At 36.2% G+C, this 144,179-nt stretch overlaps 7 protein-coding genes and 1 non-coding gene across 15 annotated transcripts; all 8 read right to left on the reverse strand.

Annotated features, from left to right (window-relative positions):
• Positions 1–12,316: 12,316 nt before the first annotated feature.
• Positions 12,317–21,343, reverse strand: LOC109151389 (ras-related protein Rab7-like). Its single transcript, XM_019299398.1, has 7 exons — positions 21,164–21,343; positions 21,047–21,073; positions 20,721–20,820; positions 20,491–20,637; positions 17,620–17,700; positions 17,405–17,550; positions 12,317–12,765 (listed from the first exon to the last, which is right to left on the reverse strand). Exons 1-7 carry the CDS (start codon positions 21,214–21,216, stop codon positions 12,702–12,704), a joined length of 618 nt encoding a protein of 205 aa, XP_019154943.1. The 5' UTR covers positions 21,217–21,343; the 3' UTR covers positions 12,317–12,701.
• Positions 21,344–42,739: 21,396 nt separating this feature from the next.
• Positions 42,740–44,381, reverse strand: LOC109151106 (probable WRKY transcription factor 51). The gene is made up of 3 exons (XM_019299021.1): positions 43,940–44,381; positions 43,226–43,375; positions 42,740–42,986 (listed from the first exon to the last, which is right to left on the reverse strand). The coding sequence occupies exons 1-3, from the start codon at positions 44,290–44,292 to the stop codon at positions 42,848–42,850; spliced, it is 642 nt and encodes a 213-aa protein (XP_019154566.1). The 5' UTR covers positions 44,293–44,381; the 3' UTR covers positions 42,740–42,847.
• Positions 44,382–52,749: 8,368 nt separating this feature from the next.
• LOC109151105 (probable WRKY transcription factor 51) lies at positions 52,750–67,375 on the reverse strand. 2 transcript variants are annotated; one of them, XM_019299020.1, is made up of 4 exons: positions 67,365–67,375; positions 54,188–54,637; positions 53,502–53,651; positions 52,750–53,243 (listed from the first exon to the last, which is right to left on the reverse strand). In XM_019299020.1, exons 2-4 carry the CDS (start codon positions 54,538–54,540, stop codon positions 53,105–53,107), a joined length of 642 nt encoding a protein of 213 aa, XP_019154565.1. In that variant the 5' UTR covers positions 54,541–54,637; positions 67,365–67,375; the 3' UTR covers positions 52,750–53,104. The 2 variants fall into 2 exon arrangements, with proteins under 2 accessions (XP_019154565.1, XP_019154563.1); XM_019299018.1 differs by having other exon boundaries at positions 53,502–53,654.
• Positions 67,376–81,403: 14,028 nt separating this feature from the next.
• On the reverse strand, positions 81,404–84,667 carry LOC109151308. The gene is made up of 2 exons (XM_019299251.1): positions 84,229–84,667; positions 81,404–81,835 (listed from the first exon to the last, which is right to left on the reverse strand). The coding sequence occupies exons 1-2, from the start codon at positions 84,568–84,570 to the stop codon at positions 81,626–81,628; spliced, it is 552 nt and encodes a 183-aa protein (XP_019154796.1). The 5' UTR covers positions 84,571–84,667; the 3' UTR covers positions 81,404–81,625.
• Positions 84,668–89,171: 4,504 nt separating this feature from the next.
• Positions 89,172–94,475, reverse strand: LOC109151306 (glutamate receptor 2.8-like). 2 transcript variants are annotated; one of them, XM_019299243.1, is made up of 10 exons: positions 94,302–94,475; positions 93,765–93,966; positions 93,632–93,669; positions 93,425–93,528; positions 92,439–92,928; positions 90,779–92,124; positions 90,372–90,684; positions 89,892–90,295; positions 89,244–89,803; positions 89,172–89,212 (listed from the first exon to the last, which is right to left on the reverse strand). In XM_019299243.1, exons 5-9 carry the CDS (start codon positions 92,683–92,685, stop codon positions 89,297–89,299), a joined length of 2,817 nt encoding a protein of 938 aa, XP_019154788.1. In that variant the 5' UTR covers positions 92,686–92,928; positions 93,425–93,528; positions 93,632–93,669; positions 93,765–93,966; positions 94,302–94,475; the 3' UTR covers positions 89,172–89,212; positions 89,244–89,296. The 2 variants fall into 2 exon arrangements, with proteins under 2 accessions (XP_019154788.1, XP_019154789.1); XM_019299244.1 differs by lacking the exons at positions 92,439–92,928; positions 93,425–93,528; positions 93,632–93,669; positions 93,765–93,966 and having other exon boundaries at positions 94,302–94,474.
• A 4,140-nt stretch (positions 94,476–98,615) lies between these two features.
• On the reverse strand, positions 98,616–98,688 carry TRNAV-AAC. Its single transcript has one exon. It is a non-coding gene; the product is annotated as a tRNA-Val (tRNA).
• Positions 98,689–99,207: 519 nt separating this feature from the next.
• LOC109151307 (tRNA pseudouridine(38/39) synthase) lies at positions 99,208–109,770 on the reverse strand. 5 transcript variants are annotated; one of them, XM_019299249.1, is made up of 15 exons: positions 109,518–109,770; positions 109,357–109,416; positions 109,118–109,229; positions 108,796–108,868; positions 107,721–107,766; positions 106,066–106,176; positions 105,151–105,220; positions 104,640–104,733; positions 103,723–103,783; positions 103,514–103,644; positions 103,037–103,154; positions 102,036–102,159; positions 100,975–101,082; positions 100,805–100,879; positions 99,208–99,364 (listed from the first exon to the last, which is right to left on the reverse strand). In XM_019299249.1, the coding sequence occupies exons 1-15, from the start codon at positions 109,620–109,622 to the stop codon at positions 99,309–99,311; spliced, it is 1,344 nt and encodes a 447-aa protein (XP_019154794.1). In that variant the 5' UTR covers positions 109,623–109,770; the 3' UTR covers positions 99,208–99,308. The 5 variants fall into 5 exon arrangements, with proteins under 5 accessions (XP_019154794.1, XP_019154793.1, XP_019154791.1 ...); XM_019299248.1 differs by having other exon boundaries at positions 104,640–104,736; XM_019299246.1 differs by having other exon boundaries at positions 105,139–105,220.
• Positions 109,771–137,352: 27,582 nt separating this feature from the next.
• LOC109151101 (keratin, type II cytoskeletal 1-like) lies at positions 137,353–141,326 on the reverse strand. Of its 2 annotated transcripts, none has more exons than XM_019299014.1 (8): positions 141,159–141,326; positions 140,910–141,040; positions 139,688–139,768; positions 139,477–139,565; positions 139,308–139,382; positions 138,746–138,807; positions 138,273–138,482; positions 137,353–137,724 (listed from the first exon to the last, which is right to left on the reverse strand). In XM_019299014.1, the coding sequence occupies exons 2-8, from the start codon at positions 141,030–141,032 to the stop codon at positions 137,630–137,632; spliced, it is 735 nt and encodes a 244-aa protein (XP_019154559.1). In that variant the 5' UTR covers positions 141,033–141,040; positions 141,159–141,326; the 3' UTR covers positions 137,353–137,629. The 2 variants fall into 2 exon arrangements, with proteins under 2 accessions (XP_019154559.1, XP_019154560.1); XM_019299015.1 differs by having other exon boundaries at positions 138,279–138,482; positions 141,159–141,325.
• Positions 141,327–144,179: the final 2,853 nt, after the last annotated feature.

The following is a 144,179-nucleotide window of genomic DNA, read 5'->3' on the forward strand; positions in this document are numbered from 1 at the left end:
CCATTTATCAATAGCTGCCACCAACAACATTATTCACCTTACTACTACATCCAACTCGATCAACAATGGGCACTTCAACTTCTTCAACAACAACTTTCCCGTTTTCATTCTTCATGGCAGCAGCCTGTTGATTAACCTCTTGATGAGCCTATTCAACAACTTGTTGATCATCATCGTGAGGATTGTAATGAGCAGCAATATTTGTGATGTCATCCCAAGAACCATATCTAGCCTCTGGTGGAGTGGGAGTCAATCCAAGGCTGAAACTTAGCATATTAGAGAACTTCTTGCTATACTCTATCCTCCTTTGTATAGCAAGGTCAATGGCAGCAAGATTCTCAAGATTTGCTCAAAATGCGTCTTGGCTGCTAATTGCTTCGACCTCTTTTTGTGAAAGAGATGGTTACAGCACCTCTTGGCCAATACCAAACATCTTTTGAGCCAAAGACTGCAAGGCCTTCTGTTAGGAATAAATTGTAATAGATTTTGATATGCCAAATTGTAAATCGTAGAACCCCAATTTTATTTTGGTTAGACTAGTCGAGTCATAGACCAAGAAAGTGAAAAATAAATTCATTAGTTGAGGAAAATGGATGAAGAAGATATAAAGCCTAAAATTAAGAATTTGCCTAGTGAAAAGAGCAAATTACACTTTTGGTCCTGTGACTATAGGGGGTGTGTTAATTTGGGTACGTGACTTTTAAAACTAACAATTTAGTCCTTTAATTATCATTTTTTTAACAGATTTGGTCCTCCCGGCCAAATTGCCGGTGAAATTTGGTCTGAAAGACGTTCGACTTTTTAAATCAAATATTGGTGGGGGTAATTCGGTTCAACAATTAAAAAGACCGAATTACCCCCACCAATATTTGATTTAAAAAGTCGAATGTCTTTCCGGCCAAATTCCACTGGCAATTTGGTCGGGAGGACCAAATCTGCTAAAAAAATGATAGTTAAAGGACTAAATTGTTAGTTTTAAAAGTCACGTACCCAAATTAACACACCCTCTATAGTCACAGGACCAAAAGTGTAATTTGCTCTAGTGAAAATGACAAACAGAAGAGGAAGATGTATGCGTATGAAGATGTGTACACAAGATATGAAGACTTTCATCCTAAGAATAAATCTCTCAAGAAATCAATGAAGAAATCCCTCAAGAAATCCCGAAGAAGAAAGAACGTGACTTGAAGTTTGCATGAAGCTATCTTGAAGATCAAGCATCTATAGCAAGAAAGGAGTACACCAAGTGAAACGAGATGATAACTAAAAAGTTGTACGGACGAGTTGGTAGAAGCTTGAAATATTATACGCAAGGTCACAGGTTATGGGATGAGATTTCCAAATTGAAGACAATCTCAAATTGGGATGCAATTCAAATTAAAGGGGTGAAGTTCACGTATCTCACCCTTGGGCAGAAGTTTCAATTTGATGGGATGAGATTTGCAAAGGGCTTCAATTTAATTTGAGATATAAATAGCAAGGGATGAAGTTGCAAGTCCAAATCAAGTAAGAGATGAGATTTCAATTGGCAAATCTAGAAGGGAAGAGATTTCACTTCCAAATATAGTAAGGGATGAAGTTCACATGGGAAGAGATTTCCCAAGTCAATTATGAGAAGTTGCAGAAGCAAAAATACTAGTCCAAACTAGTAAGGAATTAAATTGGAGATTATATTTTTGAAGATAGAAATCCCAAGAGGCGTGATCTACATCAGATGAAGTTTTTGGGATGCCATTTTTTAGAGAACCTCAAGCTCAACTTGCAGAGAATCTCTGACATATCTGCAACGTTATCTTATCCTCTGAAAAGGCTATACAGCTAGAAGAAATTCAAAAATGAGAACGTTTCTTTCCAACGGACAGATTCTCATTACTAGCTATAAAAAGATGAAGATTGAAGCAATGGAAAGTAGGGGTGGACAAAAGAGAAGCAAGAACACACAAGAGCAAAGAACAAAGCTAAAAAGAGCATACGAAAATCAAAATAGCTTTCAATCTCAAGAGCTTAAATTGATATATTCTTAGTGAGATAAACACTCAGAGTGATACAGAGCTTACAAAAGAAATATCCAAGAGTGTTAGAATCTTCATCAACTACAAGAGACTAAGAGCATCATTGAAGATCATCTATAGAAGTCTAAAGTTGGAAGCAAGACAAACTTGTTTTGGAGCAAAACAAGAGAAAGGAGGAAAGTAGCACGGAGTTGTGAAATCCTGGATTGTCACACGGAGTTGTGAGATCCGAAGCAGAAGTGTCGGAGACATTGGACGTGATTAGTGCGGGCTTTGTGATCAAAGCACTAGATCACGGAAGGAGCGTTTCTACCGGAGCGTAGAAGACGGGGGGAAAGTAACGCGGAGTCGTGAAATCTTGGGAAAGTAACGCGGCGACGTGAAACCCGAAGCAGCAGTGTTGGTGGCACTGGGCGTGATTAGTGTGGACTTGGTGATCAAAGCACTAGATCACCGAATTCATTGTATCTTGGAACTAAGAAGTGGTGGATATAGTGAATTGCTTTTGGAGATAAGAGCAAGTGGAGTAGGATGATTACACCACCTCCGAACCACTATAAATTTCCTTGTGTTCTTTACCGCTTTCTTTACTTACTGCTCTTGCTTGCTTTTCACGAGAATAATTTTGACACAATATACACACGCACCGTATCGTTTATTATTTCCGCTGTGCACCGGACTCTAACAATCTAGTTAAGAGTTTTGGTTTCTCTGTTGCCTTAGCAATTGTTGTGCTGTGCAAAAAAAGCTTGAAAGTCTATTCTCCCCCCCCCCCCCCCCCCCCCCCGTCTCTAGACTTTCACCTTACCTCTTTTGGAACCAACACCTTCACATTCTCGTTGCCTGCAATCATTGTTGGTGCTTTTTAGGCCAATTCTATGATCCCTATCATGCTTCCACCAAATTAAACAATTGCAACTTCTCTGTGAATAGAGAAATGTATGCATGTTTTTCAATAAAATTAAAACTATATTTGACTGTGGGAAAAGAAAAAAAGTTGGGAATCACTAATGGTAAGGCTTAGGTGCGTGAGTTTAAAGCTTAAGGTGCATTAAAATCAATCTAAACTAACTTACATGAAAAAGTTGAGAATTACCACTATCAAGCCTTAGGTATGTGAATTTAAGGCTTAAGGTGCGTTGTTTTAAAGCTTAAGGTGCGTTGTTATAAACCTTAATGTGCATTAAAAAAAACCTAAATTGCCTTGCAGATGCAAGTTGAAAATTATTACTGCCATGCCTTAAGGTGCATTAGTTTAAAGCCTAAGGTGCATTTTTAAAAATCTTAATGTGAATTAAAATAAATCTAAACAACCTTACTAGAAAAAATTGAGAATTACCACTGTAAACTTAAGGCGCGTTGTTTTAAAGCTTAAGGTGCGTTGTTATAACCCTTAAGGTGCGTTAAAATAAATCTAAATTGCCATGTAGACAAAAGTTTAGAAATACCAATGCCAAACCTTAGGTGAGTGGTTTTAGAGTTTAAGGTGCGTGTTTTCCAAAAAAAACCTAAGGTGCATTAAATGAAACTTCAAAGAGTGAAATGCACACCTGTAACTCATCAACTGACCCAAGTTGGACTTGAGAAGCTACTGGACACTGAGGTCGAACCTGAGGAGATGCTGGACACTATGGTTGAACCTCAGGATCTGTTGGGGATGGTGCTTGAACATCGCCAGCTGCTAGGGCCAACTTAGATGCAGTGGGTTCTTAACGAGCATCAATTCGGCCCTGACCAAAACCACCAACCTCATGCTCTCTCTTTTCTCGACCCTTAAGATGATTACCTGTCCACCCTATAAATGATGGAAAAGTCCTAGGAACAATTTGGCTGAATAGGGCAACACGGTCAACATAAAAGATCTGAATACAAATGAAAAATGTTAGTAATATAATCTGCTAACTATTAATTTTTTCATAAATTTAGTATGTATTAAAATTTATCGTAAAAAACAAAAGAGGACCAGGAAAATATTCAGTTTGTGACTGCAACCACTCCACTGATGTATCCATTATTGTGCGGAGAACAAAAGAGATCCCATTCAAACGACGAATCTAGGACACATCGTTCAAATAATATAGCAACTGTGCCCAACATATCCATTTTGTGGGTTGTCTATGAACATTGAAGAGACCAACACCACAAAATGGCGTTTGAACTAGTTCCCATCGCCCGTGCACTGGTTCATTGCGTTGATTAAATCACCATAAGTGATTTTTAGCCCACCCCTTTGAAATAACTCTATCCATTTTGTATAGAGATCAAAAGTCCCAACCCTCTTCTTCCTTTCAATCTCAATTGTTCCTGGATGAAAGCCTAAAACAACTGCTACATCATCTTCAGTTACCACCAACGTACTCCCATCACTTAGTGTCAACGTACCATTCATATGGTTGTAGTTGCTAAGCAGCCAATACGGTAATCGCGTGGGAAGCAATGCAATCTGCAAATCCCACAGGCTCCCAAACCTCACGTCAACGAGATGCTGTTGTTGAGATGTGTTAAAAAAGTAGTTATGAACAGATATTAAATGACTATCTTAACAAAGAAAACAACTCATTTGCCGTTCACACCAATATACCATGCCAAACTCTTTCAAGATTTAAGAAATCAATGTTTTTTTTTTACCAATGAACCATGCCAAACTTCTTCAAGATTTATACTTATATAAAGATTTACGAAATCAATGTTTTTTTTTTTGTTTTTTTTTTTTTTAAAAAATTTCTACTTAACTTATAGATAAAATTACCCCCAAAAAAAAGAGTAAAAGATTAAAATTAGTATTATTATTAGAAAGAAGTTTATAAAGATTATTATAGAAAAAAAGAAGTTTGATTACTATTCTTTTAATCTTTTTTTTTTTCTATTGCATTGTAAAGAAAAAAAAGGTATGTTAAGATTGTGGTTTACTTTTATATTGTTTTTATAAGTATATTTATTTTTTACTCATTAATTATTGTATATACACATAAGAAGTAAAAAATTGAGCTAGGTCTATTCTTCTATACATATTTCTATCCCAGGAGGTTAAACATAAATATATACTCTTAACATTTATATGAACTTTTTATGAAATACTTAGAGAATGTTGATTGGCCTGTTTGTGATGCGCATATACATTTTCCACAATGCCAAAAGGAACAAAATGACAAGTATCACGAGAGGCATATGTTTTGTTATAAATCAAACCTATAACAAAATTTACAAATAAAATAAAGTAATTAACAAAAACAATTAATTTTTTTTTCCATTACCAAACTCTACAACTTTTTTTTTTCCCGGCAATATGCTTAATACAATCAATTGAACTAATAGCACATTCAGTTGTAAGAGACCAACATAAGATTTAAGAAGAGGATCCTCAAATCAATCCCAATACTATTCATGAAGTGCTCATTAAAAGAAAAAAATGTTTTTTTTTTACCAATGCACCATGCCAAATTTTTTCAAGATTTAAGAAATCAATGCTTTTTTACTAATGCACCATGTCAAACTTTTTCAAGATTTAAGAAATCAATCATTTTTTTTTCTTATTTCTACTTAATTTATAGATAAAATTACCCCAAAAAAAAGGTAAAAGATTCAAATTAGTATTATTATTAGCAAGTAATTTATAAAGATTATTATAGAAAAGAGAAGTTTTTATATCTAAATGGAAGGGGGACACCCAAAGAATCACAAGTTGGCGAAACACAATTGCCGCCATGCAGGCAAATCGTCCATGTCGTCGACCAAGATACAGACTAAATCATCTGGAGACTTCTCTAAGACGTGGACACCTCGTGGAACTGAATGATAAGGAGGCAAGGCCATCGGCGAGCTTATTCTGTTCCCGAGCTATCCAAAGGACATGTCACTGCTTGACTTGAGCCAATTCACGCACACAGGCTGATATGATATTATCCACTTGTCTGCAACCCATGCTACTGGAACCAAAAAAATCAGCTACTTCCTTTGAGTCAGTTTCTAATATCAACCTTCTGTACCCAAGGGACACATCAAGTTGGATCCCCCTCAGTAATGCCCAAGCCTCAGCTTCAACCGGTGTACAAATGCCAATGTTGGATATAAAGCCTTTGATCCACTGCCCATTACAGTTCCTAATGGCGCCTCCACAGCCAGAGATGCCAGACAGTTGATTTACAGCTCCATCGTTTTTGACCTTCACAAAGCCCTCCTGAGGTTTGCACCAGCACAGTTTAATCCATTGATAGACTCCAGGGTCGCCCTTGTTGCTCATAGCCTTTTCAAAGGCTTTATTTACGTCGCCGACCTGGCTTTGGATCCATTTCACCTTTACGCTTAGAGGTTTGACAGCATTATTGAAGACAACCTCGTTCCTCCACTCCCAGATGTGCCACAAGGTTACTGCAAACAAGGTGGTATTGCTAGCAGGGGCGGACCTACAGTGGGGGCAGTGGGGTCAGCTGCCCCCACTCACCCCACCCCCACCCCTTATATAACCCTTGTATGTATATGTGTATATATAGTAGACGTTTAAGTATAAGTATTAAAAAATAGAGAAATGTTAACAGAATGTGGCTTAGCCCAGTTGGCTGGGCGCGTGGGTGGCTTGAACGCAGGCTAGGGTTTGAATCTCCTTCATCTATTTTCAACATTTCCTTTTCTTATTCTTTCACTATTAACACTATCTTTTCTCATTATTTCACATTTTCACTATTATTAAAAGTGCATATTGCTTCAACACAATAATATAATCTTCATTTATATATTAATAATGAGATGAGATGTGTAATTTATAATGGATCTTTTACTCAAATTATTTTATCAAATTGATTATGTTCATATTTTGTTATGAATAAAAATATAATGTTTTTATGTATTTTATAATTTTCTTACATCCAGTATTATTTATGGCTATATTTTTTAAGTGTTTCATTTTTTTTTTTTCTAACTATCTATTTTACTTTAATATTTTGCCCCCGCTGAAAAAAATTCCTGGGTCCGCCACTGATTGCTAGAGGGATTATTCCTTCTGCCTTCATCTTTTAGCCCAGCATCGAGCCAATCAAGGAAAGTCATGTCTATTGTTCTATCAAGGTGACTGGGATACACCGCTCTCCAGACCTCTTCTGCTTTTGGGCATTTTCTTACCACATGCTCTATGCTCTCCTCCTCGGTACTGCAAGTCCAACACCTATTGCTGCTAGAAGTGCAATGTTTGAATTTGAGAGCGTTAGTCATAATCCTCCTATGCCTGACCAACCAAACAAAAGTACGGATACAGTTTGGAATTTTCAACTTCCAAATATTATTCCATTTAGCAGCTTCCACCGAGTTGGGTGAGCCAACTGCTAGCTCATATTATGTTGTGCTAACTGAGAACCTCCCTGAGTTCTCATATTTCTAACCAATGACATCATTATCCTCAGTTCCTCAAATAACTGAGGCAACTAACCTGTCCAAAAGTGGTTTGGGGAAAAGGTGATTCAGCATACTCCATTTTCAGCCTCCAGGTTCCTCCAAATAGCTTGCGATCGAACTATAGAACTCAGGAAAGGACAAAGGGCCCGTAGCCATGTCCTTTAGAGGAGAATCACCGAGCCAAGTGTCCAACCAGAAATGGGTATCTCTCCCATCCTTGACCATCTTCTTCACACCTTTCTTATACGTTGAATTAATAATTCCTTTCCCAGAATTAGACATATTCCTCTTAGGGAGCCACGTATCCATGTTATCAGTCACTAAGTACTTCGCTTTAACCAATTGCACCCACAAGCTGCTATCATTCTGGAGAATACGCCATCCTAACTTAGCGAGAAACGCATGGTTCATCTCCTCCATCCTTCGAATGCCCAAGCCACCACTAGCTTTATTGAGGGTCATTGTATCCCACCTAACTAGATGGGTCTTCCTTGCACCTTCAGCACCACCCCATAAGAAACCACGAATTACTCGTTCGATCGTATCCAAAACTCCCATAGGCAAGAGCGTTGACTGCATTGTGTAGTATATAAAAGAGAAGTTTGATTACTCTTTTTTTTTTTTCATTGCATTGTAAAGAAAAAAAAAGTGTGTAAGATTGTGGCTTTATTTTTATATTGTTTTATTTTTAAATTATATGTATTTTATACTCATTAATTATTGTATATACACATATGAAAATAAAATATTGAGTTAGGTCTATTCTTATATACATAATTTCTATCTCTAATGGTTAAACACAAATATATACTTTTAAAATTTTTATGATTTTTTTTTTATTAAATACTTGAGAGAATGTGGATTGACCTATTTGTGATTCGCATATAAAGTTTCCACAAGCCAAAAAGAACAAAATGGCAAATATCACCGGAGTCATATATTCTCTTATAAACTAAACTTATAACAAAATTTACAAATAAAATAAAGTAACTAACTTAAAAAATTAATTATTTTCAACTACCAAACTCTTTTTAATTTTATTTTTTATTTTTAGGCTATATGATTAATAATTTCGATTGAATTAATAGCACATTAAGTTGTAGGAGACGAACAGAAGATTGAAAAAGAAGATCCTCAAATAAATCTCAATATTATTCATGACGTGGTAATGAAAAAAAAAAGTTAATATTATAATTTTATACATTGCTCTGATACCATGAATTATTGCTCTGATATCACACAATGCACGCACCATGAATGAACGACGCACGCACGATACATGCACACCACAAAGTGTTTAAGATGACAATTATCACGGGAGTCAAACCTATAACCATTTTAAGAATGACAAAAAGAAGATGATGATGAGTCTACTATAACACCCGAGAAATTAGAAGGAAGGAGCAAGAAGCAAAGCCAGAGGAGGGATTGCTAGTTCACTGCATACCCTTATATTGTCCACTTTTGGGTTTCTGTATTAACCAGAGGAGGGATTGAAGTATGAAACTATGCTATACTTAGGGTTATTGGATTAGGGCAGATATCTCAAATAAAAGTATGCAGATATTCAGCGGATTATGGGTGGTAGACGCCGTGGGCAGATTGTGGGAGTCACAAGTAAGAATTCTTCAAAGAACAACATCTACCTTTTCATGTTGCTCTTTACTGAAGCAATAGGTTGCAAGTCACCTGGTTATATACTGGATCTATTGGAGCAATGGGATATGGCAATTTTCAGTCTCTGAGCTTATCAATGAGCCCTGGTTCACAGTCAAGCTGTATCACCGCCGCAAACCACCAAATCACACCCACTGTTACTCAGTGCTTGGCCCCGGAATCCAAGAAAAGAGGGTCTGATAAGGTTGTGGATCAGAAACAGATTGCTCACAGAAAATCCTTTGACACATTTGGGCAAAGAACATCTCAGTACAGAGGTGTTACTAGGTTAGAATTCTTCAAAGAACAACATTCACCTTTTCATGTTGCTCTTTACTGAAGCAATAGGTTGCAAGTCACCCGGTTATATACAGCAGTTGGCAAATCTTATGAAGCTGATGGAGTCACCTTTCCAAAATCTAGACAAGTAATGTATACAACACAGGAATGCCTCAGGAGATATTTTACTACTTCTTCCTTCTCTGCACTTCTTTCTTCCCTGCACTTCTTTCTTCCCTACCCCTCCTCTGTTTGCACTTTTCTTGTTCTTACTGTGAATTCCCAGGATTATTAATAATTTCGATTGAATTAATAGCACATTTAAGTTGTAGGAGATGAACAGAAGATTGAAAAAGAAGATCCTCAAATAAATCTCAATATTATTAATGACGTGGTAATGAAAAAAAAAGTTAATATTATAATTTTATACATTGCTTTGATACCATTAATTATTGCTCTGATATCACACCATGCACGCACCACGAACGAATGACGCACGCACGATGCATGCACACCCCAAAATGTTTGAGATGACAATTATCACGGGAGTCATATGTTCTCTTATAAATCAAACCTATAACCATTTTAAGAATGACAAAAATAAGATGATGATGATGAGTCTACTTCTACTTAATATAATTGATTATGAACCACTAGCAGGCCGGCATTGGCAATAAATCCTCGCAATACTTTCATAATTTTTTCTGCACTAAAAAAACGAGTAAAACTCAAAAATGACGGATGTGACAAACCATTTATGTATCTTGCCTATCAGGTGATGCCTTAACGCTTGAGGAACTCGAGAGATCCCCAATTTTCTAAAAGAAAAATATTTCAAATAGTCAAAATTAGAGAAAATGGTCAAATAAGCACAAAACATTAAGTCAATTACACCCCTAAACTTTAAAAAAGTACAATTACACCTTTTAACATGTCATATTTGAGGCAATTAGGTCCAAGAACAGGTAAATGACCTGCAATTGCAGGTCATTTTTTATTTCGGCAAAAAATCTGGCTACCGGCGATGGTCGGTCGCTATGTCCGCCATTGTGGTATTCAATTAGGTGGTCGTGCGAGCCAATCTCTTTGACCTGGCAGTTCTGGACCACCGCAATTAGGTCGGCGTTCCAAATGGTGGAGAGGCAGTGGGTGATTATGATGGTGGTGCGACCAATGACGGCCTCGTTTAGCGCTTCTTGGACTAGTCGCTCCGATTCAGAGTCCAGCGCACTGGTTGCTTCATCAAGAATTCTTAGCGCCTTTTATGATCGCTCTTGCGATTGCAATTCTCTGTTTCTGCCCGCCAGACATTTGCACACCTCTTTCTCCTACTTGGGTGTCATAGCCCTGAGGCAATTGAGAAATGAAGTTATGGGGTTAGAAGTTTTGGTGGAGCCAATGAGTTGTTCCATGGTCGCGCCTCCTTTTTGAACAAAATGTTTTCTTTGATGGTGGTGGCAAATAATGCGGGCTCCTAGCTCACCAATCTCATTTGTGACCTCAGCCATTTGAACTGTATTTTATCAATGGCGACACCATGGAGAAGAATCTCTCCGCCCAGTGTGTCATAAAATCTTTGCAACTGTGCCACAACCATGGACTTCCCGGAGCTACTCACCCCACTAGCGCCACAGTTCTTCCAGCTGGTATTCTCAGGCTAAAATCTTATAAGATTATGCTTTCTGGCCGTGATGGGTACCCAAATTCTACGTTTTTGAATTCCACTTCTCCGGCAACGTTGTCCAATATTTGTTCCTCCGTGTTATCGGAGTTGTTCTTGGCACACTTTTTATGACCTCCATTATTCTTTCCCCGGTCGTGCTCGCCTTCGAGAAATACTTCAAATTCGAACTAAGATCCCAACGCCCTGAAATTCCGATTTCCAGTGTAAAAATATTATTTTGTGACTCTTTTACTTAGCCAGTAAAGTAAAAAATTACAAAGAGATAAAAAAAAATGTAAATAAATTAAGATACTTATAGTCCGCCAATGGCGATAGCGACACCGACGGCGAAAATGGTGCCGCCCTGTGCGGCTGAGTACATGACCAACCTACTGCCGTAATAGGACATGAAGGACCAAATGGCGAAAACAATGATGTTGCTTCCGATGGCCAGGCCTTGTTTTAGTCCTAGTTTCACGGTGCCTTAGAGGGTAATGGATACCATGAATTATTGCTCTGATATCACACAATGCACGCATCACGAACGGACGACACACGCATGATGCATGCACACCACAAGACCCCTTTTTATAACTCTCCATATGAACACCTTCCACCTAGGGGTAGGCGTCGGTTCGATTCGGGTGACACCCGAATTTTATTTCGGATATCCGAAAATTTCAGGTGATATTTTTGACAAAATTAAATATATAATTTATATTATTATATTTATAATAAAATTTTGGTCAATTCGAGTTTCGATTCAGGTATGAATAAATTTTTAGCACTCAATATCCGAATTAAATTTATATTCGGATATACCAAATTCTAAAATATCCGAACTGATAACTATTCAGATTCACCCATAAATTTAAAATTCAATTCAGATTTCTGGTAGTAATTCAGATAATCTAAATTACGCCTACCCCTACTTCCACCTATGAGGGACCCTGAGCCCCAAATCAAATTCCACTTAGTAAAAGAAGTTGGTTGAGGAGGTGCCGCTTCTAATGCCAGGAGACGTCTATACCCGTGTTTAACAGAATAATCTCCTAGGATCCCCATACCAATACCACTCATCCTCAAAATCCGGGCAAATAAAAATTGTTCTTATCTAGTCTACATCCCTAACACAAACAAATCCCTCAATAAACATCTGTGGCCATAAGATTAGCAACCACTGTTTCACTAAGTAGGACCATTTTCAAAATCTTTAAAATTCAATAAAAGTCATGATTGAATAAACTCTTAGTCAAATTAAAAGTCGAATAAATGTGCCAATGCTACAATAATCACTAGAATTAAAATTTGTCGGAGACAATTTTCACAATACTTAACATCAATCATATCATACAACATTCAACACAACCTGAACAACTGTTCGGTTTTTACCATTAACAAAGTTCTACAAGAAAAAGCTCTCCCCAATTTAAGAAGCAATGTCAACCCCAAAAAGATCTATGCAAATGATCAAATACACAATCATTTTCCAGATGATATGATGGCTGTGACAAATCTAAGCAAGTTCCTAACACGACAGCAACAACACAATACAATACAAGGCATCCAGCAAAAGCACCAAACCTCGAGAGCTTAGGGGACAAGGACAAAAAGAGCATTGAATAAGGATACTAATCATACTATTGCAGGAAATATTAGGCAACAAGACAAGAAAGAACAATTTCAAATTAATTGTCATTTTCTGATTAGCATGCGCAACCCCCTCTAGTCTCAGATTCTGGTATGGCATCAGGAATTCCCTGCAAGTATCTGAAAACAAGGGAGAAGAATCGTAAGCATGAAAAGTCTCCTAGCTTGAAAATTTTCACAACAATAAAAAGAAAAATTGCTATTTATAGGAATGCGAATTAAAACAAGGAACTTAAACCTGGAATGAGAGATGAAAATTTTTGCTTATATCCAATAGAATATTTCATACACTCTGATCTAATACACATTGTTTATTTTACTTGGTAACAACTAACAAGACCAGTTAAGTATTTATTGATATATAGAACATGTGAATCATATTACTTGGGGAATTTGATTAGTTAAGTATTTATTGGTCTAGAACACATTACTCTGATACAGTCTTGGGTCAAATCACAGCCTCAAATGCTGCCCACTCTGCTTAAATTGATTTGGTATCAATTTAGTTATCTTATTTCTAATTTTATTAGTAGTTTCTCTTTTTATTTAAGTAAGCATATTTTAGAATATCGTTTCCTTATGTCTTAAGCTGTTACTCCTATATATATGGAGAAGTATTACATTGTCTTAGTAAGTTGGAATTTTGAATAAAATTAAAAGAGAAGTTTCTTCCTCCAACTTCTTCTTTCTCTCTCATCCTGCCTTCCCTTCACCATAGGGAACACAACTTCTTCTATTAGCCATCGTCCTGTAACACGAAGCCAAACATCCGACACATATCAGACTCACATTCAAGATCAACCACTGATGCTACCAAACAATCTATGATTACTAGACAACGTCAAAACTAAACTTCTGAGTTCTTACATTGTTGAGGCTCTTACATCTCATCCTCCTATATTGCCCAAGGAAGGTTCAACTAATGTATATGGCTTTTGAACTGAGACCAATTAAGAAAGCAATGCGGGGAAAAAGAAAAAAAAGAAGAACAAATTGAACCATTATTGCTATAATGATAAACTGCCAAATATTCCGTACTTAGACCTGCATGAAGTATTTTGCGCCTCTTCTTCATTCCTTCATACTCTTGATAGTTGACGGAATTAAATCACCGATAACATTTATACTGTCAATTGCTCTAAAATGCACCCTTTCATGTGTATTTACCCTATCACTACCCACACCATCTTCTAATGATACTAGTATTACTCTAAGAGGTGTTTCTCTCTAAAACAAAAAAATTTAAGATTCCCCAGATTTCTGCAACCACTTCCACTCACCTTTGAATTAAACTCTACTTCCTAACCTCCCTTGGTTCGTTTCCCTGACCTTATAAATCTATAAAGATTATTTATACAGAGTAATAAACTCAACATTTGGTTCCAGTGGTCTACAAAGCCATCCAATATGTAGCTATGAAACTACTACAAGTAATGCACTAACAGAACTCAACAAATCATTCCCTCAAGGTTTACTATTGACTCCTATACTTCCTAACCCATGTAAATTGACTAGTGCTGGATTTGTGGCTCCATCAAAGTAAGATCACTGTCAACACCAATCAGTTTGTCAGTTCAATGCTTACATCTCAAAATCTCACTAGTCATTACAATAAGTGACAATCTTTGATATTGTTCGCCACTGATGAGAACAAAGTCAATAAAGGTTGGATACAGAGAGCAAGGCGGCCACATCACGTTGCATTTGGGTAAGGAAAATCAATGGAATCTTACCTCTATTTTAGAGAAGTTTAGAAGGTTTAAAGCATGACCTAAAAATCTAAAATATATTGCAATTATCTGTAGATCCAAAAGCTAGGTAGGGTCATAAAATGAGACACTAATCAGTGCTAAGTATCCTACAGAGGATTAGCCCTCTGTAGCTAGTTATCTTTATTCACATATCCATGATTTTAGAGGACCTTCCATTCTTGGTTTCTATTCTATCCTTATTCCTTTCATCACTAATAAAACTTAAATAACAGACTGATCAGAAAGGATAGAATACTAAATAGAAGTATTCTTCTAAATAAACATAAGATTCTGGACTTAACTTGCGACTTTATGCAAGGCTATTTATTTCATTCTCAAGGCCCTTGTCACCTATATTAGACTTCTTAAAAATTCAAGATCGAAGTTGTGTAAGCCATAATACTATACCTTTAGTGGTTCTTCAACTTAATGTCATGTCCCACATTATATAATTGATAGAAATATTGCCAAAGTATATGCAATCTACAGCATACCATGGATTTTATTTCCTACTCCAAAATGCAATGAGGTTAGCAGGACAGAGTGATCAGCACACTGAAAAATAAATTTAGGGTGGAGTGGCACTTTAGAGGATGAAGTGGGACAGAGGAGAAGGGATTACATGGCAAATCAAACTTAAGAAGAGAGGGCGCATAAAAGACTTGGGAATATACATATATAAACTAAGAGGATAGTTGGTTACAATTTTCTTTGCCTTTTCTACTTTTTGGGCACACCATACAGGGATGGAGGAGATGGGATTCGAACCTAGGAATTTTGCCTAGAAAGGGACACCCATTAGCATTTTATATACAAAAAAGGTGCCCCCATCCCCTACCACCCTGAGAGAAAGGTATTTAAGGAGACTCACTAAATCACATGGGCAATCTTCGAATTACTTATTATAGTCCAAAACCAGAAAACAGTTATTTCTTCAGCTCCCAAAACATATGAACAAATCCAATCAGTCCTTTTATGTAGTTGGCTATCTTTCCCTTCCACAAACATCACCTGGCTTTCAAAACTTCATAAATTCTTAGCAATTGCCACTACATATTTCAAATTTGAGTTCTGGGGTGTGTTGATTCAATCATAAGAACCAGGATATAGTGTTGGAATCTGTTAAAATATATAATGAAACTAGAGATCCTTTATTCATGGTAATAATTACTTTCTCAGTTTTTTAGAACATAAAGCTGGTGAATTGATGGCAAGAAGTTAAAAATTCATTTACAACTGCCAAGTTTTAGTAGATTCAAGTATTCAAGAGCAATATATGTTGTGGGCCAACATTTTCCTTCTACCTGTTTGGCCAAATTTGATCTTTGACTTTTGGTCAAAAAATCAGTACTCATTTATAACTATTTCAACCCAAACCCTTCAAACTAATTTTATCCAAGTACTACTGTTTGAATATCAAATTAATTATCAACATATAATTCTTGGACTTTAGAAAACTTCACTTATTTTGATTTTAAATTCTTTTTTTTATTTTTATTTTTAGGATTTTACTTCTATGATTTTTGCCATTTCATTTTTTTCCTCCACTACTAGTTTATGTAGTTGTACAAGAATTTTATTTTTATTTTGTATGGATTATTGGATGTTTGCATCTCTTCTAAAAATAGGATCTAGATTTTCAAAGCATTTTACATCAAACCACCAAATGGGGCATTTTGGACTTTTAAGATAGTTTTTCATTTCATTCCAGGGTTCAATCCACTGAATCCAGTGTGCATTCCAGAAAATGTCAATGGAAGGATTACAAGTAAATTTTTATTGTATTCGTTATCTATTCTCTCATCCATTCTCCTATTCCATTCATTATGGTTTAATCCACCATACCAAGCACTACCCATTAACATTGTCTCTCAGTGCTGTCTAATAAACATTATTTCTGCTTAAGTCTAATCTTTAGGGGTGTTGACACTGAAATTTTGTTAAGGATGAATATTAAAGTAATTGAATATATTTTGGATAATATTGATATTATCTAATTTGAATAATTAGATAATATCAAAAGAATTTGAACTTATCAAAACTCTTCTTATCCTAACTATAAATAGCCAAATAGGACCTCTTATTCATCGTAGAGATCATCATAGAAACATCCTAAGCTTTGAAGCCTATTCAGAGATCACAATATGATCTTGAAAATAAACGCAGATCAAGCCCTTTGAACCCGGAGGCCATTCAATAAAGAACAAACATATAAACTCTTCTTTGAAGATCAAGCCGCTTGAATTCCAAAGGCCCTTCAATGGAGTGTTCAAGGAATCCAACTGATTCTTAGAGGACCATCCAGAGATCTTGTACCCATACCACATTGATACTACTTGTACCCATATCGCGCATGGATGGTCCTCTGGTTACAAGTAGTATCAATGCGGTATAGGTACAAGATCTCTGAATGGTCCTCTGATTCTTCAATTGGATGCCTTGAACACTCCATTAAAGGGCCTCTGGAATTCAAGTGGCTTGATCTTCAAAGAAGAGCTTAAATGTTTGTTCTTCATTGAAGAGCCTTCGGGTTCAAATGATTTGATCTTCAATATAGGTTTGGATCAGCATGATTGGCATAATCTTCATAGAGGGGCTTTTATTTTCAAGATCATATTGTGATCTCTGGATAGGCTTCAAAGCTTAGGATGTTTCTATGATGATCTTTAGGATGAATGAGAGGTCCTATTTATAGTTAGGATAAGAAGAGTTTTGATAAGTTCAAACTCTTTTGATATTATCGAATTAAACAAATTAGATAATATCAATATTATCCAAAATATATTCAAATATTTTAATATTCAAAAATATTCATCCTTAACAAAATTTCAGTGTCAACAAAGGGGCTGAGAAAAATGTAATGAAGGAAAATAAAAAGTTCTGGTGGGACGCCTCGAAGACTGGTGCAGATGCACCTTTATAATTTGACCAACCTAAGTCTCAATATCAAAGAGAAAATAAAATATCTAGTAACTAGTACACAACAAAATATCAATGTAAATACTTACATATCCTGCTCATGTGTGTTGGCTAATGCGGTTTTTGCAATACACAAGAATGCAGCATCAACATTTATGTCCTCTTTAGCTGATGTCTCAAAATAAGGTATAGTCCCTTTGGAAGAGCACCATTCCTTGGCTTTCTTTTCAGAAACCTGAATAAAGATTAAATCATCATCTAAACATTCAAAAAGAGTGCTCACTGTTAACCATAAAAATCTTACCACTCGGCTATTCCCACCGTCTACATCAATCTTGTTTCCCAACAGTATGAAAGGAAATCCTGTTGGATCAGCTGGGTTAGCCTGCATGCCAACAAACACTCGCAAGTCACAAGAAAGACATCTATTCTCTATTCTGCATTTAACACTTGCAACCATCAAGTCTACACCACAAAATGAGGTGTCAATGTTTAAGGAAGAGAGAAAGAGCATTATTATAAAGACAACTCAAAGCTTTATCTTGTAGGAGTAGAGAGAGAAGCCTAATATATTTATACTCCTTAACTCAACAAAGCAACCTCGTAAATACAACAAGCATTTCCTCAACACAAGGAAACTGGAAAGTCAAACAGTACTGTGGGTCAAACTTAGATTATGAGTTATGCTTGGAAATTCCAAATGTACCCAACTGTTTCTTATAATTATTCAAAGCACTCCTCGGATCATTTGTGATACTACAAAAAATAGATACCCGCATTATATCAGCTAAGTGCTTTAGTGATGAAAGGGAAAATGATCACTGTTCCCCTCGAGGTTACATTAAAAAGACTGGTGAGAAAAGCCTGAACTACAGACACCAGTTGTAACCAACAAAGAAAATTCATAGTAAAACAATCAAGAGTAAAGGGAGCAATTTCATAAAGTATAAGGTATATGTTGTGTGTAAAACAATTTAATACAATACGGAGTTGATTTAGTTTCCATAATCTTTTTTTTTTTTTTTTTTTTGGTGAGAGATTTAGTTTCCATAATCTGTAATGGATGGAGTTAGAAACTATTAAATGCTTACCCAGAACTTGCAAGAAAAAAAGAATACAATGAACATGTAAAAAATGAACCACAAAATAGACACCAAAAATACATGAATATTCCACTCATCTTATGATGAGTTTTAGACATAAGATAAATTACAAAATGCTGCCAAGGACCTTGTGTTTTGATGGCATCGCTGTGGCCCTTCCAAACGGAAGGTCACAGGTTCGAATCTCATTCCAATCAAGGATGTTGGCATAGTATGTTGTTGAACATATACTACGGATAGGTTAGATTGTAGTCACAAAAAAAAAAAAAAAAAAAAAAAAAAAAAAAAAAAAATTACAAAATGCTAACCAACAGCCAGAGGTGGGGGCAATGTCGCAGTGGCAACCACTGAGCAAATTTTTTTTAATACTAGTACTGTGATTCTGCACTACTAAATTGTAAGTAATTGTTTTTAAATTTTTATATATTAATCTGACAACAAAGTCTCTTTGTATTTGAGGAAACCCAAATTTGTTCTATGATATTTAAGTTAGATGTTCAAATAAATCTTATCAAGAGTAAATTTAACAGTAAAACATATAGTCTATGTAATTAATGTTTAGTTTATAATATTTGATATAGAGAACTTATTATTATATCATTATAATCATAGTAAAAAAACAAAACAAAAAATATTACTCCGTAACATTTAAGGATTTTAAATTCTTATGTTAAAGAAAATAAATACGTTTCATAATAAAATTTAAGTAATTAGAATTCTAGTGTCAAAGTTCTTACAAACTACATGGATATCGTGAGGTTGCAAAGAAAGGGAATTTCCACGTTCCCCTTTGTGTTGAATGTCCAGTGTAATTGTGGGATTTATAATGATTGTGTAGTGCCTTAGGTTGAAAAAAGACATTTTTTATTGTGCTTCAAACGAGACAAATTTATAGCAATTTCAGAATATGGAAAGAACGTAAAGGAGTACTATCTCGTAGTTTGTCATAGGCATTGTACTTTGATTTATAATATATTTTGTATTCGAACATTTTATCTAATTAATGGTGTTTCATATTTTGTCACAAACATTTTTGAATTGCTTTAATTTCACCCCCTCTCAAGTCAAATACTGGCTCCATCCTTGACAACAGATTCCAATGAAAAATAACAATTATATGATTGCCATGTTGCTTCACCTTCTGGAAGTTAGGCTGTCCGAGGTTTAATAAGAACGTGAAATTTCCTGAAAAAAGAGTTTACTGATTGATATAAAAAGTTGGGCTATTAATGGAGATAATCGATACCCGTGATTTCTTATGCAATGTGCCTATTTATTTCAGCATAAAATATGAAGGGTATTCATGATTGCTGTGAGCTACAAAAAGTATAATGCAGGTTAGCTTTATAAAAGTTAAGACCTAATGTGACTCCAAAAAGAAAAGAAATTTAAAAAAATTTAAATAAATAAAACAGCAAAAAAATTGAGGCTGGAATGTGGTTAAGGACAGAAGTGCCAGGTGCAGCCGTGCAGGGAAAAGCATACTCTAGAGGCTTCATGGAGGATGGAAATTATTGACTGGGCTTAGCAAGGACCACCAGAATGGTGACAATAAAAGCAAACACATCTTTATATAGGTAGAAGGCAAAGATTTTATGATACTGGAGGGAGAGAAGAGGCAGAGGTATTGTTCTAAGTTCTAACCACTAAGATGTTGGGAATATAGATAATAGATAGTGAACAATTGAGAGTCAACGAAATATATAGAAGATACAATTAGGAGACAAAGAAGTCTTAAAACCAAGACAACAGTTAAATTTTAACTTCAAACAAGAAACCACAAGATACCATACCCTCTCAACTTAACACTGATGAACCTACTACATATTTACAGAGAACTTATAGTTTTTGACAATCTGAAATTCATCTAGGTCAAGCACTAGTAGACGCAACTTTAAACAAACTAATAGAGTTGCTTTAGATTACTGTCTCCTTTCTTCTTTCAAGAGTTTCATGCTCCTTCTAAACTGAATACCTTTGAAGAAAAGAAATCCAGTGACCTAAATCATTATAATCTTTATAGATGTGACAGAACAAAGGACTTTTGATTTCTAGAAAGGAAAAGAACCAACCTGTTTGAGAAATTCATCATGCCAGTTGTCAAGGTTATCAAAGGACCGCATTACATTGACATCATACACCATAACACAACAATCAGCCCCCCTGTAAAATGCAACTCCAAGGCTCTGAAATCTCTCCTGCCCAGCCGTGTCCCATATCTAGGAAACAAAGGCAGCACACCTACTGAGCAAGTAAATTGAGTTATCTAAGCACAAAATGTTTCCATAAAACTAAAACCCACTTGTAGAGTAACATGCTGGTCATCGATTTGAAGCTCCTTTGTTACAAAATCAGCTCCAATAGTGGCTTTGTACTGCTGACTGAACTTCTTATGCACATATCTAATCAGCAGTCAAGGACCAACACATACACATAACATATTACAGCGAAACTCACAACACCATAACTTCAGATACCGCACATCAAAATGGAAAAGGAAAAACTTCAAATCACTAAGAAAAATTAGCAGGAAATGAATTGAAAACAGCAAAAGAGTCACAGATATTGTAGACAACAACAACAACAACAGTATCTGCATCCGAAATGATCAAATAGTCGAAAGGATATTGATTCATCAATGACGTTTTACCAACCCTGAAAAAAAATAATAATAATAAAGATCAATCGAAGCTGATAACCCTAAGATCATAAGCAGAAAACTAGCGGAGCAATAAAAATTAGTACCCACTGTCGCCGAGGACGATGACCTTGAGCAAAGTTCGCCTACGCAAAGACATGACGACAGTTGAGTGAAATCTCTACTACGAAATTTTTTCAACGAATTGTGGACTGAGCAGAGAAAAGGAGAGACTACAGAAATTGGGGCGCCAATTTAGATCCTTGCTCAAGTAAACAACTGAATGCATGTTTTAAAAAAATATATAAAATAAAATAGAATATTCTCCTCATCTTTCAAGACAGTTCGGCGGATGGTACCGAAATTTAATTATGGAGAATAGTAGGGTATAAGTCAAATTTTAAGAAACTTCTGCAATTGTATTGATGTAGGGCTAAGCAGAACCCGTTCAACCCGCAATTATACATAACCCACGGCGAAGGTAGGGGTGAGCAGAATCCGAAAAAAGTACGGATATCTGGCCCACTTGAACCTGAGAATAAAGTCGGGTAGGTAACCGTATCCGATTACAATACCCAAACCGGCAAAAGTAATGAAAGCTGGGTATTTGATTTCGATTTGGGTGGGTTAAGATCTCCCCCCTCTCCTCCCCCCACACCTCCGACCCGTCCGAACATCCGGTTTAGGCTTAGGGTTTGTGTATGCACATACTATACGACGTTGTATAGTCTATGTATATATATGGCCTTATGCAATCTGAGACCCTAAGCTAATTCACGCAGTCGCATTCTCTCGTTCTTCTCTGTGTTCTCTCGTTCTCCGCCATCTTCGGTTCCCAGTTCTCTAACTTCTCTGAGTTCTCTCATTCTCTGATTTCTCTCTACTTCTCAGTTCTCAATTCTCGTCTTCTCTAATATCTATTCTCTAGTCTCTCATCTCAAAGACCAATAATCTCTAGCCCTCGGCTATCATCATATTTGTTAGTTGTTTTGAAGTTCTAGGTGATCTCTCATCTCTCAGTTCTCCGTTTTACACTTTTAGTTCGTCTTTCATATACTTCTGGTGGCCTGGTGAGGCAGTGACCTGTAGTGGTCTAGTGGAAGCCCTAGGCCGTAGCTAGTGGCCCGGTGACGAGTGGTGGAAACCCTAAATCGTAGTCGTTGTTTCGGTGACCTGTGTTGAAATTCGAAGCTCTTGTTCTTCGGGGATTTATTAGAGAAACGAAGTAATTCTAAAAATCATAGTTTCAAGTTTTATGTTTTGTGTACTCCATATTATTTATGTAATATGTGAAATGTGAATATAAAATTATTTCTCTTAATTAATTTATTGATAATGAATAATTTTTTTTAATAAAGACATTGTAGGGACAATGTAGTGAATATAATCCATTGATGAATTTGAATGTAAAGAATTTTTATATTGAAAAAAATTAAAGATAATATAACTAATGAAATTATTTCTCTTATTTAATTTATTGATAATAAATAATTTTTTTTTGAATAAAGACATTGTAGACACATATTTCTAAAATAAAGAAATGCATATGTATTATTTTTTGTTGTACCTATTAAATTATTATTTATCTACAATCTACAATTTTAATAAGAGCGAATAATGTTAGGCCCTTAACTGGAATAAAAAAAAATGTCGGTACTAATTGTTTCTTAAAATGAATGGTTCATATTATTTTGATTTTAGTATTTTTAATGATTTTCCTTATTTACCCTTTATTATATTATTTTCTTTCCTTAAATAACCTTAAATTCCGTTAGTATAAACTTCATTAACAAAATATTCCGTTAACTATTTATTATTCTTAATTTACTTATTAATTTCTATAAGAAAGGTCTTAAGTTCGAACCTCATTCTAATTAGAGTTAGCATAATTGTTAAACATATACTATGAATATGTTAAAATTATTAAAAATATATAATATAAAATTTAACATAAATTTTGGTCAAATAATTAGCCCGACTAAATACATAGCATTCAATGATTATAAATCAGGAATTTTGAAAATCATTTGATTTTTTTTCATTAAAAAATAATAAATTTAAGTTTAGTTTTTTTTTTTTTTTTTTTTTCGTTTCATTAATCTTCTTTTGATTATTGAGAACAAAACTTAATATTTCAATTATGCTTTTATCAATGCATGAAAACTTCTAAAGAAATTTGTAAGTTAATTTTTACTATATTATTATAATAATATTTATTGTAACCTTATATTTTGAATTATTTATTATCATCATGTATTGACAGCAATTGTGATTGACAAACTCTCAAAACAATTTGTCTCAACAACGAATGAAAATAAAAAAAAAAAAATCAATGATTTCATTATTGTCGATGAAAAGTATGTACGCCACTTTATTCAATCGTTATCCTATGGAACTGTGTCCACCTTGTAATGTGGACACGGTTCTATGTTCATAATTACTGAATTATATATATGTTTATAAGTATAAAGTTATATATTTATAATTTTTGAACTTCATATTCATAATTATTGAACTTTATATTCACAATTATTGAACTTTATATTCATAATTATAGAACTCTATGTTCATAATTACTGAATTATATGTTCATAATTATAAAGGTATATATTCATAATTTTTTAACTTCATATTACAATTATTGAATCTCTATATTCATAATTACAAAACTATATGTTTATAATTATGTTCACAACTCTATGTTCATAATTATAGAACTATATATTCATAATTTTTGAACTATATATTCATAATTATGAACAGTTTCAGAACCATGTCCACCTTGCAAGGTGGACACACACTAGTACAAAATTACATATAGACAACCATTGTAAAAGACAATAGGCAACCATAAGGCATCGACTTTACGCGACCATTGTGAAATGGTTGCGCATTGTTAGTAATACGCGACCGTTCTTAACAAAGAACGGTCGCGTATTGTATTTTTTTTTTAATTCGAATAAGTCATCCGCGACCATTTTTGGCTAGGAATGGTCGCGGATGACTTTTAATTTTTAATTATTTATTTAATTAAATTAAAATCCCTAATTTTTTTATAATTCCTGTACTAGGTACAGCTTATTATTCAAATCCTATCAACATTACTCCACAATACAATTTATCTATCAACACACTTTAAAACAATACCTTAACACATACACAATGCAAATGCTATATATCATCAAATTAAACACAATGCAAATATACTATCGTCAAAATACAATATATAGAACTTAAAATCCTCATACTTTAATACAATTAGATCAAAACATGCCCAACTCAATACTATCATCAAAAACAAAATACTTTTTATAAATAAAATAAAACTTATAAGCACTCGGAAAAGAAGAACTTTGACCAATGCTCTCGAAGCTCATTTATGTTGTCGATAGAATACGGACTATCGCTTTCAAATGCCTACAAAAAATTAAATTAATAAAATTATTAAATTTGTTAATTAATAAAATATAACTTAACTATACATAGTTCTATTTAAATCCACTTACCTCATCCAAATTATCAACAGATGAATATTTTGTCATGAGATATAAAAACTATACTCACATAAAAACTACCACAAGGAGAACGCTTACCTTGAGTTCGCTTGCCATTTGCTCATTGTCTGTGTTTGGGACTCCCCATTTCAAAGCAATTTTTGCTATATGACATTTCTCCCACAATTTAAGCACTGCTTCAGTCAATCCTTAGAGTTCTCTATTTATCCCTGAGGTTACATGGAAATAAAATAGTCAGACTCGAACATGAGACGCCACAAATTACAAAAGCAAGAACAAAATACCGAGCACAAAATGAGTTGGCAAAGGACGAGCAAGCTTCCTCAAGTACGTTAGCACATATAAACGAGGTTTTATTGGGTGCCAAAGGTCCCAAGAGCATACACTTATAATTCATTAAATGGCCTTAAAATATACTTGCTTGATTGGCCTCAACTTCAGTAATACATCACTTATTTCCATCTCAACCTCTGAATCCTCAACACTAGAAGCAGTAGTATTTTCTGAGCTTGCATAACCAAGTGAACTGGGTAAACATGCAGTAGCTGGAAAGTAGCATTAGATTTTCAATCTTCCAATGAGCATATAACTTGGCTTTTCAAGAACTGCCTGTTAAACAACCAAGTCACGTGAGGTAGTCATCATAATCTCCTCATAATCTATTCAGATGATAAAAATGTTATTCTTAATCAGAAAAAGCAATGAAACCATCAAGAAACTTAATAATTTTACACAAGACTTCTCTACAGATAATGACTTGCATATTAATGGCATCAATAAAGAATGGAACAGAGTGGCTAACTTCATATTGAGGGACCATAAACAGCCAAGCTTGGCGTTATAGGGGTCATAATGTCAAAGAAGATAAAAGATAGGGACCAAAAGAGGAATATATATCCTTATGTCTTGTTCATTGTTATTATGAAACCATCAGTATTTTCAAGTCTCTTTAACACTGCATTGTCTTAATCTGGCAATATTTCTAGGCAGAAATAAAGAATAGGAGTTGAGGAAAAAAAGAAGGAAAATGTTGTTAGCTCATATGTCTTGTATTGAAGTATTAACGGCACTAAATATGAATAATGTTGGAAACACCTGAACGGAGACGGTCGAATCTTCGACGGTTCTCCTTGCCAAAGCTCACCCATGTCTCGTGCTCGAAGCCAAAGCTTGCTGCAATCTTCTAGTTATATGATCCTAAAGAGCTAAAAACACATATGGTTGCGAATTAAATGACTGAAACCAACACGCAGAGCAGAAAGTTGAGCATTCTAGAGAGTTAAAAAACAATTGAAATGAAATTTTCAGCACTTAATTAAGCAACCTACAGAAAAGAAATGCAAGGATAATAAGTTACAGCAGTTCTTTTGATCCAACAAGTACTTGACAAAAGGAAGGTTTATGAACTAAATCATGGTATACAGCCATAGTAACAGACATATTTTCAAAACCCGATAGTAAAAAGGACATTACATTACAACACTTACACTTAAGAGGCATACGAGAGAGCGTACCAGATGAGAGAAACATTTGGCGAGGCACAATGGTTTTTCATGCCTTCTGCATATATTACATAGGACTGCTAGTATCTTGTTCGTTGAAAATTAGAGGGAATTCGTCGTATGGTTCAGAGATACCTTGCTGTGCAGCCATTTTGTTCAATGCTTCGTATGCAATTTGGTGCATCATTTTGTTCATGAACTGATTTGTGGCATCAATTTGGTGTGATGGACTTAACTTAATTATGATACCCTTGTAAGAAAATTCAGAAGTAAACATTTAACAGTGAAAGGATATTGCTTCACTCTCGGGAAGATTTGGTGCATCAGACACCTTGCATACGCGCTGTTCTCCTTTTCCCTTCCTGAACATTAGCCTTATTGTTGCAGCATGAGCAAGTACATGCCCTCCTGCTGGCTTCTTTGGATCTGATATGAAGACACCTCCTCCTGGACCAGCAATAACTGCACTAACTGAAAATAATACAGAAGTTTAAACTCGTTTCCAGTCTATCAATAGTGAAATAGTGCACTAACAGATTATTCGGTGTACAGAATGAATGAAATCATGTACTTCTCTAATTTCAGTAGTCAAAGTGCATTACAGAAGTGAACTGAGTTTTTAAAATTTTTGCAAGTATCTACAAGGAACAAAAAACACATGAATGATGGTCAGACCAAGTTACAGTCCATAAATCAAACAGCTTCTATTCATTCACACATTTTACCATCCTGTTTCCATTCTTAATATGCACTCCATTTGTGAGAAAATCTCATCATAAACACAAAAATGGAAGCAAACATTGGGTTAAGTAGATGCTAAAGTTGAACAGTCATACAACACAAATCTAACTGAAAACTAGAAATTGAACAGTCATACAACCAGTCAAAAGTCTGAAATTGCTAGAGATGTGGAATGAAATCAACAAATCATCCGAAAATTCACGAATCAGAACTGAACATTGCGGAAAAAAAGAAAAAATTCATCAACAATATTTAGCCTATAGAGAGAGAAGTGGATCTATCCTCTATCCACAAACTCAAACACCTATATACACAAATCCAACTAAAAATCAAATGCAATCAAGCACTGAAGCACAAAAAGAGCAGAGGGAGAAGATAAACGAACGAGGTTAACAGGTGCTCTGATGTGGGTCGCCGGGCGAGAGCAGATCAATGATGGGGAGATGATGATTATGCGACGGTGGGGGCGTGCGACGGTGAACGTTGTGTTGTGCGTGTGGCGGTGCGTCGCGGTGGCGGTGCGTCGCCGGGCGAGAGCAGATCGGCGAGGTGGCGGTGGGTCGCCGGGCGAGAGCAGATCGATGATGGGGAGATGATCGTACGTTCGGTAGCTTCAATCGTATGTTCTGATTGATGATGGGGAGATGATCGTTGGGTACGAGCAGATCGGCGAGCTTCAATCGTATGTTTGGTAGCTTCAATCTACGGCGGGTTATGAGTATGATAGCTTCAATCGTACGTTCTGATCTGATTCAATTCGTTCGATGATGGGTATGTAGATCTAGGGTTAATTTTAGACAATCATTTCTATTAGGAATAGTTGCCTATTACCAAACAAGTCTTATTTTAAGGCAACCATTTCTATTAGAAATGGTTGCCTATTATAAATCAATTAAGGCAAATTTGTTTTTTAAATAAATACAAAATACAATGGGCAACCATTACAGCTAACAATGGTGGTGGATTATTGATCACTTATTTACAAAAGTGCCACCGCGAATTTTTGGGCTAAGATTAGGCAACCTTTCTTTCAACAATGGTGGCCTATGGTCAATCTTCTATGTTCAATTTTGTACTAGTGACAGTTCCATAGCATAATTTGCCCACTTTATTGCTCTTATTACTTATATTTAAAAATAAATTAGTAGCTACAACAAAAAAATAAAACATATGCATTTAATTAATTTAGAATTAGATGTCTCACAACACATGAAACATGTAGGGAAAAACTATCACTACCAAATATCAACATGTGCTTGTAAGATAAAGAGTTCATAGTACAACTAAGATCTCAGTCATATACACAACAAGACAAATCTATACACCATAATCTCATTGAATGATGAATCCCTCATTGATGCCACCAATAACCCAATTACACATGATACACTACCAATAACAAAAAAAAAAAAAAAAGGACATGTACTGAAGATGAAAACAATAACAATGCTACCCAAAAGAGAATTAGAAATTTAAACCAAAAAGAGTATAGTTAGACTATCGCTTTTAGACTTAGTACTTAGATTAACGTTATTACAAAGTTGCAAACATTTATTTTTGTGACAGTTATATATAATCAATCTCTCATGTATTATCTTGCATTTATATACTTTAAATTACCGATTTAAATAAACAAATTCAACATTTATTTACTTATGCATGAACATCTTCTATATAATATTGCATTGATATACTTTGAAATACTTATTTAAAAATAAGTATTGGGCATTATCCTATTCGCGCAAAGCGCGTAAAAAAACTAGTAATTTAATAAGAGTGAAATAGAGTACTAATTATGCCAACTTTAATTGGAATGGAGTTCGAAACTAAGACCTTTCTTATTGAAATTAATCGATAAGTTAACAGTGAACTAACAGAAATTAGGAAGGTTGTGTGTTCAAGCCTCAGTGGAGGCGTTATTAGCTCTTTGTGTTTCAGTAGGTTGAGAAAGTATATGAACAGATACTACAATGTAATAGGGATAGTAGCATCCAAAAAAAAAAAAAAACAGAAATTAACAGAAAAGATAATATTTTACGGAAAAGTTAACGGATAATCATATTCATTACGGATAAATTAGAAAATTTTAAGAAAAAATTAAAATCTGATTAATTTGAGCCATATATTTGATAAAAAAAAAATTTGACCGCTATTTTTTCTACCCATTATAGGCCTAACTCTCTTAGGCTCTTATTAGTATGGTAGATAGTAGATATATAAAGATATAAAGATAAAGATATCGATTTATGATGCAAGGTGAACCATCACATAATATAATTCACCCATATACGTCATCCCATTTTTTATGGCAAATTATTTATGTGAACGATAAAAAAAGTACATTTTTAATATACTAATTATAAGTACATTATTTGTGTATTGAATGTACATTACATAAAATAATGTACATTTAATACTCAAATAATGTATTTTCTTTGATCACAATGTACATTTTTAATATACAAACATATATTATTTGTATATTGAATATACATTATTTGATAATATATAAAATGATGTATTTTTAGTACTCAAATAATGTACTTTATATATACAAATAATATACTTTTTATTTATGATCTACACAATAATAATTGCATTTTTATTTCGTAAACTAGATGCTGGAAAAAATAAATAAAAATAATAAAAAAATAGCCCATCACTAGACCTGGATCAATTGTTTGATGGGTCTAATTAGGCTTGAAGCCCAATTCTTGGGGTCTTCCAAGTTAAAGAGAAACAAGTTTGCAGCCGCGCGGCAAGATGGACAGTTCCAAAACTGTTTATAATTATAAATATATAGTTCAAAAATTATGAACATATAGTTTTATAATTATGAATATATAGTTGTGAACATAATTATGAATATATAATTCTGTAATTATGAATATAGAGATTCAATAATTGTGAATATGAAGTTCAAAAATTATGAATATATAGCTTTATAATTATGAACATATAGTTCAGTAATTATTAACATAGAGTTCTATAATTGTGAATATAAAGTTCAATAATTATGAATATGAAGTTCAAAAATTATGAATATATAGCTTTATAATTATGAACATATAGTTCAGTAATTATGAACATAGAACCGTGTCCACCTTGCAATGTGGACACGGTTCCACAACATAACGATTGCAGCGGCGCAATTATACTGTGGACTGCGGTCCACAATGGATTGTCGTCCAGGCATCAAAACGGCATCCGTTATGCGCTGTTCCGCAAAAAGTAACTCTATTTGTATAACATATCAATTTCATTTTATATACACTAGTTCCATTCCAACACAATTACAGTTTTATTTCGATATAATTAGAGTTTCATTCAACATTATACACTCAAATATGTGAAACTGTTATTCAGTTTCATTTTATATACACTATAATTTTATTACAACATAATTACAGTATCATTTCGATATAACTGCAGTTTCACTGGACAATATACACTCAAATATATGAAATTGTTATTTATTTTCATTTTGTATACACTGTAGTTTCATTTCAACGCAATTTCAATTTCATCTCAATTCAATTACAGTTTCATTTGATAATATAAAAACAATATGTGAGACAGTTTCAGTTTAGATACACTGTAGTTTCATTTTGTAATTAACAGACAAAAAATACACACTCTGTTAAGTTGTAATGGATGTCGTTTCTTTACTTTAAGAAACGACGTTGTTTTTGTACTTTGGTCTACAAGTTTTTTGGACCATGGTCCATGATATAATTGCTGGGCGCAGGCAGAGCAAAGTCACCAGAGATAATTATGGGCGCTGCTCCTTTGAAGTTGCGGTCATACATCCTCCTTATTCGCTGGAGTAGATTACGACGCAAACTCTTGAAGTTGGGGTTCAGGATGTTGGAACCCGTATGCGGAAATCAACAGTGTCAAAAACTGAAGCAAGGTTTCGCTTAAAGCTGGACGGAAATGGACTGGGAAATATAGTAGAAAGGATTGTATCTGTGACGTGTGTATTAACACTCCCTTAAAAGCATTTGCGACCAGGGTATCGCATGCTCCCGACGGGAAAACACAGATTACACAAGAACACTAATGTTCGGATTTTCTCAGGCAGAATGAAGGTGGTTCAGCGTGTTCATTATTCAATGATGGAGTGTGTTTATATACTGGAAGTATGAACACCTCCTTCATTACCATCCAAGGAAAACGCTAAAAAGAGGGAGAGCAAGGGAAGGAGCACCACACACGTTCCACACACGTTCACAGTTTGTGATTAGTGTGCAGACAAGGTGGTCAAAACTCCTTAAAAATAGGGGTTACAATTAATGTGCGGAACAAAATGTTGACCAAACCACACCGCGTCACGCGTGCGAACCGAACCGAGCGGGCGGCGGCGGCACGCGCGGGATCTCCCCTTGTTTCCTCTTCATAACACTTCAAGTCTTCTAAAATAGGTGGTAGTTTAAATAGTGAGAGATATTGAGGTAGCTAAGCAATGTGGGACAAAGCCTAACTATTAAATGTTCCCAACAATCCCCCGCACATTTAAAGTGGCAATGCTATACCGTACCAACCTGAGTGTACACCAGAGTTAATTTCCATATCAGTGTATAAAACTTGAACTGACATGTAGTGGAACCAAGTAACCCTTTCCCGGGAGTGAATTTGATCTTGAACTCATCGGTTAGTCGAGTTTTGAACTTAGTTGCACTCATTAACTTTGTAATAATCCCTGTTTCGTCTATCTCTACATATAGACATTTCAATCTGTCAAGTCTATCTCTGCATAGACTACCTGTAATAGGTTACAGATTTGTCACTGTTCTTTACAGTTTTGTAAGTCTTTCCGTGATCTCATATGCCCAACACATGTGGTGCATCACGAATTTCTTACCTCATTGGGTTTCAAACCCATCTCCCTTGAAGTATCAAGGACGGTCTTACGATTTAGACCTTTCGTGAAGGGGTCTGCTATATTCTTTTCAGATCTCACAAACTCCATTGTGATTACCCCATTCAACATTAACTGCCTCACAGACTCATGTCTGACTCTTATGTGTCTTCTTTTGCCATTATAGACACCGTTTTGCGCTACACAGATGGCAGTTTGTGAGTCACAGTGTATCGGGACGGCAGGTGCTGGACACCCCCACAACGGCACGTCTGCCAGTAGGTTTCTCAGCCACTCTGCTTCCTGGCTTGCTAGATCTAAAGCTATAAATTCAGCTTCCATCGTTGATCTGGCAATGCAAGATTGTTTTGATGACTTCCATGAGACAGCGGCTCCACAGATAGTGAATACATATCCACTTGTTGAGCTTGCATCATCGCCACCGTTTACCCAGTTCGCATCACAATACCCTTCTAGTACAGCTGGAGACCCTTTGTGTCTAGGCCCCAGTCTACAGTACCTCTCAGGTATCTTAGTACCCTTTTTAGTGCATCCCAATGTGAGACATTCGGGTTGTGGATATAGCGACTGAGTTTGTTTACTGCGTATGCAATGTCGGGTCTAGTATAGTTCATGAGAAACATCATATTACCGATTATTTTTGCATACTCTTCTTGTGACACACTATTCTCTATGCTCTTTGATAATTTTACATTGGGATCGTAAGGGGTATTGGCTGGAGTTACATCATAACTCCCAAACTTCTTTAGAAGTTTCTCCGTATAATGACCTTGAGATAAGAGGTAACCCTCCTTGGTTTTTGTGACTTTTATCCCAAGTATCACATCGGCCTCCCCTAGATCTTTCATGTCAAATTTGTCACATAGATTTCTTTTCGTGTCTTTTATAGCCTTAATATTAGGGCTAAAAATCAACATGTTGTCTACATAGAGACAGATGATCACAATGCTAGACTTTATCTCTTTAGTATATAAGTAGGCATCTGACCGGTTAGTAGTGTAACCCAGGTCTAATAAAGTTTTATGAAAGTTTTCATACCACTACTTGGGGGTTTGTTTCAAGCCATACAGAGATCTCTTGAGTCTGAATACTTTCCCTTCTTGACCAGGATCTACGCATCCGGGAGGTTGTTCCATGTAAATTTCTTCTTCTAGTTCACCATTGAGAAACGCAGTCTTCACATCCATCTGGTGAACTAACAACCTGTATAAAGATGCCAAAGCATATAGAACACGAATGGTTGCTATTTTTGTTACCGGTGAGTAAGTAAAGAAATAGTCCTCACCGAATTTCTGAGTGTAGCCTTTTGCCACTAGTCTGGCTTTGAACCTTTCTATTGAGCCATCTGGTCTTAACTTCCTTTTAAAGATCCATTTGCAACCGATAGGTTTGCAACCTCTTGGTAGATTAACCAACTCTCAAGTGTGATTTGACTGTATAGAGTCTAATTCATTTTTAACAGCCTCTTTCCACAATGTGGAATCTATCAAGCGCATAGCTTCTTGAAAGGTTTTTGGTTCTTCTTCCAGGACTAGTTGGCATATGAATTGATCACAAATCTCATTTATGCCTTTCAATTCTGTCAAGTACGTTATGAAATCAGAACCAAAATTTTTCTCTATTCTAACTCTTTTACTCCTTCTTGGTTCCTCAGAAGTGTTTGAGAAACTCGGAAAAGAGTCAGGAGAATTTTGTTGAAAGCTAACATCAAATGAGGGATAAGGTGTTTTCATAGGAAAGATTGTTTCAAAGAAAATGGCATCTCTAGCTTCACACATTGTACGATTTTCTAAGTACATGAATCTATATGCAGCACTGTTCTCAGCATACCCAACAAAGATGACATCTATAGTTTTAGGTCTCAAGTTGGGCCTTTTGAAGGACGGCAGTCCTACTTTTGCTAAGCAGCCCCACACTATCAGGTAATTAAGGTTTGGGGCATGCCCCTTCCACAGTTCATAGGGTATTTTATTAAACCCTTTGTGTGGTACTCTATTTAGAATGTGGTTTGCTGTTATAGCAGTTTCCCCCCACAAAGAGTCCAGAGCACCTGAGCTGATTAACATTGCATTAATCATCTCTTTGAGAGTTCGATTTTTTCTCTTAGCAATGCCATTTTGTTGGGGAGTGTACGGTGCTGTAAATTCATGAATAATGCCAGAATTTTCACACAGAGTTTTAAGAGAATTAGATTCATATTCTCCCCATTTATCGGATCGAAGCCTTTTTATCTTTTTGTCTAATTGGTTTTCAACTTCATTTTTAAAAACCACAAACTTCTGTTCAGCTTCATCTTTTGATCTCAATAGATAAAGTTTTGTGAAACGCGAAAAATCATCAATAAACGTAATGTAGTAACGTTTTCCACCTCTACTTTCAGTGGTTTTGAAATCAGCTAAGTCCGTGTGAATTAATTCTAAAACAGATGTTTTTCGGTTACATACTGTTGAAAACGAACTTCTAGCAAATTTAGATTCAACGCAGATTTCACATTGTGTGCATGCTTCATTTGACAATTTTGGCAACTAGTCGGTTTAAGCATTTAGTGCCAACGTGTCCTAATCTATCATGCCAAAGATTTAAAGAAACAACTATATAAGCAGAAGAGGAAGCTTTATTATTAGAAACATTGTTTGAAATGAAATCACAATTAGTTGAGCCTACTAGAGCAACCTGATTTCTAGCTACAGAAGCATCTAACACAAAAAGGCCAGCACGAAAATATCCCTTTCCTAGGTATTTTCCACAGTGAGTCAAAACCAAGCGGTCGGACTGAAAAACCATTTTTATTCCATCCTTATTCAATAGGCCTCTGGAAATTAGGTTTCTACGCAGGGAATGAACATAAAGCACATTTTGCAATAACAGAAGCTTTCCGGAATAAAGCATTAACTCAATTTTTCCTCTACCACTTACCTTAGAGATGCTGGAGTTCCCCATAAAGACTTGTTCATCTCCGGTGTTGAGCTCGAGCACCTTGAACAGGTCCTTGTTGTTGCATAAATGACGAGATGCTCCCGTGTCCACAACCCACTCATCTGGATCTCCTACCATGTTTGCTTCAGTTATCACCGCTGCTACCATTTCGGTATCTTCTGAATTTTCTACCATGTTTGCTTGATTCTTTTGCCCTTCACCACTTGGTTTTTGACCTGTCTGGTTCGTTGAGCCCTTCCGGTGATAACATTGTGCAGCTTTGTGGCTACGTTTTCCACAAACATAACATTCTTTGTTGTTTTTCCGTTTTTTCTGAACTTTCCCGTTTTTTCACACGGTTATTATTGTTTGGTTTTGAACTTTTCTTTTGGTTTCTGGAACCTTCCCCAGACTTTGACCTGTCAAAACCCCCGCCCGTTTAAACTAACTTAGCTTTAATACTATTAGAAAAATTACCAGATTTTTGAACCAATCGGTTCTCTTCTTCTATATTGATAGTGTTGATTAGCTGTTGTAGGGTGTGATTCTTCAGTTCGTGCTTCGTCTTGTTCTTGAAGTCTAGCCACGAATCAGGCAGCTTATCAACCAATGCTTCAGTCAGAAAGGCATCATTTACCACAGCTCCTTCTGATTTCATATCAACTACCAGGTTCTCAAAGTCGTGTACCTGTTCCGTAATTGATTTTCCGTCCGTCATCACGAAGTGCAGCCACCGATTCACTGCATATTTCGCCTTCCAACGTCATCAATGCCAAACTTGGCTTTCATTAGCTCCCATATCACTTTGGCAGACCGGTGCGGCGAATATATGTCGAACAGAGGATTACTCAAACGTTGGAGAATTTCTGCGCGTGCAGTTTTATTATCTTTCTCAAATTTCGTCCGAGTTGTCTGTAGAGTTATAGAAGCCTGCACTTGAGTCGTCTTCGGAGCTGTTGAATCCGCAGAGGAGGCCTGTTTGTCTGTTTGAGCAGTTTCGTCAGTTTGAGCAGGAGCCTGCACAACTGCCTCAGTATACTTCTCAGAATCCTCAAAGATGACATAGTCTACATCTTTGGATTCCAGAATCATCATCACTTTGCCAGCCCATCTCCTGTAGTTCAAACCCCCCGTGAGAGTTTCAACTGGAGTAATATCTGAATGTGTATTCGACATTGTTGAAACACAAATGCTTTTAACTGTTGGAACTCGTATGCGGAAATCAACAATGTCGAAAACTGAAGTAAGGTTTCGCTTAAAGCTGGACGAAAATGGACTGGGAAATATAGTAGAAAGGATTGTATCTGTGGCGTGTGTATTAACACTCCCTTAAAAGCATTTGCGACCAGGGTATCGCATGCTCCCGACAGGAAAACACAGATTACACAAGAACACTAATGTTCGGATTTTCTCAGGCAGAATGAAGATGGTTCAGCGTGTTCATTATTCAATGATGGAGTGTGTTTATATACTGGAAGTATGAACACCTCCTTCATTACCATCCAAGGAAAACGCTACAAAGAGGGAGAGCAAGGGAAGGAGCACCACACACGTTCCACACACGTTCACAGTTTGTGATTAGTGTGCGGACAAGGTGGTCAAAACTCCTTAAAAATAGGGGTTAAAATTAATGTGCGGAACAAAATATTGACCACACCGCGTCGCGCGTGCGAACCGACCGGGCGGGCGGCGGCGCGCGCGGGATCTCCCCTTGTTTCATCTTCATAACACTTCAAGCTTTCTAAAATAGGTGGTAGTTTAAATAGTGAGAGATAGTGAGGTAGCTAAAAAATGTGGGACAAAGCCTAACTATTAAATGTTCCCAACACCGGATGTGAGCAATATAAACAGTCGGAAAAGACGACATGAAGAAAAAAACATAGTGGAATTAGAAAGCAATATTCCTTAATTACTGTGGAACCTCTGCAGCGGTAGTATGAGGACTATGCTCAAAGTGAATTAATTTCTTGTGCGCACCAATATTTAATCATGCCTGTTGAGCCATTGAATGTGGTTGATATCTTCCCAAATGTTCTGTCGAGTCGAGATGTGGGGACCTTGGAGTTAGGAATCAACCTTTTGGGAGAAGTGTTTACTCTTTAAATTGAGGAACCTTTTAGATTCTCTATCATAAATTTATTTCCAAATCTTATGACTTATGTTTACAAATTTATTTTGTTTTCTAAATTTACTTCATAATATTTACCTTTATTAGAGGTAGCTAGGAAAGTTCATTTTTTTTTTTTATTTTTCTTTTAGAAATTTAAAAGATTAGAAAATTATTCTCATGTTTTGAGTAATCTCTGCAAAGTTTGAATCAATAAGAATTTAATTTCATGATTATCTTTCAGATAAGTTGGAATCTATCAAAATTATGTAATTACATATTTATCTTTTTTTTTTTAATGTTAAAGTTAATTTTATTTTAATAAAATGTGTTTCCCCCCACCATTACGAAGGATAACAACACTATTATATTTATGAAAGAAATTTTCTCTCTCGACACTTTTTTGCATGCACATTGTTTATTAATTTACAAGTGATTTATTAAACTTTTAATAATATAATTTGTTATGTTTTTTTAATGTTTGTATATAGTGAGGCTATAAGGATATATATTAGAAATTATATATATATATATATATATATATATATATATATATATATATATATATATATATATCATAGAAAAATTTAAATGAACCAAACATCTTAATTAATTTTTTTGATAATTTAATTCTTATGTTTCTAAGTTAAAACCAAATATATTAATTAATTTTCTTTACAAAGTTATTCCCATCAATACATTCTTTGAAATTTTTTTTTCTAAAATTTAATTGATGAGAAAGTACCAAACGTCTTCTTAATAAAAATTTTGTAACTCATGAACTAGTTAATTTCACAATGAGTTAAAAATAAATTTACTTATTAATAAATATAAAAGTTAGTCAAATAAATCATTAAATAGTGTATATCATCAAACTTTCTTAAATTGTTAAAAAAATACTATTTTTTTAAAATATTATTGACTCTTTGATAATGTAGTATCTGTTTATAAAAAAACACTACTAATTGAGTATGATTTGGTCATTCTTTTCCTGGTTGGGAAGTTGTGCATGGCTATACATCGACAATCACAATTTTCACAAAACCCAATGAAGATATTCATAGTTCGTTGTGAAGGTACAAATCTAAACCTTACTCGAAGGTTGGCAAACACGATACACATGCAGTTACTAGTTGGAGTAGTTGCCATCCAAACACGGCAGACAATTGGTAGATATAAGCTATGGTTGGCAAATCTAGCTGAAAAGGTAATTGAAAGTTTAAAAGGAGTTAAAAGCTGAAAAGTTATAAGTTAGGAGCTGAAAACTGAAGAGGTATTAAGTAAGCTGTTATGTTTGAAAATGTTTGGTAAAATTAACTTTTTGATAAGCTGATAAATGTGAAAAGACAAAAAATGAGATCTTCATAAAATTTAAATTAATTTGTTTACATATTAAACTTTAACATTTTGTCTTCAAAAAAATTAACATTGTGAAATAAAATTATTAGTATAATCATGATCTAGTATTGCATAATGAAGTAACAATCTTGTTGCAAATCTCCTTCATCTCATAATAATAATAATAATAATAATAATAATGATAATAATAATGATAATGATAATGATGATGATAATGATGATGATAATGATGATGATGATGATGATGATGATGATGATGATGATGATGATGATGATGATGATGATGATGATGATGATGATGATGATGATGATGATGATGATGATGATGATGATGATGATAATGATGATAATAATGATAATAATAATAATAATAATAATAATAATAATAATAATAATAATAATAATGATAATAATGATAATAATGATAATAATGATAATAATAATAATAATAATAATAATAATAATAATAATAATAATAATAATAATAATAATAATAATAATAATAATAATAATAATTGCGGTGAAAGTTACAAATAAAGGAGAAGAGAAAATGATATATTTTAGTCGGAAAGAGTAAAGGATGTCATTTTTTTTATTAAAATAATAAAGACAAAGATGGAAAAAAAGTTAGGAAGCTACTAGCTTATTTTGGAAAAAAAGTAGCGTTCCAAAATAAACTCTTATTTTAAGCTACGAGCTTATTTTGTGAACATTACCAAACAGAGCTTATAGCTTATTAGTAACTTAAAATAAGCTATAGGCTCCTAAATAAGCTATGCCAAACAGAGCCATATATAATATCAGTGATTCATGTAAAGACATTCATGTTTGTCAAGTTTCAAATCTATGACCTTACTTGGAACTAGGTTGATAAACACAATGTTAGAAAATTAGTATTAAAATGACATTTTAAGTGGCTATATTGTGGTACAATTATTAGATAGGTCTATTTTTGATTTGGGTCGGGTCAAAGAGGATTCGGGTTCTTCGTAGTGAGACGAAGAGATTGATATATTGTACATTAAAACGGATAATGAGTGAATGAGAAATTGATTCTCAAAGTAGACACATTAAGTTAGAAAAATGAGGGAAAAAAGAAAGAGCTTCTGTCCCACATTAGTTTGGGAAGTGAATTTGCACCACTATTTATACAAGAGTCTTTCTAACGCTTATTGAATTGTATAACATAGAGGCTTTCTAACGCACTCAAGGGTGCAAATTAAATCCCAAAGTGCCTCATGTATACTGCCACAAATGAAATTTTGATTACTTCTCTCAAAACTCTTATCCTACTCATTCTTGCAACTTCTCTCAAAACTCTTATCCTACTCATTCTTGCAACTTCTCTCAAAATTCTTATCCTACTCATTCTAACACTTTTGAGAGGTAGCAAATAAGGTAGGAAAGAGTGTTTCGCTCGACTCGTACTAACCATCTCGCTCGACTCGTACTAACCATCTTTCATTCATCTTCGGTATTCTCGTCTTTCAGTTTTGAGATTATGCTCTAAGCAATGAATCCTTGTTCTATATATTTATATATATAGTTGTTGGTTGGAATTATAATCTGGAGGATTATAAATTCCATTTTGGTATATATATATATATATATATATATATATATATATATATATATATATATATATATATATATATATATATATATATATATAGAGGCGGGTTCAGGTGCGGCAGTGTCTTACGGTGCGGTTATTTCTTACGGTGCGGCAACACCAATAGTTCACCAAATATGCACCATCAACGTTAGGAAATACACCACACAAAACAGAGTAAACAGAGCCCTGCATCACCAAACACACACCATTAGGTGTGAGTAAAAACACCATACACTGTTCGGAAATATACCATTGGGGGTGGTGAGTTATATGATGTGTTTTTTTGAGTCTGTGGTGTATTTTGTGATGTTTTATTACATTTCATTGGGGTGTATTTTTATTACACTGTTGGTGCATATTGTTAACATTGTTGGTGTATTATGGAATTTGACCGCACCGCCGCACCGTAAGACCCCGCCGCATATGAGCGCTCTTATATATATATATATATATATATATATATATATATATATATATATATATATATATATATATATATATATATTTTCGTGTGAATATATATAAATATTATTTTGTGATTAAATCGACTTGGTTCATTGTTCCTACACACAAAACCTATTGAAAGTTGCAATTGGACCTAATTGTATTTTTAGAGGTAAATTGCACTATGAAGGCAATAATGTTTGACGGGTTCGATTAAGAAAATGTTGACAAAAATTAAACTCGTAATCTTTAAATACGATAATCATGTTTCACTCACTCAGTCACTCATTTCGGGGTAAATTATTATTATTATTATTATTATTATTATTATTATTATTATTATTATTATTATTATTATTATTATTATTATTATATTATTATTATTATTATTATTATTTTATGTTAGAATACGTCATTCGATCAATTCATGCATACTCAAAAAGTATAAAAGAGTTTTATTAGTACAAGTGTAGACACTATAAGAGGGAAAATAGCATTTTCATTTAGATTATTGTGTATTTGTGTTGTAGCATATATTGGATCATTATCCTTAATTATTTGGTTATAAATTGTATGAAATTTTACTAGACTAATTTATTATTTTAGGGTTTAAGTTTTTATAATATTGTACAATTCGATATAATCGTATCATTGTATCATGCAAACCATCAAAACAAGATGCAAAACATTAATTTAATTTGAAAATATTCAAATATTTAGCACATATGTTGTTGGATATTTATATTGTAAATATATGTTTGAGGATTTCAAATATGTTACTAAACTTAAATAATATTTGAGGTGTCGTGAAGATAAATATTTTTTAAGTTTAAGAAGAAATTTATTAAATGTTATTTAATATTTGAAAAATGAGGAGAGAGAAAAATCTCATTGATTAACTTTAAGTAAGATTTGAGGAGAGAGAAGAATCTCATGGCTTACTTCATCGGAATATTTATGAGAAGTAAAAGGCGAAAAGTTATTTCCGCAAAGAAAGATCTGAACATTAGGAACCTAAAAGTTGATCCCGGAAAGTTAATACCCAATGTGGGAACCAAAAGGTACTCGATCAGTTCCGGAACCATGAAGTCCCTTTGGTGGTTTATGAGGTAACTTCTCGGTGGATAGTCGATACACATCCCAACGTCCTATGACGTACCGTACTAAGCACACCAATACACAACCCCACGTTATATGATGCACCACCCTCGACAAATATCCTCCAGCGACGCTCTCCAACCAATGCACATCCCACAGTCCTATGTTGCACAACACCTAATGCCCCAATGCACAACTTAACGACTTATGATGCACCCCCTCCTAAAATTCCAAATTCATCAACAAACCTAATCAAAAGTATACTCCAACGAATCGCAGAAAAAAAAAATTGCCCATACCGCATTAAATAATAAGAAACAATTAATAAATAGCTAATAAATCCTAGCCGTCAAATCTTACCAAATGAAGCGCCTAGATTAGACCACAGGTTCTCACCTAGAAAGCGGGTCTCATATGAACTAAATTCTACACACGCGCACGAGGGGATGCTATATATAAAGGGATGGGATGGGGTGGGGGAGGGGACACAATTGGCCCCATTGCCCCCTTCTAGATCTGGCCCCTAGGTGTGCATGGTGTAAACCTCGCTCGTGTAACAGTTTGCAAACCACGTAAGATAGTTAGCGCAAAGTTTATTTTTATTCAATACTTATTAGTGAGTGAGTATTAAACTCATTTTGGTAGGAGAATATTAGGACTCATAAGGTCGGTTTGGAAGTCATTTTTTAAATTTTCTAGTGTTTGATTTTTCAAGAAAAATAAAATCGTATGAAAATATCATTTTGACTAAAGTAAAAAAAAAAAAAATGCATGTTGACAAAGAGTCTTTTTCGAAACTTTTACTTAGAAGACATTTTCCAAATCTATTCCACATGCTTGACTCTCTCTTTCTCTCTCCCTCTCTCTAGGGGTGTCAAATAAGCCAGTCGACGCCCATAGTCATCTGTCTCGTTACTATTTGATTGGATTGAACTAGTCTGATTTGGTTAAAATTTTAACCAGATTAAACTAGAAAATATTGGTCCCATTTTATCCATAGCATTCTTTTTTCTTTAACAAAAGTTTAGTTATTTTCCGAACTCCCCATGCTGGGCATTCCTCGCGTACTACAAAGTATCCGAACAAGTTAAGACTGCAAAATCATTTTCAGGTAAAATTTAGCACAAGTTACAAAAACTGATTTACTAATTACATACTATTTTGGCCATCAGGCCATGCACATACATACACACAAATATAAAAGAAAGCTCTGCCTCATCCTCCCAAAAAAGGCCGGGAGTAAAAATGAAAAAGAAAGATGCTAATTAAGAGGTGGGAGATGTGTTTTATTTCTGGTGATGCATCTCTCGTCGATTAAACCCAAAAAAAAAAAGTTAATTTGTCTTGTGATTAATGACGGATCGTCAAGACAAGACGAAAAGTGCAGAGTAAAAAGACACCAAAATATTAAAGGTCGAAAAAGACGGTCAAAAAGTACTGAAATGACGGTTATTTTCATCCCATTCTTCTTACACAAAATCATGTAATCACAAAAAAGCAGAGAAATCAGCTTCAACTGCAAACTACTTTGTTTGGGAATATTGATGAGATTGTGTTTGGAGAAGACATCGAACCTATTCACAACCGTACGTTGTTGCCATCATGTCTTAGCTTAGTAGTAATATATAACATATGGACTCTCGTGGTTGTGTATTCCTTCGTATTCTGTTATCAAAAACTTTGAATCCTCTCCGTCTCTTTCCACCCTCTTCTTCACTATGCACCCTTCATGCGAGCACTTGTAGTAATTCCTGCTCGTATATATAATTACTTCCAATTAGTAACACACTAACAAATAAATGTGGAATGAAAAATTAGAGAATTGTCAACTATTATGTAGTGTGATGACACCTCTGTTACCATTCCAAATTGATGGTCACAGGATCGAATTTTGGTGGTGAGGGCACTGATTCATTTAACTTTAAAAAGATTGAAAAAATATAGAATGGATACTATCTTGCAGAGCTTTGATCTAGTAAAGTTTAATTACCTTGGATTGGAGTTACTTTTAACTTTTTTCTTCCCATACTTCCTCCACTTGTATCCATCATCCAAGATCTCAAGCTCAGTCTTGGTCCTAAAAGCAATTGAATGCCTCTCCTTCGCCTTTCTTCTATTCACCATCTGCCTCATGGACTTCCTGCTAAATTCATTTGTAAAAAAAATAATAAAAAGATTAATAATAATCAAAAGGAATAAATGAAAACACTAATAACTAAATAATATATTCATGTTGTACTATACGTCTCATTTTACCTACCATGTTTCGTTTCTTGATCGATAGATATCTCATCAGCCCGATCAATCTTATGACTTTAACTGAATCATTAATTTATATCTATTTGTGGGTTTAAGTGGATTATATAAAATGAGATAGATAGATGAAGATGTCCACACAGGCTTAACTCAGTGATTTAGTAGGCAGTATTTGGGAGAAAAGATCAAAGTTTGAAATTCGGTAGTGGCACTTGAAGATTATGTCCAAAGTGGACAAATCCTCACCAACATTTGGTCATATCTACTGAGTCACTAAGTTACCGTGATTTACCTTCTCCCACATGGTCTGTCGGGCCAGGGCGTGTGGGCCTTAGGGTTGGAGATTCAACCTTTTGGAAGAAGAAGATAGAAGAAATGGCTGGCCCGGCCGGAGAAATTAAATTTATATGATGAGAAAAGAAGAAATAATATAAGTAATGTTACTAACACTTCTTGCATGGGATAAGTAGTTGTGGGCATTATTCCATCAAAGCCAGAGCTGCCGGAGCTTGCAGAAGTAGTGCTACTCTTGTCTTGCACATTAATGGTGGGGGGAGGTAGTAGTGGGTGTGAGAAAAGAGATGAAGAAGAGGAAGAAGAAGAAGCAAAGGGGTTGTTATTAACAACATTGGAGTAGTGATGATCATCATTGAGGAGGGTATTAACGTAGGAAAGGTCGAAATCATAGTCATAATCTTGGAGCATTTCAGGGGGAAAATGGAGATTAGGGTTTGTATATGATGGAGGGGTAGTGGACATCATGTTTGGTCCAAGGAAATTAGGGTTCATGTTATTGGACATGGTTTTTTGAATGAAAAAGAAGAGGAAGAAAGAAGACTTTTGATTTGGGTGGCAGCACACCAAAGAATTTGAAGAGGTTGTTGTTTGAGACTTTGGATAATTATACTGCTTATATATATGTATATACAATCTTAGGTAGTATCATGTGATCCTTCCATCTTAGCTTCCTTGGCAACTTCCTAGCACAATCTATGCAGCTGCTAAATAGCCCTAGATTACGTGTCACTCCATGTCACCAACATGACGTAATCAACTTTTCATTTTCATAACTGCTGGCTGCACTTTAATTTTCTTTATTATTTTATTTGTCTCCACTTTATTTTAAAGAAAAATATACTTTTCCCCCTCCTAAAATTACTTTTTAATTTTTATCTTTCCACATGAATCACATAACGTTAGGCAACCAAAATAGTGATTTATGAGAGATTTTTACATACCTAAAAATTTGAAGATGGTTTTCAATAAATGGGGAGTTGGTTTCTGTCTCCATAGTGGGACCCACCAAGAAGAAAAAAAAAGTTGTGCCTTGGGCGCGTCAATCTGAAGCATTTTTTTAAAAGATTTTGTTTTGTTTTGTTTTTTTTTTTTTGTTACTTTTTCCTTTTACTTCCATCTTCTCTTTCATAGTCACACACTCACGCCCGCAAAAACTCAAAATCTATGCCTATTTACTTACTCTATTAAACTCTCTTTCATATTAATCTTTGCATGAAATTTTTTCATGAGACTTTCTTAACTTGTGGTGGAATTGATTGGGCAATAAATATATGGAGTTTTGTTTAAATTAAAAAAAAAAAAAAACCTTTTTTAAATCTAAGAAGTAAAATTAGTAAGACAAATTAACATGTTGGAAAAATAGCATTAAAATGGAATTTTGAGTGATTATTTTGTGGTACAAATATATGTGGGATCCACTTTCGATTTGGGTCGGATCAATGTGGATTCGGGTTCTTCGTAGTAAGATGTAGAATTTGATATAATGTACTCTCAAAATGGGTAATAGGTGAATGAGAAATTGATTCTCAAAGTAAACCTATTTATAAGAAGTCCAAAGTACGAAAGCTTAATAAATGGGAATTGAGTTTTAGCCCAATTCGTGTCCCTGCTTTGGGTCCTGTACGAAAGTAAGCTTAAGATGGCAAATTATTGTATGGACCATGGTCCACACAATGTTATGTGGACCATAACAAAAAGTACATTTTTAATATATTAAATGTACATTATTTTTGTACTGAATGTACATTATACAATATAATGTACACTCAAAACAAAAATAATGTATATCCCCTGTCTACAATATACATTATTTTTATATTGAATGTACATTATTTTTGTACTGAATGTACATTATTTTATAGTAGACAAAATATGGTCCACACAACTTGTGTGGACCATGGTCCATACAATAATGATTGGTGTAGTTAAGCTTTGTTTTGAAAGCTTAAATATGTTAATTAGTCTTAAAAGCTTAATTAAGCTTTGGAATTGGGAATATAACAATATGCATGGACGAATGTTGCATGGACTTGAGAGCTTAAGTTTCGTGCTCCTTTCGTGCTTATGTGTGAGCTCCTTTAGTGGCTTTTAGATTCGGTGAGCACGAATCAATGTTATATGCATTGATTCGTGTTGCACCGTTTCGGTGCTTGCGGACCACTCGGGTGTGGTTTTTGGTCCCAATGTGTTAAACTTTTGGGTTTGTATGGACTTCTCGGTTACTCAGATATTTTTGAAACGAGTCGTTATGGTCGGTACGAATTAATCAGATATTAAGTTCGTGACCGTTGATATTATTTCGATAATAAGTACGACCGTTTCAAACGTTATAATTCAATTATTAAATTGAATTTATGTTGATTAATGTGTCATGATGATGCTATTTAGTACCAATCTCCTATATAAACATGTTGTGGGAGCAACCTTTTTGATAGAGTGATAGTGAGAGAGTGAGAAATAACACAGAACACACACAAAGAAATTCTACTTTTCTTCTCAAAACTCTGCTCCTACTCCATTCTTGAAGCTGTGTTTTGCCCGTGCTCTTTTTCGCCGGGTTCGTTCGTTTGGGTGCTCAAACGTCGAACCGTTGTACATTTTATCCTGGGAAACCTAGGCCACAACGCTCCTATCACTTTTGGGAGGTGGCAAATAAGGTTTTAAGGAAAGAAAGGCTCTTCGCCTAACTCGTACTATTCTTTCTTCTTCTCCTTCTTTCTTATTGGATTGAAATTATAATCTGAGGATTATAAGCTCCAATTTTGGTTGATATATATTGGTATATCTTTTTCGTAGATATATACGTATATATAACTTTTGGATCCGGTTTATATATATTTGTGTGTATATATATATATTTCGGATATATATCAAATAATATTTTATATACTTATGTGTGTATATATAAATATTATTTTTGGAATATTAAATCAATTTTGGTTCATTATCACCCACATAACATTTTTCTTTTTTGCCAATCTTGATATCAAATTTGTGACCACTCATCATGTCACAAGTTATGCAACTTGACTACAAAACCGTTAGCTTCTTCTTCCATATTTTGTTTAGAGGAATTTGTCAAATTTTCTCAACAGTTATAATTTTAACCAAAACATTCAATTTTTTTTTTTAATTTAGCAAATTCATAGTCTTGGTCAAATTAAATTCGCTATTTTCAATTATTATACTTCATTTTCTATATTATACTCCTAAAAATCTCGTACAGAATTGCCATGAGTAAAAAAAAAAAAAAGTTGGTAGTAGATGTATAATAAGGATAAATCTCTCTGCTCGAAAAAAAAAAAAATCTTTTTTTGAGAACACTATTAAAATATAGTATTAGTTCTATACTTTCTTTATCTGTTGTAGCCCAAAATGAGATTACCTAACTGCTGGAAAATAATATATATATATATATATATATATATATATATATATATATATATATATATTTTGATGAATAAATTTTAATCGTTCATCTAATATCACCCTATTCTCAAGTTTGTAGTGCTAGTCTGCTAGACTTAATTTCTACCGCGCTTTTTTACAATAAAATTTAAACTATAAATATTTTTCTCCAGGGACAAAGCACCCTTCAAAATATTTCCAAACTTTAAGTTTATTCAATTCCCAATTTCATTGACACACTTTTGAGCACATAAATGTTGGAGTTAATTTCTCATTCACCCAATAACTATTTCGAGTATATAAATTTATGATTATGATCAAAACTGATTTACCTTCTTTTGTTAATTAGAAGAATCTGAATCTATTTTTGTTGAACGGAGTCAAGTCCAGTATCTTGCTATCAAAACGTGGTGCTAACTTTTATGCAAGTATAAGAAAATAAAGTTTTCCTTTCGCTATTAGCTGACCTGGTTCGAATCACATTAAAAAACATATTGTGTCTATTTTTAGCGTAATGATAAACACTTAATCTTGACAACGTTGACCCGATTAAAATCATTAGTGAATAATACTAGAAATTAAACATCAAAATGGCTACTCACAAGTTAATTAATGCCATAATTTTAACAGTATTTTAGTAGGAATGAAACACTATTTATATTTTTAAAATACTGGAATGCCTCTATCTAGGGGTAGGGTCCTAAAAACTTAAGTTTAACCCGAAGAAATTGGATCGCCTAAATTTATATATATATATATATATATATATATATATATATATATATATATATATATATATATATATATAAAAGCATATATAAAAGCAAGTAAAACAATAAATATAATGTGACACACTAAGTTTTACATTACAAAAAAAAAAAAAAAAAAAAAAAAAAAACCAACTACAAATAAAAAAAAATTAAAAAATTAAAAAGATCATAAGTTAAAGATGACTAATCAAAATTTATCAGTCGCCAACCAACCATTTGGGTATTAATTAAAGGGTCTTCTGGAAGGGTAACTTCTTTGGACTACTCATTACAAGGCATTTGGTTGGAGGGGGGAATTATGTGGGAAAGGAATTGTATAGTGATTCCATGGGAGTTGAATTACTGGGAATAAAGTGGGAATTTAAATTCCAGTGTTTGGTTGACAAGAATAGAATTACTGGGAATTTCAATTTCAATGTTTGGTATACATGGGAATTGAAAGGGAATAAGTAGTATAAAGTCAAAAATGTCCATTATTGTTGTTAGACGTTAATTTTAAGTTAAAAAAGGAAGGGGTAATGTTGACTCATCACTATCTTTTTTTCCCAGGAATTAAAATACCAGGGGGGACATGAGATTTTAATTCCATGAAAATGGGGGAATTGCAATTCCATGGAATTGCAATTCCCTCCAACCAAACTACGGAATTTAATGGCGTTTGGAATTATGTGGGAATTAAGTGGGAAGGGAATTTAAAATCTCTCCAACCAAACGCCCTGTTAGGGTTTCTTGACTTGTCTTTAATATTAGTGGTAGGATAGTGGGAAAGGAATGAGTGTGAACGAGAGATGGAACAACAGGACACGCGAGAGGACACGAACATACGGATGGCCCAATCGATGGTGCCAAACCACGGACGAAGCACGAGCGGTCAAGAAAGCCAGATGTGACCGTGGAATGGACAGTGAGTACAAGCCACCCGAACTGGGCCCCCTAAGAAGCACCGCCTTGGTGATGCAGTCCTTCACAACAAAAAATGAAGGGTGGAATTCGAAAACGACATTATTATCATTGGTAAAGCGATGGACAAACAAAAGTGAAACAGCTAAATCAGGAACATGCAGGATATTGGACATATGTAAAGATTTAGAAACTGATGGAATCATAGCATAACCAATACGGGAAATACCAAACCTATCCTATTGCCAACCCGAAGAACATCGTTGTCGGAATACTCCTCAGACTGCGTCATCATGGCGGCGTCCGGTGTGGCATGCGAAGATGCACCGGTGTCCGGATACCACGCGGTGACCTCCGACGCAGCGCCACCATCTCCACTCACGGCGTTCGCCTGGGCCGACCGTTGATCGGAGTATCGGCGGAAGCAGTAGACAGCCGTGTGTCCATGAGACCGGCAAATCTGACAACCGGCCCTTGACCACCGCGCCCTCAATGGTTTCCGCAACTGCTACCACGATTCTCTGGCCTCCTGAGCCACCGTCGCCACTCTACCGGCGTCCATGATTTGCCATCATCGCCGTTGGTGTTCCACCCGACATCTCCTCCCCTCCCAACGAGAATTCATCGGAGTATATAAACTGTTGCCTGTAAAAAGTCGGAGAGTTGCAGAAGAGACACGGGGGTACCTTTCACGGCAAGACACGTCGCCATTGTTCGGAATTTTGGCCGGAGTCCGCGGAACACGTACAGGTTCTGCTTGTCGAGTGACATGGGACGGCCGCCGAGTGAGAGATCTTCCACAAGCAACTATGCCCGACCAAGGTACTCTACCGGCGACATATCTCCTTGCCGGAGAGCCTGGAACTGCCCTAGTAGATTTAGGCAGCGAGCACGGGTGGAGGAACCTAACGCTGTCTCGATGGAAAGCCAAACATCCCGGGCGGTGGATCATCCTATAGCGAGGTACATGACCTCCTCGGAGAGCGACGAGAAAGAATGGACTGGTCCTGTTGGACCCAGACGGCGAAGGCGGGATTAGCGGTGGTGGACGTTGCCTCATCGATTGCACTGCTGGTGGCGGTGGTGGTCGCAGTCAGCACTGCCGGTGGGCATGGCGTCTCGCCATCAACGTATCCCAAAAGCTCTTGGCCACGAAGGAAGGGGATGAGCTCGGTGCGCTAGAAGAGATAGTTTCCTGTTGTCAGTTTGATCGACACGAAGTGGTGCGCGGAGGAGAGGTGGTTGGGGGTGGTCGTCGGAGAAGGCACAACGGCGGTGCTAACCGTGCGTTTGGATGAATTAGTGGCCATCGATGATGTTGGTCACGGTACGGTGAAGGAGAATCTAGAGGGGGGGGGGGGTGAATATACTCTAATTGTTTCTTTTCGATTAATCTCCTTTCGGAGATATACGCAGCGGAGATAGTGTTTTGTTTTAAAATTTCTTTGCACACTTTCGTGTTAGTGAAAACTTAGTGTTTGGTCGATATGATATGATATGCAAAGCACGAAAGTAAGAACGATAAGTAAAGAGAGATGGACAGAGAGATTTTTATAGTGGTTCGGCCAACTGTGCCTACTCCACTCTTCTTTCATAGCTCGTGAAAGGGTTTGCATTATTACTCCTAGTACAAACTACTTCAAGCTGGCTTCCTTGATGACTAAGCCGGACAGCCACTTGAAAGGTTTTTCAACTCCCCGAGTTTACTCTGCCTCTATCAACTTCTTCCTAAGTTGAGATGTTGGAAAGATAATTTGATGTTTCTCCAACATGTTGAAGCTTGTCTTGACGTCTGGATAGATCTTCACTTGAGAAAATTACAAGACTGCTTCAAGTTGTGAAGTATGAAGATGAATATGCCTTTGAAAAACTTCACAACTAACACTGGTTATGAAAAGCTTTTGGAGATGAAACTGTTTGAAGAACTTTTCTTAAGATTACAAGAGTGAGTTAACCAGCACCTTCTTCAATGGTGAAGAGAGGTATTTATAGGTTGGAAAATCCATCCGTTGGAGGGAGATGAAAATTTCAAACCTAATAACCAGTGTGTATTACTCAGTGGGCAAAGGACATTTAATGCACTTGTACTATATAGCCGTTGGAGCCAAAAGCATCATGGTTTTTGTCCTTGATCTCTGACAAAATGGTACAAGTCTTTTAATGCTCATTGTATTTAGTGAAAATCATTCCTAGGACACTTTTTTGTCCGAATGATTTTCCCATCTGAGTGATAGACAACATTCTCATTGTTTCTTTTAATGAGTGTTGTCTTTCTACAAGTCTGTCCTTGACTTGTTCACTTAGGAATGAGGAACGAAAGTTGTCCTCATCTTTCGTCCTTCCTTCTTAGACGAAGGTTCCTTCTGTAAAAGCAGTCTATCCGAAACTTGCTTTAATCCTTCTTTCGTCTGGAAGCATCTTTCGATCATCTTGCTGTCTTCAAATCTTCATGTAGACCTATTATGCTGGTCTCGTGCATGATTTAACATCTCATGCCTTTGTCACACGAGACTTATCTAACAAACGAAAAGTAGGGGTCTACATTCTATGACAGTTTGGTATCATCAAAAATCTAAATACACTTGTTCCTAACAGATGAGTAGGGAGAGAAAAGAGGGAAAGCCTATCCCAATCTGATACCAAATTGATGGTTTTATTGGGAGCGGGTCCACCATAAACCGGGTACAGGAGTACAGAACGGGGGTAGGGCGCTAGGCCCAAAATGATGCGTACAAAAGCCCGAGGTACAGGCCAAAAACAGCGACCCAAATACAAAGAACGAGGCCCACGAGGTAGGCTATAGCTAAATATGCTACTTGCAGAAATCGAACCCAGGTGGCTGGGTTGAGAGTATGAGATCAAGACCACTAGACCGTAGTGCTTGTCGTGTCTGAGTTGCCCCTTAGCTAAGGATTCGGGACCCCTATTTATAACCTGCCGCCACCCCTCCTGGGCCTCCACGTGCCCCACATGCTTTAGTCGCCACTCCCTCCTTTTCCGTACGCCAATCTGCACGTCCACCATGCTTCCGAAATTCCTGTGCCCCTTACACGCACCCCCACACCGGGCCGCCGGGCGACCCGCCACAACGCTGTAGGCCGCGCCCCCGCCACGGGGCGCCGGGCCCGCACCCAGCCACGGGCCAGGCGCGCTGGGCGCGGCGTCGCCAGCCGGGGCCGGCGCCACAGCCAGCGTCCCGCCTTGGTCGTAGGCGCCGGCGAGCACCGCCCCCACGTCCCCGCGCGGGGGAGTCCAGGCCCGCGCCCCTGGCACGCTGGGCGCACCGTGGCCTACTGGGGCCAGCGCCCCAACCGGCGGTTCTTCTGGCCACGGCCGCCGGCCACCCCGCGGCCACCTACCTTCCCCCCCTCAGGCCATACCTACCTCTCCCCTTCCGGTCCATGCTCTTTACCCCAGCCCACCATGCGTGCTTGTCTTCCAAGCCCAACAAGACTTGGGCCAACCTCCTTCTTTCACCACCCCTAGTTGGGCCAATACTTTCCCAATAAAATGGACCCCCTAGGGTCCCATATCCCCATCACAAATGAAGGAGTTTGTTACAGTATTGAATTATCTCTCTGAAGATTACAATAATACTAGTATGTAAATGTCCTATACAATAGGCTATTGAGTAGTCATGACTAAATGTAACCACATACATTCCTAACATATCTAACATTTGGCCTTCCTCGCGTACTACAAAGGATCCGAACAAGTTAAGACTACAAAATCATTTTCAGGTAAAATTTAGCAGAAGTTACAAAAACTGATTTACTAATTACATACTATTTTGGCCATCAGGCCATGCACATACACACAAATATAAAAGAAAGCTCTGCCTCATCCTCCCACAAAAGGGAGTCAAAATGAAAAAGAAAGATGCTAATCAAGAGGTGGGAGATGTGTTTTATTTCTGGTGATAGATACATCTCTCCTTGATTAAACAAAAAGGAAAAAAAAAAGGTTAGTTTATCTTGTGATCAATGACGACAGATCGTCAAGTCAAGACGAGAAGTGTAGAGTAAAAAGACACCAAAATATTAAAGGTTGAAAAAGACGGTCAAAAAGGTACTGAAATGACGGTTATTTCCATCCCATTCTTCATACACAAAATCATGTAATCACAAAAAAGCAGAGAAATCAGCTTCAACTGCGAACTACTTTGTTTGGGAATATTGATGAGATTGTGATTTGGAGAAGACATCGAACCTATTCATAACCGGGGTTGCCATCATGTCTTAGTAGTAATATATAACATATGGACTCTCGTGGTTGTGTATTCCTTCATATTCTGTTATCAAAAACTTTGAATCCTCTCCGTCTCTTTCCACCCTCTTCTTCACTATGCACCCTTCATGTGAGCACTTGTAGTAGTTCCTGCTCATATATATAAATACTTCCAATTAGTAACACACTAACAAAAAAAAAAAAAAAAAATCTTTATATTCTTTTATGAAAAAAAAATAAAAATCTAGAGAATTTGAAAAATGAAAATGTAGAATGAAAAACTAGAGAATTGTAGTGTGATGACATCTCTGTTACTATTTCAAATAAATGGTCACAGGATCGAATTCGGGTGGATGGGGCATTGAATGTGGTTATGTGGTAGAGCTTTGATCTAGTAAATAAGTTTACCTTGGATTGGAGTTACTTTTAACTTTTTTCTTCCCATACTTCCTCCACTTGTATCCATCATCCAAGATCTCAAGCTCAGTCTTGGTCCTAAAAGCAATTGACAGCCTCTCCTTCGCCTTTGTTCTATTCACCATCTGCCTCATGGACTTCCTGCTTAATTTATTTGTAAAATATAAAAAGATTAGTAATATAATCATCAAAACGATAACATATATAAGGAATAAATGAAAACTACACTAATAACTAAATAATATATTCTTATTATATTATACGTCTCATTTTACCTACCATGTTTCAATTCTGGATCCTATCTAATTAAGATAGATATCTGATCTCATCAGCCCTATCAATCTTATGACTTTAACTGAATCATTAACTTATATCTATCTCTGGGTTTTAGTGGATTATATAAAATGAGATAGATAGAATAAGATGCCCACACATGCTTAGTTCAATGGATTACTAGAGGGAGAAGAGACCAAAGTTCAGAACTCAGTAGTGACAGTGTGAGAATTATGTCTAAAGTGGGCAAATCCCTTATGCGCACCAACATTTGGTCCTGTCTACTGAGCCACTAAGTTACTGTGATTTACTTCCTCCCACATGCCCTGTCGGGCCACCTTTTGGGAGAAGAAGATAGAAGAAATGGCCCGGCAGAAGATAGAAGATAGATTAATGTTACTTACACTTCTTGCATGGGATAAGTAGTTGTGGGCATTATTCCATCAAAGCCAGAGCTGCCGGAGCTTGCAGAAGTAGTGCTACTCTTGTCTTGCACATTAATGGTGGGGGGAGGTAGTAGTGGGTGTGAGAAAAGAGATGAAGAAGAGGAAGAAGAAGAAGCAAAGGGGTTGTTATTAACAACATTGGAGTAGTGATGATCATCATTGAGGAGGGTATTAACGTAGGAAAGGTCGAAATCATAGTCATAATCTTGGAGCATTTCAGGGGGAAAATGGAGATTAGGGTTTGTATATGATGGAGGGGTAGTGGACATCATGTTTGGTCCTAGGAAATTAGGGTTCATGTTATTGGACATGGGTTTTTGAATGAAGAAGAAGAAGATGAAGAAAGAAGACTTTTGATTTGGGTGGCAGCACACCAAAGAATTTGAAGAGGTTGTTGTTGGAGACTAGCTTTGGATAATTATGCTGCTTATATATATGTATACATAATCTTAGGTAGTATCATGTGATCCTTCCATCTCAGCTTCCTTGGCAACTTCCTAGCACAATCTATGCAGCTGCCAAATAGCCCTAGATTACGTGTCACTCCATGTCACCACCATGACGTAATCATCAACTTTTCATTTTCATAACTGCTGGCTGCACTTTAATTTTCTTTATTATTTTATTTGTCCCCACTTTATTATTTTTTTAAAATATTATTTCCCCCCTCCTAAAATTACTTTTAATTTTAATTTTTATCTTTTCACATGAATCACACGATGTTACTCTATTAAACTCTTTCATATTAATTTGTGCATGAACTTTTTTTCATGAGACTTTCTTATTTAATTAACTTGCGGTGGAATTGACTGCGCAATAAATATAAGGAGTCTTTTTTTTTTTTTTAAATAAATAAATTTATTTTTTTAATCTAAGAAGTAAAATTAGTGCCAACCATCTCGTGCTCAGATGTCACCTAGGTTGGACTCTCATATGGGAGATTGTGTGTTCAAGTCTTAGTGGAGATGTTATTGACTCTTTGTGTTTCAGTACGTTTGAGAACATATACTACATTGTAATAGAGTCAGTAGCATTCAAAAAAAAATAGTAAGAGAGATTAACATTTTTCTTTTTTGCCAATCTTGATATTAAATTTGTGGCCTCTCATTTTTCACAAGTTATGCAACTTGACTACAAAACCGTATTAGCTTCTTCAATTCTTCCATATTTTGTTTAGAGGAATTTGTCAACTTTACTCGACCGTTATAATTTTAACTAAAACATTCGAAATTTACTATCTATACCAATGAAACGGTAAGAGCAAGTAAAACAATAAAGATAATGAGACGCTAAGTTTTATTTACATTAAAAAAAAAAAAAAAAGATCACAAGTTACAGATGACTAATCAAAATTTATCAGTCGCCGACTAACAACCATTTGGGTATTAATTAAAGGGTGTTCTGGAAGGGTAACTTCTTTGGACTACTCATTAGGGTTTCTTGACTTGTCTTTATTAGTGGTGGGAATTGGGATAGTGGGGAAAGGAATGAGTAAGAGATGGCAAATAGGAGGTCAGAGTGCTCTAGTGGTACTCACTCCATCAACTCGATCTTTTTTTTTTTTTTTTTTTTTTTTTAACTTGTGTTTTCGATTTTATTGAAGTATATTCTAAATTTACTTTTAAGCCCACCAAGGGATAAATCAAGTTAATACTAAATCCGAACTTCTAATGTTCGTGACAAGGGTTCAGGTGCGGGAATGACTTTCCGTGCGGTTGTGTCGTTGACGCATATCTACCTTAAGCATTATAATGACGCATTTAAGTACACAAATCATGCACTTTAAGCACTCAAACAAATAACCTTAAGAACACGAACCACGCACCTAAGGTTTTAATTAAAACGGCGCACCTTAAGTTTCACACAACTGACGCACTTAAGTATACAAATCATGCACCTTAAGAAGAAAAACAACGCACTTTAAGAAGGAAAACCACACACCTTAAGCTTTAGGTTGACGCAGCACCTTAAGTTTTAACACTGACGCACCATAAGCACACAAATAAACCATACACCTTAAGAAGAAAAACAACGCACCTTAACAACCATACAACTGCACGGAACCCATTTATATATATATATATATATATATATATATATATATATATATCACAGAGAATCCACTTTTGCATCTGAATCTCAATCTCTTGACCTTCAAATTTTTAATAGTTGACTCATATCCCATCCAACATCAACGAAGCCACAAAGAAAGTAGAAACATGACTTCTAAAAAGTGAGTTTTATTTGTATTTTACAAAGTTAGTATATATTAGTCAATCTAACTAAAATCTAATATTAATCATTCAAATACAAATTACATTAAAAAAAAAAAAAAAAAAAAAAAAAGCAGTTTGTTAATTATGATTACGGTGTAGATTTAATTTTTTTTTAAAATTATTTGTGACATAAATTTAAACCATCGATTTTATCAAAATGGTGAGCAACCAACCCACTATTTTAGTTCTTCCTAAAATGTTGAATCTCCAGGCCAACTCCAACAGAACATCTAGGAGGATGTAAATAAATCATGATAAAGGAGCCCCTCACTTTGAGAGATTGCTCCCACAGTAGGGCATTCTGGTCATTCTTCTCAAACTTCACTCATATAACCAACTGAAAACTGAGTTGCTCATGCGGGCAACACTCTATTTTAGTAACGATATGATTGGGAGACTAACCGCACTTTGAGTTTGCATAATAAATTGGGAATATCCCATCTTTTAATGTAAGGGTGTGTTTGGAAATTTAATGTAAGGGTGTGTTTGGAAACTCGGAAAATAATTTCTAAAAATCATTTTTCAAGTTTCCAGTGTTTGGATGTGCCTGGAAAATCAAGTCAACCGAAATCATTTTCCGTTGACTTTGGAAAATATGCTTGTTGATGTGGATAAAATAACCGTGTATTGATACGTGTAGGTTACAATAGAGTTACAGACGGACCGATATGATCGTATATGATGACCGGGATCCTCTCTCTAATCTAGTAAGTAGCCTAATCCAAAAGTCCCTCTCTCAAGCAATTAATGCAGTATTTATAAGGGACATGGGGAAAAGCATCCGGCCTCCCGGCATGTCGGACACGTGGTGAGCATGCACTGGGCCCTGGGGAGGCAAGCATGCAACCGTACGCGTGGCAAGCATCTCCTGCCACTGGCACGGCCCATCCCGTCCCGGCTGTCTTGCCCGCTTACCGGCTAGTCACTGGTGAGGCCTTAGATCGTTCCAAGCCGAGAGGTAACCGGTCAACCGGGCAGGGAGCCGTACCGAGCGCGTCCGGGCGGGATGGCCGGGCAGGACGGGCGGACCGTATGCCCGGGGTATATTCCCTATCACTTGTTTTGGAGGAAAATGACTTCCCATCTTTTTTGGGGAAGTCATTTTCCAACTTTTACGCCAATACCACACCACCACCACTACCACCATCAACACCACCACCACCATACCACCATCACCACCACCACCAGTACAAGACCACACTAGCACCACCCCCGCCACCATGCTTTTGTTGTTTTTGTTATTATTATTATAATATAACAAATAACACCACTACCACCACCACTACTACTACTACTACTACCACTATCACTACACCACCACCACTACTACTACTACCACTACCACTACACCACCACCACCACCACCATCAGCATCACCAACACCATCACCACCACACCACCACCACTACTATACCACTTATTATTATTGTTCGTTGTTGTTGTTTTTAATTATAAGACTTTGGTTAGTTATTTTGATATTTTATTAGTTTTTTTTATATAATTAAAATTGTTATTATATTATTATACATGTTATATTCTTAATAAAATAATTAAAATGTTTAATTATACAATTCTACTCATTTTCCAAAAAATGAATGAAACACACCAAGACAGTTTTTTAGAATGCAACCAGACACTGGATGGAAAGGAAAATGTGTTCTGAAAAATGACTCATTTTCCAGAAGTCATTTTCCTTATGAGTAAAAATAATGTACATTATGTGTTAAAATAATGTATATTATGTATTAGAATAATGTACGTTATGTGTTAGAATAATGTACATTACGTATTAAAATAATGCACATTACGTGTTAGAATATGAAACTTCTGAGATTATATAATGTACATTATATGTTTTAGAATAATGTACATTATACTTTAAAATAATGTACATTATGAGTTATAAAAATATATATTGTAGCGGGTCACACAAAAAAAATACACAAAACGACGTCGTTTTTTTATCCGGGCATGCACTATGCACTTAATAATTAACTGATACACCAAATTTAAAAATTGCTACTCTTTTAGGCCCTTAGGCTCCTTTGGGAGAGCGATGAAATTAAAGTTCAATTTTCGCAATTGGAGTGGTGGATTACTTCACTCACTTCAACAAACAGTTCATCCAAATAATAGTAGTTAAAGTAGTGAACCGTCACTATTAATTCAATCTCTATCTTAAGTATATTCTTAAAGAATAAATGTGTTTTAATTTTATTTTTCTTAAATTAATATGTAAATAAATAATTAATAAAAATCCATTATTTACAGAATACTTCAAACTAAAAATACCTAACCTGACGACGGCTATAGCACACTTATCGGGGCACTATGAACCTTCCAACTTTTGGCTCACCACAAAATCGTATAATTACATGTACATATAAAGTCAAACTTTCAAATGGGTTTGGATATTTGAAGTATTTTTCTCTACCACTCAAAAGTACATGCATTTGTTTGGGAAAAAGTATATATGAAAACTAATAATTGAGTCATACCCCAAATAGGGTCGTCAATATAAACATACTCAAAAACTTACGGTTGAATACCGCTATCTTATAACTTTACATTAAAATGTTATAAATTTAAATGTATCATAAACTATTAGAAATTATTCATTATTTGTTTTGCATATTGCATTGATATTTTCTCCCACAACATAAGATTGATCCGATTAATTATTAAATAAGACGAATCGAATATTGTACTCATCGTATTTTTAGTCAATATTTTAGTATATATTTTTCATTTTTTAATACACATCGAAATGCTATCCATTAGAAAAAAAAAAATATTCCACTTTCTTACACTATTTGTGTAGGTAGTCTAGTCTAGTTAATAAAAGTCCAAGTAAAAATAAAAAATATTTATTAATTATTATTCATGAAGCACAAGGTCTTTAGCAATGTAATCTGTTTTACTGTATCATGAAGCTTTGAATATTAAAACTACTATTATTTCCTTTTCCCATCTTTAATTAATGAATTAATTAGGGAAAAAGAGGCAACATCCTAGAGACTACTTCAATTCCGTGCATGCATCCTAAGCTATGGCCGGCTGGCTGCTTCAAGATCAACAACATCCAATCTCCTCTTATCTGTGCCTTAGAATTCAGAATTTGAAATTAAATGCACCAGAATGCACAATAGTTACTACATGAATGCACAGGCATTCATGTAGTTGTCACATAGCTGAAGTTGTGCATTTATGTAGAACATACCGTGCATTAATGCATTATTGAAGAAGTCTGCATGTTCTCACGTTAAGAGATGTTCTCACCTGAATATATATATATATATATATATATATATATATATATATATATATATATATATATATATATATATATATATATATATATATATATATATACTTGAACTAATTTGGAGATAAAAATAGTGAAGTCAATTATAGCTCGAAAATAAAAAGTGTGTTATTCTTATATCTATCTCAAATTAATAGACGAAGTTCATTGACAGTATTTCCAGCCCATCTTTTTCAATGATCACACTATTTTGTCATAATATTGACCTAAATCTAATAAGGATAGGAGGAATTGCCCCATGAATTTATCCAAATAATAATATGGTTGCTTGAGAGTGAAACAAGAAGGTGCAAGGAAGAGTGTTTGACATAATTGCATGGAAGATGAAGTGGGGGGGATAAGAAAGAAAGAAAAAAAAAAGTGTGTTTTGAAAATAACAATGAAAATAGCATTGCTTTCTTACTATAAATGCTTGAGGCGTTCAGTCTTGAGTCTTGGGCAAGCTGGAAGCAACCTTGAACCATCCGTTAAGGGATGGCGGCCGTTTCTCTTCCATCCACGTGTGTATGCATGACTGCGCTGTTCAAATTAAACGCCGTCAGCTTCGGTTCGACGAGACAGACAGGAACCGCACCAATTTTGTCCACATCTCAGATCCTTCTAATTAAGCCCACACAATCAAATTGTCAATGTGAAACCAAATTATTGCTTGTGCATAAGTATAAATAATCCTTGAAAATGAGAAAAAAACATAAAATTCAGGAATAAGGTTCAAATTGGTCACTGAATGTAACTTAAAAATACAATTAGGTTATTGAACAAAAAAAAATGCAATTAGGTCACTAAACGAAAAAAAAAAAAAAAAAGTGCAATTAGGCCACTGAACACTCCAAATGTATGCAATTTCATCTGATAGCAGATACCATCAATTTTAGTAGGTTACTTGCTTACGTGGCAGGTGAGTTGACATTTTTAATAATTTTTTTAAAAAAATGACGGCGGCCACACCGTCGTTTTATTTTTATTTTTTATTTTTTTATTTAATTTTTTTTTTCAATTTTTTAAAATTTATTATTAAAATTGCCAATTCAGCTGCCACGTAATCAGGTAACCTACTATCCGGTAAAATTACATACATTTAGAGTGTTCAGTGGCCTAATTGCACGTTTTTAGAGTGTTCAGTGGCCTAATTGCACGTTTTTAGAGTGTTCAGTGGCCTAATTGTACTTTTTTTTTGTTCAGTGACCTAATTGCATTTTTAGGTTACGTTCAGTGGTCAATTTGAACAATCGTTATGCTGTGCATCCGTATGCACCATGCATGGTGCATACGGATGCCAAAACGACGTCGTTTTATTAAAAAACGCGCATCTTCCCTTTTAAAAAAATTCAGGTTCGATTCCCAGCAACAACATTATATTGTTCATTCATTCTGGAATTTTAGTTCATAGATTATGGAATTATAGTTCATTGATTATGGAATTATAGTTCGTCGATTATGGAATTGTAGTTTATCGATTCTGAAATTTTAGTTTATAGATTATGGAATTTTAGTTCATTCATTCTAGAATTTTTAGTTCATAGATTAGATTATGGAATTCTAGTTCATCGATTATGAAATTTTAGTTCATATGTTGTTGCTGGGAATCAAACCTAATTTTTTTTTAAGGGGAGATGCGCGTTTTATTAAAACGACGTCGTTGTTGCATCCGTATGCACCATGCATGGTGCATACGGATGCACAGCATAATTTGCCCAATTTGAACCTTATTCCTAAAATTCATCACTTTTATAACAATCTTGAACTCTTTTTTATAGTCCTCATAATATTTGACCATGAATCTATTAAGATGGTTTCAAATATCTTAATTTCTAAAATAAATATCTAAAAAATCAAAGGATAGAAGATGAACTATTTCTTGTTCTTGATCATTACTCTCAACAAGGAGGTGAGCCCACTTAGCTAGATTTGCAAGAAATTGGGTTTTAATTTGACATAAGCTGCCAACAGTTTCTAGACAATGACCCCTTCTTCTTCTTCTTCTTCTGACATCTAATTAATTTCCGAAATGTGTTGGAATCGAAGCTACAGAAATGGGTTGATGGTGTTTACCGTCGGTTATTAATAAATTAAATATTTATTTTTAATATATTAAAGATTATTTTTAGATAAATATACATAAAAATGAACTTTCAGTATATTATAATAAATTTTAAAAATTGAACATTTAGTATACTAAAAATGAATATATATATATATATATATATATATATATATATATATATATTAATGGTTCACTTTACACTATGAAGTGTTGAAAAAATTAGCTATTTTGGCATTGAAAATGTTTTCTTCCCCTCCTAAAATTTTACCTCCAATATTTTTCCTCCTGATGTGGCTTTCATTAACGGGACGTTTGATTTGAGGAAATTATAATTTCATTCATACCTAATTCCCACATAATTTTGAAGGCAAGCCAATTCATTCGTTTGGTTAGACAAAATTGCAATTCCTTTTTCTCATAATAATAAATAGGAATAAGGGTTAAATAGGCCATCGAACTGCACACAATAAAACAATTAGGCCACTGAACTTAAAAAATCAACAATTAGGTCCCTAAACTAATCAATTTCAAACAATTCTTTCAATTAGAAGGTTTCCAACAGGTCAACAGGTCATCCTTCCAAATTAATTATTTTTTAAAATTTAAATTTTAAAAATTAATTATTTAAATTTAAAAAAAAAAAACTGGTTCCAGCCGGAGACGGTCGTCTCCGGCTGGATTCCAGTTTTTTTTTTTTTTTAATTTAATTTAAAAATAGGGAAAATGGCACTTTTTCCCCCTATGTTATATACTTATAGCATTTTTTCCCCCTCAATTATTTAAGTGGCTCTTTTTCCCCCTGAAATGTTAAATGGACATATTTACCCTTAAAATAAATATTTCATTTATTTTTATTCTCCAATAAATTATTACTATAATTTGGTTCAAACCAGATACTATAGTAACCAAACCAAAATATTCCAATTACAATTTATAATCAAAATGCGATATTTAGAGTTTATTAAAATCGCGAACTGGAATGGCCGGTTCATGTTCCGAACTGGAAAAATAAAATACATTTATTGTTGAATTTAAACTATTTTAAAATAAAAAATAAAATTTTAAAATATAGACAGTTCAAAATCGCGAACGGGATCCGGAACCGCCGGTTCATGATCCAATTTTTTTTTTTATTCTTAAATTTAATAAATTGAAATCCAAATATTGGGTTCTAGATCTGAATCATAACTGAAAACTTTTAATTCGATTGCTATAGTGTCTGGTTCAGTTCGAACCGAACCGTGGTAATAGCTACATATACGCAATAATTTGTTGGAGAAGTAAAATAAATAAAATGTTTACTTTAAGGGTAGAAATGTCAATTTAATATATTAGGGGGGAAAACCACCACTTTTAAAATAATTGAGGGGGCTAATGTGCTTACATAAATAATTGAGGGGGAAAAAGTGCTATAAGTATATAACATAGGGGGAAAAAGTGCCATTTTCCCTTAAAAATAATTAATTTTTAAAATTTATATTTTAAAAAAATAATTAATTTGGGAGATGACCTGTTGACCTGTTGGAAACTTTCAAATTGGAAGAATTGTTTGAAATTGATTAGTTTAGGGACCTAATTGTTGATTTTTTAAGTTCAATGGCCTAATTGTTTTATCGTGTGCAGTTCGATGGCCTATTTGACCCTTATTCCTAATAAAATATGATGGCTTGGTGGTCTGTGTCGCGTGTGCTATGTGTAAGTTCCCGGGTTTGAATTTGGTTGCACCTCTGTCCTCCTTTAATAAGTATGGGCATTTTGGACTTTGTACTACTTATTTCCTTTCAATTATCATGTATACCAAACATTGAAATTTCTCTCCTTTAATAATAATAAGTATGGACATTTTGGACTTTGTATTACTTATTCCCTTTCAATTATCATGTATACCAAACATTGAAATTTCTCTCCTTTAATAATAATAAGTATGGGCATTTTAGACTTTGTATTACTTATTCCTTTTTTTTATCATGTATACCAAACATTGAAATTGAAATTCCCAATAATTCTATTCATGTAAACCAAACACTGGAATTTAAATTACCACTTTATTCCCATATTATTCATCTCTCATGAAATTACAATTCCTTTCTCACCTAATTTCCTCCCTCCAACCAAACGCCAATACGCCATGTTATTAGTTGCCATGAATTGGATAGCCCCACAACTTATTAATAGAACTTAGTTACCAATTAGATGTTCTCATATCATGAGGGATGGATTTGAGAGAAATATATTACGGGTCTTTAACATTACTCTTTTGACATTTAAAGTAACCATTTTGTGGTATAATTTTTAGTGAGGTTCACTTCTGATTTGGTTCGGGTAAAGTGGATTCGAGTTCTCCTAAGTGATATGTTTAAATTGATATATTATACGCACAAAATAGGAGTGAATGAAAAATTGATTATCAATGCACAGAATTCACGTTCATTATATCGTGTTTATGTGTATGTGTATTATGAACATGAATTCTATACATTATGAACATAAATTTTGTATATTGAACAAAGGTCCACAATGCACTGTGAATCTTGTTCCACGATATAACGATTGCCTCGACTGTCAATCGTTATGCTATGGAACCGTGTCCAGCATTCATGCTGGACACGGGTAACAGTGCCGTTAAGAGTATATGTTCATAATTTTATTACTATATGTTCATAACTGTAAGTTCATAATGTCAGAGCTCTATGTTCATAACTCCATAACTATACATTCATACTTCCATAACTGTACATTCATAATTCCGTAACTGTACATTCATAATTCAATAACTGTAACTTCATAATTTTTGAAACTCTATGTTCACAATTTTAGAGCTCTATGTTCATAATTTTATCACTATATGTTCATAATGTCAGAGCTCTATGTTCATAATTTCATAACTGTACATTCATAATTGCATAACTGTATATTCATAATTCCGTAACTGTACATTCATAATGCAATAACTGTAAAATCATAATTTTCAAAGCTCGATGTTCACAATTTTAGAGCTCTATGTTCATAATTTTATCACTATAAGTTCATAATTGTAAGTTCATAATGTCAGAGCTCTGTGTTCATAATTTTATAACTTACATTCATAACTCCATAATTGTACTTCATAATTTCATAACTGTACATTCATAATCCCATAATTGTACATTCATAATGGCACAAACGAATAACGCCGTTAACGGCGCTAACGGCGAGACAAAATCAATTTTTTTTTAACTGAAATGACGCGTTTTCCTTGAAAATGACGTCGTTTTGGACTCGTGTCCACAATGCATTGTGAACACGAGTCCACTGCATAATTTGCGCTCGACTGTGACCTGGGGCATTTTGGGCCTTTTTTTGGAGTGTGGGTCTTATCGCAAAAATAAGAAAACACTTATATACCTGACTTGTAACTTGTAAGTATACTAGTTTTTTTACGCGCGATTGGAATAATGCCCAATGTTTTTTTTTAAATAAGTATTTTAAAGTATATCATTATATTGGAATTGTTTATGCATAGATAATTGAATGTTGAATTTGCGTATTTAAATTGGTAATTCTAAGCTTACAAATGCAAGATAATATAGTCAAGATTGATTATAATTGTCAATAAAATAATTGTATGGGTATGGTTGAAACCAAATACGGGACATAAAGGAGAGCAAATAAAAATTAAAGTATAAAATATTAAATATGTACTAATATTGTTTGAAGAGATTCCAACTGTAGGTGGTAGGGAATATCCCGACCAACATAGCTTCACCACGACCAAGGAGCCTTTGTCTCTTTTTCCTTGTCTTTGCAGGCAACAGGTCGGGCTCCTCGAGAAGAACCCGGTCGTAGACCGACCGGGAGTTGCCCGAGCGACGGTATCGACCACCGAGCGGTAGCCCTTTGGCGAAAGAGCTGACGAAGGACACGTGGCGGCTCTCTACATCGACAGGCAGGGCACCCGGGAGGATGACACGTGGTGGCTACGTGGAGGACATGCCGAACGGTTGGAATCTTGTCCCCGGCATAGCGGCTATAAATACCCACAGTAGCTACAGTGTAAGGGACTTTTGGACGATCGATAGGTTGTTGCTAGAGAATCCCGACCGCAATCAGTCGGTACTCAGAGCGACCAAGTAGATTGTACTTAGGGCCTTTACCGAGATCAATAAAGATATTTGCTTGCTTTAACTGGTCTTGTGTTGTTATATATTGCTTGCGCGTAATTAGCAGTATCATTTTGGCGCCGTCTGTGGGGAACCGTGCAAGAAACCAACGTCTTGACGAGCACCCGATCATTACATCGACATGTATCCGTGGGCACACAACAACTTTGCCGACGACCAGGCGGATGCGGCGAGCTCCTCCGACCACTATGCTACCCAACAGCAGGGTCAGACGATGGACCTCAACCTCAACCTCTCACCACCGCATCCGTCAAATACATACCCGGCCGCCCAGCAGCCGGTGAATTACATACAACCGGGATACCCACCACCCGGTCTGCCATACCAGCAGCCGCCGATGATGTATCCCGCCCAGTATCCGTACCCAGTCCCACCTCCACCATATGGGTATTGGCCAGGCCAACCAATGTGCTACACTTCCCCGGTCGGCTATCCACCATATACGCCTGCTTATACAGCTCCAGCCGCCGCCCCTCCAGTACAACCGACCGCCCAAGTGGAGCCGCAGCGTCAGTCCACATCCCGGGCTCGACGCTCGGCTCATTCGCGGTTGGGGTCGGGGGGTGCTGATGCGATGGAGGCACCAGCTCAGGCCGTTCAAGCGGAGGACCCTGAAGAAGTTGCCCGAGCGGTAGCTTTTGATCGTCTTCGACCGGAGATGCGCCAGCGTTTGGGACCCCAAGACCCGAACCGCGGGCAAGAAGACGTACAAATGCAGGAAGCTAGCCACGAGGCTTCATCTGGGTATAGCGGGTCGAGATCTCACCGACGGCGACGCGCTCGGGATACAGCCCAAGCCGCTCAAGCCGCCGAGCTCAACGAAACCCGAGGATTACTCTATAACCTTCAGGCGGAAGTTGCGCAGCTCAGGAATGCGTACCCTGGAACACCCCCGGTCAATCAGTCAACCCTGCACCAGACGCCTTTCACAGCAGCGGTAATGGCCCAGCCTTACCCGCTCGACTTAAAGGTCTCTGGAGAGAAGAGTTATGACGGACGGGCAGATCCTGAGGCCCACGTGAATGATTTTTTCAGCAACATGATGCTGAAGGGCGTTTCGGACGCCGTGATGTGCAGAGCCTTTTACTCGACCCTCACCGGTCGGGCAGCAGAGTGGTTCCGTACCCTGCCACCGGGGTCGATCGATAAATTTGAGACCCTAGCGATCAAATTTGTGAGGAAGTTCATCACTTCCAAAGTGGTGAGGAAGTCCTACATGTATCTCGAGAAGGCCAAGCAGCTAGAAGGGGAAAGCTTGACCGATTTCCTCATCAAATGGAAAGCGGCGGTCGGGGAGGTCGAGCCTATGGACGATGCGACCGCCACCCACATGCTTCACATATCTCTCCGGGCGGGACATTTGTATCAGGACTTCATCCTACACCCCCCGACCACTTACGAGGAGGCCCTTCAGAGGGTCACAGACTATGCCAACGCCGGCGAGGCGAATGCCGTCAAGCGTTTGCAGGAGGTCGGCTCTTCGTCCCGTACACCGGCCGGGCGGGCGGAACATAGGTCGGGAGATGACAACCCCCGATCCCGCACCAGGCCTGGAGAATTTACGGCCTTGAACCGATCCGCAGCGGAGGCCATGCAATACGCCCAGTCCTGCAATCTCATCAAGCTCCCCCATCCCGATCGAGACGGCCCTGACAAGAGTAAGCACTGTGCTTACCATCGATGTGCCGGGCATGACACCGAGGAGTGTACCCACTTGTGCCAATTGTTGGAAGATCTGCTGAACAGGGGAAAATTGGACAAGTGTGTGGGGAAGAGAGAGGAAAACAAAAGGAACACCGATCGGAGGGATCATAGACGTTCCCATCACCGTTCTGATCGATCTGGGCAAGACAGAAGGGATGATCGTCAGGATGACCGACGGGACCCCGACCCTCCGTCCGGTAGCCGCCCGTCCGGAAAACCTACCATCCACGTCATTTTTGGTGGGCTGGAAGATGCTTCCCGACCGCGGACTAATTGCCCGATCGCAGTAGTGGATTCCCGGGAGACCGGGAAGAGGCAGAAGATGGAGCCCATAACCTTCACCCTCGAGGACCAACCTACCAGCAGCGACCACGGCATGGAGGCGCTCGTGGTCACGATTGATGTTAAGGGGACGGACGTCCAGAGGGTTATGGTTGACACGGGCAGTAGCGTGAACGTCCTATACTTGGACGTGTTTGAGAAGCTTGGCCTTGACAGGAAGGAGCTGACTCCGGTCGGTGTACCACTGTCGGGATTTACCGGGGCTCTTATCTACCCCGAGGGAAAAATAACGCTCCCGGTCGAGATCGGCACGCCTCCAAAGTCGATCCAAACGGAGCTGGAATTTGTTGTGGTCAACCTCCATTGCGTCCACAACCTTTTCTTGGGCCGACCCGCCATTATGAAGATCGGTGGGATAATTTCTATGCCCCACCTGTGCATGAAATTCCCCACCCCTCATGGGGTCGGCGTGGTCCGTGGCGATGTTCAATCCGCCCGGAAGTGTTACACCCGAGCGGTTAATAGGCGTGATTCCGGTCCATCTTCCCGGGTGAACACCATAGCCAACGAGGAGGCTAAGGAACGGAAGGAGCAGCCTGAGCCTTCCGAAGAAATTGAAGAAGTTCCCCTGTCCGAGGACCGCCCGGACAGGAAGATAAAGATCGGACGAGCCCTCACCCCCGAGATTCGAGCGGAAGTTCTGGCCGTGCTCCGGGAGTATGCCGATATCTTTGCGTGGGGGCCCGAAGACATGCCCGGGATCGATCGGTCGGTCATCTGTCACAAACTGGCCGTCGATCCCGCAGTTAAGCCGGTCGTGCAAAAGACACGACACCTTTCCTCCGATCGCCGCGAGTTTGTAAGAGAAGAAGTCAAAAAGATGGCGGCGATCGAGCACATCCGTCCGGTAGTCTATCCCGAGTGGGTGGCAAATATCGTTCTTGTTCCTAAGCCCCCAGCCTGGAGGATGTGTATCGACTTCACGGACCTTAACAAAGCCTGTCCGCTCGACCCGTATCCTCTACCGAGCATTCATCAGATGGTCGACGAGACGGCCGGGGCCGAGTTAATGAGCTTCATGGATGCCTTTAAGGGATACCATCAGATCATGATGCACCATGAAGACGAAAGCAAGACAGCCTTCGTGACCCCGGATGGGCTGTATTGTTACCGAGTGATGCCGTTCGGCCTCCGAAATGCAGGAGCGACCTACCAAAGGATGGTCAACATGCTCTTTGCTGATCTACTGGGCCGAACGATGGAAGCTTACATCGATGATATGCTAGTCAAGAGTCGGGACCGATCCGACCACAATCGGGACCTTCGGGAGTGCTTCCAGATCATGAGGAAGTACCAGTTGCGGCTGAACCCGACCAAGTGCACATTCGCGGTTCAGACCGGCAAGTTCCTCGGCTATATGATGACCAAGAGAGGAATCGAGCCCAACCCGGCCAAAGTAAAAGCGATTCTGGACATGCAGCCACCTTCCACCGTTCGGGAAGTCCAGCAGTTAACCGGTCGGTTGGCATCCCTCAGCCGGTTCCTCTCCAAGCTAGCCGAGCGCGCTTTACCTTTCTTCAAGGTATTGCGAAAGGTTAATGGATTCGTCTGGGACGAAGAGTGCCGAGTGGCTTTTGACGAGCTGAAGGAGTATCTCATGTCACCAATCGTGCTCTCAAAGCCCGAGCTCGGAGAAGAGCTAGACGTGTACCTCGCCGTGTCCGATCGCGCAGTAAGCGCAGTGTTGTGCCGAACCGATTCGGAAGGGGTCCAGCGACCGGTGTACTATGTAAGCCACGCGCTACATGGTCCCGAGCTCCGGTACTCCCGGCTAGAGAAGGTCGTCTACGCCTTATACACTGCCGCGAAGAAGTTGGCTCCCTACTTCCAAGGTCGAGCAATTCGCGTGTTGACCGATCAGCCGATCGGGCCAGTCCTCCGAACTGCTTCATCATCAGGTCGCCTAGTCAAGTGGGCTTTAATGCTGACCCAGTACGCGATCGAGTACCGACCGAGACCGGCTATTAAAGGTCAAGCTCTTGCGGACTTCTTGGTTGAGTGCACCGCCCGGGATACCCGGCCTCCTGAGGTTGCGGATCCCGAGGCTGAGTGGTGGTCGCTGGCTACAGATGGGTCGAGTAGCAAAAAAGGGGCAGGAGGAGGAGTGGTGGTCACGAGCCCGGAAGGATTCAAGGTCTACTTTGCTCTCATGTACCAGTTCCACCCGACCAACAACGAAGCCGAGTACGAAGCGTTCGTTAACGGCTTACAGTGCGCTCGGGACTTGGGGGCTGAGTACATCCGAGCTCAGACAGATTCCGCGCTCGTGGTCGGGCAAGTTCTTGGGGATTATGAAATCAATGGAGAACGTCTGCAGCTTTACCGAGATCTTGCCATGGAGAAGCTTGCTCAGTTCCGGGGGTATACCGTCCGACACATACCCCGATTGGATAACGCCGATGCAGATATCTTATCCAAATTAGCTCAGGACGCCCCGGAACACATGTCGAAGATAGCTTGGATCTTGGTGATCCCAAGACACAGTATTCACCGACTACCGGTCAATCCCATCCAACCGGTAGATGACAATTGGATCACCGATCTGAAGGAGTACCTCGAGCACGATCGCCTCCCAGACGACCCGCAGCGTGCTCGGAAGGCCAAGCTAAGAGCCCCAAGGTTCCAAATCTTGGACGGTCGTCTATATAGGCGATCGTATGGAGGCCCCCTCATGCGTTGCTTGACCGCATTTGAGGCTGAGTTAGTCATGAAGGAATTGCACTCGGGAATTTGCTCTTCACATCAAGGAGGCCGATCCCTGGCCCGTCGTATCATGCTGATTGGGTACTATTGGCCGTCCCTCCAGCTGGACTGTGAAAAGTTAGCTCGGGAATGTGAGACGTGCCAACTGTACGCCCGGATGCCTGGACGACCGGCAACCTTTTATCAGCCGGTCACGACCGCAATTCCTTTCGCTAGGTGGGGAGTAGACATCTTGGGCCCCTTCCCTCAGCTCTCTGGTCGAAGAAAGTTCGTGATCGTCGCCATTGATTACTTCTCCAAGTGGATAGAAGCCGAGCCCTTAGCCACGATTACCTCTCAGCAATGTGCTCGCTTCCTTTGGCGCAATGTGGTTTCCCGCTTTGGTGTACCCGTGCATCTCATCAGCGACAACGGCCGCCAGTTCGTAAGCCAATATTTCCAGAACTTCTTGGCCACGATCGGGACGACTCACGTCCGGTCGTCGGTGGCTTACCCTCAGGGAAACGGTCAAGTGGAGAACGCGAACCGGACGATTTTGGAAGGTCTGAAAAAGAAGTTACACTCGGCTGGTCGTAGTTGGGCCGATGAGTTGCCATATGTTTTATGGACTTATCGGACGACCCCGAGGGAAGCTACTTTGGAGACCCCTTTCGCCCTGGTTTATGGAGCAGAAGCCCGACTCCCGATCGAGGCTTGGATCCCAACCGATCGAGAGAGAACCTACAATGCCGAGGAAAATGAACATGCCATGGCGGTGGATCTCGATGGGGTCGAAGAAAAAAGAGAGCTAGCCGCTCGGCGCATAGCCGAGTATCAGAAGCGCGTCAAGAGTTCTAAAGATGTTCGGGTCAACCCTCGTTATTTTCAGGTCGGAGACTACGTTCTACGACGAAGGGAGGCCAGTCAACCTCTAGAGGGTGGAAAGCTAGCTCAGAACTGGGAGGGGCCGTATATCATCAGTGCGATCATACGGCCGGGAACATACCGACTGGAGACGACAACTGGTCGGGTAATTGAGGGGACTTGGAATTCCGAGCACCTCGTTATGTTTAGGCATTAGGCCTCTTTTTTGTAATCTTTGGACGAAGAGGGGGCTTGACCTGCGTGTAGGTCCCGGTCGTCGCCTGTAATTGAATTTCTAAGTTTGTAAATATTTACTGAACCGCCTGCGAGCGGGAAGGATTAATGTATATACGATCGGTGATTGTTCGACCGTTTGCATACGGCGGCCCGATCGGTTATTTTCAATATCTTCAGTGCATGCAGATCAATTTATCTTCAAGCTACACCGACCGGGCGAATCTATCGACCGGTCAGATGCGCTCCACACCGGCGGACATTCGAGTCACGCCATTGATCGGGGAAGCTAGGAGCTCACAGCATAATTCCCCGATTCGTCCAACTTCTGTCCACTATCGCCCCACTCGTGCCTCGAAGGCACAATAGTGTGGGGGCTGGGATATATGAAGTGTTGATAGGCCCATATCGCTCGGTATATCCTGACCGTGGGGCTTGTTTTCCGAAAATTCGTCAAGACCTGGAGACCGGGTCAACTTGGTCGGATAGGTCAATATTAGGACGAATCTATTTTCAGGAATTTCGACAAGGCCTGAAGATCGGATAAACCTGATCAGGTTGGCCAGTTTGATGTCGAAATCTCAGACGCATGACCGGGCTATAAAGCCATAAGGTCGGCTGTCGAACGGATCGAGCAGTACAAGGCCGGGCCAAAAAGGCCGCGAGGTCGAGCAATAAGGGTAGGCGCTTACATGACTAATGATAAAAATTCGAAAAGAAAGAACGAGCGGTGGAAGTTTAACAAAAATAAGTTTCATTGATATAATGGAGTGCCCGGTACAAAGCGGGACCGGGCTCCCGATCAATGGTCCTTACAAAAAAGAAGAAGAAGAAAAGAAGCCTATTCTACTTCTTCGTTTCCCGAGCTCCGGCAGCCGTATCCTTTCCGCTCGGGGTGGCCGCTGAGGTTCCACCGGGCACAGCCGTTCTTTCCTTCGGAGCAAAGGGAGAGGGGCCGGGATCAGCTAGGTCGGGAGGAAGGGCAGATAGTACGAGCTGGAGGTCGTCGCCTTCGAGGGCTTCCCCCAACCGTTTTTGGGCCTTTTCTAGCATCTTCCTTTGGCCAGCCTTAAAGGCCCACCGACCAAAGGAGAGAATCAGGTCCTCCCCGACCTTGGTCCTCCGAGCAGCTGTAAGGAAGGCCGAGCCGATCTGGTCGTCCTTGAAGGCCGAATGGGCCAGCTCCTCCGGGCTCTCCAGGCGGGTCTTCAGCTCCTTGTTTTCGCCGATGGCCCGCTGGGCGACCTTCTCCGCAAGAGCCCGGTCTTCTTCAAGGCCTTCTGGGCCTTCTCGAGCTCGGCTTGGAGCTCTTTAACCTCCAGAAGGCGACGGGCGGCCGTCTTCTTGTGGTGGTCGGCCTCCTCAGCCAGCATAGCCCGGCCCTGAAGAAGTTGGGCCGCTCGGGAGATCTGCAAAGGCGAAAACAGACGGGTTAGCCCGGTTGAAGGCACTTGCATAAAAGGTGAAAGATGGATAGTAAAAGAAGGCTTACCTCGGCCAGGTCATAGCCGATCCTCTCGGCTACCTGGGTCGGGGTCATCTTCCCCAGATCTTCCTTGGCCCGCCCCGCATTGCCAATTCGGGCCAAGATGGACGAGGCGTCCCTTTCTCGCCCGACCGAAGGGCTCGGGCTTCGTTGCTCACGGCGGCGTTTCATGCCGCCCACCTCCTTCGCGCCCTGCTCGGGCACCTTCTCTTTTCCCCGGGCGACTTCCACCCGGGTGACCAGGACATCGGAGGGCTCAACGATGAAGCCCTCGCCCGTCGTCACGGTCGAGGTACTCAGTGGTCGGGCCAAGGGGATCTCCTTCTCTTCGGCCGGCTTCGCCTTGCTCTTCTTTTTGCCGCCAAGGGAGATCTTGGCGGGCGGGGGAAGGGGGGCCTCTTCATCACCGAAGTCTGCCATAGCTGCAAAACAAAGAGATCGTTAGTGTGATCGAGGCATAAAGATAAGTCGGGAGGGTTAGCTCGAGTTAAACCTTTCTTCGTTCGCCTCGAGGGTTTGGCGACTGTCACGCCCATCGGCACGGGCAGATACTTCTCCTGTAGCTCGTATGTGGGGGGCGGGAGTTCAGCCGCCTCGAGACTCTCAGCCGTCCGGAAGATTGTGTATTCGTGCAGCTCGCTCGAAATCCGGCTGACCGTTTCCCTCAGCGCTTGCGTCTCGATCGGCACCACTTGTTTCCGAAAGTGGGTGCTCCAAGCACGATCAACCGGGAGGATCCAGGGGTCGTATTTGAGGGAGAAGATCCTATTCTTCCACCCCCTGTTGTTCCCAGGCAGGCCTTTGATTGCGCACATATCGGCCCGGGATTGCAACATCAGGAACCCGCCTCCATAGTTGCCCGGGAGAACTTTGACCTGGTAGATGAAGTTGAACAGCTCCATCGTGCAAGCGGCTTCATGCCGAGCGCATATCTGCGGAAAGCAGGCGATGATCCGGTGCGCATTAGGGCAGATCTGGGCCGGGACGACCCGGTAGTAGGCCAAGAAGGCATTCAGGAGGGGGGTGAAGGGAATGGCGATCGGGGCCATCAGGGAGTCGTAGTGCATCCCGATCCATTTGCCCCGATGCCGATCGATGACATTCCCTAACTGCCGGCTCGTGTCAAATTCTACCCGACCCACGAGCCTTTCGGCAATCCTAGCCGCCTCGCCCTTGGTTAGCTGACTCATTTGTTGTTCGACATTCTCGCTGTTCAAGAATTCGAACTCCGCTACGGCTGGGGCGGCCGGCCCGGCCGTGTCCTCTTCGGCCGGCTCGGGAGCAGGACTCGGGTGGTCCCCAACCACCCGGGTGGGCGTTTCCCTAACGCCTTCGGTCGGAGATCCTTGTCTCCCCGATGTGGTTCCTTCTTCTTCTTCGTCGGAGCTCCCCGATCCACTTGAGCTAGAGCTCGACGACCCGGATGAGCTGGACGACGTGTCTTGGGCGGCGGCCTGCTCGGGGGCTGGCCCCGGTCGGCTGGTAGGTTCGGGGGAGTAGGACATGATGTCCACCTCCTCGTCGCTGAGGTGCTCGACCTCCTCGTCATAATCCGCGATCGATGCGTTTTGGCTGTCAGAGTCCGTCATTTCGATCTACCTAAAGGTCGGTCGGGGTTAGTGAAGGACTTAAAGTGTCCGGGACAGTTAGTTAACCTAGCAGTTCTACCTAAGATGGAGGTGCAAAGAAAAGAGAAGGGTTGAGAGCTTACCGAGTGAGGAAACTTGGGAGAGGATCTGAAGTTTTGCTTTGCTTGATCGGACTGTTGATCTGCTGCTCGGGACTCTTTGAGGGTACCGACTGAAGCAAAAGAGTGAGGAAAGTTCAAATGAGGGCCTCAAGGGCCTATTTATAGGAGGGCATTTAGGCGGGAAAGTTGTCCACTTGCGCGACACGACCAGCGCTGATTCCGAGGCAACGGTTGCAGTCGCCGAGGTTGGCAGTGGCCGACACGTGGCGGAGAAGGGAATGACAGCTGGCCGGTCGGTTTAGCGGCCGGCGGTTGGGTTTCTTCATCCCGGCCCATTTTTTCCCGGACGATAAAAAAGGCCCGGGCTGGGGGGCTCTTGGTAGGGAATATCCCGACCAACATAGCTTCACCACGACCAAGGAGCCTTTGTCTCTTTTTCCTTGTCTTTGCAGGCAACAGGTCGGGCTCCTCGAGAAGAACCCGGTCGTAGACCGACCGGGAGTTGCCCGAGCGACGGTATCGACCACCGAGCGGTAGCCCTTTGGCGAAAGAGCTGACGAAGAACACGTGGCGGCTCTCTACATCGACAGGCAGGGCACCCGGGAGGATGACACGTGGTGGCTACGTGGAGGACATGCCGAACGGCTGGAATCTTGTCCCCGGCATAGCGGCTATAAATACCCACAGTAGCTACAGTGTAAGGGACTTTTGGACGATCGATAGGTTGTTGCTAGAGAATCCCGACCGCAATCAGTCGGTACTCAGAGCGACCAAGTAGATTGTACTTAGGGCCTTTACCGAGATCAATAAAGATATTTGCTTGCTTTAACTGGTCTTGTGTTGTTATATATTGCTTGCGCGTAATTAGCAGTATCAGTAGGATTTGTGGTTAGAGTTCTATTAAGACTTTAATATTAGAATTAGATTAATGTTGTAGTTATAATTCTATATTAGACTTTAATATTAGAATTAGACTAACGGTGAATTAACGGTACTTAATGAAAAAGTTAACGGATCGGATAATTATATAATTAAGGATAAATTAGGAAATCTCAAGGAAAAATAAAAATATGAACTATTCATTTTATTTAATAATTTGACGGTCATTTTTTCTACCCAATGTTTATAATTAAATAAATATTTGAAAGTTTTTATCAATGCAAGATTATATATGATAAGTTCAACATAAGTAATAAGTAATTTAATGTCTAATTTGTTTATTTAAATATGTAATTCATAGTATATGAATACAATGTAATATAAGAGATTCATTATAATTGTTACTAAACATTTTTTATATAGTAACCAAGTATTTTTGTTGCAAAGGGTTCTAATATATTTAATGAATGCACATGTATACAAGATCAATGAATGAATCAACAGTACCAGTCCTTTAGATGTTTTGCTCAGTGTTCATTTAGTTCAACCATTATTGTTGAATTAATTATTATGGATAAAGAAATTCCTAATTTAAAGAATTTAGATGTAGTAAAAATTTAAAAATTTTAATTATAATATAACCCAAACATATTGGACGACTGGTAAATATGATGTAACCCAAAGATCAAAATGCTAAAGAAAGTGTTTTGGTTATTCAACAGTTTGAAGCAATAATTTATTCCAAACCACTGAAAATACAAACATTACAATTTACAATATTTTCACTTAGCGTTTTTTAGAATGATTTCCCCAAAACACATCTATATTTTAAAAAATTATTATTAAAACAATTATTATTATTATTATTATTATTATTATTATTATTATTATTATTATTATTATTATTATTATACCCTTATGTCATTTTAAATGTTAATTTAAATAGCTAATTTTTTCAAATATCTTTTTACCAACCGTTGATTTAGTTCTCTGGTCAAATTCGCTAACGGTAATCGCTAATCGCTGATTGTCAAACAAGGACATTGTGAGTTAGTTTCTCATTTCAATTTGTTGTGTGATTTGAATACTCTTTTGTCAACAAATTCCTCAAGTAGTTAATATGATTGACTTTATTAATTTAAATTTTTTAAATTTTTTCATGGTATTAATAAAATACTTGGTAAATAAATATATAACATTATTTTGTATTATAACTTTGATATTTAATTAAAAAATAGTGCACAAAAAAAGATAATAGACAATGTAGTGAATATAATCAATTGATGAATTTAAATGTAAAGAATTTTTACATTGGAGAAAAATAAAGACAATATAACTAATGAAACTATTTCTCTTAATTAATTTATTAATAATGAATAAATTTTTTTTAATAAAGACATTGTAGGGACAATGTGGCGAATATAATCAATTGATGAATTTGAATTTCGAATGTAAAGAATTTTTATATTGGAGAAAAATAAAGACAATATAACTAATAAATTTATTTCTCTTATTTAATTTATTGATAATGAATATTTTTTTTTGAATAAATGCATTGTAGACACATAATTCTAAATTAAAGAAATGCATATGTATTATATTTTGTTGTAGCTACTAAATTATTATTTAATTTAATAAGAGTAAAATAGAGTACTAATTATGCTAACTTTGATTAGGATGGGGTTCGAACCTAAGACCTTTCTTATTGAAATCAATGAGTAAGTTAACGGTGAACTAACGGAAATTAACGGAAAATATAATATTTAACGGAAAATAATATTCATTAAGGATAAATTAGGAAATCTCAAGAAAAAATTAAAATCTGATCAATCTGAGCCATTCATTTGATTAAAAAATTTGACTGTCATTTTTTCTACCCAATATAAGTCTAACTCTCTTGGGCTCTTATTAGTATAGTAGATATAGTAGATAGATAGTATAGTAGATAGTAGATAGTAGATAGTAGATAGATAGAAAGTAGATAGATAGTAGATAGTAGACACAAATTTCATCACTTTCATAACAATATACAATCTTCTTGAATTCTCTTTTATAATCCTCATAATATTCGTTCGACTATGAATCTATTAAAGTCCGTTTCACACATCTTAATTTCTAAATCAGATATCTAAATAACCAAAGGATAGAAGATGAACTATTTCTTGTTCCTCATCATTACGACATTACTCTCAACATAAGCTGCCAACAGTTTCTAGACAATGACCCTTTTTTCTCTTCTTACATCTTAATTAATTTCGGAAATGTGTTGGAAGCTACAGAATGGGTTATTACTGATAAACGTTCATTTTTATTATATTAAAGATTCATTTTTAATGTATAAAGAAGACACAAGTGTCAAATAGGCCCATCTACTACTACGAAGTGCTCAATTTCCACCACGAACTAAATTAAGTGTCAAATAGGTCCATCTACAAGTTAAATTTGTTCAATTGACTTTTTTTTACAGGTTGATAACAGGTTACCTATTTAATTATTAAAATAAATAAAATAAAATAAAGAATACAGCCACCGGCTGTCCTCGCCGGACAGTCGATGGGTGTCATTTCAAAGACAGCCGGACAGCCACGGCTGTCTAATATGAGGTCCAAATCTGGACCTCAAACGGCTTGGAACGGGGGCGGCGGCCTTTTTTTTTTTAGACGGCCATGGCCTAGAACGGGGCCGCCGCCCTCGTTCCAGGCTGTTTGAGATCCAGATCTGGACCTCATATTAGACAGTCATGGCTGTTCGGCTGTCCGGCGAGGACAGCCGGTGGCTGTATTCTATTTTTTAAAAAATAATTTTTAAATTATTTTGAATTTTTTTTTAATAATTGAATTGGTAACTTGCAAACAAAAGTCAATTACCTGCAAAAAAAAAAAAAGTTAATTGAACAAATTTAATAGGTAAGTGTGGTTAATTAGCCTTTAATTTAGTTCATGATGAGAATTGAGCACTTGACAATAGTACATGAGCCTATTTGACATTTCTCCTTATAAAGAATCATTTTTAGGTAATACCTAAAAATAAAATTCTATTATACTATGATAAATTTTTAAAAAATTAATATATATGTCAGTGGTCCAGTTAGTCCGCTATTGAAGGAGGGCTAAACTTGAGCAGTTCACACTTGGGCAAAATGAAGGATTCGAGGTTTTGCCTATGTATGAAATTTTTAAATTAGAACAAAAAATCAATTAGACTTTGATTTAATTTTTTGCTTCTTCCTTCATAAAAATGAAAAATAAATCATTCCTACTCTCATAACTCAAATTGGATAATTCTCAAATAAAAAGTTTTAGAAAATTTCATTTCTTGAGCGGTCTTTACTCCCCCTATGCTTGTCTTGTTTAAAATCAAATGAATTTGGATTCTTCCGTCTGATCCAGTGATTGAGACAATTAAAACGGCGTTTGCTTGTTCTGGGATCCTTTGATAGTTTGTTTTGAATCATTGGGACTGACTTTGGAAGCCTAACTCCATTCGCTGATGAACCCTGAACCTCGGACATCTTGTTGGATATTTTGCTCCGGTAAGAACAAAGATTAAGATGATAAAAGATGGATAACACTTTTTGAACTAGGTTTACTTTCCTACAAGTTTCTTATCATTTCTTTACCAAAGCAACATTATAACCAGATAAAAAATTTTGAGATATAATAAAAGTGTAACAATTGAATTTGGTTGCTTGATAAATTCAATCACAAGTATAAATACGAAAGGATATTTGTCAATGTATGTCATATATATAAAATGTACATAATAACTTCAAGTAGAACAAGTTCGACAAAACTAGAAAATAAGGAACATATTCTCCCTTAACCATTTCCTATTTAGGAAATAAGGAAAATAATTCTCCATATAGCGTTTCCTAACTTGCTTTTGCTGTGTAAAACATACATGCCTGCACGCCTATTCATAGGCAAATTAATCATGCTGCTAAGCACGCTCAGATGACATGTAGTGACTTTCTCATATGAGAGGTTATTAGACCGAGTTTCAGTGGAGGCGATGTTGACTATTTGTATATACTACAATATAATAGAGTAAGTAATGCTAAAAAAAAAAAAAAAAAAAAAAAAAAAAAAAAAAATAATAATAATAATAATAATAATAATAATAATCATGCAGTTTGTATAAGTTAAAAACCTGTGGATAAGACTTCAAATTTCAAATCCAAAGTGAAGGATAAAGGATAAAGTTTTATCCTTAATAAACATAGTAAATAAATTGACAGTATTTCCACTGAAAATTTGGACAAAAATTGTGTCCAAATTATGAGTCCGAATTGGACATAATTAACATATTGACTTGTACATACATGTATATACATACATATACATATTGGAGAACAGCTTGGCCTTCTGCAATTTTCCTTCCATCTTTTGCTATAGATCAACGCCATTTTCTATAGACCAAGTCATTTGTATGACTGAGATTTTTCCTTCAATTTTATGGTTGAGATGCAAATAAATAATTGAACATTGAAATGCAAATAACAGTTTCACATAGTGCACCTAAATGCAAGTAAGTGCAACAAATAATGTATTGAGCATCAATATTAAGTGAACCTAACGTTATCATTAAGTGCACCAATGTAAAAGACGTTACCATTAGGTGCACCAATGTTAACAAGGTAGATTGCTTGCACTATTTAGTAAAAATGGTTACAATAAGGGTGTGTTTGGTTCGCACATAGGAATCGAAATCGGAATGGATATCAAATACTTGGTAATGGTAATGGATTTTGGTAAAAGTATTTAACATGTTTGGTAGTAGGGTGGAATGAGAATGGTTACTAATAGTAGTGCTTGAGAATGAATAAGGGAATTAAACCCTTATTGTATTTGGGTATGTGTTTTTCAATTGATGGGGTATTCGAAACTCATAATAGTGTTTTAAAAAACCTATCAACCAAAACAACAACAATCACTTTCATACTCATTCTTATAGGTAAAACCCACCAACCAAACACACCCTAAGTAATTTTAATTGCACATTTTGCTTGTAAACTTGCACCCGTTCCTTGCACTTTTAACATATTTTACTTGCATCAAAGTTCGAGTTATTTATGAAAATATCATCGCATTATTTTTTTAAAATTACATCTAATTTGTTAAATTTAAACATATGGACAATTGATTCTTAATTACTTCTTTCCTTGAGCACCAGCCCGCCCCTATATATATTTAAAGGATTCTTGGTAAATTGGTGCAATGCTGATGGACTAGCAGCACTGTTTTAATGCACTTGTGCATTCACTTTTGATCTATTTAAATTTGTGATAAACCTATAAAATTGTTTTAATAGACTTAGTCCAGAAAATAATTTGCCAAAAAAAACATGTGAGACTAAAAATTGTCACACATATTAATAGTCCCATCCGGAAAAAAAATATGATTTGATTTATTTTAGGTTGCAGGTTGAAGCATTACCAAATGGTTGCCATTATTATCCAATAAAAAAATAAAAATAAAAAAGGCACAAATGAAGAGTGCAATCACAATATGAAAAATGCTAGGCATTGCTGCTGTGATTATCAGGACATAAGTTCCCAGAGAGTATCTGAGGAGTGGTATTATGTTAAATTTATGTGAAACGCAGTAATAGAGAACACAACAGAAGGCAAAACTTAGAAGTTTCAGAAGATTCATCGACTAGTTTAAGGTAGTTTCAGAAGATTCATCAACTAGTTTAAGGTGTTAAGTACCTAGCGACGTTTTTCCAAGAAATCCTTGGTTCTCTTCCTCATTCGTGTGAACACAATGACAACGCAAGCAAGGATCCATGGAGGGATGCGTCCACCAGAAAAGTTCAACTTTTTGGCCCATTCAGGAGTCTCTTTCATCACCACTACAATCAATATGGTAATGGCAACAACCCCAATCAATATTCTGGTAATCGGTTGGATTAACGAATCCTGAAACCAGAAAAAAAAAATGTTTAAGTATGTGCCAAGATTTAACATAAAGGGAAAAAAGGGCCCGCAAGGATCCATGGAGGGTGTCATGGAGGAAAAATGAAGAAAGAATAATAGTTGGAAAAGGAAAAGAAAATATTGGGTTTGCTTGAGACCCAGAACTCGGCTAGGGTCACTCAACTACGCTATAATGCACATGAGTCAAACCACACTAAAAGGTTGAATCCAACCAATTAGCTAGTCTAACTCATGGCGTTATAAACTCATATGTTCTCTCTTATTTTATGAATGTGGGCTCTTAACAAAACTAAATAAGCTAAGTAATTTGCTAAAATCTTCCAACTTACTCCCAAATAATTAAACTACCTAAACTAATTGGAGACTAAGAGTAATAAGTTAAATAACTATTTATTAGTTTCTAAATAACTACTCCATATTTAGTAATTTATTAATATCTAAACTATGTAATATAATAAAATAAGACTTCCTAAATAATCATGGCCCCAGCATGTATCGGAGGGATTCGTATTTTAGAAATAGCATGCTCTAGAAAAATGTCCAAGTAATGCTAGAACATCTTTTCTCAAATGACCTATAGCCAAAGATACAGAATGGACAAGTGTAAACCCCAAACTTTGGTTTCCAAATAGACAAGGCATGAAAATTTTGTTGTCTTAGTATGAAAATGTAAGTAATTTAGAACATTCGAGCTTAGTTCATTCAAGACAAACATATTAAGCATGATCTATTCAGTAATCTCGGCTTTTTGGGTACTAAAATAATACTCCGCAAATCAATTTTTAAAATAGCATATACAATTTCTGCATATCATCATGTCCACATAAAACATATATGTTGAGCCACCAAAATGCTACAATGCAAAGTACTCTAGATTCTAGACGGAGCAAATGGATAACACTGTTTCTGCGCAACATGTTCTCAGAAAAGTTGAAAGGTGGGGAACTGGGGATTATTAGTAGTCATGGATCATCACATCATGATATGTGGCAGGGTTATGTATGGACCACTGCCCATTATACACAGTGAATTCGTTTTGTCAACTACAAAATCGAAACCTTTTTTTTTTTAAATAAGAATAATCTTAAAATTGAAGCTTCAAGCTTGTTTTATTCTGAAAACAAAAAATTAAAAAGTACTAGAAGGATAGATAATTATCAAAGGTAGAGTGAAAGTTAAGAACTTTTAATGGGAAGGACCTTTGTAAACCAGCCAACAAAATCCACAAGAAGCACAAAAAAAAAAAAAAAGGAAACTGTTAGGCATAGACATCTCATATTTGGAATTTGGAAAGCAAGTCAGAAGTGAAACTAAAGAAAAACACAGTTGAACAAAATCCTATAAAACAGAAAAACTTGAATACTAGATTTTGCTAATCTCGTGACCTTAATTTCACTCACTCACTGGTTTAAGGCTTAATTGAGGAAAACATTGTCAACCTGTAAAAATTTTCTTCCTTTTAGGTACAAAAGCAATTTCAAGACTCAAGCAGCTTCGAAAAGCATATTTCCAGCTGAAACAAGTATCCAAACCCATCTAATAATTGAGAAGCCAAGCAACTGCAGTGAAAATCTTGGTTTCACTCTCTCTTCTGATCTTTTTCTGATCCAACTTTCAGCCTAAATCTCTACACCTTCTCAAGGATAGTAAATAGCTTGAGCAATGGGTTCTAATCTAGGGTAGCCTGGAATCAACATAGAGCCTTCATTTTTAGACACAGGTTGGGCAAGGAGGAGTCAAAGTTCATCTTGATTGACACAGCTCATTCAGCTGGAAAATCCATGTTCCAAAACCATCTATTACTTACAAATTAATGGTGCTTATAAGTTCAGGCCCCAGATGAATATATAATACATAGATGATAAAAAAAAAAATACTACTGAGAAATAAAAAAGAAAAACCAGAACCATCATGTTAACTATCATTCCAATTTCTTCTCACAGAAATTCATGTAAATATCACTATATCAGTCCTGATCGTAGTTTCTCCAATAAGGGGTAATACCCAATTTAGTCCTGGATTATAGGGTTTCTCTCGGTTTAGTCCTAATGATTTGTTGTGCTTAATCAAGTATGATTTTATCGAATTGAGTCCTTAATTGTTAGAATCAAGGACTAAATGGACAAAAAACCACTGTAGTAATTGGGTAAAATCACTATAGTCCAAGATTAACTTGATAAATTGAGTATTAATAGTGATGAAATTACAAGCTATCTTAACTGAGGACTCAATTGAGTAAAATCATTGACCTAATTAAACATAAAAAGTTATCTAATACTAAAAAAAACACTATAATTGATGACTAAATTGAGTATTAACTCTTACGGAGTAGATAAGTAGACAAATACATGCATATTTGAGTGTGTATAACTTACCTTGGGCTCTCCATCGACATAAATAACGGATCCATGAGTGTAGGTGAGGATGGATCGGCCGTTGCGAGGGTTGAAGCGGATGGGCACGCCCCGACCCGAATCAGGGTTGAAGGCGTAGATGGATTTGAAGGCATACTTGTCGAGGATATCGCGAACCTCCAGCTGATCCTGTTCCCAACCACCCAGGCTGCACTTGACCACCTCGATCGGGCCCTTTCCTTGCCGGTAGAGATGAATTTCCACCTCCGGAACCTTGGCGCCCACTGTCGGATCCGGGTTCGATAAAAGCGGAGCCGACTCGCCGGCGGCGTTGGTCGCACGGCTCTCTTCGATTTCTACCATATCCGTTGGACCGTTTCTCTCTTTACAGTTAATGTATAGGTGGCGAGGAGAAAACTGAAAACTCTGAAAATATAGTAATTTAGCCTGTAGGGGTCATATACTCCGCTACTCATACACCAGGATTTATAATATTTTGGAAGAACAAATTGCACTTTTGGTCCTGTGAGTATTAGGGTACTGACAATTTGAGTACGTGACTTTCAAAACTTCCAATTTAAACCTTTAACTATGCAATTTTTGGCACATTTGGTCCTCCGGGCCAAATTGCCGGCCAATTTTGACCGGAAAAAGATTTAATGTTTCGAATTAATTTCTGATGAGGGTAAAAACGTCATTTCACTTTCTTCTTCTTCATTCACCCCTTCTTCTTCATTCTTCTTCTTCTTCATCGCACTGGGAGCACATCCACGCCAATGGAATTCAAAGAGGGAAGCTCACCTTCTGTAGCAATGCTTGCACATCAACTCCAGCACTGATCAGGGCATAGCAGAGGCCAGCCCGTGAATGGCTAGGGAACGTGGTGAAATCTTGTATACGATTTACAGAGCCCTTACGTACGGCCTGTCGCCACTGTTATACCTCCATCTGCGGTGGCGCAAACGCCGCGGCCTCGAGCATCCCCTCCGGTGGGTCGAGCGTCTTGGTCGTCCTTCTCTCCCTCGTCCCGCTGGTCCCCTCGTCTGGTTCCATGCAGTCTCGCTAGGTGAATCTCTCCTCCTTTCTTGTTACATCCAGTGGCGGAATTAGATTGAATACCTCGTTTAATGTTCATATCTACATTGCATAAACTAGTCGAAAATTAGAAATGAAAATAAATAAATAGCCATTCCCTAACCATAAGTATAGTTATGCATGTTTGTGTTACTGTGTAATAATGTTTAAATGTACCCTGTAAACTATTGAGTGAACTTCGAGTTGAGGTTTTACTTTTTCTTTTTTGAACTAATGATATTTGTGTGTAATGCGGTTGGTTATCAGTAATTTCATTTTATTTTTTACTATAATTTGGGAAATAGGCGAGGGAATGGCAGAGATTCCCGTGATCAAATGCTGCATAGAAAGGAGGCCGGATGTAACGGTCCTAATGACTACAACCACTTCATCTTTTGAATTGAATATCTACAATGGTTAAATTACAGTCTGATTATTATGGCCAATGAATCAACTTTGTCATATTTCCTTCCTTCAACTTTGTCACTAGCCCCAGGATGAAGAAGAAGAAGAATAACGAAGAAGAAGGGGGTGAATGAAGAAGAAGAGAGTGAAATGACGTTTTTACCCTCATCAGAAATTAATTCGAAACATTAAATCTTTTTCCGGCCAAAATTGGCCGGCAATTTGGCCCGGAGGACCAAATGTGCCAAAAATTGCATAGTTAAAGGTTTAAATTGGGAGTTTTGAAAGTCACGTACTCAAATTGTCAGTACCCTAATACTCATAGGACCAAAAGTGCAATTTGTTCTATTTTGGAATAAGGGTCAAATAGGCCACTCAATTTCGCATCCAATTGCAATTAGACCATCGAACTGAAAAAGAATGCAATTGAGTTCCTGAACTACATAAACTCATGCAATTCAATTCAAAATTGACCTGTTTACTTGAAAAGACGGTTACCGAATTTAAAAATATATTTTTTAATAATTTTTTTTTAAAAAAAAAACTATAATTAAATTTTTTTTTTTAAAAAAAACCCCTATGTCGTTTTCGTCGGAGACGAACGGAGACGGAGGGATCTTCGTCTCAGACCGTCTCCCAGGCCGGAGAAACGGCCTGAGACGAAGGTGGTTTCGTCTCAGGCCGTCTCCATGGCCGGGGAGACGGCCCAAAACGAAGCCGCCACTTCGCCTCCACCGAAGACGAAGTGGCAGGCAACTCTTGGGCCTTTTCCCCGGCCATGGAGACAGCCTGAGACGAAGGTGGCTTCATCTCAGGCTGTCTCCATGACCTGGGAGACGGCCCAAGACGAAGCCACCCATTCATCTCTGCCAGAGACGAAGAAGAAGACTTCTTCGTCTCCGGCGGGACGAAGGGTTTTCTGTTTTTTTTTTTTTTTTTTAAATTTATTTATTTATTTTGATTTTAATTTTTATTTAAATTATTAAAAATATTTTTAAATTCAATATAACCGCCTTTACAGGTAAACAAGTCAATTTGGATTGAATTGCATGATTTTATGTCGTTTAGAGACCCAATTGCATTCTTTTTTAGTTCGATGATCCAATTGCAATGTGGTGTGCAGTTGAGTGGTCTATTTGACCCTTATTCTTAATATTTTAAAAAAAAATTGGCAACCTCCATGTCAGCACACTTTCAGGTAAACATGTTACTTTGGGTCTAATTGCATGATTTTGTGTTGTACAGGGATCCAATTGCATTACTTTTTTAGTTCCATAACCTAATTACATTTTGATATGCAGTTGAGTGACTCATTTGACCCATAATAATTTATTTAATAATTTATATTTAATACTAATATAGGTTACATGTAATATTTTTGTTTTGTAATTATAATATTATTAATTTATAAAGTTTAGAAAAATATATGGTTTATTACTTTATATAATAAATAAATTTTATATTAATATTTATATAAAGATATAATTAATTTTATTAATTAATTCTTGTAATAAATGTAATATAAATAAATTATATATATATATATATATATATATATATATGTGTGTGTGTGTGTGTGTGTGTGTGTGTGTGTGTGTGTGTGTGTGTGTGTGTGTGTGTGTGTGTGTGTGATCTAAATAAATATAAAATTATTTAAAAATGTTCAACAGGTGTATTTAGCATAAATGGTTTTAATAGTAATACTGTAAGTAAAAGGTCAAGGGACAAATTTGAGGGTGGTGGGATGCGGATACGGTTATACTAGTCGAGTTGGAAATTTTCTAACCTAGTCCGTCTAAAATACGGGTTAAACTATCCCAACATGACAGGTTGAGTCTGTTTTGACACTTCTATTTGCAATTTCTTCCAAACAAACAATGTAATTGTGTTTTGCAAAGAACTAGATTGTAGTTGAATTACAACTACCGCTTTCCAAACATGTCCTTAAACATTTTTGTCAAAAAAATAAAAATAAAAATTGAATGCAAAAATAAATTTTATAAAATTTGTTTAAAAATGGAAAGGTGATGAAATTAGGCAACTAAAGTCCTAACTCCAATTACTTACTAATGATCTAGAGTTAATTAAACCGATAAGTAATGAACACGAATAGTCAGGTTTACGACTTTACGCTTTCATAAGTTTGTCTTCTGAACTAGTTCAACGATTGGTGCAGTGAGATGTTCACCCGATTAATAATGAACACAATAAGAAGACAATGATGAACACACGGATAGTGATAACTCAGTTGAAAGAATTAAACTCCTACATTTGGGAGGCATCACATGAAATGACTTGCACGATTCTTCATTGAGCTCAAAGGAAGCGATATACTGAATCACAAAGATGAATACGAAGAACTTCAAGAATGTACAGCTACAACTTAGCTAATCAAGACAAGCTCCTTCTTTGAAGAATCGGTGTGAGATCTCCATATCACCCAAATTGAGGCTCCCCAACCCTCAATTGCAGCAGACTAGCTTTAGCTTGATGTGATAATCAACCCAAAAATAGCAATGGATGAGATGACTGACTTGACTTCAAATCTTTATCCAATGGATAATGATTATCAAGTCATTCGAATGAACTCTCTGGATATTCTCAAGGTGTATCATATTTTCTCCGTAAAAATCTTCATCATCGGGTAAAGTGAGAGATAATCATTTATATATATGTCCCATGGAGATCTTAACTGAATAACTATCTTGAACATCTGCTCGAACAATGATCTTTCAGCTGGTTCAATCTTCACTTCGACAAGTCTAATTGTTGAACTATTTTAAATACTAGTTCATGCTCTATCTACCTTAGTACATCAACTGAACTATATCTTGAACAACTGCTTTGTTACATAAAATTTAACAACACAGAGGAGTAAAAAGATAATTCTTTTATAACACATTTTTGTCAAGTAACCATTAGTCTCATGAGCACAAGGCACTCCGGTCCTGTCTCTCAAAAACATGAGCTGCAAGGTTAGCATTCAGACAAGAAAAAAGCAAAACTAAATCAGGACTACAACCCGGTTCTTGGCGAGCCAATCCTCAACGTGATTCTGTTCCTGCATGATATAGCTAACTCGTGATAAATTGTTCTTACATTAACATATTTCTAAACATTCATACTTTTTAAATCATATTATAAACTATTGTTTATTGTGTTGTATATAATAGGAAAAATGTCAAATAGGTTATTGAACTTTTGTAATCTACACAATTGGAGCATCAAATACAAAACTTGTGCAATTAAACCATTTAACATTAAAATAAAAATAAAAATGTATGCAATTAACATTTTTATAGAATAGATACTACTATACCTTGTAAAGAATCTTGAGTATTTCAAAAAAATAATAAAAAATTTATAAGAGTGAACAAACGGTTGGTCAATTACATAACTAACTAATAAATTGAATAACAAACCAAAAATTTAACCTTTATAACCTACTGAAAATCAAGTTATGCCAGTTACAGAAAAACAAGAGCACACTATTCTACAGAGAAAGGAGGCATTGTAACAGATTCACCATTTAGCATATTAACAACAATTCGTTGCACACTATTGTAATCATAAACCATCACAATAATTCATTGCTCCTACAATGCCATGCTCACACTGGCACTGTTTGTTCTTCAATATTCAAGGGCACTACAACACTGGAATTAGAAGAAATTCTCAATAGGTCAGCAGGAACTTCACTGATATATGATGAAGAACCGACTTCACCACCTTCTGCAACTGGGATTTTCTCTTTGGGATCTCTAGGTGGATCAGCACAAGTGTCTCTTTCATCAAAATGTCTGCAAATTGCAACAATCTTTGACCAAACAGTAGTTTTGGAGTCCAAGATTGTCTGCAGACATGTTCTGTTCTGGTATACATAGTTGACTAGGAAAACTAGGAGACAGGATCCTGTTATGCCCCCAGTAATGGCAAAGAGTCCTTTGAAACACTGTAATTTCACACTTGTCGATCCCAGCCGTGTGCTGTCTGGCCCTGTACATGTCGCTTCATTTCCGAGCCCTTGATTCCCAATCTCCAAAATCCTTCCATTTTCTGTCAGCTCAATCACTGCCCGTGATACATCTGCAACTAGTGGAGACCCTCTAGGGAAAACCTGAAATTTTTTCAAAGTCACAGACATAAAGAAAGCAAGAAGTGATAGTGATAGTGATACTGAAGAAGTAATATGAGAAAATGCTTACGAAAGCAAATCCATCAGTGCGGTAAGAAGGTCCAATGGTGTATTTGCCACAGTATTTGGATAGGAAGATTTTGGTATTAGGAGCTCCATCAAAATATGCTGATATCCCACCATTGTTACTTCCGTTAGACAATGCGTTATGGAAATCCTCGGGATATTTATAAGTATTGATCTTGGATTCTTGAAATCCCTTTTCCTTCAAGAGGTCTGGTATGAAGGAGCCTTCTGGACAGCCAACAAAGTCTCCATTCTTGATTAGCTGGTTCACATCTTTGATTGCTGGTTTAAGACGTTGTACTGTTAATCTTGACGACAAGCTGGCTGTATAAGTTGAGTTCAGAATAAGTACGACGAACATCCAAACCACCACAACAAGCCGTGCAAAATTACTCACGATTCTCTCTCCTGCAACAGAATTATATTGGTTCTGCAGCAGTTGAGTTGGACTGAAAAGAAAATGGAAAGAAGAAAGACTACTTACTATGTGCAAATACTAGCGTCGAGAATGGAAAGTATAGGATCATTCCGACATGTTGAGAAGGAGGACCTCGGAAAGCAGAGCTAACCCTGTGTTCAAGAATCCAGACAGCCATGCCAGTGAAAATGAAGAACACTATGCTGGTTAGCCAAAGTTGTTTCGTTAGGGGCTTCAAAAAGGTCCATATGTTGTCCACATCCTCATACGCTATTGGGACTATACCGAACACCCCTCCTTCTGCAAAGGGCAATGTGAAGTCTGCATACTTTGAACGGTTTGCTGTGATTGATATATCCCCAGCTGCAGCATCAAAGTTCTGATCACACAACATAAAATTAATCAGAAACTAGGAAAATATAATGAGATACAAGAATTTGGCTATGATAGTAAAGGAACCTGTTTAAGTTCACCTGAAGGAATACTTGGTATACTAGATCATTATAAGTTCCTGCACTTGAGCCATCAGGTTTCTCAAAGGGAACGAGCTCATAGCGCACAGAATATTGCAACGCTGACATGACGGAATTGAAGACATCAATGTAGTATCCGCTAACTTGGGTTCTATTGAGTTCCTTGTCCCTTTCCACTCTCACAAAGTCTGTAAAACCCGACTTCACTGGCACTCCGACTCTTAGCTTCTTACCTGCAACTGGGACTTCCCATCCCCTGGGAACAGCAGTTGACCCTCCTGGCCATATGACACTACTCTTGAAGATTTCTCTTGATGAAGAATAAAAATTAGTGCCATTATTCGTCTTGAAATTGATTCCTCGTGAAGAAGGTGTCCAGATTGCCACCTCTCTCTCCCCATTTCCAACCACATTAAGTATTTGAAACGATGACGCTTCTCTCTTTCCATCAGCAAGCTGGAACTTCCCAGAAATCCCTTCAAATCTTGTGCCCAATATTGCTTGCAGAAGCTCAGGACCTGATTCTGAGACTCCAACAGCAAATGGATCTGATGAACTGTCTAGAACTTCTTTAGCCTCTCTGCCTCTTCCTACTTTCTCTGCAGCCTCAGCTAATGCCCACAAAGTGTCATATGCCCACAGCCCAAAAACACTCAAATCTGCTTGTCTAAAGCCTGGATGATCAAGTGTTTTAGTCTTATCTTTCATGAGTTTGCTTTTCAACCTCATTTCAAATGTGTCAAGTCTTTTAGTCTTGGGAATCAAAGGCTTTACCCCTATCACCCCTTGCATTGCTTCTACAACATTCGAGTCCATCAAATACATTACATCCATCAGCGTTTGTGTAATAATCCAAGCATATCCCTCATTCATCATCCCAATTTCCTTGGCTTTCAGAAAAAGCCTGGCCCCAAGATCACTACTTGTTTGCACCACAAACACCCTTGTCTGCATTGTCATCATCTTGTACAGTTCTTTGAGCAAAAAATCAGATGATGCCGAAACAGGAAGTAGGCTCTTGTAGGAGATGCGAATATTTATTTCTTGGAACACATTAGACAAGTAAGGAATAATGCCATAGCCAAACTCAGAGTCCTCAAATATAAGAACAACCTGACTCCACTTGAAGGATTCCACTATGGCTGCAATTGCACCAACCTGAGCGTCATCGCTTAGGCCTGTTTGAACAAAGTAAGGGGAGCGAGGGCGAAGGGAAGGACTGGTTGCCGAGAAAGAGATTACTGGCACTTTTGCTATGCCTCCAAGATCCATCACAAAGTTTCCTTGTGCTGATTTTTGAGGTCCAATTATTGCATCAACCTTTGCATCTTTCAGCAACTCCAGACCTGTTTTCATATGCCCAAAAAAAAAAAAAAAACCATGATGATAGTGGTCACTAACCTAATATATATACAATAAATAAATACTTATAAAAATGAAACAGATAGGAGTATCTGCATAGACTGCATCTTTTGGAACATACAGATAAGCTATTTAATCAGAATCAATCATTTCAGATACAAATGGATCATGGGATTTACAAGAGTCTTAATTCACAAGTATATTCATGTACACTAGGACGATATCCATGAATTCATATAAACATGCATAGAAGATTTAGACAGTTTGCAGAACAAGGAGACAAGGAAAGAACTGGTACCAGAAGATGCGGCGGTGAGAGTTTGGTCCTTTGAGTCTCTAAAATGAAGAACCAGCCTGGTTGAGTAGTTGGAATGAACTGAGTAGAAATCAGAACGTGCAATTGACAGGAACCTTCTCCCTATTCTTCCTATCAATGAATCTGAATCAAGAATCACCCCAACTTGGACTTCCCTATTAGCAGTGCAGAAGAGTGGATAATGCAGGAAATGGAAGCAACAACATATGAGGACCAAGAATATTTTCATTTCCTTTTTCTTTTCAAAGTTTGGACTTGATGATGCAGCTAATAATACAACATAATGTCATGGACATATTTATACGAGACTATTATTCTCTATAGATACTTCCAAGTCTTCTCTTTTTTCAGTTGAACTGGTAAAAGTTCAACTGCATGCATTGTCTGCTGCTCTCAGATATGGAACATTATTTCTTGGTCTTCTTTATTTCTTATATACCTCATTCAAACCAGAAGAAAGACCTCGGGAAACCTGCCCCGATCAATCCTTAGCTAGATTAGTCTCATCTGTTAAGATACGAATACCCCATACCAAAAAAAGACTAAAAGAAAGACTTAATATTTAGCCAGATTAGTCTCATCCTTTAAGATACGAATATCCCATACCAGAAAAGACTAAAAGAAAAACTTAATATTTAGTCGGATTAGTCTCATCTTTTAAGATACAAATATCTCGTATTAAAAAAGACTAAATGAAAGACTTATAAGTATTAATTAAAGCAGAGCAGACAAATTTTTTTTGAATGGAGAAGCTGGGAAATTTAAGTTTTATTCTAAGTTGACTTGACCTGTAGAATCTATGAATATTTTCACTATGACCCCTCAAGTCTATGGGACTCATGTATATGCCTCCTATTTTCCAAAATAATAACACAAAAGCACCTAACATTTTGTTTTTTTTACATAATCCCATAATTTATTTACAGTTTCATTGGGACCATAGTTCATTCTAATTATTCATAATTTACCTTCCTTGAATGATTCACTCTGTCACCCACCATTAAAGCCATAGATATCATATGCCAACTAGTCTTCATTATGGCATTCATTTCTTGAAAAGTTTCCATTCCTTCTGCATCCAGCTATGCCAGGGTTAATCACAGATTTCATAACAAGCAGATTTCTGGCACCTATATATATATATTTTGAATTTCTATCTGGGAAGTCATATATACCTTTTCCATGGCACCAGTAAAAGAGCAGAGTGCTAGTGCTGTAGAGTCAGTGTAGTTGCAAGCCTTGTTGGACCAAACACAACAGCAGAAACAGATTAAGAAAAGGCTTGATACTATGAACATTCAATTTTACCCCAATAATTAAATGTGAAGGGAAGGACTGGTTGCAGAGAAAGAGATTACTGGCACTTTTGCTATGTCTCCAAGATCCATCACAAAGTTTGTTCTTTTGAGTCTCTAAAATGGAGAGTCAGCCTGGCTGAGTATATAAATAGAAATCAGAGAGTGCAATTGACAGGAAGCTAAGCTACTCCATATTTTTTCTATCATTGAATCTGAAAAAGAATCATCCCACAGGCCACAGGAAATGGGAGCAAAATATGAGGACCAAGAACAGTTTCATTTCCTTTACTTTTGGAAGTTTACTTTTGGAAGTTTGGAATTGATAGATGATATATTCATATGAGACTATTCCTCTCTATAAATACACATATACATATACATATACATATACATAGAACTCGGAAGGGGTTTGAATTTGAGAGCCTTTAGCTAAAGGAGAAACATTGTAGGGAGAGTGTTACTAGCTATTAGGAGAATTCCAAGAGTTTGAATAGACATTTAGGGCTTTTATGGTGTTGGGGTGTAAATTTAAGTAGAAATTTCTAACCTCGAATAGATTTTCGTTTGGGCAAGATGGAAGTAGATCAAATCCCCAAACAATCCATGCATTTATCACTGAAGCTCAACGCCAATATATATGGCTTGTAAACCAGAAGAATTGCTTTTGGAACCAAAAGAAGTTTCTTCCACAAGTCTGTTATTAAAAGGAGACGCAACAATGCAGTTTTCAAACTTAGAGCATCCCAATAGGAGATTGTAATTGGTTTTTGTTAAGTAAAATTTTGAATGCATTGTTTTCAATTAATGTGGAAGCAAAGTTTTTTGGTGTTAGATCTACATGCAAATATTAAGTTTTTCTCACATTAATTATTGAGTATACTCTTAGGAATGTTGCGGGTGAAAGAAAATCTAGAAGACTTGAATTTCGTGTGTTATAATCAGTATTGAAAAAGACGCTAGTCGTCGATTAATCGGCGGCTAGGATGCCCGATTTTTATTTTTTAAATTTTTTTAAAATTTTTTTAGGGGTTATTCGCCAAAAATTAAAAAATTAAAAAATTAAGGTTCGGCAGCCTAGACCGCCTAGGCGCCCGACCACGGAAGAGGCCGATTTTGGTGTTCCTCGACACGACTGGCCCCGCCTAGCGCGATTTTTGCAATTTTTAATATTAATAGTAAGAATTCTAATTAGATTTTTTATCTGCAATATTGTAACTTTTTTTCATTTTTAATATTAATAATGAAATGGGTGATTTATAATGTGTTTTCCATTTGAACTTTTTTATCTAATTAATTATGTTTCATATTTTATTTTGAATATGTGTTGTGTTTTTTACAGTTTTTAATATTAATAGTGAGAATTTGAATTGGATTTTTTATTTGTAAAATTGTGGTTTTTTTTATATATTAATAGTGAAATGAGTGATTTATAATGCGTTTTCTATTCGAACCATTTTGTCTAGCTAATTAATTGTGTTTCATATTTTGTTTTGAATATTTTTTTATCGCACTTTGATGTTTTTTGATTTTTCATCTCTACTCAACAATATTTATAGCTCAACCTCTAAGTGTTTCTTTTCTTTTTTTTTTTTCAAAATATCTCATTAGTTTTAATCTATCGTCCCCATTGGAGGAGATTTCTAGGTCCGCCACTGATTAGATTAACTAATTTGTTATCATCAAAAGCAAAGACTAGAAGGCACAAAGCCAATAATATACTTTAGTAGAAAAATATATTTGTAATCCTAGTATAATAAGAAAAAAAAATGCTTAACTCTACTATTATTATATCTTGATAACTCCGCGTGTATTATTATTTTTAACTGACTCTGTTACAATGTATTATCTGTTCATAACTACTGTACCTACTGAAAGTATTCATAACTAGTTTCTCAACCTACTGAAGGTACCCATAACCTCTTATTTGGAAGAGTCACTTCATACCACTAGACCACAAGGTCATCGCCGTACATTATTTATTTTACATTGATTTTGGAATTGTGGGTGTTACAATTGTCTCTTTAATACTCCGTATTTATTACTATGACTTCACAATACTATGACTTCACACAGTAAGATTAACTCACATGCAGTAGACACAATTCTAAAGGTTGAATGCATCACTTGTAAATAATACAAAGTACTAGTAAAATTGGATCAAGAAACAATGGGCTTGTTTGACAATCCGCAGTTAGCGGTTAGCAGATTGTGTTAACGGATAACAGATAGCGGATTGTGTTAGCGAGTTTGACTAGCGGATTGTAAAATGTTGGTAAAATTCGGAGGTGTTACAACCCCGATCATGTTTGCCACCTACAACGCTCCTTGTATAGTCTCAAACAAGCCCCCCGGGCCTGGTTCAAGCGCCTACACGACTTTCTACTCTTAGCCGGGTTCATTGCATCAAAGACTGACGTTTCTTTATTTCATTATTCAACGGGGAACTCCCGGGTGTTCCTATTGGTCTACGTAGATGATATTATTATGATGGGCAACGACCCGGCGGCACTCATTGATACTCTACTACAACGCCTGTCTACTACGTTCAAGATTCGAGACCTCGGGACGCCAAGTTTTTTTCTCGGCATCGAGACCCTAGATGTGGATGGTGGAATAATTCTGTCTCAGCGGCGCTACATGGGTGAAATCTTGGCCCGTGCAGGTATGATTGACTGCAAGCCCCTAGCCACCCCGGCGTCCCTCACACAATCTGTGTCCTCGTCAGCTGATCCGTTTGATAATCCGACTCAGTATCGTCAGTTGGCAGGCGCTCTTCAGTATTTAACTATAACCAGACCCGACCTAGCTTATGCGGTCAACCGCATGTGCCAGTTTATGCACGCACCAACTGAGGAACACTGGGGCCTTCTCAAACGTGTGCTCCTATATGTCAAAGGCATTGTGGCTTATGGTCTGTGACTATCAGCTTCACCCTCGACGGATATTCATGCATACTCCGACTCTGATTGGGCCGGGTGCCCAGTGGATCGTAAGTCCACCAGTGGGTATGCAGTATTTATTGGCGCCAATCTGGTGTCTTGGGTTTCCCACAAGCAGCATACCGTGGCCCGTTCGTCAACTGAGGCTGAGTACAAGGGGCTTGCTGACGTGTCTGCTGAAGTTACGTGGGTTGTTTCGCTCCTTCGTGAGCTTGGTCTTCATTCTGGTCGGCTGGCAACCCTGTGGTGTGACAACCTTAGCGCCACCTATCTGTGTGCTAATCCGGTGTTTCACGCTAGGACCAAACATGTGGAGATTGGCTACCACTTTGTCTGAGACAAGGTAGCTTCAGGCGACTTCCAGGTCAACTTTATTTCCACCAAGGACCAGGTCGCGGATATATTCACCAAGCCATTGCCGTCTATGCGCTTCAATACTCTTCGTGACAAGCTCAACGTTGTGGCCCTACAACCTTGCGCTTGAGGGGGTGTGTGAGATATATTAGGATGTTGTTAATTGTAATCCTAGTCTATAGGGCTAAGTTACGTTAGTTTAGTTGCATTAGTAGGGGAGCCAAAGTGACTCCTCTTTGTAAATGATGTGGGATCATTTTGATCCCACATTCAAAATATTTGGAAGAGGACCTCTTCTTCCAAACGCAATTGCTATTACTTGTTGCATTGAGAAGGCGAAAGGCTCTCACAGTCTCATTTAAGAAGCCATAAAGGCTTCTCAGTTTAGTTTTTTTTTAATAGTTAAAAGTAAGGGTGTTGCTGGTAATAACAACATTTGAGTTTTCAGCGGTTTGGAGCATCTGCTACTCTAAATCGCTAGCTTTCCAAATATTCACTTTAGCGTTTTGACTACGGTCAAAACATCAAAGTTGGCGGATCCGTCAATAACCAAACATGGATGACAAACTAAGGTTGTGGATGTTACAATTGTCTCTTTAATAGTCCGTATTTATTACTATGATTTCACATAGTAAGATTAACACAAATGCAGTAGACATAATTCTAAAGGTTGAATATCTAAACGATTCGGTAACTGAAATTATTTATACCCAAGTTCGTATATCCCTCTTGAAGTCTTGGTTATATGTGCAAGAGGGATATACGATTCTTAATTAAGCTATTGTAGAGTTTAATAAAGAATTTTTACATACTAAAAATATCAAATTACTCTTTTTGGTGAATTTCTCATAAAAACAACTTGAGAAATTTGACATTTTCTTGTATATCGAAAATTCTAGTTTGATTACCCTTGTTGCTTAGTAAGGGAAATCAGAAATTTTTAGGATAGTATCTTTCACACGCGTGAAGACAATGATCAAATGTTCTTTTGTTTGTACTGAGTCTTAGGTTCCTTATACGAGAGTTCTAACAAGTCATACGAGCGTTATTGAAATGCTTTCGGAGTTGAATAACCTTAAAATAGGAGGCTAGGAAGTAGAAAATAATATTGCGAGTGGTTTCAATATAAGGAGAATAAGATGTGAATTTCCCACTTTACCCCTCTAGTAATATGGCCAGTATTTTTTGGCTTTCCTTCAAGATGAGACAAAAACCTAACATCAGAGACCAAACTCGCCACTTCACTCATAATTGAGAGGTTAAACATGAATACAGTCTCAACTGATAGACTGAGTCAAAACTTGGTTATAATTCAAGAGCCAAAGATGCAATTTTTCCTTAATGTTTTTATAATATTTAATTTAGTATATGTACATAAAATTTATATGTTTAAAAATTACATAAAAGGTAAAAAAAAAAAAAAATCAAAGAACAAGTATAATGGAATAGAAAGTGTGTTATAAAAAATGTTTTAAAAAAATATGGAGAAACGAGGCCTCGCCGAAAACGATCTCAAGAACGACGTCGTATAATTGTGAGCAGTCTTGTACGCAAAATATCTGGAAAAGTGGCGTCGCCCGGACTCGAACCAGAGACTTCAGTGTGTTAGACTGACGTGATAACCAACTACACCACGACACCATTTTGTTCACTCCGTCGCATTTAATCTAGAAATCGCAACACTGCAAGGAATAATACTCCATTTTATTTTGCAATAATGTTATTTGATAATTACTAGTTTATTTCTTTGTGGTCCTCCAAAACACACCTTTAAATATTGGCATATTATTCTTTTCGAGAGTGACATGTTTAGCTCTAAAAAATGGGTATCAAAATGATTGGAATTATTTAGTTGATAAGTTTTTAGAACACTACTATGGGTTTCAAATACCTCCTTAATTGAAAAACACATACCCAAATAAAATAAGGATATCATCCCCTTTCATTCCCTTATTCCTTCTCATCCCTTTGGATTAGTGCTTTTAAATTTTTATTTTTATTTTTTTGTTCATATTAGTGTTTTGAATGTCTTTATACTAGAATCAATTATCTTAATTTTGTGTTCTTGTATTTTTTTTTTTATCTTTATTTCTATTATTGGATCATATATAACCAAACAACATTATCAATAACCATTCTCATTCCACCCTATTACTAAACATGCAAAATACTTTCACTAAAACCCATTACCGTTACAAAATATTTGATACCCATTCCGATTCCAATTCTCATCTACGAACCAAACACAACCTAAAAGAAATCTATTCTCGTGTTTGAATCCTTGCATCCAGTTTTGTGCGGCGCTCTTCATAGGAAGCTGCAAAGTTGGCGAATTTAGAACAAATCATATATGAAAGGCTTATTGGACCAAAAAAAAAAAAATACAAACCTTTATATTTTGTAACAACTATATAAAACAATCCAATATTATAACATTTTTAAAATGGACAAATTAATATCAAATATTTGTATTTTCTAACAATTATAAACCTCCTTAGCAAAAAAAAAAAAAAAGGTATTATAAATTTCAATCCAATAAAAAATCTAATCTAACCCAATTTTATTGAGTTCTCCCAATAATTATTTAAAAATTACAACATAACATCTTTATTAAACAATATAATGTATCAAAAAAATATACTTTATACAACTAAAAATTCATAATTAAACTCTGCATAAAAACATTTTGCATATATAAATGTATGTTCAAACATTATAGTTATCAATGATACATAAATCAAGATTATTGCATTGTTTTTAGGGTTATACATTATAATCCAGTATAATTATAATAAAACATAAAGATTTTGATTTTTCTTTTTACTGCTTTATAGGTTTGAATATAATTGCCAAGACAAAGCTTTGAGTTTTGTCTGCCAATAAGTCTATATACCCTGTAATTATAATTCTAGGCATAAACTATGTATTTAGATACAATTATTATTGTATGGGCCATACTATCAAATAATGTACATTCAGTACACAAATAATGTACTGTTAATATATTAAAAATGTATCTTTTGTTATGGTCCACACAATAATTTGCCATTTTTTTTGTTGAGTACTATTGACTCTATTAGAGGGTAGTATCTGTTCTATACTCTCTTTATATGTTGTAGCCCAAAGAGTCAATACCCCATAGGGGTTTGATCCTGTGACCTCCCCTCAAGGGGAGCCACAGAGGTGTCATCCGAGCGTAATCTGATGAATAAACAAGTGCTAATCTTGTAATATAAGCAGACAGCTAATAACCAAAGAACATAGAGCCCACTTTGTATGGTTGCAAAATCAGAGTATACAGAAATGGCAAAGCCAAACAGACATGAGAAAAATGTTGGAATTGAGGGTTTTAAAGCATATTGACAACATAAGACATTCTCCCATCATAGACAAGTAGAATTTGGTTGTTCTTTGATGTGATATGAAATCTTTTTTATCTGTGCAAAAGCCGTCACTTGCAGTTTGCCTCAGTTTAGATGAAATGGCATTTTCATGAATAAATTACAGAAAATTTCCTTTTAAAAAAAAAAAGTAATTTTGCAACAAGATTGATACCTGAAGACAGTTATTGTACCTTAAGAAACCACATACTACACACAGTAATATTTGATTGACAAAGTAGACTGCAATTCCGATCTCTTATACTTAATAGTTCAAAGAAGTAATGAAATATAAAAAGAAGAGGTAATAAGACACGGATGAATAAGCCATTTAAGAGTTGCAGAAAAGGAAAAGTTTGAGTGTTAACAGAACTCACGTTCAGTTGGCCGTGACATAAGTGGAACATAGGAAGCCTCTTTCCTTCTCGTTCTTGTTTTCATCACATCGTTATCTGAAATGCGAAATTTCCAGTGCTAGCATTGATGGGACTGAGTTTGAAAAAGAAGGTTCATTATTTGGAAAGCTCTGCATAGTTTATTAGTTTACCATATTCAGTAGACGAAAAGCTTAGCAACGCCTCATGAAAAATTGTGGCTTGTACTTTGTAACTTAGGCATTCCCTCACCAAGTGTTCATGCAAAGCCTGTTTGGCATCTATGCCCAGGTCCATAAACAAAGATATTGTTAAATCAGTGGAGATACGGAATTAAAGACTTCAACTAGTAATAGAACTCTTTAAAAAACTGTCATAGTTATAACAACTGCTGCTTCTGATGCTCTCAATAGCTCTACTTGGTAAAACATGTGGAGCTTAAAATAATAGCTTATTTTGAAACGCTTTTGACTTTTTAACTTCTTTTCCTTTTTTATGTTCATTAATTTACAAAAATTACACCATCTACCCACCATTAATCAAAATCCTAATACCTTTGTTTATCCTTTTGTCTTTTTACACTTATCAGCTAATTCAATAATTAATTTTACCAAACACTTCAATTCCAATTAGTTAGCTTATCAGCTACTAGCTTTTTAGTAGGCTTGCCAAACGGAGCCATAATAGCTAAAGTTTTTCCTAGGGGAACCAAGACTATGGGTTCTTCATTTCACACACTTGTTTCATGGTTTAATGCCACCAAGCATGCTGAAGATCACTCGGCGAGCAATTTTCTACAAATTCAAGTATTCAACAAGAGTATAACATGCAAATCTGATATGCTAGTTGGGGATAATACAAGTTATGAGATTGTTGATGTTTATGTAGAAAATTGGTCACATGACGCCATTAAAGGCCAATGACAAAAGAAAACAATGACATAATGTGCCATTCTACTAGATTGCTTCTGGAGACATAGGTTCCATGCCTAAAATAAAATTCATGTAGCATAAGAAGGAAAGGCCATTAACTCAAGAAAAAGAAAGAGACCCTAACAGAAAACACGTAAATACAGTTGTTACCACCTTCCCGAGTATTTAGTGTAATGAGAATATGGTGGAAATTAAGGGAAGGAAACACTGGGAAATATCTAGTCTAACAGAAATAAAGATGTTTAAATGGCAACAGCCAACAAATGAAAATTTATGAATGTTGATGATCAGATCTTGAGTACCTGATGAACAGAAAAATGTGACACCTTCAAATTCACAGCACTGAAGAACCAATGGAATCTCTGGGGCCATTATATATTGAGGTTTCCTCGGCATCCTTTCAATATCCAATAATAAATCTATTACCTGCCAAATAAACATGTAATTTCAAAGCCTTGTCTTGTAAAAATTAGAACTTAGCAGATTCATATACACAGGTGACCTGAATTCACACCAAGTCACAGAAAGAAACCTCCAAATATTCTCATACTTAAAGCCATAGAGGCAAGGTGGAAGGTTGTTCCTCCAACATATGTTTTGCAAATTGCAACATTGCAGGCAAATCAAGCCACTGAAAGCACTTTGGCCACCAGAAACCACAAATAATTCACATGAGAATGAAGAAACTTATGAAGGTTGCATGGTTATAAATCATGAAGGGTATGTTGGTCTAAAAAGTGATATGGAAGTCACAAAACAAAGGCATCATGACGATCATCTACTAGCAATTCATAAATATAAACCACCCAAGAAAGGAAACAGCAGAGCTTCGTGCCCAGAGGGGAAAAGGAATGGACTCAACACTACTGCCTCTTGCCTAGACAACCTTCAATAGCACAATTCACAAAGAGTGGCTCATGGAAAATGAGTCAAAAATCTAAACTCAATTTGCACCAAAGGCCATTTAGGAAGACCTGAAAACTTTACAAGTGAACCAAATGTGGAAACTCAGTTACACTCTAAAATACACATGCACAATTATTCATTTTGAAAGGAAAGCATAATGCATCACTCAATAGAGAAAGGAAGGAGAAGTTCTTGTATGCAGTATGTCATCCTTTATGAGAATTAGAAACGAATAAACTTATAAATTCCTAACAGAATGGCTCTAGAAATCATATAACATCTTTATTATGGTTGTTCATATAATTACAGACCAAAATAAAAACAGGACCCTCAGTGTATTGCAAATAATGAATCACCAAGCTGTAAACAGATTGGATTTGGAATATAGATTGCATACATTGGGGGACTCAAAACCCTGGCCAATCAAAAACAGTACAGCAACCATGCACCTGATCTGGTGCCAGAGGAAAGCACTACCTCTGATTTTCATCACCCACAATTGATCACTTTCAAAACTGCAAAGAGACATGGGAAAATTAGAGCACAACAATTTTGTGCATATAGATTGAAATTGAAAAAAAAAAATAAAAAATAGATTTATATAATGTATAAGTGGGGCAATATAATATGTGAAAATATTTAATCAGTTACTAGAAAAGCCAAGGCAATAATTACAAAATGAATATTACTCGTCATTATTTGTTTACGAAAAATTAGAAAAGCAAAGGAATATGTTGAAAAGAAAGAGATCCAGATGCTCATAAATACTGGTAAACAACCTTTTTTCACTATAAGTAAGCATTTCAATTTGTACTATTTGATTGCATGAAAAGCAGGAAAAAAATCAGAAGCATAGAAGGAATCAAATTTCAACCTTTCATTGCAAGGGAACATTTCGAACGATATTATATGCCGCCTATAATTGTGCACATTAGCTGCATCCATTTTACAAAAGTTTCTAAAATCATGTTCCCCAACAAATTTCTGAGAAGCAGTCTCCATGGCCTGGTAAACCATATTCAAGAAATAAATATTCTAAGCTCATGGACAGGAATCAGCAGTAGCCAAGTCACATGTACTGACCATTACATCCAGATTTCCCCTCCAAAAGAAATACTTGTACACTCTACTCAAACAAGAGAACCTGAAAATTCTTGAAGCTGTGAACCATACTCTTTTAAAAAGAAAATCAATAACAATAAATTGTGTACTATAGATCCTTATCCCTACTGCCTAAAATCAAATGGCAACCATGAATAAACTGATGCCAAGTTCATGGGTCTTCTGACATCTATAACTGAACAAGACATGCATTTTCCACACTCATAAGAAATTTAGAGGTTGATTGTGTTCTTAATCAAATAGGAACTCATATTCTTCATAAGGAATTTCATTTATCAGGGAAGCAAACCAAGCTTTATGAGTTTATGTTGCTTGAGGCTTTATCCATTCCAACTACATAGTCAGACCACTTCTTCATTTGTATTGTTTAAACAACATTCAACTCTGTCGAGATGTCAAGCTTTTTTGTAGAAGGATTTTTAACAAAACTTTTTTATGGTCAACTATTGAATAAATAACAAGGCAGGAATATCAACTTTGCACATCACTACAAATATGCAAGCTGATAATGTATCATTACATATGATTTTTCTTTTTCAATATTTATTTATTTTGCAAGTATTGTCATCTCAAGAAAATTTTATGAAAGAAAATCAAATAACAATTACAAACCTTACACTGAAATCAATTGGAACAAGAGACCAAGCCAAAACCCAGGTATTCCATTTTCTTTATTTATTTATTTTGCAAGTATTGTTACTTCAAGAAAATTTTATGACAGAAAATCAAATAACAAATACAAACCTTGCATTGAAATCAATTTGAAATGGAGACCAAACCAAAACTCAAGAAATCGATTTTCTTTGTTTATTTGTTATTTTACAAGTATTGTTGTCTTGTGAAATTTTATGAAAGAACACTGAATAGCAAATACAAACCTTGCACTGAAATCAATTGGAACAGGAGACCAACCCAAAACTCGAATGTCCACGGGAAGCACTTTATTCAGTACTCTCACATAGTCAATTTCTCCTACTGTGAGGAAAAAGTAGTGTATTAAAAGACTGGAAGTCTGGAAGATTTTATATATGCAGTATAGAAAGTTACACAGTGATATTTGACTGAAGGTCAGATGGTATAAACTGTCAGGGCTAGAAAATTGTCGAATTTTAGCTATTCATTTGATATTCTCACCCTAGTTAACACTGTACATCTCAATCACACTTCTGGTGTACACATACAAGTACATTGATCAAAGTCATCCATGTATCCAATACTTGGATGCAAGGATAATTATATGAAGCCACTCAGAGTTGGCCTTTTATCTCTTTTCAGTAAGTGGAAATGATATCCACCTAATATTGTTATTTCAGATAGCCTCAGATGGTGAAACCAGTTTTTAAACAGAAATTGTATGATAAGAAGATATTAACAGACCACATGATTCACCATTTTCTCCACAACATCCATTATTCCCTTTAAATTGCTTAAGATTTGAACGTAAATATAGAGCAATCACCTGCAAGAATTTATCATGGTTTCAGTAACTCAAAACAAAGGACATACTGCAAGAAAGCTTTATTTTCAAACAGTAATGGAATGATAAGAAATGAACTTAGGCTTATACTCACAGGATTTCAACATCAAAACAATGAGATAGAAATGCAGCCACTGGTTGCTTAATGCATTTGTATATATTATGAAGTGACTTAAATGATATAAAATTATAAATTTCTCTATTTGTATTTAGACAAGAATAGATTGCATTTTAGAACTCACTCTTTTCTATATAGCATCATTATACCAATGCTATCAACAAATAACAAAAGAAGCACTCCCCAACTAATTCGGTGGAACATCATGATATCACTCTACATTTGTTGAATAATAGGAAACGGGAAACCCTAATCCTATTCTTAATAGGAGTGGGCTTGGTTTCCTCTTCCTAGTAGGAGTAGTATTAACCCAATGTTCCTATAAATATAGGATATCTATGCAGTCCAATATACAAAAACACAAACAGACAATCTATTGCAATCTATTACTATTAATGCAATTATATATTCTCTATTTCTTTGGTTTCTCACATATTTTGCTTCTACCTAACTGGCGGTGGGCTACTTGCCACCAGCTTGGCCTTTCAATAAATCAATTTGAATAACATTGAATAAATGAAAATTAATCACTTCATTAGATATTGTGATTTTGAACTCAAATTGTAAGAATAGTACTACTCTAAAATTAATTAAATACTCAAGTTACACCAAAATAAAAACTATAAGATCCACTAGAACACATGAACTACCTATTAGCAAATGCACAACATTCAAACATGCAATAAACTAACTGATGTGATCAACATACTTGACCAACAGAAGAAACGCCCTTGTCTGTCCTACCACATCTTGAGTACTGCAATTCCTTTTTGTTTCCAAATATAAGCCTTGTCTTGTCAAGGGCCTTAAATACTTCAGACTGCAGAATAGCCATAAACCATGCAGAGATAGTTATACCTGCTATTTGAAAATTTTACACTAGAGAACCTACAATTGTGCATAGGCAATTAGGAGAGTCAAACAAGAAAGACAAATACAACGTATTTGATGCTAATATTTAATGCTATAGTTTGCTTACAAATCCACAGCCAAGAGTCCTAAAATCCAGCATCCTGAAAGTTCTATCCTAGATCAAACAAGTCTTGACCTAAGCAGACCTGCGGCCTGCCCTTGCCAATTAAGAGGAATACTTTTACACTTAACAATCTATTAAGAAAAATAAAAGTTGGATGGTCCTGTGGGTGGCAAAGAGCCACCACCCATTACAAATGACCTAAGGTGGAAGCTATACAAGCTAAGATTCGTAGAAAGAGATGACTGACGAGATGGATTTATATAACTTAAAAGAATGAGATACAAGCCTAGAATTTATAGGCAATGATATTGTCAACACTTTACAACATAAGTTAATTATTGGACTTGATTCTTGAACATCTAGCACAAGTAAAATAAGAAAATATAAATAGCACTTAAATTTTCAAAAGTTCCAATCTAGAACATCATCACAGATATAATCATTTAAGGTTGGAGGAAATTAGAGAAAAGGCTGGTTGATTTTCAAATGAGAAAATTACATTTACAAGAACACCAGAATTATATATCTATGCAATTCACAAAGTGCAGTTGCAATGAGAAGCCATTACTAGGACTATTTTTGGAATTTCAGACATCATTGTGGAAAATCAAATAGTCTAGAATTTGTAAGTGAAAGTTAGAGAATTAGGGTCCAATGAGGCAAGAGCACTTTGCATAGTTTATACATCATGGCCAACTTCTTCTGTCTATCCCATGCAGCACTTGTGCTTAGGAAGATAATAGTAAAAATACTACTAGGGAATTTCTCTCACAGTTAATTACATATTTAATGTAAAATCCCAAGAATGAATACACTAGCTATATTTATCGTAAAAATAAAGGAAATCCCCTGGATATTGGTGTATTTTGATGACTTCATACCTACTTTTGCTTGAAATTATATAAGGGATTGTTCAAGGAAAAAGTCCCTTTAAGACCACCACTTGCTTTATCTACTTGATTTTCTCTGGTGATTCATGTATCATATGTTCTTTATTACTTCACTATCATTTCTTCCCTTACTATTGGGTATTAACTTAATCAGCAAGCCCCTAATGTTATGTTAGAACTATTTTCATGAATGAGAACAGGCAGCACATAACTAGAAATCCTTCAGAGTTTGGCTAGCCAAATAGAGATGTGAAGGAAAGAAGGAGAACATCTTTAACCACAATTAGAGACCGAGCCTTTTTCAATTAGCTTGTATAGCTTTTCAATGATGATACACACATGAAAACATCTGTTTTCAGACAAGGGAGGGGTAATAGAAAATGAAGTCCATACTTAGCATAAAAATGCATATGGTATGCTTGGACACACTTTTATCTTTGGTAACATAATAGTGTAACTGTGAGCATAGACATTCATAGAAGAGAAAGGAAAGCAGACCTCAACAGTTGGATCCATTTGTGCCTCTGAAGCAAAACCGTAAAACCTTCATTGACACAAGAAAGACACCAATCAAATGATATGAAATGTATTGAAAAATAAGAAACGGTTAGTAAGGACTAAGACTTTTTCAATTTTCACCAAGAAGTACAATATTATATGAACAATGTTTTCATACAAAGTTCATAGGGGGAAGAACAAACACGGTAGTTAAATCAATACACTGTTGAACTACATCCAGATACTTTTTCCTTCTCTAACAGAAAAAGAAAAAAAAAAAAACACACACACACACACACACAACAACAACAACAACAACCCTGCATACGTCACCCATTTATCTCAGAATTATGTTTTAACGCCCTTGCTTAATTCAAGAAATGCAATCCTAAATATTGAAGATTAACTACACTGAAGATGTTCAAGTTTTTATTTTTCCATTATTAGACGAATTCCAATCCTTTGGTACATTGTACACCATATATGAATAAACAAAATATTAGTATTCTCATTGAGATATACTTTATGTACATATCCTTCTATTTAGCAAACACTCTGATATTTTCATTGAATTATTGAATCTTTATAAACTTCTATGTAACTTTAATAGGTATACAGTAACCAAATAAATCTGTAAAAGTAATCACAATAATACAGAAAATAGTCCAAAAATTTCACATGTAAGCTCATGGTGAAATGCTCATTCCAACTACAGAGATCAAAACCCATTTTAAGTTCATGAGACACTGATACCTTTTGCCTTGATGCAAGTCTCCTACCATCTCAACTCTAAAGGAACTAATAGCCATGAAGCCACAATAAAATTAATCATATTTTACATTTTTTTCTCTTTATTATTTAGCTTTTTCCAAATGAACTCAGTTCTTCACTACTTACCCACTCTAGACTTAACCGCTCCTGAAGAACATCTAATTTCAAAAATTCTGGGCAATTAAGTAATACGTGTTTTTTTTTTTTTTTTTTTTTTTTTTTTTTTTTTGCATAACAATGGATAATGAGTGAATTATGATGCAAGGTGAATATGCTAGGCTACAGAGTTTAGTGCCACAAGTACCTTTGACCAAAATACATTATTTTTAAAGCAACATATCTCTTGGGGAGGTCCAACATGGCAGTTGTGCAATGACCTGCAAACAGAAAACAAACATTTTAGTGCATTACCATCGACCCTTGAAGACTTGTAGTACCAAACCACAAAGCATTTTCATCTAATATTTTGTTAGTTCATGAGAATTCCCAATTCAACATACTACTGAATTACCAACTCACAAGTGCACTAATAATTTCTTACATAACATCCTTCAGACGTAACAAAGTTTGCTAGCAATTGATTAGGAGCATACTCCATCCATCATTGGGAGACTAAATACACAAACCTGAATTTATCTCCTTGGTTTTCCTCATGTTGACCTCCTTGCAGCCTAAATTTAAACGCCCCACTTCTTCAACCAAGCCTCTGCTCTCCAAAGTGCTAGAAGCATCATTTCCCTTTGTATCCGTAGCTTTAGCAAGTTAGCAAGATATTCAATTTCACATCAAACTCCACAAGAAACACAAAAATACATAGCCGCATATAGAAATGTGTATGTAAACAACTATAAAATGAAGCAATAACCTGTTGGCAGTGACAATTTGAAAGCAGGGCAGATAATTTGGCATTCTCAGACTCCAACTCCTGAAATTCGATTTAGCATGACCTTAGCACCAAACAATGAACTCGGCGGGAAAAAAAAAACATTTATTAATAGAAAAAAAAAATAGTAAAGATACTGTAACCTTGACTTTGTTTCGGAGATACTGAATCTCGGATTGAAGAACTTCGCTGAGGTCCATTTCACAGCTTGAAGTGGCAGTGGTGTCGCAGCCCGCCGTCCCATTCATTATAGGACTGTTGCAACCAGCACTTGCAGTTTTACAGTTGGATGGTTCTCTCTCCCACCAAAAGAAACCCCAAAAACTTTCTAAAGATTTAGATTTAATTCCGGGAAAGTTATTAATTTGATTTGTGTTTTGACCTAAAAATTTTCCTAATTACTTATATGAGATTTTCCTACTTTTGGTCTTCGAGTATTGTGGCACTATTGCTCCACAACTTTCAACATTACAAACTAGGTTCGTGACTATTATTTTTGTTGCACAAATGGTCCTTCTGATTCATTCTCCATTCATTTATGACCGGAAAAAAAAATTTCCTTTAAAGTAGGGTTAAAATAGTCAATTCCTTTGGCCAAGTTGATACATCCTGCTTTAACAGCTGATCCATCGAATAATCAACTGTTGCTGCCAAGTTGAACAGGGAGCCAAACCTAACCTCACTAGGATCGCTTGTGTTTCCATTGAATGGAGACTCGTATACGAACTTGCATTGGCCATATTGGGTTTATGTGGATGGGAAGCAAGATTGGGTCATGGACATGTTTGTGTCTTGAAATGTGGCACCACTCACCACTAGAGCGCCCGGTTTGAAGAAGTCATCATTCAGTTTAAGCAGGTTGTGGTCTTCTACAGCATTAAGGTTCACAGAATTGAATTTATCATTTTGTTGAAAATTGTTGTCATATAATGACATGAGTTCAGAAATCATCCTTTGGTCATCATTAGGAAGCTCGAAGCTCAAGACATTTACAGATGAGGAAGATGTCATTTATGGAGCAACAAACTTAGGCGCGGGGGATGCAGAGAAAATTGATAGACCTTCATTGTTTATTTGGAAGTTTTGCATGCTAATGCATTGAGCAAAATCGAAGCAGTATTAGTAGTTAATTTGGTGATTATTCCTTGATGTCTTGTCCTGTAAGCCCATCTGGTATATACGTAGTTGCTATAAGGGCACTGCGAATACTCGCATGTATATATCTTCACATCCACATGTTCCTCGCTAGATGGGTGTTTCTTCTCCCAGAGAAAATCTGAGCTGAGATTAATAATCTCGCCGTTTATAGGAGCTATGAGTGGGATTAAATTTCTAGCTTTAGGTCCTCACATACCTATGTTAAGGATGTTCATGTCATGGGGGTTGCATTCAACATCGATTAGGGTTCATAGATGAGGAGTTCGCACTGCATTTTTTTAATTCGTATTTCTCTTTAGGTCAGTAGTGAATTAAATAAGGAATTGACTATTTTAACCCTGATTTAAAGGGGAAAACAAAATTTCCAGTCACAAATGAACGAAGAATGAGCCAAAAGGACCATTTGTGTAACAAAAATGATAGTCGTGCACCTAGTTTGCAAGGTTGAAAGTGGTGGAGCAATCCTGTTAGTGACACAATACTCGTGGGACCAAAAGTGTGAAAAACTCTTACTTAAATCAATATAAATTTAGCCTAGGATTGATTGTTTTAACCCCAATGTTAATCGTGACAGGGATCTTGCGGCTGAAAGGTGAAATTTTTTATCCACTAGAACAAAACTCAACCCTAAGAGCTGTTTTTCTTGATTAATGATGCTTTGTTAGGATTTTTTTAAAATTATTACATCTCTCTCAAGATCTATTCATAAATTTTACTAGTATTTACCTCCTTGCGAATGCACAACATAAATTTTAAGTATGTTTTAAAGAACAATAAAATCAAACATTAATCCAGAAAATTCATTCTAAAATGTATTTTTCTTTAGCAATACTAAATTGGTTGTTATATTGAACATCACATCATACCATTAGCATATATTATAAAGCATTGTGTTATTAGATACCACATGAAATTTGAAAATTTTACATTTAAATAATTTAATATATATATCTAATCTAAATAAACTGGAAGGCTTGGGATCGTTTGTGCATCCCTAAGAAGTTTGGTGGATTGAGTTTTAAATGATCTGAGAGCTTTCAATATGGCAATGTTGGGCAAGCAAGCTTGGCGTTTCCTAACAATGCCTCACTCGTTGGTGGCTAAGGTTTATAAGGCAAGATACTTTCCTAAGACCTCTTTTTATTGATGCCTCTGTAGGTAATTGCATGTCCTAGTTACTGTTGGCAAAGTATTATGGCTACCCACAATCTGGTTTGTAGTGGTGTCAGGTGAAGAATTGAGAATGGTAGGACCACGTTGATTTGGGGTCATCCTTGGTTGCCTGATGAGTCTGATCCAATGGTTCAAACAATTATGCCTAATGAGTTGAGTGGTTCTTTAGTTTCGGGGTTAATTTATCAGGATACTAACACTTGGGATATGTGTATCTTATCGGATCTTTTGTACATATTGATGTGGATCATATATCTAGGATCCCCATTAGTCCTACTTATGAGGATTCTTAGTTATGATCCTATGTGTTGTTATTCTGTTTAAAGTGGTTATATATAGGTGCATTGTTGGGGATTTTGTTGAACAACCTGGTGCTTTTTTCTAAATTGAATCTCATATGGAAGTTAAAAGTCTCTCTCACCCCCCTCCCCCCCCCCCCCCCTTCCCTCCCCAAGTGGAAAACTTACTTATGGAGATTTTAAAGAGAGTTGAGGCAGACCCTTCATGCCCAATGTGTGACTTGGGGCATAAGGATACTATGCATGCACTAATTGGGTATGACTATTCCCAACTTGTTTGGAATGAGTCCGTCATACCTACCACTTCTATTGTTGGCACCATCTTCCCTATGTGGTTCACAAATGCTTTGGAGACTTTGTATGAGGGGAATATTCTTTTAATTGTGGCAGTGTTATATCATTTATGGAGATCAAGAAACTCAACGGTCCGGGAGGGTGCTTTGCCGTTGCCAACACTACTACAGAAAACGGATTTAACGTCTACATTATAACGTCGGTTTTTTGAAAATCCGACGTTAAATATTTAAAATTATTTTTTATTTTTTTAAAAAACACATATGACGTCGGTTATTTGGTATGGCCAATGCCGTATATTAAATAAAAAATAAATACAAGATACGACGTCGGCGTTATACGTTGCCGACGCCGTATCTCAAATAATATATATATATATATATATATATATATATATATATATATATATATATATATATATATATATATATATATATGTGGTATACGGCGTCGGCGACGTATATCGCCGACGCCGTATACTTGAATTTAAAAAAAAATAATAATAAATAGTAGATACGGCGTCGGAGAATTAATCTCCGACGCCGTATCTCTAATAATTAAAAAAAAATAAAAATGGTATATGGTGTCGGCGATGTATAACGCCGACGCCGTATACTCAAATTAAAAAAATAATAATAATAATAAATAGGAGATACGGCGTCGGAGTTAAATCTCCGACGCCGTATCGTATAATTAAAAAAAAATTAAAATGGTATACGGCGTCGGCGACGTATATCGCCGACGCCGTATACTCGAATTTTTTAAAAAAAAATAAAAAAATAAATAGTAGATACGGCGTCGGAGAATTAATCTCCGACGCCGTATCTACTATAATTAAAAAAAAATATTTAAATGGTATACGGCGTCGGCGTCGTATAACGCCGACGCCGTATACATAAATTAAAAAAAAAAATTATGAAGCGAGCTAGGTACATACTACTCCAAAAAAAATTTATGAAGCTAGCTCCAGCTCACTGCTCCAAACGCCCTAGCTCACTGCTCACTCCTCAGCTCACTGCTCCAAACGCCGTACGCCACCGCCGCCGAACGCCCTACGCCACCGATGCTCTCCACCGCCGCCTAAGCCGTCGTCCACTGCCGTCAGCCTCGCTCTCCGCACGTCGACGTCGTCCTCGGCCTCGCTCGCAACAGTGTCGTCGTCTTCGGCCTCGGCCTCGCTCGCCGTCGCCCTAAGCCGCCGTCCTCGCCGTCGCCCAACGTCGTCGCCGGTCGCCAACAACGTCGTCGCAAGGTACGTACGTATATATATATATATATATATATATATATATATATATATATATATATATATATATATATATATATATATATATATTATAAATTAAAAATGGTTATGTATATATATTTTTTGAATTTTGAATTTTATATATTATTATTGTGTATATTTTCGAAATTTTAGGAATAATTGTGTATATATTTAATTTTATAAGTTAGTGGGTCAATTATGAATTGTTGTGTGTATATGTGGAATTTTATGAAATTTTGTTTATATATTATTGTGTATATCTTGAAATATTATTATTGTGTATATAAAATGATGTTGTTTTGGACCAAGGCCCACCATGCTAGGTGAATCTTGGTCCATAATTTGCCTTTTCAAGTATATAACTTATCAAATAATTTAAGTGAACAAGCTAAGTGTATAATACATGATGATGTTATATATTGAATATATTGCACTAGTTGATACTTAATATAAAATGATGTTGTTTTGGACCAAGACCCACCATGCTAGGTGAATCTTGGTCCATAATTTGCCTTTTCAAGTATATAACTTATCAAATAATTTAAGTGAACAAGCTAAGTGTATAATACATGATGATGTTATATATTGAATATATTGCACTAGTTGATACTTAATATAAAATGATGTTGTTTTGGACCAAGGCCCACCATGCTAGGTGAATCTTGGTCCATAATTTGCCTTTTCAAGTATATAACTTACCAAATAATTTAAGTGAACAAGCTAAGTGTATAATACATGATGATGTTATATATTGAATATATTGCACTAGTTGATACTTAATATAAAATGATGTTGTTTTGGACCAAGACCCACCATGCTAGGTGAATCTTGGTCCATAATTTGCCTTTTCAAGTATATAACTTATCAAATAATTTAAGTGAACAAGCTAAGTGTATAATACATGATGATGTTATATATTGAATATATTGCACTAGTTGATACTTAATATAAAATGATGTTGTTTTGGACCAAGGCCCACCATGCTAGGTGAATCTTGGTCCATAATTTGCCTTTTTCAAGTATATAACTTACCAAATAATTTAAGTGAACAAGCTAAGTGTATAATACATGATGATGTTATATATTGAATATATTGCACTAGTTGATACTTAATATAAAATGATGTTGTTTTGGACCAAGGCCCACCATGCTAGGTGAATCTTGGTCCATAGTTTGCCTTTTTCAAGTATATAACTTACCAAATAATTTAACTTAAAATGTTGTGAGAAAAATGTAATACTAATTGGCCGAAATGAATATAGTGTAGTTGTTGTAGTAGTTATAATTATATAAATTTGTTAAAATGTTGTTAACAAATGTTTAACTAGGTTATTATTATTTTAGATTGGCTTGTGATGGATAAAAGTTGGATGAAAGCTAATCGACTTAGTCAGGAATATGAAGATGGAGTTAGAAATTTACACTTTGCAAATAATAACCTTCCGAATAGTAATAAGAGGTTCTCCTGTCCTTGTACGAAATGTTGTAATCAGAAAAGGTTAGGTGAAGAAGACATATATGATGATCTAATTGTTAATGGGATTAATCCATATTATACACAATGGATTTGGCACGGTGAAAGCGATGTGGCTACAACATCTAACATGTATGTTGACAATGAAGATGATGAGTCTGAAGATCGGTTGGATGAAATGTTTCGCGATGTTGGAGAAGAGTTTACCAATCGGTCAAATGAGTTGGATGAATTATTGAATGATTCAAAACAACCTTTATGGCTAGGGTGTAGTAAATATACCAGATTATCTGCTGTATTAAAATTATTCAACTTGAAAGCTGGGAATGGGTGGAGCGACAAGAGCTTTACTGCTTTACTTAAAATAGTCAATGATATGCTTCCAGATGGTAATGAACTTCCCAAGAGTACATATGATGCCAAAAAGATGTTGTGTCCCATGGGTATGGGATACAAAAAAATACATGCTTGCCCTAACGATTGCATATTGTTTAGGAATGATTACAAAGACTTGCATGCATGTCCAATATGCGGGGCATCTCGTTATAAAACAAGAGAGAGTGGTAAAGTACGTTTGAAAAGTCCACCAGCTAAAGTTTTGTGGTATCTCCCAATTCTTCCAAGATTTAAGCGCATGTTTGCAAATCCAAGCGATGTGAAGAACTTATCATGGCATGCAGATGAAAGAATTTCCGATGGCAAGCTTCGACACCCGGCTGATTCTTCTCAATGGATAACATTTGATAATGCATTTCCTGAATTTGGCCACGAGTCGAGAAATCTTAGACTTGGACTTTGTACTGATGGTATTAACCCTCACGGGAACCTAAGTAGCAAGCATAGCTCGTGGCCAGTTATGTTGATAATTTATAATCTACCCCCGTGGTTGTGTATGAAACGCAAATACATATTATTAAGCTTGATGATTTCTGGGCCAAAACAACCAGGCAATGATATAGATGTTTTTTTGGCGCCTTTGATTGATGACTTGAAGCAATTATGGGATGAAGGTGTGTTAGTGTTTGACGCATACCGGAAGGAGACTTTTAAGTTGCATGCAATGCTTTTATGCACAACCAATGACTTTCCAGCTTATGGTAACTTGTCTGGATATAGTGTCAAAGGTCATAAGGCATGCCCCATATGTGAAAATAATACCTGTTATCATCAACTGGTTCATGGTAGAAAGACTGTATACATGGGGCATCGGAGATTTCTTGATAAATTTCACCCTTATAGAAAATTAAAAAAGGCATTCAATGGCGTTCAAGACTATACAGATGTTCCACAACCATTAACAGGGAATCAAGTTTATGAACGAGTTAAATGCATCAATGTTACTTTTGGTAAGACTCAAAAGCTTCAATCTCAAAGAGGTAAGAGGTCAAAAGAGATACCTACAAATGAGAAGAGTCCGTGAAAAAAGAAATCTATATTTTTTGATCTTCCATATTGGAAGACACTAGATGTGAGACATAGTATTGATGTGATGCATGTGGAGAAAAATGTATGTGATAGTCTTGTTGGAACTCTTTTAGACATTAAAGGTAAGACTAAAGATGGACTCAATGCTAGATTGGATTTGGTTGAAATGTGTATACGACCTACATTAGCTCCACGTTGCGGGGATAAGAGAACATATTTGCCTCCAGCTGCTCATACTTTATCAAGAAAGGAGAAAATAAGTTTTTGTGAGTGTTTACGTGGAGTAAAGGTACCACAATGGTATTCATCAAATATCAGTAAACTTGTTAATATGCAAGATTTAAAGTTGGTGGGGTTGAAGTCTCATGATTGTCATGTCTTAATGCAACAACTATTGCCAGTGGCTGTTAGAGGCATATTACCTAAAAAGTTGAGATATACCATCATAAGACTTTGTTTCTTTTTCAATGCAATATGTGGGAAAGTTGTTGATCCAGACAAATTAGATGAATTGCAAAATGACATTATTGTTATACTGTGTCAGCTAGAGATGCACTTTCCACCTTCATTTTTTGATATCATGGTTCATTTGCTTGTGCATTTGGTGAGAGAGATCAAACATTGTGGTCCAGCTTATTTGAGGTGGATGTACCCATTTGAACGGTACATGAAAGTATTAAAAGGTTATGTTAGGAACCGATATAGGCCGGAAGCATCTATAGTTGAAAGCTATGTTGCAGAGGAGGTTACTGAGTTTTGTACAGAATATTTGGCAGGGGTAGAGGCTATTGGTGTTTCTACTAATCGACATGAAGGAAGAATTGCTGGGAAGGGTACTCGAGGAGTCAAAGTGAAGACTATGCCTCGTGAAGATGTTGAGGAGGCACACTTGTACATCTTGCATAATACAAGTGAAGTCGAGTCGTATTTAGATGAACACAAGGCATTGATTAGAGAGCAAAATCCAAGAAGGACAGACATGTGGATTGTGGGCGAACATAATCGAACTTTTATTCGTTGGTTCAAAAATAAAGTTATTGAAGAGAATAATATGTCTGAAACTGTTTCATGGTTAGCACATGGTCCTGGTTTGGATGTCCTATGCTATAATGGATATGACATTAATGGGTTTTCTTTTTATACAAAAGCTCAAGATGAAAAGAGCACTATGCAAAACAGTGGAGTTACTTTGGTTGCAAATTCCATGCATTTCAGTAGTTCGAAAGATACAAATCCTGTGTTCGCAGAGTTGTCATATTATGGTGTGATTGAAGAAATATGGGAAGTTGATTATGTTTTGTTTAGGGTGTCGGTGTTTCGATGTAGATGGGTAGATAATAAACATGGTGTAAAAGTTGATGAGTTGGGATTTACACTTGTTGATTTTAATCGTGAAGGGCACAAAAATGAGCAGTTCATAATGGCATCCCAAGCAAAACAAGTCTTTTATATTAGTGATCCTTGTGACAAAAAATGGTCAATTGTTCTTCATGGAAAGAGACAAATTACTAAAGATGAGAATGAAGATGTTAGTTTTGATATTGAGGAAATACCACCATTTTCTTCAAGTTTATTGCCCACTATTATTGATAATGAGATAGATGAAGTACATGCATCACGAGATGATCATCATGAAGGGATATGGGAGAATTGATTATTACATGTAATGCCCGCTATTTATTTTGTTTTTTAGTTTTCTTATTGTAGTACTTTTATATATTCTAATAATTTTTGTTTCTAAACAGGCGTATGGATTCAGCAAATGGTGATGGTACTACAGAGGAGTGGTACTGCACAAGATACTCATACTACTCAAAGTAGTAATACTACTTCTAAGACGAGGGGCGCCACTCGTATGCAAAAACTCATTCTGCAGCGTTCTACTGAAGGGAAACACCACATTGAGCTTGATGGATTGGAGCCTGTCTACGGGCCAGAAGGCAGTGCATTTAAAAGTTATGTTGCATTAGTGGGACGAATACATACTCCTATCACCATAGATGAATGGCCGAATGTCCCAGAAAATATTAAGAGTACTATTTCGAAACAAATCCTGGTAACTTTTAATTTTGTAAGATTTTGATTTATTCATAAAGTTTCTATAATTACATTTCTAACTAATAAATAATTTTGTTTTGCAGAATACTTATGATATTCCCGACACAACTGATATGAGGAGAGTATGGTTAAGATATGTGGGTGATCGGTGGAAAGATTTTAAAGCGAAATTGGTGAGCAAGTATATATACGGTAGTTTTGCAGGTATGAGCCCATGTATCTCCCAATTCGTTTAAAGTTATCTTATTATTATTTATCAATAAAATTTTATATGATTTTTAATTAAAAATTATTGTAGTTAGGGGCACGATGTCAACTGTTCTTAGAAGATCCAATTAGACGTCCAGTAGCATATGGGACAGCTTACAGTGGTGGACAGGTTCATGGGGTTGTACTGGATATAAATCATGTGAAGGTGAGCGTAAATGAAGTTAGTGATCCAAGTGCACATGTACCAATCCCCACCAGTGAGGTTCAGCTTGTAGGTGATGCAATTCAACACTTTATTGCTTGGCCAAAGAAGCTGGTAGAGTTATGTACTAAAGTTGATGTGGTATGTATACTGAAAATATTTCTATTTTAAAATAGTAAGTAATTTACTTTTTAAAATAATAATTCTTACTTGTATTATAATTCACAGTCAAAAGAAAAGACCAAATTGACTTTTCATTCGGGTGTGCAATCCGTTCATCAACAATTCACTATACCTGATGATGATTCTTTGACTGATGGATGCAAAAAGGCCTTTTCAATAGCTCGCCGTTTTGAACACCCTCTTGTGGTCCATGTGGCTCGTGGTATTATGGGCAACATTGACTATGACTTGCACCTTCTAAGTGATGAGATAATGCGTTTCTTAAATATGGAGACCATCGATGTTTCTCTAATTCAGTTCTTTATGAGGTAATAAGTTCTTTAGTATTATTTATTCATAATAGTTTTATATTTATATAGTTGGTAATCTATATATAATTGGTTGTGTTTGTGAATAGGGGTATTTACATTAGTTTTGAGTTGGCATCAAAAGACACGTATGGCTTCCTAGATCCATATTGGATTCAACCACAAATGAATAATATGGAAGATAGGAAATCATATATAAATGCCACCATGCAGTCGGGGAAGAAATTGGTATACTTAGCCCCATATGTTCTCAAGTAAGTATTAATTACGTTTTAAATAAAAGTACTTATATATAATATATTTTTATTATATATTATATTCACTTAAAACTAATAAATTATTTATTTGTAGTGAGCATTGGATGTTGATGGCGATTTGTCCTCGACTAAATGAAATTTTTTGGTTTGATTCACTTGGTCATGGGCCGCGTGAAGACATTAAACATATAATGGAAACGTATGTAAATTTATATAATTAATTAATAGTTATCATTAAACTAGTGATGCCAAGTATTTATATATATTCTATGTCTTATATTAATAGGTGTATGACTGCAACAAACATGATGAGTGGAAAGAAACAAAATCTTTCACCAAAATGGACTATATGTTCGGTAAGTACTTCATTCACTTTGTAAAGCATGCAAACTTATTGTTTTTTTTTTATTAATTTATTTTATTTTTATTGTAATTCAATGTAGTGTGCTATACAAAAGGGAACCACCGAATGTGGTTATTATGTGATGAAGTTCATGTTGGAAATTGTTTCCAACAATCTAAGCAAAGGAATGGATAAGGCAAGTAATTTCTTAATATATCTTTTGGCTTCAAATGTTTAAAAATACTTGCTTATTTATTAATTTTATTTCTTTTGAACTTTGTAGGCTTTGGAAAGACAAGGAAGATTGCCCTACAACAAAAAAGAGATTGATGAAGTTAGAGACAAATGGTCTAAGCTTCTTATTGATGAATGGGTTAATAAAACGCTTCTTAGTTGATACTTTACGTTTAAAATTAGTTTATGTTTATTGGCTTAATGTTTAGTAGTTTTGTTGAATTGTGGTACTTATATTAGTTTTATGTTTAGTAGCTTGAATTAGCTTAATGAATTGTGTTCTTTATATTAGTTTCATGTTTAATAGTTTGATACTTTACGTTTAAAATTAGTTTATGTTTATTGGCTTAATGTTTAGTAGTTTTGCTGAATTGTGGTACTTATATTAGTTTTATGTTTAGTAGCTTGAATTAGTTTAATAAATTATTTGATGTTGAATGCTGAATGTTAAATTGCTAGCCGCGCAGGGTTTTAAAATTGATACAGGTGGGGTAGAAAACATAAAACGCATATAAATAAATAAATAAAAAAAAGAACATACGGCGTCGGTTTTTACCTAAAAACCGACGCCGTAGGTTAATTATTATTTTTTTAAAAAATAATAAATATATACGGCTTCGGCTTTTAGGTAAAAGCCGAAGCCGTATATATATACGGCGTCGGTTTTTACCTAAAAACCGACGCCGTAGGCTAATTATTTTTTATTTTTTAAAAATAATAAATATATACGGCTTCGGCGTTTACCTAAAAACCGACGTCGTATGTAAATTATATATATATATATATATATATATACGGCTTCGGCTTTTAGGTAAAAGTCGAAGCCGTATATTACATACGACGTCGGTTGTTCAACCGACGTCGTATCATTTACTTACGACGTCTCTTAAGACGACGTCGAAAGATAACCGACGTTAAATGGGGTATTTTAACCGACGTTAAAACCGTTTTCTGTAGTAGTGTAAGGAGGGTCTGCTCGACGACAAGGCTACGTTAGGAGCCTTGCAATCTGTTCACGCCCGCCATGCGCCAGCTACTGTTGCTACGTCTACTGGAGGTACTGCAACCCCTCCTCCTGTTTCAGCGAACCTACCAGCTGCCGCGAACCATGCCGAGGCTCTTCCCAGGTGTTATGTTGACGCTGGCTATCATCTTACGACAAAGAAGGCGACGTTTGGTGATGTCTTGTTCACTTCGGACGGGAACTATTTGTTGGCCTGCAGTGGCTGTTTAATTTGCCGGCATGTTCTCACCACTCATGGCGGAGTTGATGGCTTGCAAGGAGGTCCTATCCTAGCTTAAGAATAGAGGGGAGTCGATGGCTTGCAAGGAGGTCCTATCCTGGCTTAAGAATAGAGGGGTGTTGGTTGTTGAATTACTTACTAATTGTTCTGAGTTGCGCCGCTACCTTGTGGCGGATCAAGTTGCCCTCCTATCCTATGTTGGTTTTATTATTCAAGACTGCAAATATTTTATGTCTTCTTTTTCTCGTTGCTTAGTTAGTCTTGTGCCTAGATCGGCTAATTTGTTAGCTCATACTCTTGCTACTACGGTCTTTGCTCAGGCTAATCCGTTGTACTAGGACTGTGTTCCCCCTAACTCTATTTTCTCGTTGCTTTAATTAATCTATGCATCTTTCCTTTCAAAAATATATATCTAAAAACATAATAATAAGTGTGAATGAATGCTATACACTTCATTTATGTTCTTTTTTTTCCCTTAAGTTTTTTGATACATTATGCTATAAAAGTTGTACTATACAATATTTTGGACAAACATACTCCTACCGTTATAACTTCCGTTATCTTTTCCACTATTATTACTATGCACATGCATCCACCATATATTTTCTTATATTCTTCAATAATATATATATATATATATATATATATATATATATATATATATATATATATATATAATTAATTGAGATGATATATATGTTAGTTATTTCCTTGTAATAATAGGGTCAATAACTTTTTTAAAAAATAAAAAACAATCTCAAGCACATTTAACTCTTTCACATGGATTCAAAATACCAAAAATAAAGCCAACCACAATAAATAAAGAAGTAAAATCTCACCACCATTATTAGTTTATTACAAATCGAATTCAAGCAAAATTTGAAGGTTTAACACACAAGCAATATAATAAACATTCTGCATCCGATAAAAGTTAACACAACAAAGTTTGAACAAAACTTGAAATCAATGAGAAGATGGAGGAGGAGGAGGAGAAGGATTCTGGTGAGATGTATTCGGCCTGAATTGAGTCGGAAAACTGGAACCGGCAGGTGGCCGGAAAACTGCAGTTGGCTGATGATACCCAGAGATGTGTGGAGCCAACTGTGAATGATCCAACCCAGCCATTATTGAAGAAGAAGCACTTGACGCCTGGGCTAACAATCTTGCTTCTTCTTGTGCTCTTATATTTTCAGGGCTCAAAATAAACTGTTTAGGCCAAGAGTTCCTAAAATACAGACAATAATTTGATCCCTTTAATAAAGATTGACTCCAATTATTTATAGTTTAGTATTTATATTTAATTCAATATTAATGAATCAAGTTTATATATTTAAAAGGGGTCAAATACAATATCAAACTTTATATGAAAAATTCATTAAGCCTTTGAACTTTAAAAAGTTGCAATAAAGCACTTTAATATGTCATTTTAATTAGTACATCGAAACCCAACAATTGGTTAGTGGCTGGTGATAGCGTTAGGGTTTCGGCGAGTCTCCTGCCACCTCCGAGGATAAAACTTGCAAACGGTCGTTGGTCACCTTCTCTGATTGAGAAGGGGACGAGTGGGTCGGGGTCGCCTTTTTCTTAGAGAAGGTGACTAGTGGTACGTACGGTCGCCTTCTCAATTGAAGAAGGCAACCAAGTGGTCGCCTTCTCAATTGAAGACGACTACCACTGTCGCCTTTATCAAAGAAGGTGATCAACGATCGTTCCTCTATCACTAATTTTTTCTTCGAAGGTAGTCAGAGCATCGGCGGAATCTAAACGACATGCTAATTAACACCATACACCAATCGAGTTTGGGTTTTGATGTACTAAAATGACATGTTGTTGTGCTTAATTGTAACTTTTAAAAGTTTGAGATCTAATTAACTTCTTGTATAATGTTCGATGGTGTATGTTTGACCCTTTTTCCAAACTTTTATTATGTAAAAAAATCTAAATATAAAGATTATAAAATATATATAAAGGAAAAAAAATACAAAAGTTCTAGCATTGCCGCCACCAAGTTATATTTTATTATATTTAAAATATATAGATTGATTTTTGGTATAGTAATAACATAAACGAATTTCAAAAGTATTAAAATAAGGGGAAATCACTATTTTTGTTTTTTTAATTGTTTTTCAACTGTCAAATACAGTTTATAATTTCAATTTCAACTAATTTGATCATCGAATTATTTAAAATTTTGTCAATTAAACAATTCGAGAATTAAATTAATAAAAATTAAAATGGGAAAATCACTATTTTAGTTTCTCATAATTCAAAAGGGTTTAATTAATGAAAATTTAGATAATTTAACGATTAAATTAGTTGAAATTGAAAACTATAAATTACATTGATAGTTGGAAATAATTGAGGGACCAATATAGTAATTTTCTCTAAAAAATAATAATGATTTAACGACTTTTAAAGTAAAAAATTTACTCTTTTTTTTTTCTTGAATATAGCAAGTAAGTAATTAAGAATAAGGTCCCAAAAATAGGATCATAAATTGCCACCTTAGCTTACCTAGATGCAGTGCGGGGCCTGAGAACGGGCTGCGGAGGAGCTTGAAAGAACATTGGCCGTGACGAGGCTGCCCGCAGGGGTGTCGACAACGGCCGAAGCGGTGGCGGTGGCGGCGGCACCGGCCGTGACAATGGCGGCTGCCGTGTCGGTGGTGGGATGCCTTCCGGGAAGTTGAGTTTCGCTCTGCTTCCTCTGAACTTGAAGGCGGCTTCATCGTAGGCCTTGGCGGCAGCCTCGGCAGTGGTAAAAGTGCCAAGCCATTTTCTAGTCCCTTATTTCGGCAGTCCATTTTCCCCATGACCTTTCCCTAACTCCTATGTATTTTTTCTGCTTTCTCCACTTTCTAAAACTACTACCTCTCCGCCGCCCGTTACGGCGGCGGTAGTGGTGGCTGTTACGGTGGCAGTGGGGGTGATGCCTAATGCTGTTGTAAAGTTCGTAGCTTCTTCAGCTGGTAAACAAGTTAGATAGTGATGAACACTATTCATAACGTACTTTTTTTTTTTTTTGAATGCTACTAGAGTATCTGTTCATATACTTTCTCAACCTATTGAAACACAAAGAGCTAATAACACTTCCACTGAGGCTCGAACTCACAACCTTTCAAGTGGAAATCCAACCCGGATACCATTGGACCACATAGTCCTGGCCTATTCATAACGTACTTGATAAGACCAAATACCAATTTTGGTCTCACGAATATTAGTAAAATAACAATGTTAGTCCACATGTTTAATTTCTATCAATTTTCATCCACGATTATTGTTTTAGCGTCAAAATTTATCACGCCAGTTAGGGGTGTGCAAACTTCGGATAATTTTCGGTTAACCGACCGAATCGACAAGTTCGGTTAACCATTTTTTAACCGAACTTTTTCGGTTCGATTAATGGTTAAAGGAATTTTAAAACTTCGGTTAACGGTTAATTCGGTTCAAAAGGTCGATTAACCGAAGTTTTTAATATATATATAAATAATAATATAAATATAAATACTAATTTGAAGTTATGGATGTTTGGAGTTTATAATTAATGTTTTTGTATATTTTGTAATGAATTTATTATGATATGTATTTTATTTTAATTAAATTTATTATTTTAGGTGTTATTTTTAGAATTTTAAATTTTAGCTTTAAAAAGTTCGATTAATCGGTAACCGACCGATTAACCGAAAGAATTTCGGTTCGGTGAATTCGGTAAAGCAAATTTCGGTTCGGTTAACGGTTAAATAAAAAAAAAATCGGTTCGATTAAAACGGTTTGGTTAACCGATTGAACACCCCTGCCGGTCACCCATTAGTTTAAGAAATGCTGAAATCTAAAATTATTAAGGGTGTTTTCGTTCTTTTCAACTTAAGATCCCAAATTGAGCATGAAAAATGATTTCTAAGCCCTAAGTTCGATCCCAATTTGCAGTTTTCCTCCTTATCTTACCTTAATTTGAGGAAGGGATCTGTGAATTGGGATCGATCTTAGAGCTTAAATTCCTTTATTCATGCTCAAATTGGGATCTTAATTTGAAAACGATGAAAATACCTTAATAATTTCATATTTCGGCATATTTGAAACAGATGGGTGACTGGTATGAATTTTGACACTAAAATAATAATTGTGGAAGAAAATTGGTACTAAAACAATAGCCGTGAATGAAAATTGGTAGAAATTAAACATATGAACCAAAACTATCATTTTACTAATACTCGTGGAACCAAAATTAATATTTGCTCTACTTGATAATGTATTGCAATATCAAATACATACACAATATTTTAAGAAAAATGCGAAATTAATTAACTTTTTGCAATAGATAAGATCATGTCATAATAAGCTTTCAAAGCATTAAATATTAATATGATAATGTTAATTATGCTATTTAAATTTGTTGAAAAATACAATAATATAATTAAATGTTAAAAATTTTCAAATGAAAAATAAGTTTAAACTTAAAATTAAAGGAAAATTAAAAAAAAAAACATTTTCCATTAACTATTTGTTTCATGTAAACATTATCTACAGCATATAATGCATTAACTTAATATTTGTATTTCATTATATTAAGTTAAAATTTTATGAGACGTTTAAAAGAATTTAAAATTTTACTAACTCATCATTATCTTTCAAAGAATTAAAATTTTACTTTAAAAGTCATATATGTTTATTGATATATTATCTTCTTAGGAAAAATCAAATTTTATGAGACGTTTTTTTCATGAGACAACAACTCAGCTCTTTCAATTTCATGAAATTCTTGTGTCATACTGTTTGTTCTCTAATGCGATTAGTTTGAAAATTTTGTTCTTTTCTTGAGAAGATGTTCTCATCTAAATCAATAAAACTTTAAAGAATCAAGACTACCCGAGCTAGATATGTGACAATTGTCGATAAGCAATGTATTGAGAAGATGTTATATATATATATATATATATATATATATATATATATATATATATATATATATATATATTCTTTTCTTAAACTCTTCATGAACCTTGAGAAGACATTTCAGATTTGGAACATTACAAATTTTAATATATTTTTTTCCATTGCAATGCATTATATATACTGAAAAATTTCTCCGAATTTTAAAAAACTGGAGAATTGAAAAATAGAAAACATAAAACATGTTTACTAGCACAATTTTCTATTTTGAAAATTGAAAAAAAAAAATAATTTTCTAGAAAAATTGAAAAAACTATTAAAAACTAGCTATTTTCTAAATGGAAAACAGTATTATCGATCTATCATCTATTTCGCTATATGTCACTATAACAACATTCTCATCATTATCTACTTACATATTTATTCATTACTATGATTATCATTATTATCTTCTTTTATTTATCACCATCTTCGATCTTTTATTCTTGCATTACTTTATTTAAACATAACTTATTTATTTACGCTTAAAGTTAGACATTATTCACATTATCAAAGCTTTCTTCTTGAGTACATGCTCTAACAAAAAGAACTTTAAATAAAATTAAAGTTTCAAACCTAAAATTGAAAGAAATGCAAATAACTACTAAAGTAAGGATATGCTATAGAGTGATATGTTGTTTATGAGATCTAATGAACAAGATATTTTAGACAAAACTCGAAAGAATAAACTAAGTTTAATTTTGGACTTTACAAATTATCCTATCAAATGTGATAATTGCAATAGAAATATTGGGAAATGTAAATTCCATAACATTCTCACTATAAAAATCTAAAGAACATTATTCCTAACAATTTCACCCTTAGCTTGTTGATGATATCAAAAACATTAAGAAAAAAAAAAAAAAAAAAAAAAAAAAAAAAAACTAACTTAAGTACTATTATTTGTTACTTACACACCCATCAAATTTGCATTTTATTAATACTTGATGAGAGATAACATAGCAAGTTATTACACACATTTTAACAAAAAAATAAAAATAAAAAATTACAGCATAAACCATGACCAAATTAGAAACGGACTTGCAAGATAGAAATTTAATGCCTTGGATTTCCATTTCTAACAAGACTTCTAACCTAATGACTCTAGATGCCCACTTATTTTCCCTAGGTGTCATCATCTAATTAAGGACCACTAGGTTTGTTGAAATTAAACGTAACCCTTTAAGCAAATTCATTAGTGAGGTTTTTGGGTTGGTTTTTGTCAAAAGTCATAACCATGTAGGAGAGAGAGACAGAGAGGGTAGAGGGGGAGAGGGAAAAAAAACTGATAACAAAAAAGTAAAGAAAAAAAATTAGTATTTACGCGCCCAGCTGAACTCGACGTGACAGTATGCCCGACGCACTACTTCTCTGTTGATTTTTCCTCTTTTCTAAGTCAATGGGTCCCACAAAAATTGGGTCCTTGCAGGAGAAAAAACTGTTGGGTAATATGGTTGAAAATTCCCAAAAATAATAATCCTACGAAAAGATTAATATTATATGGGAAAACAGAAAGAATTGGGAAGGAAAAGGTTGAGTGTTTGGGTAGGGATTTAGCACAAGTTCGAACACGAAGTTCTTTTCCTTAAAACCTTATTTGCTACCTCTCACAAGTGCTAGGAGCGTTGTAGCCTAGGTTTCCCAGGATAAAACGTGCTACGATTCCTTGTTTAAGCACCTAAACAAGGAACCCGGCAAACAAAGCACAGTATGAACACTGTTGGCAAAAGAAGAGAGTAGAAGCAGAAGTTTTGAAGCTGAAAGCTACTGGAATTCCTTAGTTTCGTGTACTGTGTGTAAAATGCTACTGCTCTACCTCTCTTTATATAGGGATGTTGGAGTGATAGCATTCAACATGACCATTAAATTGGTGTTAAAACCAATTGTGTAACACCTGTAACGGTCACCACTAAGTAGGATTAAACTCAGAATTTAAAAATTGGAATTAAAACAGTATTAATTCCGTAACAGATGAGTTTAATCTTCTGCACTTTCGGGTTTCAGACCGTTGGAACTCTCGTGCTGTGGTACACCACGAGAGTACACCTCTCGTGCTATGGTGCAATACGAGAGTACACCTCTCGTGTTCACCGTTGCACGAGAGCTTTGCTCTCGGTGCACCACAACCTCTCGTGCTCTATGTAGCACGAGAGTGGTGTTCTCGGTTTTGGCCGAACCAAGTGACTATAACAGATGGAAAATGATACCGAAGTTAGGCATAACTTAGCCCGCCAGGCCAGTCCATTTCCGGACGACATTCGTGCCCGCAGGTGCCGGCGCACGCGAGCTCGGGCTTGATTTCAAGCCTTTTTGATGTCCTCTAGTTGGATTTTGATTTGCCTTTTTGGTGTTTTCGGTTTTGGCCGAGCCATGCACCACAACCTCTCGTGCTCTATGTAGCACGAGAGTGGTGTTCTCGGTTTTGGCCGAACCAAGTGACTATAACAGATGGAAAATGATACCGAAGTTAGGCATAACTTAGCCCTTAGCCCGCCAGGCCAGCCCATTTCCGGACGACATTCGTGCCTGCAGGTGCCGGCGCACGCGAGCTCGGGCTTGATTTCAAGCCTTTTTGATGTCCTCTAGTTGGATTTTGATTTGCACCCACCCCCCCCCCCCCCCCCCCCCCGCGAGAGAGCCTCTATGCTATACAATTCTACAAGCTTGAAAAGAGCTCATGTATATAAGGGGGGCAAATCTTGTTTCCAAACCAATGTGGGACAAAGTCCTACATTTTCCCTTCATTTCCCAACTTAAATGGGTCTACTTTGAGAATCAATATCTCATTCACCCATTATCCGTTTTGAGCGTACAATATATCAATCTCTTCGTCTTACTACGAAGAATCCGAATCCACTTTGACCCGACCCAAATCGGAAGTGGACCCCACTGATAATTGTACCACAAAATAGCCACTTAATATGCCATTTTATGCCATTTTAAGCTAATTTTTCCAACAAAAACTATTGAAAAACCACTCTCCTCATTTGTCTAAAAATCATAGCAAAAACCAAGTATTGGGATTGCTCTTTAGGCTTATACTTCATTCCGTTAGACAACATAACCTTTAGCCTCTAAGTGCTTTCACATTCTTCCCTTAACTTCTTCAACCACTCCTTTGTATTCCTAGCTAGCATCTCCTGATCGATTAGTTTTCATAGTTTTTGCTGAATATGTCAAACATCATCTGCTTAGCCTTCAGGTTCTTTTGTTGCTCTTGTTCCCTTTTTTGATCATGTGCATTTGCAAGAATACCTTCAAATCTAGTTAATCTTATCACTTCAACATCACACAATACATTAAAAGTCATCTTAAGATAACCACTTTTGAATACCTCATATGCGATTTGTCAGTCTTTACCCAAATAACCATACTCAAAAGCCAAGTCAAAAGCTTCAAGATCCTCTTAGACTTTGAGCATTTAAGCTTCACTTTTTGCTTGGACCATTTCAACTAGAGTGATGAAAGGAATAGAGTGATGAAAGGAATAGAACACTGAAGTTCATTCCACCAAGCTTCTTCCTCTAAGTTTTGTTAAACCTCTTCGTCATTCTCTTAAGGTTCTTCTCTTTTTACTGAGTCTACCACTTGCACTTACTGCTTTCACCAAGGGTTTTTATATCCTAAAGCTTATATTCCCCCTTTTTGGAATCATCACCCAACTATGAATTTACAAGGTGGTCAAGTTTGATGTCAATATTGTTCAGTTGTGCCTTGGTCTTTCCATTGTGATTATCAATTGTTACACTTACACACCTTTTAATTTCTAAGTGAGCTTGTTTATGGGGATGTCTTTTTCTCTTGAGCTTCTTTCCTTACAAACAACTTGGCTAACAATTGATCATCTACCAACTTAGTTTTCTTAGCATCAAGCTACTTTAGATCCCTCACAGAAGCTAATCAACCTCAACCCCTAAGGCCTCCAAATTCTTATAAGCCAAATGAAGAATAAAGAACCTTATGTTTATGTATTTAAATTGTTCTTTGATGTCTTTCAACATAACGCACACATCTAACACTAAGAATACACACACATTGTCGTTACAGTGTTTCGCTCAGTGAAATGCACGCTCTGTTACCCGCTCATGCACACACTAACATGTTCAGACAACTTAATAATAGATATTGTTTGTGCGTTATTTTACTTGGCTATATTACGTGGGTTTCCCGCGTTTAGTTGCCGACTAAAACAAGTCATGCACCCCTTTTTTTCGCACGCACACACACACATCGAGAATGCACACACATGGTCATTTCAGTACTCCCCTCAGTAAAATGCACATCTGTTACCCGGTCATGCACACACTAACATCTTCGGACAACTTAATAATAGCTAATGTTTGTGCGTTATTTACTTGGGTATATTAGGTGATGGGTGTTCCGAGATTAGCTGCTGACTAAAACATGTTCTGCCCCCGTTTGCGTTCCACATAACACACACCTACCACCGTGTGCACACACACTTAGGAGAGGTAAAATACAAACTACTTAGTAAATAACACCATGATTTGTACTATGCATCCGCATGGGAAACAACATGTCGTATTCAGTGCCAGGATAAATTAAAGACTAGTTACAAATATTTGATAGTTCAGTCTACACTTCTCCTATTTGATCCTGTTTTATTTTCTTACGTTTTTAATTTTGATAGTTAAGGGGTCTTCAATGTCGGCACGTGGCCATTGCAATCTACGCTTAGTTCCGCCTGTTTGTTTCGTTGTTTACTAATCGCACTCTCAAATCGGTAGAAAAATTCCACAAGACATAAGTGCTTATTAATACTACTTCGGAAAACACTGTTCTCTCATTCTGAACGAGAAGTAGTCCGCAATAGGCCTCCCATAAACAAATCTTGGAAAAAAACAAACACATATAGTCTGTTTTATTGGTCACATAATTCTCAATTTTTGCACACACGCACACACCACCGACGCAAAACCTCATAAACAATCCCGCACTACACGTTACACCCCACAACCCATCACTCCATCGTAGTAGTGTAGCACACACCCAACTACACAAGCGCACCCATTTACGCTTCACAAACAAATTTCAACATAAACGAAAACCACACCATTACCAATATTGTGTGTTACCCACCCCGTCATATTCACAATCTAACCAATCCAAATACACACGCCTATGCATCAAACTAACACATATAGTTCTATTTTATTGGTTAGGCAATTCTCTAAATATTTGCATACGCCCAATTGCACTATCGCATACACCACCGAATCAAAAACATATAACCATTACCGCCTCACACGAAACACTCCACAACCCACCGAATATTTCATTACCCACCCCGTCATATGCACCCACTAACCACTCCAAATGCACACGCGTAACCATAAAACAAATACACACACTTTGTGTTGCATTGGCTACGTAATTCCCAGAAATTTGCACATGCCATACCACACAAACGCATACACCGCCAGAACATAACCTAAATTAAAATTACAGATGAACATACAGGCGTCATTATTAGCCATCTGCACCCTCTGGACGGTTGACGGTGACTGTCTTTCTACTTGGCAAGTTACTTTTTAAAAAATCTCAGCATAAAAAATTATAATTAATTATTACCATGGATAGGATCCCTTTTAATATGGTAAATATCTTTTTCAATTATAACCAAAATTAAACAACATAATTGAATTACACTTTCACCCTTCTCTTTTAATTCTATCCTTAATTAATTGGTATTTGAATTTCAATCATATCAATCCATTAGAAATTTATAGATGGTTGAGATGACATCTCATGATTTCTTCTAACAGGGTGATCTCATTGGATCCAACTCCTATATATATTTAGGATCATATGGGAACACTTGCTTAGGTGAGAACGTGAGAACAAATCGTGTGCATCCATCTAATATTTTTTAATCGGCTAAGTGTGTTTGCACATATTTAATTCGCGTTCGTACACAATTAATCTAATCTAGACCATTAAAAATATTAGATGGATGCACACGATTTGTTCTCACGTTCTCACCTAAGCAAGTGTTCTCATTGAAACTCTACTCTATATATATATATATATATATATATATATATATATATATATATATATATATATATATATATATATATATATATATATTAGAATTGATTTATTATCCTTACTATTAGAATTGATTTATTTCCTATAGAGATAGGAAATAATTATGGTAAGGAGCTTTAATGATTCTCCTTTCCTTATTATGTTTTAGTTAGTCTTCATTTCCTTTTTATGTTTTACTAATCTTTGTAACCCTCTTATATAAAGGGGATTTTCATTCTAATAAAATAACAAGCAAGAAAGAAGTTAAGTTAAAATCAAGAGGTGGGAAAACTCTCAAAACGTTCCTATTATCTTTGTTCCTTAAATTTATCTCTCAACATAGACAACCCCAATAACCCTAATCGCCCTTTAACGTGTACTTTTGCCTGAAAACATAACATTTTGGTATATATATATATATATATATATATATATATATATATATATATATATATATATATATATATATATATATATATATATATATATATATATATATATATATATATATATATATATATTGGTTCCTGTGAGGTCAGGTCTTCCCGTGCGGTCAGTGCGGCATACACCATTAGGTATGCATAAATGCACCATACAGTGTTCGAAAATACACCAGAATGAAATGCCAAAAAATACACCACACAAAAAAATACACCACACATAATGATGTATTTATGAACACTGTGTGGTGCATTTATGCATACCTAATGGTGTGTGCCGCACTGACTGCACGGGAAGACCTGACCTCATAGGAACTTGACCATATATATATATATATATATATATATATATATATATATATATATATATATATATATATATATATATATATATATATATATATATATATATATATATATATATATATATATATATATATATATAGTTAATTCCACTAAAGGTCCCTTGTCTTTAAAACTATCCTTCTAGACTTGGGTCCATGGTGCAAATCCTTCTAGACTTAGGTCCATGGTGCAAGGTGAACCATGAGAATTCTTTAAAGCTTTTGTTTGATCTTTGCTAGAAACAAGTCAATTTACTCCTTTGCCCTCAACCAATCATTGATGATATACCTAGGGCTTTGGACCCTATAAAAGCCTCACTATTCCATTGTTGTCTCCTGATCCCATTTCTTTGCCTCTCCAAGCTCTCTGTAGAAGAAGAAATACAAATCACAGTAAGGTTTCTAGCTTCCTTCTCCTCCATTCATTTCATTTCCTCTAAGCTTCCATCCTAGCTTTCAACCTCTGAGGTCTTTTCTTAATTAAGCCTTGTAAGTGTTGTTGTGTTGTTTGTTTGAGGTGTTTAGGTGGTGAAGGAGGTAGTGGTTGAGTAGAGAGGAAGAAGTGATCCACACAAGAAGAGGAAACAACAAAGGTACAACCCCATGGACTCCCATATTAAGTTTTGGCTCTGTGAAGCCATTGTTTTATAGGTTAAAATGAGTAAAAATGCTAGATTTTTGAAGTGTTTGAGCTATTAAGTGATCTATTACTTGTCTATGATGTGTTGTTGAGGTTTTGGGTGGGCTAGATTTGCCTGAAAATGTTTTGCCGATGAGAAGAAATCATCTGGTGCACAGGCAGTGTGCACAAGTAGATTCACCGGCCCTAGCCAACGGCCCAACAAGGGGACCGTTGGCTAGAGCTGTGGCCAGCCGGGCCTAGGGAACGGCCCTAGGAGAGGGCCGTTGCCTAGAGCCGGCGAGATGGCGGTTCGAGGGGCGGGCCTAGTTGAGCCCCGCCCCAAGGTCCGTGAAGTTGTTCCCTGTGCAGTGGTCGGGCCCTTGCAGCTCAACTACGTGTCGTTTCGGACCAGGTGTCACGGGCCCTTGTGGCTCGGTACCTCGGGTTCGTCTTGACGCACGTTTTGGCTTTGATTTCGTTGAATTTGGATTAGAAATGAGCATGTTATGGTAGAATTTGTGATGAAATGCTTCACAGTAATGTTCTTGAGAGTTCACTGCCTTTGGAATTTGCTTGCTTTTATCTTCCTGATGTTATTTGAGCATTTGAATAGAGAAGCATGAACACTTTGTGAATAAGAATTGTTAGAAAAGCATGTATAGAATGTGTTGTATGTTCAATGGAAATTGAAGTCTATTTTGATGGTAGAAATGTACAAAGTATATTATTTTGCAACCAAGCATGATGGTGTGTTCTTGAGAGTTCACTGTGATTTATAGAATTGAAGTATGATTGTACAGTAATCTTACATTCCAAGCATTTCATGTTTTAAAAGTGCATAAATGGCCAACGTGAGCCTAGTATTATTTTCCAAAATTCACGAGCATGTGGTATATCATTACCTTGTTGCGCTAGAAGTGGTTGAGTTGTGACATGCATAAGTTTGGTGCATGATATATATATATATATATATATATGTGTGTGTGTGTGTGTGTGTGTGTGTGTGTGTGTGTGTGTGTGTGTGTGTGTGTGTGTGTGTGTGTGTGTGTGTGTGTGTGTGTGTGTGTGTGAGGTTTTGGAGGACCTGTTGGGACTATGTCCTTTCGGATGATGTTGACTGGATATTGCGATCCGATGTGTTGTAACGCGGTGTATTCCCACGTTACGAGGTTGGAAACTGACCGCCAGGCTTGGAATCCTGGTCAGGGGGTGTGCACGCTAAAAGTTCGATACCTGATTCCACAGAGATGAGTTTAGAACCAAGAGAGTGGTTTGGTGGATGAGATTGAGCATAGGTCAGCTAGAGGCCGTACCGGGATAGGTTCGTTCACGCTACGGTGAAGTTCCTACCTCATCCATTTGTAAAGAAAGCGAGTCATTGCGACTCTAAGAAATGAAAGTAAGCGAGTCCTTGTGGCTCTAAGAGACCTCCACAGAAAAGTATTGTATTTACAAACGAGTGTATAAGTATACTTATATTATTGCACGAGATTGCATAATGAGAATGTTTGCACGAGATTGCATTTGAGTATAGTATTGCATGAGATTGCATAATGAGAACGTTTGCACTAGATTGCATATTGAGAATGAGCGAGATTGTATATTGAATATGATTGCCTTAGTTGCGTATTGAAGTTGATATCTCTTAATTGCATGTTGAGAACTTGATTGCATGAGATTGTTATGGAGTTGTTCTATAGAGTTGAGTTTTGCTATGTTGTTCATGTGTTAGTATGATTATGTTGATAAGTTGTTTATTGATGAAGCATACCTGTTGATATTATAGGTTGCAAGCATATAGAAAGCTTGTGGTTTATCTCAAAGTTTGTTTAAGTGATTGAATTGCTTGATTTGAGAATTGAACAAATGTTTTCCAAAGTATATACTGTAGTACTTTACAGGGTGGAGTGTGGTTATACTTAGCTTCGTGCTAACAGGTGTTTTCTACTTGTCTACTTGTTGTTTTGCAAAACCCCTTTCAGGTAGGCTCAGTGTTTGAGAGGTGTTCGAGTTAGACTAGTTTAGTAGATCTATTAGTCTAAACTCTCGTTTTATTTTATGATGTTATGGATTATGGTTGTAGACTTTTGTTATTTATGTTTGGTGATAGACACCGGGGTGTTTTTCCCCAAGTGACTTTAATTAAGTAATTTCAATGTTAGTTCGACTTAATGATTTAGTTCTATCCTTAGCCAGTGCAATCACCGTGGAAAGGTGGTTGTGGCGGTGACATTCACACTAGTTTGTTAATTAAGTTTGTTTTCCGCTGCTTAGTTTATCTTAATTTGGTTTTAGAACTGTAATTAAGTTTAAGAAAAGTGGGGTGTTATACAAACAAACCAAACCAAACCATACAATCTAAGCCCAAAATTGGAACTTCAAACATACAGCAAACTTTTCCAAAAAACTTCAAGGTTCATCAAAATGAATTGAATATTATCATGAGCCTTACTTTTATGTCTCGCAAAATTCTCTTGAGCCTTTCTAGCCAAAATGACCCAGAATCAATTTTGATGAAACTAAAGACTCTTAATTGTTAAAGATTTTATTTCATGATAGTACACCACAAATTTAATGCCTTTGTTGTATAAACTTCTTAATATTGTCACAACATTTTCATAAATATATTGCACAACCAAATGTTCAATAATTTTAACCAATGAACTTATAAGAACAAAACCAATTATGATCAACCCTTTCTCGAAATACATAGTTCAGGAATTATTCAAGTATCATTAGTTAAAGCAACATCATCATTAAGGTTTGCAAACATATATATTAATTAAAACCAAATGTTTTAGAGTATTTCTAGCATTTGTCCTTTATTGCTTGATTGCAAGTGATAAGTGTTCTTTTTTTTTATTCTTCCAAAGCCAACCATAAGGGAGTGTTCTTTTTTTCATGCACAGGCTTTACATTGTATAAAAAATTTGTTGGTGCTTCCTACAATGAGCACATTTTTCAGCCTTCCATGAATTGGAGGAAATTGAAGGGTGTGGACTATATTGCCTTCAATGATTGTTGAGTTGCAAAAAGAAGAACCTTGGCATCTAACATTAAAAAAAAAAAAAAATGTTTAAAATGAGGGAACTAGAAATTGAGAGATTGATAAGATAGCTAGAGTACCACTAAGATTTTTGTAGAGAGTTTAGAAAGTGATAAATTTTTTGAATTGTAAAAAAAATTAATGTAATTTACATGAAAATTTAAGAGGGCTCGAGCCTCATTATGGTCATAGGCAAATTAGTTTCTCAATATAATCAATTAATGTGCTTTTAAGTTATAATAATACAAACTTAAAATATTCTCAAAGAAATGGAATTATGCATTGAAAGAGGTCTGCCATTTAACATCCAAAAGTTGTATAAAGCAAGAGAACACACAAGTTGAGAAAATTAACTTGAAGGATTTAGTAAATACAATGTTTTCAGTACTGGCAACCCCATAAAAGCACACAAATAGACATAAATATTGAAATATTGCAATAGAAAGTGAAGCAATGTGCCAATCTATTATTCTAGAAAAGAAGATTTTATACAGGTCAAGTTTCTGTTAGCACTAAGACAAGAACCAACCTAGAAACCTATAAACATGGCCACTGCATAAACAAAAGGAATAGCTTATGACAATATCCTAAAACTCTTGTTTTCCCCTGTCTATATAAATAATAAAGGAAGGAGCAAATAATCAACAAAATAATTAAAATGCTTTCAGTAAGTTTTACAGCTAAACTTGGATAACTCAGGCTGCTGCTGCCTGAATTGTAACATTTGGTTTAAAAACTCCGCGGGCTAGTCCCCTGCCATTCCCTCTCCCTCTCCCTCGGCCCCTGCCTCCTGCAAGAACCCATAGACTCTTGTTAAAAGATACAAAAAATATTCTCGGTTTATAGAATGAAGTGAATTATCATTTTACCATTTGTTTAAATGGTAGGCACACAGGCATATTATTTAGACTGTCAAGATAGAGCCAAGGGATCTCAATGTTATCTTGAGATAACATGATATGAAATGGGAAATAAAATATACAACAGTAAGTTAAATCTGTACGGTGGATTTGGGTGAGGACGTGAGGTATGGTAAGTGGAAAAGTGAGATCAAATGGGGAAAAAATCATGTTTTATCATGTCTAAAGGTATGTATGGTCTTGGTAGTAATAGAAGCATGTAAGTTTGATAGTAGTCTTGCAATTAAGGACTGAAGTGCACAATTGGGGTAGACAAGTGCAATATAGATGGTTTCTCAGAGGCTATTTTCAATTGTGTGCAGAATAGTTTAGAAGCTAATATCCAATAACCAAAAAAAAAAAAAAAAATTTGAGGCCAGAAAAAACTCAAGAAAAGTAAAACAAGTAAAAGTTAGAAGTCCAAAAAAATTGAAATTACCACGACCTTGAGCAGGGATTGCACCTGATGCACCATAGCTATCGTTCCAAGAACCGTAGCCTCTTCCACCACGTCCTTGATAACCATGACCTCTTCCTCTACCCCGACCTCGGCATCGGCCTCTGCCTCTGCCTCTGCCAGCAGTACCACGCTCCCCTTCCCATCCACCATCTTCATCATTCCTTATTACTACCCCATTGTTGGTAGGCCCTGCTCAAAACGGAATAGCATTGAAGAAATTAAGGTTCTACTATTCAACATTTACAATTCCAGATGCTACTTCTTTATGTTCGTTTATTCAGTTGGTGCAAAATTTTGTCCCCCTCTCAGTTTTGGGTATTGGAGGATTGGACCTAGGACAAGACAGCATAACACACATGTCCTGAAAACATTACCCCTTACCCGCATTTTAAAAAATCAATATTTAGAAAAATGAAAATGGAAATTTAAGAATTAAACTGCTAAAAACTTACTTCTTTCATAATCATATCCAACCACTGGTTTGACTTGATCAGATGGAATAGGTGGTTGGTACCTGCAACAATACAACTATAAGTGACTTATCTAACTTCAACCAATACGAAAGGAAAAAAGTTAGGTTGCTGCATTGCAATGCTTCTATATAAGGGAGGTGGAGAGAGAATCCAAGCATAAAAGAAATGTTATATCTGTAGTGTTACTAGAGATCCACACTTAACTTAAAGAAGCATATTTTTGCTTGTATATTCACATTTCCCATTTTATATATGGAGTAACTAATTCCACTTCTTATGATAGGTAGTAGCCATATGAGGACTTAATCCATTTTCAAATAAATGCACCAACATCGTTCAAATGAAGAGAGGTATGATAGCCCCTTATAAAGTATCTGATAAGCTACAAATGGAAACACTGGTAAAAATGCAGTAAGAAATAGCGACAAGAAATACACCCCAATGCTCAACAGAAAATGCATATCACACTATTGAATGCCTGAAGTTAATTTTCAGTAGAAGAATCAATCAATTCGTTTTAAAATATAACATTATGAATTACCCTGGGGAGGAACAATCCAACTCGTTCTTCGACAGGGTGACTGTTATCACGGATACATGACGAATGGTCTCTAGGCTGCATACAGAAAGAGTGTAATGGAAGCTCAGGCAACTATTCAAAGTTCTGAAGTTAGGAATATTCTAAAGGGAAACACATAGTGCTGTCTTACGGAAGGAGCCCTTCTTCTAGAGGTTCCCATGTATCTGTGATATCAGTAGAACCAATTGAAGTATTCTGATGGAGTCCAGCAATTCTTCTCTGTCACAAAACATAATTACATTTTATAAAAACATAATTTGAGTTAAAATACAGATAATGGTAATTTTAAAACAAAATCATAAAAAGATTGGAAAAGAAAAATGCTATTGAATTAAGACCACCTTTATCAATTCAGCAATTATTACTGTTTTATTTATTGCTCTACCCATTGCCTTGAGTGCTATTTCATTAGCTCCTTTCTCCTGCACAAAGTTTACAAGATGAACAGATGAGGTCTGATAAAAGTGTAAAAGGGGTTTGAAAGATAATGCCAAAGATGGAGGAGAAAATAGAATGAAGTACGAGAAAATGTATAGACATATGGAGCCAGTGGCAGAGCCACATGTCTTGCACTTGTTAGGTCCAGAGCATATGGGAGCTTAAGTTCTCAAAATAACAAACAAAAAGCAATTTCTCAAGAAAAGGTCACAATCGAGACTATTCAGAAAAGCCTCCTTTTCAATACACTCTAGCTAGGTCGAACAAGCACCACGAGGAGTAGAGGGCAGGAAATCACTCCTTCCCCCAACTTATAGAAAACTTTTCAGACCAACCATTAAGTGGATCCTTATATAAGTCAATTATTACTTCTATTCAATAAAAATGAGTTGAACAAATGCAAAGAAGGAAAAAACCAAAAGCTATAAATGGAATCACAAAACACTTTAAATTTTAAAAAATCACAAATGATGCAACCATCTTTGCACTTTTTCACCATTGCTTGTACCAAAATACAAGAATGTCTTAACATATGACATTATTACAGTAACAATTATTAAAATTTTCAAATATGTAAATAATGCTGCAATCTCTAAAAAGAAGAAAAACCCCATGAATTCATTTGAGAACCCCAAAAACAATTAATTTGGCCAGAGGCATTCACAATTTAATACTCCGTATATTTTATACTCCCTCTAAAAAAACTGTTGACTAATTCCATTTCCTCAAGGCCAAATCGATCTTTATCTCATTTTGACCAATGCTTTGTAACATATTTCTTTAAAATTTTAAAGTGTGATTATTGGGACAAATAACTTAACACATAACTTTTAACTTTAAAAAGTTAGATGTAAGAAGTATCAAATTTTGATGTTAAAATTTAGTGAAATTAACAACAAAAACAGTAAGGGATGGAGGGAGTACGAATCAAGCACATATGCTCCCACAAATTTCAATTTGCAGTATAATCTATGAAACTCAAACCCAGCAGGATATCTTTCAATTTAAAAACAATTAAATGCATTAAAAAAACATTTATTTATCTCTGTATTTAAAGAAATGAAAAGAAGTGCACATAAAAATTGAATGTATAGAATTCATATTTGCTGACAAAACAAAAATTACCTGAAGAAGGCTAGTAGCATAGGTAATGTAGTTCCTCAGCCTACCCTGTGTGGTGATTCTGATCTCATTTTCGTTCATGGGTGTCTCCTCTCTCGGCCTCTCCACTTTCTGGTACCGATCCATTTCGCTCTCTACACAAATCAAAACACAAGTTATATAACTCAAAATTTGAAACAAAAAAAAAAAAAAAAAAAAAAAAAAAAGAGAACAACAACTACTGCATTCGAGAATTCTAAGTATAAATCTTACAGTTTGGACGTGAAGAAGACGGCTCGCTCTTGAAACGAAGAGGGGTTCTTAATGGAGAGTGATTTTTGGGTCTAACTGAGCAGAGAGTTTGAAGAAGAAAGGGGGTAGGGGTGGCGGCGGGAGATTCGTTGGTTAGAGAAAAAGTAGGGCAGAAATGAAATTAACGGTTGTTTAGGCACCAAGACCGGGTCCAAATTTCCATCTCTATTTTTTTTTTAATTCTTTTTTATTTTTATGGTTTTTGAAAAAGATTATGTACCAAAAAACAAACATGAATACATGATAACTCCATATATATTACATTTGATGATGGAGGAGTTTTGGTATGAAGCCTTCTTTTGTGAAGGACAAAATAATTATTATTATTTTTTTAAAGGGAGTCGGATTAACCCTGTAAACACATTCATGTAGTAGTTATGAATTTTATTCATTATTTAAAGAAAAGTTAAACTACTCTGTATAATATAATAACAATATATATAAATGCAATGTCTGCATGAGTAGCTCAGTGGTCATAGGGTGAAGTTTGAGAACAATAATCTGAGATCAGGTCTCACATTGCTAGGTGCTCGTGTATTTTTTATTTTTAAAAAATTTGTATAATTTTTTTTTAATTTTTTAAGACTGGATAATTATAAATTATTAAATATTCTAATAGTTAATACAAGAATATAAAATATTAACCTAAAAACATCTAGAGTTTGAACAATTTCGGGTTATTTCGTTCAAAATGATGTCGTTTTGAGTGAAATAGTCCATTTAAAAAAGAAGAGAACGTACAATAGTTAATCGGTCGACTAGACGCCCTAGTCGGTGCCTAGGAGGCATAGTCGGCGCCTAGGAGGCATAGTCGGCGCCTAGGAGGCCTTGGCGGTCAGCGCCTAGACGACCTAGTCGGTCACCTAGCCATCAGCAGCAACACTTCGCAGCTCCTTCACGTACTGTTGCGGATTGTTATGTTGATGCAGGCTTTGATGCAACGACCGAAAAGGCGGTGTTTGGGCGATCATCTTCAAACTGGGCGAAAGCTTCTCGGCGGCAATCAATGGACGTTTGTCACCGTGTGCCCATCCTTTTATGGCGGAATCTATGACATGCAAAGAAACGATGTCTTGGTTACAGCAACGAGGTGTTACAGAGGTTCGTGTTTTGTCAAATTGTCCTACTCTATGTCAAAGTCTGGCTGGTTCTACAACTTTATTTAGATCTTAAGTTAGTAATGTTATTTTTGAGTGTCAGTCTCTTACACGTTCTTTTATTAGTTGTTCTATTCAGTTTATTCCTCGTACCTCTAATGTTTTAACACATTCTTTAGCTACTCAAGCCTATTCTCAGTCTGACATTTGGTACTGGAGCTTTGTCCCTCCTTCTTTCATTTCACTTCCTCAGTGAAACTTTATTTGCTTTGCTTTCAAAAAAAAAAAAAAAAAAAAAAAAAAAGTTTCCACCTGGATATGAATAATAAGTCCAATCATTATTAAACACCTAAGTTGATTAGTATTGCAATCGTTATACCCTGCACCACGGCGCGCATAGCACTATGCGCCCCGCGCCTCCCAAAACGACGTCGTTTTGGTAAGTTATGTAGGGAGTTGACGCGATTATGTGTATTTGTTTATAAATTATGTGTATTTGTTTATACAATTATGTACATTTTTTATACAATCATGTACATCTTTTTTATACAATTATGTACATCCGAAACAGAAAATTTATGTGTATTATGTTAAGAGTTGATGTTTATTATGTTAAAAGTTTATGTATATTATGTATTATGTTAGATTATATTTATTATCTTTTAAAAAAAAAGTATGTGTATTTTGTTATACAATCATGTACATTCATGTATACAATTATGTGTATTCTAGTATAAAATTATGTACATTTTTTAACCTGAGAATTTTTTTTTTTTTTAAAGAAAATTAACCGCCAACACAGGGTAGCAAAATTTAAAAAAAAAAAAAAAAATCTGAAACGACGTCGTTTTGCATCAGGGCGCACAATGCAATGCGCGCCCTGGTGCAGGATATAAATTGCCTCAGTATTGTGTATCTTTCTTGGGCTGGTCTGTGTGGCCCAATCTCAATATATCATCCATCACAGTACAACATACATTTTTATAACTCATATGTACATTATTTTAAAGCATAATGTACATTATTCTAACTTATAAAGTACATTACCTTACGCAGAAGTTTCACTATTCGAACACATAAAGTACATTATTCGAACACATAAAGTATATTATTCTAACACATACAGTACATTATTCTAACACATACATCACATTATTTTAACTCATAATGTACATCATTCAAGCTCATAAAATTAAAAAACGTCGTTTTAGACCATGGTCCACACAATAATTTGTGGTATATGAACCTATCTATCATACTTATAATAAAACATGATTTTGTAAACCCATTATGATTGGTTGAGAGATCTTTTTTAATTATTTAAAATTTTAATAAACTATTATTATTTTTTGAATGTTACTGGCCCTATTACATTGTAGTATCTGTTCATATACTTTCTCAACCTACTGAAACACAAAGAACCAATAACGCCTCCACTGAACCAATTACTTCTCTCCCTATTTTTTGCTTAATTTTTTTATACCAATAAAGTTAGTGTATAAAAATATATCATTAAAAGTCTGTATTTGAGATTTTTTAACAAAATGATACCCATAATAATTTTTTTCCTTCAAGGTAATTAAATCACTAATACAGATTCATTAAGTTACTATTACATGTTTATAAAGTCACTACTGCGACTTCATTATTGTAGGTCTTTAAATCTTTATTGCATATTTATTAAATTATTATCATCAAGTTATACTACTACAAGTTTATTATTACAAGCTCATTAAATTAATACTACAACTTCATTAATCCATTACAAATAAGTTCATTAATGATACTAATGTAGGTGTATTATATTACATCATTGCTATAGAATTATTAAGTCACTATTATATATATGTTTAGTAACTCACTACTATATAACTATTAAAACATT

The sequence above is a fragment of the Ipomoea nil genome, unplaced genomic scaffold (assembly GCF_001879475.1).
Source record: "Ipomoea nil cultivar Tokyo-kokei standard unplaced genomic scaffold, Asagao_1.1 scaffold2283, whole genome shotgun sequence".
NCBI lineage: Eukaryota > Viridiplantae > Streptophyta > Magnoliopsida > Solanales > Convolvulaceae > Ipomoea > Ipomoea nil.

What these genes read in the sequence shown, in the direction of transcription:
- LOC109151389 (XM_019299398.1), bottom strand. Translation starts at nt 21,216, where the DNA reads ATGTCTTTGCGTAGGCGAACTTTGCTCAAGGTCATCGTCCTCGGCGAC. An exon ending in AAAACGTCATTGATGAATCA is followed by an intron (nt 20,821 to 21,046) that starts ATATCCTTTCGA and finishes ACTGCTGATTAG; the next exon opens with ATATGTGCATAAGAAGTTCA. An exon ending in AACACACATGAGCAGGATAT is followed by an intron (nt 12,766 to 17,404) that starts GTAAGTATTTAC and finishes CCTTGTTTTCAG; the next exon opens with ATACTTGCAGGGAATTCCTG.
- LOC109151106 (XM_019299021.1), bottom strand. Translation starts at nt 44,292, where the DNA reads ATGTCCAATAACATGAACCCTAATTTCCTTGGACCAAACATGATGTCC. An exon ending in ACTTATCCCATGCAAGAAGT is followed by an intron (nt 43,376 to 43,939) that starts GTTAGTAACATT and finishes TGAATTTAGCAG; the next exon opens with GAAGTCCATGAGGCAGATGG. An exon ending in AAAAGTAACTCCAATCCAAG is followed by an intron (nt 42,987 to 43,225) that starts GTAATTAAACTT and finishes ATATACGAGCAG; the next exon opens with GAATTACTACAAGTGCTCGC.
- LOC109151105 (XM_019299018.1), bottom strand. Translation starts at nt 54,540, where the DNA reads ATGTCCAATAACATGAACCCTAATTTCCTAGGACCAAACATGATGTCC. An exon ending in ACTTATCCCATGCAAGAAGT is followed by an intron (nt 53,655 to 54,187) that starts GTAAGTAACATT and finishes AAATAAATTAAG; the next exon opens with CAGGAAGTCCATGAGGCAGA. An exon ending in AAAAGTAACTCCAATCCAAG is followed by an intron (nt 53,244 to 53,501) that starts GTAAACTTATTT and finishes ATATATGAGCAG; the next exon opens with GAACTACTACAAGTGCTCAC.
- LOC109151308 (XM_019299251.1), bottom strand. Translation starts at nt 84,570, where the DNA reads ATGGTAGAAATCGAAGAGAGCCGTGCGACCAACGCCGCCGGCGAGTCG. An exon ending in ATGTCGATGGAGAGCCCAAG is followed by an intron (nt 81,836 to 84,228) that starts GTAAGTTATACA and finishes TTCTGGTTTCAG; the next exon opens with GATTCGTTAATCCAACCGAT.
- LOC109151306 (XM_019299243.1), bottom strand. Translation starts at nt 92,685, where the DNA reads ATGAAAATATTCTTGGTCCTCATATGTTGTTGCTTCCATTTCCTGCAT. An exon ending in GACGCTAGTATTTGCACATA is followed by an intron (nt 90,296 to 90,371) that starts GTAAGTAGTCTT and finishes ATTCTGTTGCAG; the next exon opens with GAGAGAGAATCGTGAGTAAT. An exon ending in GCACTGATGGATTTGCTTTC is followed by an intron (nt 89,804 to 89,891) that starts GTAAGCATTTTC and finishes AAAAAATTTCAG; the next exon opens with GTTTTCCCTAGAGGGTCTCC.
- LOC109151307 (XM_019299245.1), bottom strand. Translation starts at nt 109,622, where the DNA reads ATGAATGGGACGGCGGGCTGCGACACCACTGCCACTTCAAGCTGTGAA. An exon ending in ATAATGTATTTTGGTCAAAG is followed by an intron (nt 107,767 to 108,795) that starts GTACTTGTGGCA and finishes GTGTCAATGAAG; the next exon opens with GTTTTACGGTTTTGCTTCAG. An exon ending in ATGTTCCCTTGCAATGAAAG is followed by an intron (nt 103,155 to 103,513) that starts GTTGAAATTTGA and finishes GTCTCTTTGCAG; the next exon opens with TTTTGAAAGTGATCAATTGT.
- LOC109151101 (XM_019299014.1), bottom strand. Translation starts at nt 141,032, where the DNA reads ATGGATCGGTACCAGAAAGTGGAGAGGCCGAGAGAGGAGACACCCATG. An exon ending in TAATTGCTGAATTGATAAAG is followed by an intron (nt 139,566 to 139,687) that starts GTGGTCTTAATT and finishes GTTTTGTGACAG; the next exon opens with AGAAGAATTGCTGGACTCCA. An exon ending in CTAGAAGAAGGGCTCCTTCC is followed by an intron (nt 139,383 to 139,476) that starts GTAAGACAGCAC and finishes TTCTGTATGCAG; the next exon opens with CCTAGAGACCATTCGTCATG.